At 36.5% G+C, this 118,680-nt stretch overlaps 8 protein-coding genes, 1 long non-coding RNA gene and 2 other non-coding genes across 13 annotated transcripts; 5 read left to right on the forward strand and 6 right to left on the reverse strand.

Moving 5' to 3' along the window:
- Window positions 1–1,275: 1,275 nt before the first annotated feature.
- Window positions 1,276–5,750, reverse strand: LOC103965755 (ras-related protein RABE1a). The gene is made up of 8 exons (XM_009378830.3): window positions 5,487–5,750; window positions 3,892–3,964; window positions 3,696–3,796; window positions 2,707–2,772; window positions 2,300–2,397; window positions 2,152–2,214; window positions 1,979–2,071; window positions 1,276–1,561 (listed from the first exon to the last, which is right to left on the reverse strand). Exons 1-8 carry the CDS (start codon window positions 5,557–5,559, stop codon window positions 1,481–1,483), a joined length of 648 nt encoding a protein of 215 aa, XP_009377105.1. The 5' UTR covers window positions 5,560–5,750; the 3' UTR covers window positions 1,276–1,480.
- Window positions 5,751–29,663: 23,913 nt separating this feature from the next.
- LOC103965754 (soluble inorganic pyrophosphatase 4) lies at window positions 29,664–33,473 on the forward strand. The gene is made up of 8 exons (XM_009378829.3): window positions 29,664–29,841; window positions 30,917–31,090; window positions 31,194–31,222; window positions 31,859–31,924; window positions 32,005–32,112; window positions 32,474–32,539; window positions 32,609–32,811; window positions 33,193–33,473. Exons 2-8 carry the CDS (start codon window positions 30,919–30,921, stop codon window positions 33,233–33,235), a joined length of 687 nt encoding a protein of 228 aa, XP_009377104.2. The 5' UTR covers window positions 29,664–29,841; window positions 30,917–30,918; the 3' UTR covers window positions 33,236–33,473.
- Window positions 33,474–35,224: 1,751 nt separating this feature from the next.
- LOC103965753 lies at window positions 35,225–37,451 on the forward strand. Its single transcript, XM_009378827.3, has 2 exons — window positions 35,225–35,948; window positions 37,073–37,451. Exons 1-2 carry the CDS (start codon window positions 35,329–35,331, stop codon window positions 37,080–37,082), a joined length of 630 nt encoding a protein of 209 aa, XP_009377102.2. The 5' UTR covers window positions 35,225–35,328; the 3' UTR covers window positions 37,083–37,451.
- A 2,602-nt stretch (window positions 37,452–40,053) lies between these two features.
- LOC103965749 (histone H2B.9-like) lies at window positions 40,054–41,210 on the forward strand. Its single transcript, XM_009378824.3, has one exon. The coding sequence runs from the start codon at window positions 40,692–40,694 to the stop codon at window positions 41,103–41,105; it is 414 nt and encodes a 137-aa protein (XP_009377099.2). The 5' UTR covers window positions 40,054–40,691; the 3' UTR covers window positions 41,106–41,210.
- A 1,581-nt stretch (window positions 41,211–42,791) lies between these two features.
- TRNAN-GUU lies at window positions 42,792–42,865 on the reverse strand. Its single transcript has one exon. It is a non-coding gene; the product is annotated as a tRNA-Asn (tRNA).
- Window positions 42,866–46,946: 4,081 nt separating this feature from the next.
- Window positions 46,947–50,075, forward strand: LOC103965746. 2 transcript variants are annotated; one of them, XM_048573471.1, is made up of 4 exons: window positions 46,947–47,564; window positions 47,797–48,094; window positions 48,239–48,660; window positions 49,354–50,075. In XM_048573471.1, the coding sequence occupies exons 2-4, from the start codon at window positions 47,812–47,814 to the stop codon at window positions 49,768–49,770; spliced, it is 1,122 nt and encodes a 373-aa protein (XP_048429428.1). In that variant the 5' UTR covers window positions 46,947–47,564; window positions 47,797–47,811; the 3' UTR covers window positions 49,771–50,075. The 2 variants fall into 2 exon arrangements, with proteins under 2 accessions (XP_048429428.1, XP_018507525.2); XM_018652009.2 differs by having other exon boundaries at window positions 47,797–48,660.
- Window positions 50,076–57,853: 7,778 nt separating this feature from the next.
- TRNAF-GAA lies at window positions 57,854–57,926 on the reverse strand. The gene has a single exon. It is a non-coding gene; the product is annotated as a tRNA-Phe (tRNA).
- Window positions 57,927–58,417: 491 nt separating this feature from the next.
- Window positions 58,418–63,945, reverse strand: LOC103965745 (arginine biosynthesis bifunctional protein ArgJ, chloroplastic). Of its 2 annotated transcripts, XM_048573486.1 has the most exons (18): window positions 63,815–63,945; window positions 63,615–63,715; window positions 62,196–62,628; window positions 61,961–62,084; window positions 61,803–61,876; window positions 61,619–61,663; window positions 61,463–61,513; window positions 61,305–61,373; window positions 61,115–61,173; window positions 60,832–60,901; window positions 60,403–60,483; window positions 60,242–60,328; window positions 59,985–60,104; window positions 59,737–59,799; window positions 59,200–59,277; window positions 58,976–59,121; window positions 58,785–58,855; window positions 58,418–58,619 (listed from the first exon to the last, which is right to left on the reverse strand). In XM_048573486.1, the coding sequence occupies exons 3-18, from the start codon at window positions 62,361–62,363 to the stop codon at window positions 58,537–58,539; spliced, it is 1,389 nt and encodes a 462-aa protein (XP_048429443.1). In that variant the 5' UTR covers window positions 62,364–62,628; window positions 63,615–63,715; window positions 63,815–63,945; the 3' UTR covers window positions 58,418–58,536. The 2 variants fall into 2 exon arrangements, with proteins under 2 accessions (XP_048429443.1, XP_009377088.2); XM_009378813.3 differs by having other exon boundaries at window positions 63,615–63,914.
- Window positions 63,946–66,593: 2,648 nt separating this feature from the next.
- LOC103965743 (organelle RRM domain-containing protein 2, mitochondrial-like) lies at window positions 66,594–68,122 on the reverse strand. Its single transcript, XM_009378812.3, has 3 exons — window positions 67,898–68,122; window positions 67,076–67,144; window positions 66,594–66,986 (listed from the first exon to the last, which is right to left on the reverse strand). Exons 1-3 carry the CDS (start codon window positions 68,013–68,015, stop codon window positions 66,745–66,747), a joined length of 429 nt encoding a protein of 142 aa, XP_009377087.2. The 5' UTR covers window positions 68,016–68,122; the 3' UTR covers window positions 66,594–66,744.
- A 633-nt stretch (window positions 68,123–68,755) lies between these two features.
- Window positions 68,756–75,765, reverse strand: LOC103965742. The gene is given in 20 exon segments (XM_009378809.3): window positions 68,756–69,176; window positions 69,523–69,664; window positions 69,780–69,873; window positions 69,966–70,022; window positions 70,170–70,231; window positions 70,634–70,879; window positions 70,959–71,015; window positions 71,122–71,179; window positions 71,474–71,657; window positions 72,049–72,112; window positions 72,114–72,228; window positions 72,383–72,435; window positions 72,534–72,593; window positions 72,691–72,772; window positions 72,902–72,970; window positions 73,161–73,245; window positions 73,984–74,182; window positions 74,271–74,339; window positions 74,441–75,356; window positions 75,446–75,765. Coding segments are annotated over 18 exon segments (2,436 nt in total). The 5' UTR covers window positions 75,185–75,356; window positions 75,446–75,765; the 3' UTR covers window positions 68,756–69,176; window positions 69,523–69,526.
- Window positions 75,766–79,140: 3,375 nt separating this feature from the next.
- LOC125472272 lies at window positions 79,141–92,518 on the forward strand. Its single transcript, XR_007254196.1, has 3 exons — window positions 79,141–79,485; window positions 91,671–91,709; window positions 91,839–92,518. It is a non-coding gene; the product is annotated as an uncharacterized LOC125472272 (long non-coding RNA).
- The last annotated feature ends 26,162 nt before the right edge of the window (window positions 92,519–118,680 follow it).

The raw sequence follows: 118,680 nt of genomic DNA on the forward strand, positions 1-118,680 counted from the left end.
GCAATTGCATCTTTTGGTCAATTGCCTGAAAGAATAAATAATGCAGCTTTATGTTGTAGTGGAAATCTATTAGCTTTAGCTCTATCGTCTATGGGCAACACATCAGGGAACGTCGTAAAATCTTCCAAATCAAGTAAAGCAAATTTGATGCCATGCCAGCTTTTGCCATACAGATTAAAGAGAAAACATGTGTGCGTGTTTCATGCCAAATGCACCAAGAACAGTCTAACGCCACAGCACGGCACGGTGAAGCGACAGAAATACGGCAATTTACGGAGCATTTCAGACAAGAAAACATAGAGCTGTTGACACTGGGATAAGATGAGGAGATTGATCGTCGTCTTGAAGGGACATTTGAAACAAGACAATGTAGAATAGTATTACGACACAGGCTCATAGCGTGATCCACGATTGCTAATCAAAACCCTACCTTGACTTCCCACTTCGCACCTACGCTACTTACGGCCAGAACAAAATACTAACTAGCACTAAGTATAATTGAGAAATGCTAGTGTTAGTCGTTAGTTGTCCATGCTCGTACATGACCTTAAACCATTGATTGGCATCAGATTCACTTCCACAAATATCAATGGTTTAGTACCACCACTACCAGCATGAAAACATATGTTAGTTGTCCACACTCGTACAACGTATAAAAAAGAGTTGAGATCCGAAAACACATACTTTTGACACACTTTGACACTCATTTTAGTATACCATTCAAAGATCGTCCTCATAAAAAATTAGATAAATCCAAAACCATTAAGATATTCATTTAGAATAGATGGATACAATCATACAAAAACACACTAAATTTAGTCCGACGGTAAGCACAACCTTTGAGGTATGATATAAAAGATAAATGATTAAATCGTTGAAATACATTATAACGTGGATCTCACAAAAATCATATCGAAATGTGCATAAAAAAACCCATGCCCCAAATCCTAACCCTATAAATAGGATAATGCTATTCACATCCATATTTTTACCTCCCTTGTTAATTTTTTGTTATTGATCTTCTTCAAATCATTTAATTTGCCAACGAAAATTAAGATAAGTACATGAAAAGGAAAAGTAGGTGTGCCGACTACCCCCCATAAATAATGCTTAAATTCAGTCAACTTGTATCTCGCTTTGCAAGAACGAAAGACAGGGAGGCCAAGGATATCTTCACACCAAAACTTTAAAACAAAGGGTAGTCGACTCAATTTCGGTCATGGATTCTCCAAGGAAAATAAAGGAATGAGCGTGAAAGGTGAAAGAGAAAGCTCATGAATAATCAACTAATATATAATTGACTTCCCAACATATGAGGATCTACCATTCACACCCAAATCAGTAATAATTATCAAATAATGATAAAAAGAAAGCGATATAGGCACAAGTAACAGAGTCGTGACAAATCAGTTTTTCTCCCCAGCGCAGTGGTTGCGTTTGCCTTAAACATTTACCCATCATATCATGTTCGCCACAGTTTTCAACCGCAACACGCTGATTTTTGGGCAGCTTGAGCAGCCCCAGCTCCCTGGTCTGGTTGATTAATCTTGATTGTCTGAGGCTGCCAAAATCCAACAAAAGTAACCTCAGTATATCATCACAGCACGAGATGACAGATTGGGTTTAATCAAACGGTTGCCAGTGCCACTCAACTCTAGTTGGTAGCAAAGGCTCAATAGTGAAGAAACAAATTCGGCACTTTTGGGGGTGACTGACAACCAACTGATCTATGCGCCCACTACCAACTTTGATTTAATTATTGAACAGAAAGAGCTTCTTTAAGCCAGAAAAGGCATTCTTTTCCGTTTAAGTAATAAACAGAAAGTGTTTCTAGAGAAAAAAAAAAAAAAAATTCGTATACGTGAAGTATTATATTAAAAAATGAGACCAATACCAATAATTTAGTTATAGAAAGGAAACCAAGCTACGTATGTATCAGGAGGGAAATGCAGTAATATAAGTGACATGGACATTATACCTCAGCCCTCGAGTCAGTATCGGCGAGTCTTTGCTTGATATCCCTAGCTATTGAAAAGAAGACCTCCTCCACATTCAAATTCGTCTTTGCACTCTGTAATACACATCATCATTTCAGCAAAATGGGAAAAAACCAACTACTTTGTAAGTTAGAAGACACCAAGAGAAACTCACAGTCTCAAAGAATTTGATTCCATATTCGTCAGCAAGTGCTTGACCCTTTGAAGTTGGGACAGCCTGAGAGAAGTCACTTTTGTCAAGACAAGATTGAAGAACCCTGAATCACTCTCAAGAAACATACAAAGAGGGGATGGGAACAAACCCTTTTGCTTTCATCCATGTCAGCCTTGTTACCCACAAGGATCTTGTTGACATTGTCAGAAGCATGCTGTTCTATGTTACGAATCCAATTCCTAATGTCTGAACATAGGTAGAAATATAGCTTGATTACCATGCATTTATAATAACCAACAAACGTAAAAAAATTAAAAAAAAAAGATCCTAACAAAATCACATATAATTCCAACAGTCCAAGTGTACAACCCTAATAGCAGGAGACATACTGTTTTTTTTTCTTTCTTTTTTCTTTTTTTTTTTTTTTTTTCTGGAATATGAGAAATACACTGTCATCATTTTAACAAAAACCTAGATCAACAGAGATCTAGAAAGCTAGGAAATGGACAAATGATGAATATAAGCATAGGGTGATGTAAGTGATGAAGAAGTTACTGTTAAACGATGACTCATCAGTGACATCATACACAAGCAAAATACCCATGGCTCCACGGTAGTAAGCTGCAGACACAGAATAATTAACAAGGTTATCAAAATTCTTAGGAAATGAAGGCAAGATTCCAAAAACTACCAATCTAAAAGGTAATATGAGATCTCAGCACCATTAACAGCTTTAGATGTGTTTTGGAGCTGCACTCAAATGGGCGACCAAAAATTAGGACTCATTAAGACAAAGCAAGAGCTGCTGCATAAACTAAATGAGCTGAGGCCCAGTTCCACCTCTGACCATTTAATGTGCCCACCAGTGTGACCCACAAAAATTGAAAACTGAAAGAAAAATAAGGCCTGCAACCAACATACTGAAATGGCCCTAACCATCATGTTTACATAGTTCTTCCGTGCATGTCTGTAGCAAGAAGGCAACAGAGAAGCCCTGGAATCATACAAGGCCCTTCACATTCAGATTGCCACAAGCCAGCAAGATAACAAATATAGAAATATCTTAAATGTAGACCAAACGCCCGCTTAGTCAAAGTATTTAAGTTTTTTTCTAGCAGTCTTGCTGACAGATTCGTGCACACCTAACAAAACACTGATCCCAGTGGAGTCAATCCAAACATAGTATCACTGTAAACGTACAAGACTATAGAGACACGATGCCCCTTTTTTTGACAGGGGACACTAGTAGTAACAGCTTCCAACCTACTCTTTAACAATTAACTTGATAAAATTTACAGCTCCAGTTGAATTTCGGAACCAGATACAAGCCCATCTGAGCTTGAAGATATTTTGTTCTTCTAACTTAGAAACATTAAGATGCAATTTTCGTCAAAACATGCTCCTTCATGAACATGCATAACTGATTAACAAGCTTGCAAACACAGCTGTAAGCAGCATATAATCAAACTTCCATGTAGGGAGAAAGTTGGACATGGTTAAAATTCAAATTCAATGAAAAAACACTTTGAAGCCACAGAACTAACCAGTTGTAATTGTTCGAAACCGTTCTTGACCAGCAGTATCCCAAATTTGCAATTTAATTCGTTTCCCATCAAGCTCTATGGTCCTTATCTTGAAATCAATACTGTCAAAGAATTACAACTTAGCAAGATTCAGAAACCGTTGCAGAAAGAAGAAATAACAAAACCTCAAGCACATTCAAGCACAAATAATTCTTACCCAATGGTTGTAATGAAACTAGTTGTAAAGGACCCATCAGAGAAACGCAGAAGAAGGCAACTCTTACCCACACCTGCAAAGTCACATAACAAAGAAAACAAAAAGGAATTAAACTCAAACTAATGGATGTGGTATACAAGGAAACATAAAAAAGAATTGTGGACATGCTCGACAACCTTAATCAATAAAGATATGTCATCGGATCCTAGTAACCCTTGAAAGGCATTTGAAAACAATAAAATCATTGGTTGCCTGATGATATTAAATAGAACTAACCAACCCAATGCAACAAACATTCTCTTAAATTTGAAAAAATAAAAAAGTCCAAGGTGTCAGATGGAAGGACACCTTGGGAAATATCAATGAACTAACAAATACATGTTTACAAAACTACTTCACACAGCTAGTGCATTTCAACCATTAGTTTATGTTTTTAGATTGAATCGGTTTCTCAAATATGCATATGTTGCCTATTGGAGACTCCTCAAGGTGTGGTCCCCTAAAAGGAGTCACCCGGTTGTAAAGTTCAACCTTGCAAACTTGCTAAAAATAATGCACTGATGAAAATTTACATACAACCACAAACACATTATCAAAGGAATTACGCTAAGTGGAGTCCTAAGAAAGCAGCATTCATTATATAGATTGACCCGAACATTAGCTTGCATATGGAATATACCTCAAAATACAGATACCACATGAAATTTTGACTAAAAGAAAAGCTAACTTAGAGCTTCAATTAACCAAATCAATCGTAAATCTAACAACTCAGACCGCCTATTCGGAAAATAAATCATCTGATCCTAGTAACCCTTGAAAGGCACTTGAAACAATCAAATCATTGGTTGCCAGATGATAGTAAATAGAACTACCCAACTGAATGCAACAAACAGTCCTTAAATTTGGTAATGTCCAAGGAGTTCAACGGAACGACACCTTGGGAAAATCAATGAACCAGCATATACATGTTTAAGGCACCACATGATTAAACAGCTAACAGGTTTAGGCTCAACTATTGCAGACTCCCCAATGGTGAAGTTCAAGGTAGCATTGCTAAGAACAATGCACCAGTACCAATCTCATTATCAAATAAATTATGCTAAGTGGAGTCCTTAGATAGCAACATTCGTTTAATACAAAAACCCCAACATATGCTCCAAACTCTTATAGTCCCCCGAATACAATGAAACTATTTATTCTGGAAATGCATACGGAATACACCTGAAATACAAAGAACACATGAAATGCAGCTTAAAGGAAGCTACACTACAACTTCAGCTAACTAAATCAATCACAAATCAACCATTTCAGCCGCCTAATCGAACGAAGAGGCTAACCAAATCGCAACCTAAATCTTTCACCTACAATTATTACGCACATCAATCGTGTACCTGGAATTAACAGCAACAAAATACGATCTACCAAACAGAAATCGAAATCACAAAATATCCTAAATATGCGCGTCATTAGCCCTAAATCAACCCTAAGATTAGAAGGTAAAATTCCCAAACAATAAACGATCAAACGACTCCGCAATAACAGATTCCAGTCCAGGAGATGAGAAATTTGGAGAGGGTATAAACGGGAAATCATACCGCTGTCGCCGATCAGGAGGAGCTTAATGAGGTAATCGTAATCGGCTCGAGCTCTGGCAGGTGGAGCAGCCATGGCAAGGATCCCAAAGCCACAAAAATAATAAAAAGGAGAGAATTGATTCGAGGAGGAAGAGAAATACCAGATCAGGAGAGAGAGAGAGAGAGAGAGATCGAGAGATCTAAGGAGATGTGAGAGAAAAGAGGAGGGAAGCGAAGCGGAGTCCTTGTTACGTCAGCAGACTTAGCAGCACCAGTCGGCCGTTGATTTTTTGTTTTTTTATTTGTTTTTATTGTGGTGGGGTAACAGAGTTCCTGGCCGTTGGATTAACGGGAACGAGATCTGAGAGGATGTGAAGCACGCGATTGTACTCGTGAAGAGCGTCGGAGATGTTGTGAAATTGTTAGAATTTTTCAGTAGTTTTAAGTGAGTCCGAGGCAAGTTGAATTTGATAATAGATATATAGATATATATATATATATATATAGCATTACTGATCTCCTAGTGTGAATTCAATACATTGATTTCACACTTATGAGTTTAATATATCACATTTATAAGTTTAATATATTGAATTTTTTAGTATATTAATATCACACTTAAATTTCTCGATTTACTATAAAAGTATGATTTTTATGTGTCCAATTTATTGGTTTCACATTCACTTTTTCAGGTTTACTATGGAAGAACTTATTTAGATCATCAGATTTTCTTCCTTTTATATGCGAGTTGCACATGATTTGTATAGTGACGCTAGTCAAGCATACCATGATAGTGTGGTTGAGTATCAACGTTATGGTAACAGCGCTAATATAAATAGATATTACACTAATATTTGATTAACATTTGTGATATGATGTTAATAATTGGTATTAATACGCCAATGTAACGTTGTTAAAATGACGTTGATATTTGGTTGCCATATCGTTAGTTGCGTCATCCATGTCTCTTGGTTAGGCCATGCACAGTCCATGGGTGCAAGTGTGAAAATTTGAAACTTGAATCCTAAAATTTTACCCGTTAGGTATGGTTCAGTAGTTTTAAGTGAGTCCAATAACTATATATAGGACAAGTTGAATTTGATATATATATATATAGCATTATTGTTATACTAATATGAATTCAATTTATTGATTTCACACTTATGAGTTTAATATATCACTCATAAGCTTAATATATTGAACTCATGAGTATATTGGTATCACACTTAAATTTTCCAATCCACTATAAAAATGTGATTTTTATGTGTCTAATTTATTGGTTTCACATTCACTTTTTTCAGGTTTACTGTGGAAGAACCTATTTAGATCATCATATTTTCTTCCTTTTATATGTGGGTTGCACATGATTTGTATAACGACGGTAGTCAAGCATACGATGACAGTGTGGCTAAATATCAATGTTATGGTAACGGCACTGATATAAATAGATATTACACTGATATTTGATTAACATTGGTGATCTGATGTTAATAATTGGTATTTATACGTCTATATAACGTTGTTAAAATGACGTTGATATTTGGTTGTCATATCATCAGTTGCATCATCCACGTCACTTGGTTAGGAGAGATTTTTCAATGTGACCGGAATACGGGATGATACACCACATGTCACTATGCAAATGGTAGGATATATGTGTTAAAAGTTAATAGCTTAAAAAATAAAATTTTTCATCACTTACATAAAAGCACGTGATATGCCACTCGTACTCCGGTCACAATGAAAATTTTCTCTTTGGTTAGGTCATGCACGGTCCACGGGTGCAAGTGTGAAAAATTGAAACTTTGAAACCAAAAATTTGTAACGGTTAGGTATGGTTCAGTATTAGGCTTTTTCAAGCATGAAACGAGATCATATTGATACCTGAAAAATTGAAACTTTGAAACCAAAAATTTGTAACGGTTAGGTATGGTTCAGTATTAGGCTTTTTCAAGCATGAAACCATATCATATTGATACCAATTAGTTTTGGTTTAGTTCTATACCACATAATTTCGGCCTACAACATTGGCCCACTTCAATCCATTATTTTCCGCGGGGAAATGAAGTGGCTAAACCTCTAATTTCAAAATATGTTGAGAAAAAATTAAAAAAAAAGTAAATTACATTTTACCATCTCAGATTTGAGGTATATTATAACTTCATACAACATCTTTAAAAGATTTCACTTTCATACCTCAAGTATTATTTTATTTCAATATAATACATCCATTACATTTTTCATCCATTGATTCGTTAAGAGCTGATGTGACTGCCACATTTGTATCACGTGACTGCCAAAGTTGTGCTACTCGGCAAAAAATAATAACTTTTTTATCTATAAAAAAAAAAAAAAAAAAAAAAAACTGAACCCCACCCCCACTTCCCCGTAACCCCCTCCCTCGCACCCCTCTTCTCCCTCCTGAGCCTCCCAACTTCATGTCCTTCTTCCTCCATCACCACTACCCATCTCATACAACCACCATGTCAATTCTCCCCTCCCATCGGAGCAACCACCCCATCTCCTTCATCCTCGTAGCCAAACATCCATCACCGCCGACTTCGATAACAGGGCCTAGTGTGATTGGCGGATGGACTAGAGCTTGGCGAGAAGACCATCACCGGATTCGGAGGTTTCTGGGTTGTTCAGCGCATCCGGGTCGTTGACTGGTTGTCGAGGTCCAGATCTAGGGATCGCCCAGGGTTAGGGGGGTTGCGGGGGAGGTGGGTGTGGGGTGAGATAGGGGGGTTTGGGTTGCGAGGAAGGGGAAGGGGAATGGGTTGGGAAAAATGATAAGTAACAGAGAGGTGGGGTAGGGGGTTGCAGGGGAGGTGGGGGTGGGGTGGGATGGGGTAGGTTTTTGGATGGGAGGGGAGGTGAAGAAAGTGGATGAGAGGGAGGTGGTCGAGGGAAATGGGTTTCAGGGTTTTCATTTTTATTTTTTATTTTTTTTAATAGGATAAATTATTATAATATTTTTAATGCATAAAAAATATTTTTTTTTGCCACGTGGTACAAATTTGGCAGCCACATCAGTTCTTAACGGATCAATGGATGGAAAATGTAACGGATGTATTATATTGAAATAAAATAGTACTTGAGGTATGAAAGTGAAATGTTTTGAAGATGTTGTATGATGTCACATTCTAGTCTCGGCTCTACCGTAGCACGATATTGTCCGCTTTGGGCCCCGACCACGCCCTCACGGTTTTGTTTCTGGGAACTTACACAAGAACTTCCCAATGGGTCACCCATCTTGGGATTGCTCTCGCTCGAACTTGCTTAACTTCAAAGTTCCAATGAAATCAAAAACCAGTGAGTTTCCAAAAAACATCATACTAAATGGAGGTGGGCATGTACATATAAGGTACTTCACCCCCTTTCCGTTGGTCGATGTGGCATGTTACAATCCACCCCCCTTAGAGGCCTGACGTCCTCATCGGCACACTCGCACCACACGGTAGAGTGGCTCTGATACCATTCTGTCACATCCCAGTCTCGGCTTCGCCGTAGCACGATATTGTTCGCTTTGGGCCCCGGCCACGCCCTCATGGTTTTGTTTCTAGGAACTCACACGAGAACTTTCCAGTGGGTCATCCATCCTGGGATTGCTCTCACCCGAAATCGCTTAACTTCAGAGTTCCAATGGAATCCGAAGCCAGTGAGTTCCCAAAAGGCCTCGTGCTAAATGGAGGTGGGCATGTACATATAAGGGATTTCACCCTCTCTCCGTTGGTCGATGTAGGATGTTACATATGAGGTTACAATAGACCTCAAACCTGGTACGGTGTAATTTACCAATTAAAAAATTGTGACCAACCAGAAGATTTATTACTCATACACTTTGAAATTAGTTTTCAAATGTAAGAAAACTTTTTGATTAAAAACTCATAAAGAAACTTGCAAAATTTGTTTTCAAATGTAATTCCTGATAATGTAATGTTTGACGGCTTTTATGAATTAATTTAAATAATTATAAATAAATAAATAATTAATTATTAATTCGGCTCGCTACGGTAATGATCAACTTTTTCAAAAGTACGAGAATTGGATTTGTTGATTTACAAAATTGGGTTGATTTTGAAATAATGTTAAGTGTCAATGTGTGACCTTTCTTAGGGTTGCTTAGTCATAAGTAAAGATCGTGTGTAGAGAGATAGAGAGGAAAACAAACACAAGATGTACTTGGTTTATCTTAAGTTGGGCTATGTCTACAAGGGTATAAGCATGATACATCATTAGTGAGTTCAATAATAGATTAAGAGGTATTCAATCAGAAGAATCATTATTATGGAGAATGATATCCTTTTATAGTTGAGGAAAGTCCCCCATTTTCGTCTGCAGTCGAAGTGGGACTCTAAAGACTTTATTTTGGTGTTGACATGTGCCGACTTGTCGTTGGTCTCCTGATTGGAGAGAAACTCATGTGCTTTGGCAGACACCTCAACATGTACTCTTCAATAGGTCTTTGAATGTATACAGTTGGCCAATACTCGGTGGTATCGGGTTTAGTGAAATATGGTACAAACAATATCCATACCATTTATATAAAATTAGTCTGATGAAACTGAAGATTTTGAACACAAAACCAAACAAAACTGGTTTGGTATAAGATCGTTTTTGTACGATTTCAATATTTTGATTTTAAGTATCCACTCCTAATCAAACGCTTAACTATTTTACTTTATATTTGATCATTTTTAAGTACAACAATTTATATAAAAGAAAACTAATGACGATGACTTCAAAACTTTGAATTTTAATAAAAAAAATCATATATTAATTTTATTTAATGATAAGGAGAAGAAAAAAAAAAGAAGAAAAAAAACCAAAAAACAATCCAACCCAACCGCATGTAAGCACATGCCAACCAATTCAAATATCAAATCAAAGCCTCTACTGTGAGTAGATAGAACCGATAAGAAGACTAAGGGCTGGTTTGGTATTGTTGTGCTTTGAAAAAGTTTGCTTATGCTATGTTGTGAGAATAAGCAGCTGTGAAATAAAGCAGTAGAGTGTTTGGTAAATTTTTTTGTAAAAGTGCTTTTGGAAAAAAAAAAAGCAGTATGATAGTGTTTGGTAAACTTTTATGTAAAATAGCTATGACTATGTGAAATGACCAAAAATGGTATAATACTAGATGTGCTATTAATTTAATTTTCTTAATAAATAAAGATGAATTACTAAATATACTTTAATTTTAAAAGAAAAATATTTGTAAATTTTATCTTAAATATTAATTAGTATGACAAACTACTTCAATTGAAATATTTTAGACTGAATAGCTAGGATTCATTAGTACAATATTGTTAATGTACTTGAAAGTAGTCTAATTAGATGCATTCATCAAACTTTCCGCTATTCTATTTCTTAATGCCTCTATCTCATGTTATCCTTCAACTTGATAATTTTTGTATTTTTTATCATCATCATCACTACTATAGCTCTCTTCACAAAAGTCCCTGTGGGTCATCAAAATGATGATCATGTTCAAAATACCTCTGTATGTAGTTAGGAAGAGCCATTGTAGCAATGACAATCTTCACTTGCTTATTGATCGGGTACTTAGGCATGTCCCTTAAAAATGTCCATCTTTTCTTCCATACCCCAAAAGTTCGTTCAATGATGCTTCTAAGAGAAGAATGCATGTGGTTGAATACCTCTTTATGACCCGTTAGTTTGACACCCCTACAAAAGTTCGGGAGATGATATATTTCACCTTTATATGGTCCCAAATATCCTCTCATTTGTGGGTACCTCGTATCTACCAAGTAATATTTTCCTGACAATTGAAAATTTTGTTTTGTATTGTAATAATTATACAAAGCAAGTATGTAAAATGTTATAATAAGTATAAAGATTACCATTTGGAGGCTTAGAAAAGTTTAAATTTGGATTCCGTAGCACGGATAGAAAAACCATTCTATCATGTGCAGTGCAGTCCCATCTGCCACAAGCAAATGTGAATTGCATGTCAAAATTACATGTAGCCATAACATTTTGAGTCGGTATTCCTTTCCTACCAATGTATGGAACTTGATCCGGAGGTGGTATTGAAGCCTCAACATGTACTCCATCTATGGCACCAATACAATCCTAAATAATAACATAGAAGAAAACTGCCAACCTACACTTATAGTTTGCAAATAAGTTAGAAGACGAGTCAAACGTTACCTTAAAATGAGGCATGTATCTTGTATCTCTCCTTATTTCTTGGGGAATGCCACAAAACTCCAAATCCATTGGTTTGATAATATCTATTGTCATCTTACATACGATATCCAACATAGCACCAAAATATCTACTAATAGTCTCATCAGAATGTTGAAATCTCTCTTGCACTAATCTATTTTTCACAGGATGTCCCAACATATGCAAAAACATTCCTAATATTTCAGTTCCACTCATTCTCCTTGAACCTTTCAATCCATAATTAGTTTGCAAGTCATTGGATAATCTATAAAAGACATCTTTGTTCATCCTAAACATTCTATAGCATCACACATCATTTCCTTCTAGTACTTCCATCAACCAAATGTTACCTGTTTGGGAAGAATTCATACATGGAGTTTTGTGGACTTATTTTAAATAATATGTTTCATGCCCTGTCTTTGCCTTGAAGTTAGCTCTAATATTTGCATATCCATCTTTGTCAAAGTGAGTGCCCGGACGATGTCCAGCCTTCACCTCCTTGATGCATACATCACAAAATATAGATATATTGTGGGCATTCCATGTAGCTGTAGGATTTGACAAAGATGCCCCCTTCTTTGCCATTGATACCAACTAGTGATTTGTATATATACATATACATATATATATATATGTATATATATATATATTAAAACAAGAACAAATAATATTGTAATATAACTAAGAAATAACTAATCATAGCATTATGTACATGAAAGCAGGAATGAGCATACACAGTACATGAAAGCATACACAGTACACATGGAGCCACCTCATGCTTGGCCATAACGCCACTAATCAAATAAACCTGTGATTGAAATCACATGGAGCATAATGTCCCAAATTCCAAATTATTGCAAGAAGTAACCAACTCAGTAACCAACAAGAAATTTTAGATTCACCCAAATCATAAGTTTGCAATCTAAGCAAATTAAGGCTGTTATATTGAAGAATCTGACATGGATGAATAAAGGGTATTTGAACAATACCCTTGAGAAGCCAAGTATCTTTTTTCAATTGTTCCCTCCCCTACATCTCTTATCATTTGCCCTGCTTTTGTCTACTTAGAATATAAAGGCCAAATCCAGTCTACTGGTCTTTCTTTGCCATCACATTGTCAAAATTTGAACCACACTTCGAAAGCTTAAACTTGATCATTTTTCATGTTCTTAACTTGGTTTCACCCACATTTTCCCGGCAAACAAACATCACGAATTGAACCATGTGAAAAAACAAACCCACATTGCAGGAAACAGGTAGTGTGTTTAAGAAACAAACAAACAGAGTACGTAAACAAAATAAATAAATAAATAAAGGCAGAAAAAGAGGAGGAGATTTGGGTTCTTACAATTCACCTGAGCAGAGTAGAGAGACAGCAACAGATTGAGATTGAGACTGAGAGATAGCAGTTCGGATGTTTGTGTTGTATATGAGCTAAATGGTGGGTGGAGAAGGAAGTGTCTTGGAAGTTGGAATGACGAAAGCAGCAGCTTTATTGGGTTCCTAAATATATAATTCAAACAATTAAACTACTTAGATTTGGAGCAACATAATCCTAAATATATAATCCAGACATATATTTAGAGCAACACCATCGTTGTCAATCAAATGCTAAGAACTGAAATTGCTTCATGGATCTCATGATAATAATTAGAACCTTAATTCAAACCCCAAAACTGAAATTTAGAGAATTAATTCAAACCCCAAAACTGAAAGTTAGAACATTAATTCAAACACCAAAACTGAAATTGCTTCAACGATGGAAGAGAGAGAGAAAGAAAGAAAGAGAGAGAGTTATGTTTACCTAATCGATGACATCGAGCCTATGTTCGCCTTCACTCATTCGTTGCTTGTCAAATAAACCCTGTTTTAGAAAACCCCAAAAAATCGGTTCATCATCCATGTTAGCTGCTAGAACCAAACCCTGAATTAAAATTAAACTACAAAAATAGAAGCAAACTGAGAGAGCAGCCAAACCCTAACCTAACTAAATTAAATTAATTAATTACAACAAATATATTCAAGCAAATCAAGTACCTGGTTGCTCGGTCTGTGGCGCCGAGACAGATGGAGAGAGAGGAAAATAAGGAGGAGGAAGAGGTGCAGCGACAGGCAACAGAGGGAAGAGGGCGTGTGGAGAGAGTGTTTTGCGAGAGAGCTTGCGAGAGAGATGAGTCTGAAAGTGTGAGGAATCAGTAGAAATGAGAAAGGAGAAAGGAGGGCAATATTGGTAAATTGAAAAATTCATTAAAAAAGTTACTATAGCTTCATGTTTTTTTCACAATAAGCCACTTTTTTAAGTTGCTTTTTGCAACTTCCACTTTTTAGCTTTTTTTCATCTGAATTTTTGAAATAAAGCTGGTTTAGGGTGTTTACCAAACACCAAAAATTCTCCCAACTTTTTTTTCGTATCAACTTTTTTTTAAATCACCTCAACTCCAAATCATACCTAACTTGCAGTGCAAAAAGAAGTAGTGGGAGTAGTACAATAAATGATAAGATGGAATGGATGGATGAAATAAATTATTTTTTAAACATTTCATTGGGAAGGAAAACATGAGAGAGAATGAAGCTTCAATGGCTTTTTTTCTTTTACAGAGGGGGGGAGAGAGAGAGAGAGAGAGAGAGAAAGAGAGAGAGAGAGAGAGAGAGAGAGAGAGATTTCTGTTTACGTACAGAAAGAAGGAAAAGAAAAGTAGTAATTTTTTAGGGATGTCCAATTAATCTGTCAAGTATCAACCTTTAATTTTATAATTTTTTTAATAGACAAATAGGTAATATCTGTCATGTAAATTTTGATTGATTGGTAGTGTACACCAAGACTGCCGACACCATCTATGGAGTTTTAGCTTAAAAACCAAGCCTCTACAATGGTGGATTCATGAGTTTAAAAATCTATTGGCCACGATTCATCCATCAATCAGTATACTAACTAATGAGAAAACACAACTAATCATTTGTGTCTAGTTAATATTGATGACATGCTTTTTCCAAGTTTATTTTTCATACCATTGGCCACTAATTTCTTGGCCCCCAAAACCTTAAATTCTAGTTTGCATTTTCCAGTTGAGCTTCGTCTATTGTCCATTGTTTTCTCTGCCATGGTTAATGAAATAATGATAGTACTAGTGTTTAATTTAAAAAATAGTTGGTATTTAGTTTATGAAATAGTAGTAGTACTAGTGTTTGATTTAAGAAATAGTCAGTTTTCAGTTTACGAAATAGTGATAGTATTAATGTTCAGTTTAAGAAATAGTGGTAATACTAGTGTTCAGTTTAAGAAATAGTTAGTGTTTAATTTATGAAATAGTGATAGTACTAGTTTACGAATTAGTGATAGTGCTAGTGTTCAATTTAAAAAATAGTCAATGTTTAGTTTATGAAATAGTGATAATACTAGTGTTCAGTTTAAGAAATAGTTATGTTCAATTTAAGAAATAGTGATAGTACTGGTGTTCGGTTTAAGCAATAGTCATTGTTTAGTTTAAGAAATAATATTCAGTTTAAAAAATAGTGATACTACTAGTGTTTGGTTTAAGATATAACCATTGTTTAGTTTAAGAAATAGTGTTCAGTTTAAGAAATAATGTTCAGTTTAAGAAATAGTGATAGTACTAGCGTTAAGTTTAAGAAATAGTCAGTGTTTAGTTTAAGAAATAATGTTCAATTTAAAAAGTAGTCAGTGTTCAGTTTAAGAAATAGTAACACTATTTGTAATTAGTTAAAAAAAATAATCAGTGTTCAGTTATAGAAATATTCAGTGTTTAGTTTAAGAAATAGTAATAGTTCCATGGTGAAGTTTTAGAAATAGTTAGTGTTAAGTTATAAATATAATCAGTGTGCAATTCTAGAAATAATATTGAATAAAATCGACTGAAATGAGAATCATTCTCTATACCATAAAAATCGCACGTCGTAAACAGATACAGTAAAAATTCTTACTGGGAGGATTATGACTCCTAATATTTAATATATCTCCTAATACTTTATATTGGAATTGAATAAACAAAACACTATAAAGAGAATATTCATTGGAGGGAGGTATAAATGGGCCAAACAACAATTTTAGGAAAAAGATCTTTTAGATCTCTTTCCTTTTTTTTTTTTTTTTTTCAATTCCCTAATATCGTATCGTAATCTTTTACTCTAGATCGTGTACACCATCAGTGTTCAATTATAAAAATAACTAGTGTTCATATTGTGGAGCCAAAAATAATCACAAGACGACACATGGATTTTTGGATAAAGGAGGACAAAAATACCCTTGAGGCATACTAGGATTCCTACACGCGAGCAGCAGGCAATCATCCCTCAACTAAGTCAAAAGTGCCCAAAGAAGGTAACAAATTCAAAATTATTTCATCCTTCCTCATTCCATATTCTGTACAAAGGAATCATTCCATAACCTTCAAAACATTCCATAAAAATTAGGTTAATTGGTTAATTAATGGATTTATTTCCTAATTAATCCATTAATCACCAATTAAATCACCGATTATACCAATTAATCACTCATTACACAAATTATCACCCATTACACACCAAAAATACCCCAAAGGGCCGGCCACCTTTCTCCAAAGGGGACCGGCCATGCTCTATATATTGAACCCCATTTTTCTCTAAAAACCTAGGTCTTCACTCTTCAAAACTCTCAAACACTTTTCTCTCTAAATTCTAACTTTGACATTGGAGGTTCTTCGGCCAAATCCCCCCCCCCCCAAAATTCTTCGTGGGCGTATGAAGCTCTTAGCCTTGACCTAAAGTGTTATTTGTTTTATAGGTGCAATTTTGTCCAAGATCAAGGAGGAAGAAATTTGCATCCACAAATTGGTGCTTTCATTGAGAATTAAAATTCACACTCGTAAAAGACTATCGCATAAAAAGGTTTTTTTCTCTATTTTCTAGTCCACTTGTATTTTTCGTACGTTCTTATTATTAGAATTTTTTATTTGCAAAGATTCTTTGATAAAACGAAAAAGAGAAATACAATGGCTAGAAATCTAGAAAACTCCATGAGTGAAAATTCCAATATTCAAGAAATTGGACCACGGAGATCCACGAGACTAAATGTGATCCTAGGGGAAGCGGCACTACCACCACAAGGTTCCACCATGGGAACCAGCACGGTGGCCATCGATGGCGAGGTTCATGGCATCACTACCACGGCCCGAGCCGTGCCACCAAAACAAGCCTAAGCCGTGCCATTCAAGGCTCATGGCACCAAGGCCATGACCCAAGCTATGTCACTCCAAGCCCAATGCGAGCCTAACGTGTTGCCAAGCCGAGCCCTAGCCTCGCACCCACGTGTGCCATACGCCAAGCAGCCCACTCCCGTGGCCCAACCTGCTCCCGCAACCCAGTCTGCTCCCGTGGCCTTCCAAGCAGCCCAAATCGGTCCAAGACTAGTTCAATCGTCTCGGCTCCAAATTTCCAGACCAATGATCAAACCGAGAGCATTTTCACCATATTTTTCTGCGGATTTGACATTTCCCAGCTCAAATCTCGCTCCCAGAGTTTACCACACTTCCACTGCTCAAGGAGAAACATTCCTTCCAAGCTCTTCCAATCCAAATGGCGAACAACACTTGTCTCGACAAGTCATAGAGTTGACGAGCGTTCTAGCACAATAGATGACCTTGGTGAACCAGCTCTTGCAGCACATGAAGATGCAACATGTTCCAAACGAGGTGTCCCAAAGAAGGACAAGGGTAGACAAAGAGCCTCTCCAGCAGCGTCCCGACAAACAGACACTCGACCTGCGACGAACCGAGCGTTTGGGCAGAGTACATTCCTGATTGGGCCCCCGAGATAGCGTATACTCCCGTATTAGCATGTGAAGGAGCGTGCACTCTCGACTAGGCCTATGAATTAGCATACATTCACGATTGGGGCCACACTCCGATAATCAACATGAGCAGTTTTCCAAGCAAAGTGTTCATTCGTGGCTAGGCCCGCAATGAGCATCCTTTATATCACATCGGGGTAGGCAGCATGACAGGCGGAGAGAAACAATTATTTAATCAGCAGCCTGCAAAATCCCTCACCTGTTAAGAATCCACCATATGCACCGCTGCCGCGGCATAGACGAGCCGAGCACGTAGAAGAGCAGCCTAGACCAGCAGGTCAAGATTAGGGCAGCCGAGAGCTCTGCCATTCCCAACAAAGGCAAATTCAGGAAGTAGAAAGGCTCCTGATCGAGCGATTACGCAATTTCCCGCGCAACGAAGCTATTGACAAGGCGCTCTGATAAGACATGACTAACATGAGCGAGTTATCCTTCAATGACAAGATCGAGCGGACGGGACTACCTCATATAGATTGCTGGATATAAAGACTACTTCTGTTTCGACAAATGTAGCAGCTCAGCCTAATGGCACGCCAAGGGCAGACAAGTAGCAAAATGACACACTAAGCCCAACTACCAAGAATCGGGGGTAGGCTAAGGATTATTTCGGTTGTCCCAGTAGTCCAACTTTCCTCAGCTGCTCTCACGACAATGATTTCTATGCTTTCCAGTGCGAGAGGGTAAACCAATTCCCCGACACCCAAAAGGGTATGCTATCCAGTGTGAGAGGATAAACTAATTGCTCTCCAGTGCGAGAGGGTAAACCAATTCCCCAACACCTAAAAGGGTCTGCTCTCCAGTGCGATAGGATAAACTAATTGTTCTCCAGGGCGATAAGGTAAACCAATTCCCCGACACCCATATGGGTCTGCTCTCTAGTGCAAAAGGATAAACTAATTACTCTCTAGTGCGAAAGGGTAAACCAATTCCAGCTCTCCAGTGCGAGAGGGTAAACCAATTCCCCGACACCCACATAGGTCTGTTCTCCAGTGCTAGAGGATAAACTAATTGCTCTCCAGTGCGAGAGGGTAAACTAATTCCCCAACACCCATATGGGTTTGCTCTCCAGTGCGAGAGGATAAACTAATTGCTCTTTAGTGCGAAAGGGTAAACCAATTTCAGCTCTCCAGTGCGAGAGGGTAAACCAATTCCCCAACACCCATATAGGTCTGTTCTCCAGTGCGAGAGGATAAACTAATTGCTCTATAGTGTGAGAAGGTAAACTAATTCCCCGACACCCATATGGGTCTGCTTTTAAGTGCGAGAGGAAAAACTAATTGGTTTTTAGTGCGAGAGGGTAAACTAATTGATCTCTAGTGCGAGAGGGTAAACTAATTGCTCTCTAGTGCGAGAAGGTAAACTAATTCCCCGACATCCATCTGGGTAAGCTCTCCAGTGCGAGAAAGCCACATGGCTCAAAGGATCAAATGCTTGAAGATCGAGTAGGAAGCAAAATGGTCAGGGGCAGCAGCCATTTTTGCACTTAACAATTCGCTTATCTAACACTTCATCTTCAGCAGCTCCGATTTTGGCAATTCCATCCTTGACTGCTCCATCTATAGCAGCTGAGAAATCAAACTCAAGTAGTTTCCTTATTTCCTACAAGCAGCCCAAACCGTAACTCATGCCACGCCATTTCCTCAACCCATGTCGAGCCAATCCTTGACTTCAATCAAGCTGAGCAGTACAAGCAATGGCCTCTGCCACGCCACATCCTTGGCCCATGCCGAGCCAACTCCTGGCCCCTGCCAACCGACGTGCCGCACCACCCTAACAGCTGCCCCACAACAGCACTATCCAAGAAGAAGATAAGAAAAATTAAATTTTTCTTACATCGGTGCGGCACAGAGAAGACGAAGAAAGTAACGAAAAACGGTCATTTGCACAGGTAAGATGTAGAAGATTGCTAAATGAGAGGGAACAAATATCCTCTAAGCTCTCTTTCTTGTAGGGTAGAATAAATTGCTTTTCAAAGTTGATTTAATAACCCATTTAAGGTGGACTTAAATAGGCTTTGAGAGAAATTTATTTCCCTTTCCTAGAAGGATCTAATTTCCTATTAAAGAGGGAATCTACATCAAAATAGGAAGCAGTCTTAAGTTTCCTAAAGCAAGAAGATCTATACACCTGCTGCCCTTTCCTGCGAGCAGCCCAACAGGTGTGGGGGCATTTGTGGAGCCAAAAATAATCACAAGGCGACATATGGATTTTTGGATAAAGGAGGACAAAAATACCCTTGAGGCATACTGGGATTCCTACGCGCGAGCAGCGGGCAATCATCTCTCAACAAAGTCAAAAGTGCCCAAAGAAGGTAACAACTTCAAAATTATTTCATCATTCCTCATTCCATATTCTCTACAAAGCAATCATTCCATAACCTTCAAAACATTCCATAAAAATTAGGTTAATTGGTTAATTAATGGATTTATTTCCTAATTAATCCATTAATCACCCATTATACCAATTAATCACCCATTACACAAATTATCACCCATTACACACCAAAAATACCCCAAAGGGTTGGCCACCTTTTCTCCAAAGGAGACCGGCCATGCTCTATATATTGAACCCTATTTTTCTCTAAAAAGCTAGGTCTTCACTCTTGCTAAAATTCTCCAAAACTCTCAAACACTTTTCTCTCTAAATTCTAAGTTTGGCATCGGAGGTTCTTCGGCCAAAGCCCCCCTCCCCAATCTTCGTGGGCACGTGAAGCTCTTGGCTGTGACCTAACGTGTTATTTGTTTTGTACGTGCAATTTTGTCCAAGATCAAGGAAGAAGAAATTTGCATCCACACGTATCACATAACACAAACTTAAAAATTTGTCCAAACTAAAGATAAAATCACTATTTTGAAATTAAAATAAGCATTGTTTATAAAATTGAAAAATGAAAATTTTCTTCAGTTTTGGTCTTGTAATATTATTAGTTTGTTTGTTTAAAAAAAATTATGAAACAATGGTCAAATAAACAAACAATAAAAAAATAAAAAATGTATTGTTCATGGCGTGAGTCGGGGTGGGCACTTAAACCCGAAAATCGAAATCTAAACACGAACCAAATCAAACCGCACCGAACGGTTTGATTTTGCGGTTTCAAAACGGTTTCGGTTTGAAACCGAACCAAATGAAGGAAAAACGGTTTGGTTTCGGTTTCGACCATCTAAAATCGAACCGAAATCGAAACCGCATAAATTTATTAAATGTGAAATTCTAATTGATTATTTCATTGAGTCCATACATTTAGCTTCATCCAAGGGGAGAAGTTTCGTGATAAATCAAAACCGTAGCTGTGGAAGAAACACTAGTCAAAGAAGCCTAACTAGTACACTAAATTTGGATAATCTAACCGCTGAAGAGCGAAGAAAAGAGTACTTAATCCAAGGGTTGTCAAAGTTAGAAGGATTGAGCATTGAACTATCCAATGTGAAGAAAGCAGCAACCATAGAGTATGACAGCTTCATCCACATATGCTCTACTCTAAACAATCGTGTCAGCAAAATCAAGAAGCTTTTGGTAGAGAGTGGCAATGCCGAGAGAGGAGGGTTTGCAAGAGAAATGAAGGGGTTTTTGGAGGAATGTGAGGCGGAGCTCACGGTGGTGACAGAAAAGCAAACTAGGGTTATAGAACTTGTGAGGAAAACAACCAAGCATTACCAAGCAAGAGCTTCGAGAGACAATGAAGCTACACCATTTTAGCTGTTTGTTATTGTGAAAGATTTTCTAGACATGGTTACTCTTGTTTGTGCAGAAATTTCAAGTAAACTACAGAAGAAAAGTTCTATCGTAGAAGATAATTGAAGTGTATATCAAGGGAAAATGAAATGAGATACAACTAGGTAACCATAATACCTTTTTCAAATAATGAAACCGTACCAAAACCGTTTAAAACCAAACCGAACAAAATGGTTTGGTTTCAAATTCGGTTTTAGCCTTAAAACCGCACCGAACCAACCCGCAAAAAATGTGCTGTTTTGGTTTTACTTAAAACCACACCAAACCGAACGCGCCCACCCCTAGGAGTGAGGTTGTGAGAGTAGAGTGATATGAGAGAAGGGAGAGAGGTAAAATGAGAGAGGAGATAGAAGAAAAAAAAAAAGTTGATGTGGATAGGTGAGATGAGAGGAGAGAGAAATTTAATGGAAATATGTGAAAATAGGGGAGGGAGGGAGTGAGGGAAGTGTGTATGTGTGATGTGACATGCGGGTTTCGCGTGTCAATTTTTTATTTTTTTTATTTTTTTTTTAATTGTGTTAAACTTTTGTTTTTTTATTATAAAATTTAAGTTTTTTTATTAAAATTTAAGTCTTCTTTATTAAATAAAGTTAGTAAATGATTTTGTTGTTAATAAAAAGTTTAAAAAATTATTTTTATTAAAATTCCATTTATATAAAAATAACTAACAAATTGGCCTTTAAAAAAGCTATTTTTATTAAAACTCCTATCGAATACCCACCAAATTTTGTTCAAACGTGCTTCCTAATCCAAATTTGAGGGCCTTTAGTTTAGGGTTTAAAGGCTCATAGTTTGGGCCTTTCAAGTAATTGGGTTCATCATCTTCTATTTCACTGAAGTGCATCGGCCTTTAACAAAAATGATTTTATTAGGTGGGCGGGCCCTTTGATTTTGGACCAGATACTCTTCACAAAACAACCTCAATTTTAAGTTTTTTTTTGTTTTTTTAATAAATAACAGTATCTACACTGAAATGGTGGGAAAGTGGGTTTAGCCTTACAATATAATTGACTTGCCATAATAATCATCAACTTGTTATAAATATTATTGATTATGCATTTGTCCAATTGAGGTTAATGTGTAATATCTTAATAATTTTTAGCATATTTTTGTGTATGCCATAAGTCAATAAATAGGCATTTTGACGAGAAGGAAAGATATGCTGATTTCTCCTTCACTTTCTCTCTGTTCTCTCTTTTTTCAAAGTTTATTTTTAACATGTTATTAACATAATTTTTTATTAGGGTCTGTTTGATAATCATTTTTTTTTTTTTTTAACTGTAAACTTGTTTTAGCAACTACTTTTGGTTTTTAGTTATCAAAAAAAAAAGAAAAAAGCTGATTTTTTTTTCTTTGTCAAATGATAGATTTTGTTAGATTATATTATATTAGCCACAGACAACGTTCGAACTCACGCCGTCATGCAAGAGTTCAACACATAAAGGGCCACTTGCAAATAAAAATAAAATAAAAAATAAAAAAACTGAAAACTTGTTAGGTAACTACTTTCAGCAGTCTTTTTTTTTTTTTTTTTTTTTGAAAACTAAAAACTTGTTTAGTAACTAATTTTAGTTTTTAATTTAAAAAAAAAAAGTAAAAAGTAAAAACTTGTTATGTAACTTTCACTTTTCATTCTTTTAAAGTAATTATTTAAAAGCCTACTCAACACCCACTAAAGTGAATTTCGTTTCTCAGAAACATCAAATTCTCATGGTACAATTTTTAATGAAATAACGAAAGGGATCTCAAGAAATATGTGAATCCTCTATATGCTCATGCTCATCAATCAGTGAGTTGGTGCCCAAATTCTATTTGCAATCTCATCTCTTACACCATCCATCTCCCTAAGTTGACTTTCAGATGGTACTGTTTAACTAAGGATAAACGAAAAACGAATAAGCAAATACAAAGACAGCCTATCTGATAAAATATGGGGGAATTCTATTCAACCACATTAACGGAAAGCAGCAATCCATTCCACCAAAAATATCGGAGATAGAGAGGAAGCAAAGGGATCAAGAGAGCTAAAGTGAGATCAGTGAGATTCGGAGGAGGCAGGAGGTGGAGCTTGCGACATGTGAGAGAGGAGTCGAGCTCAAGTTCTCTCTCACATGTCGTGACTCGTGAGAGCGAGTTGTGTAACTCGTTATCTGGCTGGCACATATATGTCGTTATGTTTTGATTCAAAGCTCTATTTACGTTACTAACATATATTCATTCATTGTTGGTAAGTATTGTATTTGCATTGCCTCATAATAAGGCCCTACTATGTATTCTAGATAATGTTTATATTAAAGATTTCAAATGAAGAGCCTAAAGTTGAAAATATGTACTCGATACCAATACATTGTGTTCTAGATAATTTTGATACAAATTGCCTCATTGAGTAATTTTGTTAATTCTAACCAAAATTATATTGTTGCAACATACTCTTGAAATATCTATTAGTATAAAAAGCTAATAGCCCCATTTGGGGTCACGAGCTTCACCAAAAATGCCCTCAAACAAAAAAATTCAAAAGTAGCCCAAATAATGCATCAAATAATGCAGGGTATTTTCGTCATATAAATAGTGTTTTTTATAATTAATTTTTTTTTTGCAGTTTATTTATTTATTTTTTAATTAGATCTCACAATTGGTTAGCAATAATGTGATTCAATAAGTTGTTTATTAATCATTATTTTTTCTATTTTTAAACACGTTCAAAACATCTTAAGAGTCATAGTACCAGTTATAAAAAAAAGTATTTCTACGTGCATAATAATGTGATTTAATTAGATGTCAAATGATTTTTTTAAACAAACAATATTATCTAAACTAAGGAGGAGGGGGGATGAGTTTAGCCTCACAATAAGCTAGCAATAATGTGATTCGTAGCATGCTGTGATTCAAAAAATGTCTTTTGCATGTGCTTAGGGACCTAGTCTTACAATGAGCTAGCAAAAATATGATTTGTAGCACGCCATGATTTGGCGTAGTACCAGTTATAAAAAAAGTATTTCACACACAGATAATAATGTGATTTAATTAGTTGTCAAATGATTTTTTTTTTTTAAACAAACAATATTATCTAAACTAAGGAGGGGGGTGAGCTTAGTCTCACAATGAGCTAGCAATAATATGATTTGTAGCACACCGTGATTCAAAAATTATCTTTTGCATGCGCTTGAGGCTAGTACTATCAACTAGCCCTAGTTTATTTTGAATACTAGATATTATTTTGTACTATTTGCACTTTGCAGAAAAATTCTCTGATTTCTCCTCCATTTTCTCTCGTCTTTTTCTATTCTCTCTTATTTCCTAGTTTATTTAACAAAACTTCAATTTTAAGTTGTATTTCTTTTTTTTTTCTTTTTTTGTCCAAAGAACTAGTTCCCATGTATGCCTCCTACCAACTAAGAGAGTAGCAGAAACACGCATTACACATTCGTAGAAGATTTCAAATCTAAATCAAATATTAAACATATAATACATGCCAACTAACTAATAATTTAAGAACAGCCCAAAATTCAAGCTCAGATAGGCTTGCGCTGTATTGCAAGACTTCTGCAGACCTTCCATCTCTTATTTAAATAACAATATTAATAAATTGGCCAGCTGTTATTCAGTACTACAGTGTGGTGATATTCTTCTTTATTTGTAAGTTAGAGGTCTTAGGTCGAATCTTGTGGATGGCAAATTCGATACCAAATTAGGTTGCCCATGTGTGGCTTAGCGAAACTCTCCCTCCTTCTTAGTGTAAAATATATCGTTGTACTAAAAAAAAAATGACCAGCTATATATATCTATTCTTCAAATGTACGAATATTGGAAAGTGATGATTTTGAACGGAAAGCGATTTGGACGTAGTACCATGGGCCAAGCATACATTAATATCAAACTAGTCATTTATGTGAATGAATTCGACCAATTTTCTATTAAAATGTAATCTAATCGTGCCTAGCTGAGCAAGGAATTCTCTCATGTCTTCGATCGAGCATACAAGCATAAGCGATTGCAGTTCTTAACTACATAGCTAATCAGCGTTAGTTTTGTTAGGCTAGACTAAACACATACGCGCCTTATTTTTACTTGGACGTTGAGCAAAGAAGACAACCCCGAATCTCATTTTAAGAGACTGTAAAAGAGGTTAGGACGTCCGATGCACCTACAAATAAAGAAAGAGTAGCCGTAGATCATAATATTAATGATTTTTTTATTTAACAAACAATATTATCTTCAAAATGGGTTATCAATAATAAGGTTAAAAAATTTTCCTTTGACAATAATCGAATCTAAAGGCTTTCACTTATAAGTGAAGAGGAATATCACTAGACCGTAGTACTAGTAACAATCATAAAAACTTGATACTTACATTTTCAAAATGATGGGATGCCACGTGTTAATACCTTAATGTTAAATATCTAAAAGCAATCTATCTTGCTGCTCAGTACTACGGTCTAATGATATTCCTATTCACTTGTAAGTGAGAAATCTTAAGTTCGAATCTTGTAGATGGTGAATTCAATACCAAATTAGGTGCACATTGTGTGGCTTAGCCGAACTCCCCCTCCCCCTTAGTGTTGAATATATCATTGTACTAAAAAAACCAATTTATCTTATGGCAATTCCACTTGGAAGTTTATTTTTAGGCCGTACGGGATTAATCATCCCCGTGGTTCGAGGATACACTAATGATGACCCCCTACGATAAAAAGATTAAGAATTAAACTCCTGTGATGACGATCATTAGCAAATTTAGCCTAAAAGCTAGTGAAAAAATATTACATGCGAGTAGCCATAGTAGCACTTTTTATGACCGTTGATCCAAGTGAGCATCAAAATATACATCACGGTTTAGATGCACCTACGTTGTCAATACATTAAAACCTCGTTTGTTAGAGAAAATTAACTTGAATATGAACATTCATTATATTGAGGGCATTTGATGGAAGAAACGAATGTCAACTTTCTTATTTTGTCAAAGTTGAAGGATAGTTAGGTAAAATATCCCTTCTAATCATTAAAAAAGTGGTAGGATTAGAAGAGACAATTTTTCTTCATGCGTAATTTTAACTTTGACAAAATAAGAAAGTTACAATCTATTTTTTCTTTCAAAATAACTTCAATATATTAAATTAATCCAAGTCAATCATCCCTGTCAAACGATGCAACATTCTAGATTCACTCGTACTCATGCACTATTGGACCACTGAAATTAGAATTAGAATTAGAATTTGAATTCTTCTCTTAGACGTCTCAAATTACGTGACAATTACGTTTTATGCCACTTCCTTTTTGAATGAATGCAATTGATGTAACATCTGCAAAACAAGATTCTTAGTGTTACGATTGATGTAACATTTGTAAAACAAGATTCTTAGTGCAATATAGTCGCCAAATGAGAAACATCCTAGCAAATTTCAAGTTTGCTCATTTACCAAACGAAGGGAGAAAAAAGATATCAAATTGCTCAGCATATTTAAAAGCATTTAAAGTGCATTGCGTAGGAATTTCGAACTATGGATTCTTTACTAGATAAGGAAAAATCAAAGTGGAAGTTTGCAAGTTAAGATTCCTTACCCAAATTGCCATCCCTTTGTTTGTGTATTGCTGCATAGGACGATAATACGCAAAAGCAGGGCCTGTTCAAGTTAAGTTTTGCAAGGAATATTTTAAACAAATTTGTGAGGTTGGTGATATCCAAACACACCTTTACCTTTCACATATTTCTTGTTAATTTCTGTCATTTGATTCTCTTAAATTTATTTGGTCAAATGATCGAAAATGAGATGTGTGTGTGTATAGCACCACCCGTTTGTAATTGCATAAATATTCCTCAATACTAAAAACAATTTACATGAAACGAATCCACAATATTCGTTTCGTTCAGATCCAATAATGTATTGTCATGTAGAGAAACAACTATGACGGTAAAATTGTTCCATATAAATCATTGTCACCAACATGGCAAAAGTTTAGTAACTTCATTTTCAAGTAAGTCTAATGCTATATATGTATCATGGAATTTCATCAATGAAAGTGTCATCTTGACACGAAGCATGTGATCTTGTCATATGGTCTAATTAGAAATAAATAAGAGAGTATTAAGGTTCTATCACGTATTGTATATAAATATAAACTCATCAATAATTAGGGAAGGGGGTGTGCTTAGCCTCGCAATGGGCTAATAATAATGTAATTCAAATTCGTCTTTGGCGAGAATCGAACCTAAGACCTTTCACTTATGATGAAGAGGAATACCACTAGACCGTAGTATTAAGTGACCATCTAAAACTCTATTAGATGGTTTATATTGTTTTCTTACAAAATATTGTGCGTTCTGTTTACCTAACAAGCAAACTCCTTAGCTAGATACGAGGCATTAAGGTAATTCTAACTCTTTTAAAGTTCAAAGTAGTCAGTTTGAACTGACCTAGTTTAAATAAGTGAAAAAAATAAATTATGAGGTTATAAAAATGCGCAAAGGTCGATTTTTGAGATCGGACATTTGTTGAAGTTAAACAGTATTTTGGAGGAAATAAGTTCGATTCAGAACATGAAAGCTTACTTCAAATAAAAGTTAACATAGTGTTTCTATGTTATAAATACTAAGTTGTGCATGGATAATACAAAACCAAATAAAAACAGTTAGAATGGAGACACGACGATAATAGTGTATGAAATTTATAGACAAGTTATTCTCGAACGAAAGCGAATAATAGGACGTGGCGCGGACGACCCAAAAAAATTGAACAAGTCGGAACGTACGTAATGGCTGGCCATGAAGAACAGAAGAAGTCCTCAAGATTGACACGGTCTGCGTGTTTAATCTTCCTCAGATCAACTTCTTGAACCATTCGCCAGCAAGTCAAGTCCGAATCTCCTGCGCCTAAACTCCACCATTTGTGTGCTGCCTGGACCCAATATTTAATGCAATTTTGACTGTTCCACGAAACAGTGGTAATAAAAAAAGTATTTTTTATCACTACCATTTAGTGTGGCGTATACTCACCAACTTATCTATCACCGTTAGATGAGTTTTGAATTTTAAGATTTGTTCATATTCACTACATGAATCTTGAATTTAAATTCATCTAATGATGATAAATAGAATGATGATCATACATCATACTAAATGACGATGAACAAAAATACTTCGTAATAAAAATATCTGAAAAGTTACCGAAAGAAGACTGGTAGGTATTTGTAAATTCAAAAGTCTTCGGATGGATAGGCATTCCCACTCATCTCTTACGCACCCCACCCACATGCCTAAGATTTAGGAAACGATGCTCCCTCGACGGCTCTCCTTGCTTCGACGTCGCTTCTTTCACAAATCACTTTCGGTGTTTTACTGCATACTAATATGAAATATTGTTGTTAGTATTACGATCTATTGATATTTCTCTTTACTTATAATTGAAATTTTTTGATTTAATTCTCGCCAAATGAGAATTTGAACTACATTTTCACTCATGGTTACAACTTTACAATCACTTGTCATGCTATTTAGTATATAAAAATATGCATCAATCATTTTAGTAAAAATTTGGTTAAATAAGGGCCAAAAGAATCAAAATACCCTCAATTTAATAAATAATGGGCCAAAATGATTTGACAAAAACTAGAGATATTTTATCATTTTATTCTTATTTAATGGAGATCTTTTGGCTAAGTGACCAAAATAATTAATGGTGGACAACCTCAGACACCATTTTTATCAATTTCAAATCTCAAGGGCTAAAATGATGAGTTATGCCAATTTTAAAGAACATTTTGGCTAAAAAGTCTTTTCGTATCTAAACGATATTGTATGAGTGATGTTAACAATTTTCTTACTTAGACCTTCTCTTTCTATCATCTTGTTTCTTTTTTCAAAATTTTAATATTATTTGATGATCAAAACTGTTTATTTTTAGGCCACTTTTCAACATCATGTTTGGAAAAAATAATCAGAATCATTTATGCTACTTATACTTTGAATGTTTATAATTCTTCTATCCATTGAACTTGAAGACGTGAATATCATACCTAGAATATCCCCCCTCCCACCATTCCATTGCTACTAGAATGGTCCATCCGATGACATGGCAACACACAATTTGTTGCCACAAAAAGCCACACGAGAAATAGCCTTGCTCCGTCAGTTACACCATCCCAACCCACATGAAAAGCAACACACGTTTTGTTTCAATGGGAGACTACTCACCGTCCGATTCACGATATCGCAGCGAACCAAAAAGAATGCACCTCACGACCGTTAGGAACACCGTCTCTGTCCGACGGTGGGTCCCGATATTCTTCCAATCACCGCCCGCCACGTAGCAGATCTATGCCAGCCGGAAACACGTTAGTTTCCGTCGGCCGGAATATCCGGATTCCGCGAGCACCAAAGCTTGGGAATTAAATTTTCACTTAAATTTTTCATTTTTTCCCTTTAAAAGGGAAGGCACAAAGAGAGCGGGAACACGTAGACTTACAGCTGCTTATTCCTTTCCTCCTCTACTTGAGCGCCCCATTCACTCGTCCTCCTTTCTCTCTTTCAATTTTTGAGATCTGCGCTCTCTTCCCCTTGAAGCTTCCGCTTCAATCCGCCGACCGATTCGCAGCTCCGATCCTCCGCCGGTACGTTCTCGCCTCGCTTTCCCGACTCCGTAACCGTCGTTGCGTTCAATTTACGCTGCATTTCTCGCTGTTTTGGCGTCGTTTTGGTCAACTTTACTGTGCGTTTTAGCTGATTTTATCGTCGTTTTTGTTGTGTTTGTGGATCTGGTTTTGTTGTTTTCGGTTTTCCGAGGCCGAATCCGTCGTTTTGGTCAACTTTACTGTGCATTCAAGCTGATTTTTGTCTCGTTTTTGTTCTGTTTGTGGATCTGATTTTTCCTTTTCGCTACTTGCTGCTCGTACGTGTTTGCTTTTGCTTTAATTACTGTTAATGCCATTAAAAGTTAATTATTGTGCTGAATTTATCTTAATTTCTGAGATTAAGCTTTCAAGTTGTTCATAATCTTTCTAGTTGTTCATAGCTAGCAGTGCTCTTTGTTATCGCTCTGAAATTGTTCAGGTTCTCTGGTTTCTGGATTACTTGCTATTTTTCCTAATTTTTTGAGTAAAGTTAGAGTTACTGTTTGGCAGATCTAGATTTAGGTAAAAAAGATTTCCTTTCCGTTTCTTTTGCTCGGATTTTACTTTGAAATAAACGCTTTGCTGACGCGTTTCTTAAAACGTTTTCACAGTATATTTTGCGAGGCTATTTTTGGATTTAATTAATTGGATTTTTTAGCCTCTGGAACTGAAGAGAAAAGAGGCTATTTTTGGATTTGAACTTTTAGATTTTAGCCAACTGAAGAGAGAACAGCTTTTACAAAATTTTGGAGCTATTGGTATCTTTCGAATTGGTGTGAGAAGGTATTTGGCTTTTTTCGATTTGGTGTGAGAAAGTAATTCTTTTACTTAGTGCCTGTTGTAATTTGGATGATTGGATCTGATAGCTTCAAACCTTTAAAATGTAAAATGTGGCATTAGTTTCATGTGATCTCGACATTGAAGTTCGAAGGAAAAGAGTTTGATTTGTCTTAATTATTTTAGATTTTCAAGTGTTGTCATTTTCGAGGGTCCTCCTCAGCATCATAAGTTTGATACGTTAAGTGTCAATGTAATTTGGATTTTGCTGACTTCATGTGGTGTATATGTCCTGTAGATATGGCTCCACCGATTGAGACTGTTCAAAAAGTTAAGCCTCCACAAAATGCTATTGAACCCCATGTCACCTATCATCATGATCATTCCTCACATCCACCTCTAAATGAGAGGATACTTTCATCCATGACCAGGAGGTCTATCGCTGCCCACCCATGGCATGACCTTGAAATCGGTATGCAATATCTCCAGCAGCCATTGTTCATCGTGCTAGCTTTCTATAATTGTTATTATAGCCTATGTCTAACCACTTTACTTTTATTTTGATTTCAATGCAGGACCTGGAGCTCCTAAGATTTTCAACTGTGTATGTATATTGAATTATTGATACTTTAATTTTTTTGATGATTTATCTTCTGCAGTGTTCGCTCAAATTTTGCATTCTCTCAGTACTTAGGTTGAACTTATAGCGACAAATATTGCACCGAATGACTTCACAGTTGAAAAAAGTTACACATAAAGAAGTTATCTTAGAATTGACCAACTATCCAGAATCTAGACAGTCTTCGTGTGTGATTCCCATATTTAAATAATCTGCTCCAGAAAATTGTTGTTAACTTTCTTCTGTGCTTGCTCAAAGTTTTCATTTTCCGTGCGTAATTTGAAATTTGAATAAATATTCATTATATATTGCACTAAGCAACTATACAATTGGAATAAGTAACTTATGAAGTCTTCTTAAATGTGAATCGAGTCGACCTACTTCAGAATCTCGTGGCATTCATTTATATAAATGTCATATTTAACAGTGTGCTCCTGAATATAGTTTGCACTGTAACATTACTGTTAACAGAATTTTCTCTGAATACTAAGTTTTTATTTATAATTGTAATGTTCACGACAATTATAGCTCTTATTCAGAAAGAGTGTTTAATTACGTATTGCGATATGTATGTCAACCTACCTGACCATAGTTCTTGTGGAAACATGACTAATAATCCAGGTTATTGAAATTCCAAAAGGAAGCAAAGTGAAATATGAGCTTGACAAAAAAACTGGACTCATCAAGGTAAATATCTAAGGCAAGCTAATCTTCCTGGTACCTTTATTCATTTAAGTATGATTGCTGAAGGGTGTTTGTACGTTCAGGTTGACCGCATACTGTACTCATCTGTTGTCTACCCCCATAACTATGGTTTCATCCCCCGTACTCTTTGTGAGGACAATGACCCCTTGGATGTCTTGATTATTATGCAGGTATTTTATGCTTCGTTTTTGTTGCAAGCCATTTTGGAACTTTATTTTGTGAATATCAAGCAATGAAACATGGTTTATAGCAAGCTAACCTGAATATGACATCAGCCTGTTGGGCATGTACCACCCATGTCCTATCATTCGCTATGACACAATCAATCATATGCATGTCTCATTAAATAATAATCATATAAAAAATTTGGGCTTAATTTGCCATATTTGTAAGGAATCGTATTTTTGAAAATGTTGCGTTACATTTGTAAGTAGCTTTACACAGCTTCCAAATCCATTTGGTTTATTTTAAAGCTGATGTTTGTAAGTGGAACCTCAATCTGATCTATTTTGACACTGAAAATTCTCACAGGAGCCAGTTGTTCCTGGATGCTTTCTTCGTGCCAAAGCTATTGGCCTGATGCCTATGATTGACCAGGTATATATGAAGACATAAAGGGTTGTCATCTTAAATTTGTTACAAAATTCTAACTTTTTATTAATCTAGGGTGAGAAAGATGACAAGATCATTGCTGTTTGTGCTGATGATCCTGAGTACCGACACTACAATGACATCAAGGAGCTCCCACCTCACCGTTTGGCTGAAATCCGGCGCTTCTTTGAGGACTACAAGAAAAATGAGAACAAAGAAGTTGCAGTTGACGACTTTCTCCCTGCATCTACTGCCTTTGACGCAATCCAGCATTCCATGTAAGTGTCAATGCTCTTTGACTGTCACACTCATGCACGCCCAGACTATATGATTACCTCTCTGTCTGTAAATTAACTATTGAAAGTCATACAAAGACGTAGATGTTAGGAATTAGCATAGGGATACAAGTTATGCCTTGGAATGAAAAATAAGTCGGGGAAGTTTTGAATCATTAGAGTTTTGGTCATTTCTGGTTTTCTAAAGAACATTGATTTGAACCTTATTCCTGTGTCTAAATCTCTTTTGACATCAACCAGTGTTCATTTAAACATCAAATAACTGAAGCGACTGCTTATGCATAACATAACTCATCCTCGGTCTAATGTTGATTTGCCTTGTTTAGTTATACATCTCTCAATCTCTTCGTTTCAACGTGATAGGAACCTTTATGCGGACTACATTGTGGAGAGCCTCAGGCGGTAGTTGTTCGTGCAAGTGATGAAACTTGGTGCTATCATTACTCTTATATAGGGGACGTTATATATTCGTTTCTCTGTAATGAAAAAATAACTAATATTTTGGTGTTAATGCACACATTGTTTAACAATGTATGCCGTATACTCCGACTCTAGATGGGATTGTGTCTTAAACCTTTTATATAGTAATGATATCGACGAAAATGATAGGAAAAAGGAGAAGGAAAATAGTCTGGCTTGATATATTGGTTTGTGCCTTTATTGTTTTTCATTTGGTGTGTGATACTTGAGGCTGCCCTCTTTGTTTTGTTGGAGAAACATGTTTTATTTACTTTGTGTCGATGTAACGGAGCAATTCTTGTGAACAATTCACCTTGTAAATTGCTTAATTTCAATGTTTCATTTGTTACCAATAAATTTGATTATTTCGAGGAAATAATCGGTTCAAAGTAAAGCTTAACTTGCTGAGACTGAGTCCCAACATTGACCCTTTCTTGTGATACCATTTAGTATCCAACTTGCTAACTATGGTAGTCGAACTAGAAACATTGACCCTTTCATGTGATACCATTTAGTATCCAACTTGCTAACTATGGTTGTCGTAACTACGGTAGTCGAACTTGAAACTTTGCATTTGCAAGTGAGGCGGATTGGTGAGGAATACCACTAGATGTAATGTTAGTGGTGGCAATGTTCCTAACTTAACCACTCGATGTCAACTTAGAGCGTCTCATGCCGAATGAATTCACTCTAGTGTGAGATTTTATCTCAAAAGACTTTGATTATATTAGCAATGAAATACCCACTTGTAATATGACGTGGAATCAAGTTTGTCCACATCCATGACTTGTATCAAGCCACCGGGAAAGGGATCCTCTCCGGATCCCTTCCACCTGAGCCAACTTAGCACAAAATTCAGGCTCTTGAAATTTGATCGAACAACTAAAATCAAGGGATCCCATCAAAAGTTATAATAACTTTAACCGTTGGATCAAATTTCAAGGGTTCGAATTTTGTGCTCAGTTGGCTCAAGTGGAACAGATCCGGAGAGCATCCCTTTCCTAGCTACACAACCGCAACTAATACATCCAAGCTGCCTACAAACATGTCATCCCAGATAAACCGTCAAAACTTTAGAATTAGTACACACCACACCAGTAATATATGACCATGTCTTCCTTTTCGCCACAACAACTTTCTAGCGTTGATGGATGCCAACGTGCTTTTGGGGAACCAGTCTCCGATGCAACGTGCAATCCATCACAAAGCTAAACATAACAAGATTGACTAACCCGCTATATATAATCTACGGCAGATGATTAAACAAGGATATCGGAATTGAATAAATCAGACGAAAACAATGATCATGATTAAATATGGGTGTATGCGAAACTAAAAAATGGCACGTGTTTATCATTTTCCCATAAAGTACAAAACCCTTTACTCTCACCATACTAACAATGTTGTGCAAATGCAAGAATTCAATGAAATAACTCTGTGTGATTGTCACACTGATTGTTGTAGCATCAATTCATATGTTGCAACACATACTTAGTTGAAAAGCATTTATGTCCACCCACTTGTCTTGTTATTATTTTTGTCATTCATTTTTGTGGGAAAATAACGCAAACTGAGTGGAAATAACAACACTACTTTATTCTATATTAATATTATATATATTAAGTTGTGAATCTATCGTCTACTTAAATCATAACACGTGAAATGATAAAATGATAATCGAATATAAAAGTTTGGGCTTGGAACCTAAATCGTGAACCAGTGATACTCAAAACCTTTTGGACTTGAAGGCTTGGGCCTAATTAATACACCCATTCTCATCACTGTCACAGCCCACAGGTTGACTTTGTCATAAACGTCCAGGTCACAGCCACGGTGTACTTATCACCGAGTACCACGTGGGCCATCAAAACTACACGTGGCATAAACCCATCATCTTCAATCGTCATTTTCTTGGTCGAATAATGAAAACAAATAAATTATTCCAATTTCCAAGCTTAAAGCCATAAACCCAAAACCCCTTTCCTTCCGAAGGGGTCCTAAAACCCTAATTTTACCAGTCCGAACCCAAATCCAAACGCCATGAACTCCTTCACCAACACCACCAATTTCGACAACCTCATGCTCCAAACCCTAATGGGCAGGCTCCAAATCCGACCCCCCACCAACAACTCCTTCCTCTCCCAAACCCTCGAGGATCTCCTCCTCGACGCTGCCAATCTCACCGCCGACGACGACGATGACGACGAGAACAAGACCCAGCTCGCCAAAGAAGAATCCCGCCTCGAGAAGGATATCATCCGGGTTATTCTCAGCGGCAAGACCGATTCCCTCAAGCCCAATTCTGGTCAGGCCGTCACCATTGGAGAGCATCACATTTGCGTGGGGTTTCATGAGGAATCGGGTTCGGACTATCGGGTTTGGGAGTGGCATGGGCACATCATGCTCTTTGATGAAGAGAACGGGTACACCCCTGAGTATATATATGGGAATTACTTTGAGAGGTTGATTGGTAAGGCTCGTGGAAGTGGTGGCAGCGGAGGTGGCAGTGTTCTTGTTGAGAAGGCCAAGGAGGAAGAGGAAGAGGAAGAGGAGGAGGATAAAGAGAAAGTTACTACTTTGGGGCTCAGGGAGTTGATTGATGGCGGGGATTCGGGTCAGGGTCGAATTCTTCATCGGAATATCAATGCGGGTTCTACAAGGTTTATATGAATTACACCCTTATTTTTCTTGTGTGTTTTCATTTGATGTGCTTGTCTTGCATTGCCTTCCTTCACATTTGTTAGTGCTTTGGGTATTCAAAGTAGTTGTGATTTGAGAAATGAATGGTATATTGCAATGTGATAACGCGACCTTTTGTGTTGGAACTTATATTTGGTGAGAGTTCGGTGCTGCATAAATTGCACTTTTTGCTCTTTACCCTAATAGTCTAGTTAACTTCTCACATTGATGTTCGGAGTGAACATAATCCTTCTTTCGAATATTACGGTAAACATTTTATGCCTACTGTATTTAGAAAGTCGGTACATAGGGAAGGACACATTTACTAGTGGCTATGACATAGGCGGGCATCTCACAAGGAAGTAGAGAATGATTCTGCTACCGTTCATACCATCAATTCTTTACCTTATTGGAAGTCAATATAAAATCCCAACATCAAACAAGGACATAGAGGCGCTGCTGCTACTTGCTCTTTCCATCAATTTGTTCACATGTTTGTAGTCTTGACAATATCCTACCAGCCTGACTGGTGGACCCTTATGCTTGTTGAACCAATATGGCATAGGTTGATTTAACAACGAGGATTAAATTTCTCTTGGAATAGATTTGTGCTCTGGATCTAGAGACTAGGATCTTGTTTCAAGTTGGATGCTCGTCCCCTAAATACTGTTTTCTTCTTCCTCTTATCCGTAATGGATTTATGACTTGAGGGTTTTATGGAATCATGTGAAAAGAGAAAAGAAAGAAAAGAAAAGGAGTAATAGAAGTTGAGTTTATATTTTTTGGTAAATTTTGAATGATTTTTCTGAATTCTTTCTCTGATTCCTTCACCAAGCATTATTTAAGTATTCTCCTATTATCTGCATCTTCATGTTTCACTGATGTTTATGGTAAGTTGTGGTTCAGAGCTTTGAAATGACGGGATTTTGCATAGTACTCTAGAATCATGTCTAGCTGTGCTGTAACTTTTAACTTCAGTATCTAATACCTATATGTATAAACCTAAATAAAGTTATGGTAGTATGTGCTTTTGTGTATAGGATCCTGCCGGTTATGTCATTCGCAATGAGCTATGTGTTTAACCTGATTATCCTTCGTCTTGCAGGATTACCTAAAAGAAAGGCTTTTGGCTGCATAAGAAGTTTCTAGTGTCAAAGAAGGAGCCTCCTCGAACTTTTCCTTGATTTGGTACTTGGGATGGCAATTCAAGACTGCTTGTCATTTCACATGGTTGTAAGCTGTTTTATTTTTTTGTTTTTGTTTGATTTTCCAGTACGTACGACGGTACAAAAGGAGGAATGTCTTGTGAGACATCATTCTGTTAAAGTAGTTTTTGATTAGCGCTGCTTATCAATGCACTAAAATGGTGCATCGACTCTTTTATATTACTTGGTTGTAAATTTTAGTTATGCCTGTAAGCTGGCTAGTACAAGATGGTTTATGCAAATTTGAAAAGACAGAACAATTGAGTTTCATACAAGTCATTCTGGCTCTGAAAGGGTTATATTCTTGATACACAATAAAGGGAGAAGACTTGCATGGAACAAGTTCACCGTCATACTATGCCCAGGTAGCTGTGCAGGGCAATGCATTATAGGACGTGGCAGTGAATACGTTTAATGTAAGTTGCATTGTGGTGATTAAAATATTGTCAAATTCTGGATTATGGTGGCAATTTTGATGACCTTCCTCAAAGTAATGACAAATTTTGTGGGGATTTTGGGCCGTTTTCTTCATAATTCTTGTATTCCGATTCTAGGTTTATCAAAACCAACGGACCTAGGCACATATAATGTTTAGGATGGCTTGACTTGGACAACTTATGACTGGTTTAGATATGCTTTTAAAATGATTGAAATCACTTTTGGTGAAAAAAGTTTTTGGAAGCAATCCTTAGTAAAAATGCAATTAAATCTTGGAAGGTTTTTATCACAAATGATTCATGAAATTGACCCTGACCATCAAGATGGTCCCTGAAATTGAAAATCAATCAATGTAGTTTTTGAAAATAGGTGTCGCAAATCAATACGGTCTATCCGTCATAATTCTGTTAAAAATTCTGTTAAGTGCTGATGTGACGTATAAATGGGCCATATAAGTCCTTTTTTTTTTTTTCCTCACAAATGATCATTGAAATTGACCAGTGACATAAAAATGGTCTTTGAAATTGACACGCGACATTAAAATGGTTCATGAAATTGAAATTGATCAATGTAGTCTCGCAAGTAATTGTCTTAAATTAATGTATCATTCCGTCATAATTTTGTCAAAAATTATGTTATGCGCTGATGTGACACATAAATGAGTCACACAAGTCTAATTAGATTTAAAAAGAAAATTTACAAATAGCTTAATAATTTAATAGTTAATGAAAAAATTGTCAACCCAAAAACCCAGTCCTCCTATCACGTTTGATCCCAGTCCACATTTCTCTACTTCCTTTGCTCTCTATTCTCTAAAAAAATCTCAACACGCCCATCTTTACACACTTCGACACCATTCACTGAATTGAACCTGGGTTGAGATCACCTGTGGTGACGGCTTGGCCGATTGGCAACGACTTCTGAGACATCACTGTTAACATTTAGGCGATCAATATTCTCACAACGTTAATCTTGGAGAGTTTGTTCGGCGATTCCCTGGTGGTTTGATGATGCAAAGAACGACGAGTTTTGCCTTGAGATAATGAGGTTATAACTGAGGTGGGTCTATTGTTGGTTGAAAACTATTTCCACACCCCCTCTTAGGCCTTGTGCCTTTGAGAATTTATGGAAGGAATCTCTCTTCAAAGTAGACCCTACTATCAAAAAAAAAAAAAAAAATCTCATTGTGCAAAAAGGTAGCTAGATAGCCTTTTTAATTAATTATTAAACTCACATCAGGACATAACAATTTTTTTTTTACAGAATTATGGTGGAATGATCATATTGATTTGTGACATCTACTTTCAACTACATTGATCGATTTTCAATTTTAGGGATCATCTTGATGGTGTGGGTCAATTTTAGGGACTATTTATGACAAAAACCCGTAAATTTTGTGGGGCCCATTTATATGCCACATCAGCACTTAATAGAATTTTTAACAGAATTGTGAAGGAAAGACTACATTGATTTGCGACACCTATTTTTGTGGACTACATTGATTGATTTTTAATTTTAGGGACCATCTTGATGGTGAGGGTCAATTGCAGGGATCATTTGTGAAAAAAAAACCCATCTTGGAAAAGCACTTGAAGTGCTTTCTTGCAAAAAGCACATAACTGGTGTTTCTTGCAAAAAGCACTTCAAGTGTTTTTGGAACCCAAAAACATTTTCTCTAAAAGTGATTTCAGTAATTTTAAAAGCACATCCAAACGAGTCCTTACTAAACAAAAGGAATGTTTAATGCAAATATGGATTTCGACTTGTATATTCTGTTCAAGTGAAGGTAGAAGATGGAGAAATTATGAATAAACTTTATCCATTGTAATTTCCTCAAAAATGATAGGATTGAACGGGACAAGTCTTCTTCATGACTTCTCCATTTTTACCCTTCACTTAGATAAGATATGCAAGTTAACACCCATACTTTTATTCAACATTTATTAAATTTTGTTGATTGCCAAGCCAATACTAGACATCAAATGTGCCTGTTGTCATTTGGTTTTGCAACTTTTAAAGCTTTCTTATTTCAAGAGTAAAAGTTAGAGGCCTTGTTCAAAGTTTAGGGGTGTATTTAATTAGGAGTTTACAATGTCTTTTTTAAGAGGTTTTGGTTTCAAATCTTGTAGATGATGAGTTTGCAATCAATTTATTCTTTTACCCATTAGTGTAAATTATATAAAAAAAAGTGTTTAAATTTAAGGTATTCAATAAATTTTTTAAACGAATCCATGAAAGTCTACAAATTTAAGAGCACTCAATCAAGATTAAAAGAGTTTATGAAAATTTACAAAATTAAATCTGGACGTATTTAATCAAGATTTTAAAGTAATTCATAAAACTTCGTGTGTACTTTGTAGGATTTGATTTTAAAGTATTTGAAAAGGCCAACACTAGGTAGACAAAAATTTTAAACTAAATTTACAAATAAAATGGTGTGTCACTAATAGAAATAAGCATGCTAATCAACACTTAAGTAATAATTTAATAATTAACAATCATATCATGTTGTTTACAAAATTTGGTCTAAAAATTTGATCTATCTAATATTACCCATTTAAAAAACTAAGAATTTTTATGAATTGAAAGTGATCTTATAGTGTATTTTAGACTTTAGCAAATCAAGTATCTCCCTAAAATTTTGAATGATTTCACATGAACTCCCTGAAAATGGAAAGTCACAAGTCATAAAATCGTTGCAAAAAAAAAAAAAAAAAATCATAAATCCTACGGTGGAGTAAACAGCCAAGTCAATATTCCTTCCAACAAATCGTGCGGTCCAAATTCGAGACGGTAGCCAAATCAACCTCGTATTTCGCTATCGGATCAGTCTGACCACGACTCCAATAAATCCAACTGCCACCACGCTTCCAAATCAATCCAACGGACACCCAATCATCTACGTCACCGATCCTCATGCAACCCATCCACCAATCAGAACCAACTACCGGTCACTATTTAAACCAACCGCGCTCTCCTCCCCTCCACCAGAATACCTGAATTCACTCCCTCTCCCCGCAAAAATCCGTTCCAACTTCCCTTCATCGCATCCTTTCCGATTCAACAAAAAACCACCCTGAAATGGCGCCAACGAAGGCCGAGAAGAAGCCGGTGGCGGAGAAGGCACCGGCTGGGGAGAAGATGCCGACGAAGGCGGAGAAGAAGATCCCGAAGGAAGGCGGCTTGGAGATGAAGAAGAAGAAGAAGGTGAAGAAATCGACGGAGACGTACAAGATATACATCTTCAAGGTGCTGAAGCAGGTCCACCCGGACATCGGGATCTCCAGCAAGGCCATGGGGATCATGAACAGCTTCATCAACGACATTTTCGAGAAGCTCGCTCAGGAGGCGTCACGTTTGGCCAGGTATAATAAAAAGCCAACGATCACGTCGAGGGAGATCCAGACCGCCGTCAGGTTGGTGTTGCCCGGCGAGCTTGCCAAACACGCCGTGTCTGAGGGCACCAAGGCCGTTACTAAATTTACTAGTTGTTGATTTTCTTTTTAATTTTTGTAATAGGCTCTGTTTGAGAACGTCTTTTTTTGTGTTAATATTATTTTTGACGTGAATAATATAATGCATGCAGTTGTTTTTATGTAATCGGTTTTTTATTAGGATTTTTCCACGAAAAATATGTTCAGATGTTATGAAATAGTGGGCAATTCGCGTCGTTTTTGGATTGAAATCTCTAATAAATTGCAATTTTTATGATGGTTTGTAGATTGAAAATTTTAACCGGAAATTTCTGAAATTTCTGATGATGGGACACAGGAACAAGGAATGGAGGATAAATCAAAGACGAATGCAAGAGTTATTAATGCTATGAAATAGTAGTTATGTACTCTTCGAAATCATAAGACAACATTGTAAAGAAAACAGAAAAATAATTACGATTCCATTCTTCCTCTTGGTACAAGAATGTAGTATCAAGATGTCACATCCCGATCCGGGGCGGATCACTTCCCGGGCCCGCTCCACCACCGTAGCACGATATTGTCCGCTTTGGGCTTACCATTCCCTCACGGTTTTGTTTTTGGAAACTCACGAGCAACTTTCCAGTGGGTCACCCATCATGGGATTGCTCTAGCCCCCTTCTCGCTTAATTTCGAAGTTCCTACGAAACCCGAAGCCAGTAAGCTCTCAAAAGGCCTCGTGCTAAGTAGAGATGGGAATATATATTTAAGGATCACTCCCTTGGGCGATGTGGGATGTTACAATCCACCCCCCTTAGGGGCCCGAGGTCCTCGTCGGCACACACGTGACCAGGGTTAGGCTCTGATACCAAATTGTCACATCCCGACCCGGGGAGGATCACTTCCCGGGCCCGCTCCACCACCGTAGCACGATATTGTCCGCTTTGGGCTTACCATTCCCTCACGGTTTTGTTTTTGGGAACTCACGAGCAACTTCCCAGTGGGTCACCCATTATGGGATTGCTCTAGCCCCCTTCTCGCTTAACTTCGGAGTTCCTACGTAACCCGAAGCCAGTAAGCTCCCAAAAGGCCTCGTGCTAAGTAGAAATGGAAATATATATTTAAGGATCACTCCCTTGGGCGATGTGGGATGTTACACAAGAGGTAATTAGGTTTTTTCTTTTTTATTTTCATGTATCTATAGGGAATTAACTTGACTATTCTTTGTACATGAGAGGGTAAAATTCAAATAGAAATGGAGGCCCTTCCTCCACCCGAACATGAAATTCACAATGCAAACAAGCATTCTTAGCTAAAAGATGAGCTACTCAATTACAATCACGGCAAATATATAACATAAGCAAAGTAAATAAAACAAGAGTAGCTTCTGCCGCATGCTCAATTTATCTTCATCTCTTAATTAACAAGTCTGAAATCACTTGTTTGGCATCCATGGAATAACATAAGACCCCATTCACAATTAGCAGTAAGTAGCTCCATGATCCATCCACATTAATTTTCACATGATGAGGAGGAGGCTTTCATAGCCCATGTGAATATCAAAGAAGGTAATTAAGTTGAATTGCTACAATTCATAGCCTATTTGAGACTCCTCTATTAAGTATTTATTTTTCTCGTAAACGTTTTTGCTAGAACCGCTTCTAATTAAAACAAGTTCAGATTTTTATTAAAAATTCAAGTGATTTGAGAGCATTTCGTGAAGCAGCACCTTCAAACTTATGTTGCCTATGTAAAATACAAAAAAGGACGCTAGAAGGAGGGTTCGAACCTCCGACCTTGTGGTTAACAGCCACACGCTCTAACCAACTGAGCTATTCCAGCTGTTTGATAAACTTATATAACAAACGCTTTCTAAATTGCTTAACGCAAACTCACCATCCTATCATGAGAGATTTCAAAAAAAAACAACCACCCTAGCAGTTTTTCTACTGTACAATAGTATATGGCACATGCATTCAATGACAAGTGTCATTCTATACTCTAGGAGGGAAAGATGAACCCGACTTGGCGGGTGGATAAAACAACTAATGTATAACATATATCGTTGCATACTAGAATTTTCCAACTTGAGAATCATGCAATAGATGTTCTCAAAGTTAAAAGATATAAGTGGAAGAAAACACCAAATCAAGCAATAGTTATACAAAGGAAACGATTTATGCACACTTTTTTTTATGTCTAGTGCACCTGTTTATTTTTTCCCTAACCATTTGGATTGAACAAACCAAAGGAAAATCAAGAGCCACGATGAAGAGGGGTGCGTAGAAAGTGAGAGTTTGTAGAAACCACTCCACTTGTATAAATTATCTCCAACTGCATTGCAAAAAGCAAAATTTAGAAGTTGGAAAATTTTCATTTCATATGAAACATGGACCTTCAAAATGGATATCAAAACAGAGTACAAAGGTCTTAACGACACATGAAGGCATCCTACTAACCAAGTACAAACATGGAAATTCCATACATAAGTGCATTGTGTTGAAAGCGAATCCTACATCAATGAGATGATGGATCTTGCATGTGCTTATAAATAGTTGGGATACTTCCTGCCAATTGATTTTAGGGTGGAACCTCAACTTTCTTCACATTGCACTGCTACCAAACACACTACTAATTCGATACGTTATGCCTTCTTAAGGGACTTGGTGGCAGCTTGACGGGCGACTTGGGTTCCTTACCCTTTCGGGCTTCTTTGGTAGAAACATAGGGTTGATGTTGGGAAGCACAGCAGCATGAGCAATGGTCAGAGCTTTCCAAGTTCTTCATCGTTCCTCATGGCCAATAGGCACACGCCTTGGGATAATGCCATTCTTATTGTTGTCTCTTGCAGCATTTCCAGCCAGTTCCAAAACCTAACCAAATAACTTCATCATAATTAACACCACTATCTACCTAAATCGTAAAGCATATACTTGAATACATTTGGCTGCTAATCAAAGGAGATTGGAAACAAATTTGGGGAATTGGCTGTTATAGGAATATTAGAAATTCTTTTGCTGAAATAATAAACTCATCCTCTAAAGGCAGGCTCTAGCCCACCATTTTGGCCCAAGAGGAGACCTACTGGAGACAAAGATCCAAAACATTTTGGATGAGATATAGGGACCGTAATACTAAGTTCTTCCACCGAAGGGCGTCCGTTTGCTGAGGAAAAAATCGAATTGCAGGTTTGAGACATAACAACAGAGCTTGGCACAACAACGATGCAGGCATTAAACGGGTAATCACCGACTACTTTTCGACTATCATCTTGTCAGACCACCCGTTCCCGAATGAAGAAATTCTGGATGCCATTAACAAGCGTGTGACAGATGAATTGAATTCTTCCCTGAGGTGACACTTTGATGTAGACGAAATCAAAATGGCAATGTTCCAGATGCAGCCCTCCACCTTCCCTAGGCCCGATGGGCTCCCTTCTCTATTTTTCCAAAAATTATAGGGTATTTTTGGTAAAGATGTAACGGTAGCTCTTCTCTCATTTCTTAACTCTGATAATCTCCTGAAGAAAGTGAATTATACCTACATCACTCTCATCCCAAAGGTTAAAACTTCAAAATACATGTCCCAGCTTCGTCCTATCAGCCTCTGCAACGTTTTGTTCAAAATAGCCTTCAAGTCTATTGCAAACCGATTGAAATCATTGCTCCAACATATAGTTTCCCAGCACCAAAATGCATTCGTCTCGGGACGTCAGATCTCGGACAACATTATGCTTGCCACAGAGCTATCCCATTTTTTGTTCAGGAGGTGCAGGGGAAAAAATGGATTCCTATCTTTGAAGCTCGATATGAGCATGGTCTACGATCACATCGAATGGGGCTACCTGGAAAATGTAATTCTTCGTCTCGGCTTTTGTCGCAGGTGGGTGGACTTGATTATGACTTGTGCCTCGACCGTCCCGTATGCCTTCTTGATCAACGGGGTGCCAAAAGGGTACCTTCACCCGTCGAGAGGCCTACGGCAAGGAGACCCTTTGTACCCCTACCTTTGTCCCCCTACCTTTCTTATTTTCGAAACTAGCCCTACTTGAGCATTGTATCTTATTTTCGATTCTCGTCAAATATGAATTTGAATAACATTATTGCTAACTCATTGTGATGCTTAACCCACTTCCCACTCCCCCATCTCCTATTATAAATAATATTGTTTGTTTAAAAAAAAAAAAAAACATTGTCCCTTAAATTACAAATAGCAAAAAACGTCCTTTTAAGTAGGTCTGGAAGAAAATACCGAAACTCTTGAAGCCAACCCAAGAAATCCAAACCTGGCCCAAAATCCCAAATTTTTTGGTAACATGATATTGAAGAATCTTGATAATTTAGTACAGAATTAGGGTCATCGCCGTATTTTCAGTAATACCAAACCGAATTGATTATAATTTTTTTCAAACTTTTATTATATAATACATATCATTATAAATAATCCTAGCCATTACATTGGTTAAGATTAAATTCCCACCATTGTTTTGAATAGAAAAGCGAAGAGAAGAGTCTCTTTCCTCTTCTCAATCTCTCAAACCCAGACCACCAGAACCTGCCCCCATCATCACTCTGTTGCTCGTCTCTCTCCGTCTCGTTCTAAACAGCGGCCAACCACCATCACTCTTCGATCGACCACCATCGTTGCATTTGGATTTCTTCAATACGTGAATTTCTGATAAACTTTGTTTGATTTACCACCTGGATTTGCTTCAATGTATTAAATTTGGAAGTTTTATGTAGTGGATAAGCTCTTGTTGTCTCGACTTCACTCACCTTCTCTTTAACGGTGACTCACTTCACATCTCTCAATTAGATTAGAAGTTCCAACTAGACCTGGCATTTCACGCACGACCCGCTAATCCAATATGAAATGATACAAAAATAACGAAGTTCGAGTCAAGGCTTAATCGATCCGGTGTGTTATCGGGTTAATTGGTTACATAACGTTTTGATTCAGATCTACAAGCAGGTAATCCGTTAAACTAAAAACCCTAACTATATGATAGGCATAGTTTCACGTGTAATATGTGTATTATACATGTACTCATGTATATTTCACGTACTCTACTCGTTCATATTTAACATAGTATACTTGTTTTGTATTTATCGCGTAACGTTATGTGTTTTGAAGTAATATTTACATGGCACGGAGGTCTAAGCTTGTAGTGCTTAACGAAATTGTAGTCCTATTGTTGAATTTTTTTTTTATTTGACCTTTTATTAAAGTATATATCGTTTTTAACAGGTCAGGTTGAAGTTTGAATTCTTAAACTCATTAAGATAATTTAGTAGCCACGACATGGCCCACTATAATAACTAACTTGACACAAAACCACACAAACACGACAAACACAACTTCTTTGTTAGGTCTAGTTCCAAATGCTGAGAAATCTCCACAAGGTTCATCATTTCGATTTACTAAACTGAATAAAAAATGGAACTAATTATAAAAATTAATGATTTTCAGTCAGATATTGGTTTTTTTTTTTTTTGTTCCTTTCTTATTTTTGAAACTAGCCCTACGTGAGCATTGTATCTTATTTTTGATTCTCGTTAAAATGAATTTGAATAGCATTATTACTAACTCATTGTGATACTTAACCCACTTCCCCATCTTCTATTATAAATAATATCATTTGTTAAAAAAATAATAATAATAATAATAAACAAACAAACATTGTCCCTTAAATTACAAATAGTAAAATAAATATACCGAAAGGGCCCTTTTCTTGAAGGAAAAAAAAGATAAAAGAAAAAGGAAAATGTTAGTTGACCCGGCCCAACCTAACTAAAAATCTCCCGCGACCCAGCGGCAATCCCCGATAAACACGTGTACGTCTCCGATATAATCTGCGAACCCGGCAGACGGGCGTGGACCCATTGACCCATTACATACCCGTCTTCTTCTCCTCCTTATATACAAATAAGGAAAACCCCCAAATCCCATCCGCTCTGATCTCCATTTCTGCGATATCTGAAGCTCTCTTTGGCTTTGACCAACCACCAAATCCATCCATTCCTCCTTCCTCCGCCATGCTCCGCTGCTAAATCCCCTGAAAGCCGCTATATCCCCCGATTTCACGAGATTTCACGACTACCTAGAAGCCGGGTTTCTCAGATTTCGTAGCTCTGGTTCACGATCTGGAGCGGGTTTTGCTGCAACGTTCAGGTTTAGGGGTTTCGAAGAGCATACGATAATGCCTTCGGTGCCCGCTCGCCTCCTCCTACGACCCTCGGTCCCTAACTTGACTTCCTTCCACGGCGGCTCTTGCTCTCATCGTCTGAAACATCTCGAAAAAGGTGATCGGCGCGGTAATCTTAGTTAACATTAGGTCTAAATCTCACTTGGGTTCGTTTATCTTGTGGTTCTTGCTCAGCTTCCCAGTCTGTAGCGAAGTTTAGAGAGTTCTCGTCGAGATTTCTTCGAGAAATCTGAGGTTTTAAGGATCGAAGAAATCCTCGTTAAGGCTTTAAAAAGTTTGGAATCGTTTTGTTAGATCTTGGTGCGAAGGTTGTTCTTTCTGCTAACTTTATTCGAGGTAATTAATTTTATGAATTTAGCTTGGTGTTCATTGTTTTTGTTTATATTTAGGTTCAGATAATGAGGCAGCTGGATATTTCGATTATATGATGGATATGTAGTTATTTTTATAGCTCAATGATTTGGTTAACTCTGTTGATTTGATTTATCCGGTTAACTGTGTTGATTTGATTTCTTCAATGATGTTTGATGTTTGATGTTGTTAACATGTGGATTTTGGCATTGTGTAGAATTTGTTATTGTAGATGGACATAAGCTCTCCTAGTGGGAAATCGGTGTTGCTAAATGTAGACCGTTTGCAAGGTTTGCAGCCTTCTGCGAACCAAGAGCAAATTCGTACTTTGCTTGAAGATTATTTAGTAAGCGACCTTGTAAGTGCTGTTGGTGAGTCCTTGAATATCAGAGGTATTGGAGAAGAGTCGATTGATGTTAAAGATGTTAGTGAAGAGTCTTTTGATTCCAAAGATGTTGGAAAAGAGTCGATTGATGCCAAAGGTGTTGGAGAAGAGTCGATTGATGCGGCCAAAGGTGTTGGAGAAGAGTCGATTGATGCGGCCAAAGGTGTTGGAGAAGAGTCCAAAGATGTTGGAGAATTGTCCATTGATTCCAAAGATGTTGGAGAAGTGTCCATTGATGCCAAAGATGTTGGAAAAGTGTTGATTGATGCCAAAGGTGTTGGAGAAGAGTCGATTGATGCCAAAGGTGTTGGAGAAGAGTCCAAAGATATTGGAGAATTGTCCATTGATTCCAAAGATGTTGGAGAAGTGCCCATTGATGCCAAAGATGTTGGAAAAGTGTCGATTGATGCCAAAGATGTTGGAAAAGAGTCGATTGATGTCAAAGGTGTCGGAGTAGTGGAACATGCTCCTGATGGGGATAATACTAGTGGTGTGGAAAAAAGAAACACATATGAAGTTCCTAATGCACAACAGGGAAACGTCACTCAAAAATGCTTGAACAAGTGTGCAACCTTTCCTATTCCTACTGGTGTGCTCTCTCCTAATGCCTCAAGCATAGTAAAGGAGGAACCAGAAGAAGTGCTATGCGGGGATGAAAATCATCACCATGCCTACTCGCGCTCGGTGTCTTTGCCTGTAAGTTATTTATATGCTTACTGGAACAGAGTTGTGCACCATTTCCCTCTCATACTATGTTCTCTCTCTTGGACATCCCATTAATCATTACCACTTTTGTTTTCAGTTGATATACTTAAGGAACCTGTTGTTATTGTAATGAGTGAATAACCCTATATTGGACTATGCCTAGCTTGATATACTGCACATCACACAAAGTGGTGCATGCTTGCAGATGGTTTAGAGTTTCGGGTTGTCCTCTCTTTTCTTTTCTTTTTTCTTTTCTTTTTTGTCAAATCGCTTAACTTCGGAGTCCTGATGTGATCCGGTGCATGTGAGTTGGTATGATTGCATCCCGTCCTCCCCCTCTTCGCTTCACTTAAAGTGGTGGAGGCAGAATGTGTTTGTTTCTTGGTGTTATAGAAAATGTTCATTTGTTTTTTGGCCTTTTCATCCTGTTCATTATGCCTTGTCCTTCTTGCCGGATAGTTGGTCTCTAGCATATCATGCAATGTGTAGAAGCTACATACTATTTTCTGTGCATCTCCGCTATTAAGTTCTCCAGAAAATACGGAATTATAATTTAGTATAATTATGTTTATGTCTTTAGTTTTGGATGGATTGAACTAGCCACTTGAAAAGAAATGTTGTGATGGTCTAGTTTTGTGTAGTTCTCATAACATAGGTTCTTATTGTTCTTAATGCCTTGTGCAGTCTCCTTCGAAGCTACTTTCTGCCCTAAAAGGTAGCCGGGCAAAAGAGGGATTATCACCTGGGAAACTTTCTGTCAAATGGGCCCCTGATGTGTATGATCCGCCTGCTACATCAATGTCGCATACAGTGACTGGCAAGAAACAGCAGAAGTCAAAGAACAAGAAAAATTGGAAGAAAGATGGAAAGAAGGGGCAAAAGAGCAGTTCTTCACGAGGAAAAGATAAGAAGCAATATCGCAAATCTGGGTCTTCTGGGAGGTGTTACAGATCAATGGATCCCCGTGAAACATTGGTTGACACAAACAATGGTTTTGGTGAGCTTGTGTTAGGCAGCCCAGACCGGCCTTCTTATTGTGGGAGCTCCATCTTGAAAAATTCGCTCGCTAACATGCATTACCCGGTTGCTGAAGCCTCGTAAGTAAAAACATATATATGTTGCGAATATCACAACCTCCGTTGTGCACATAAATAAGTCACTCGAGACAGTTTTGTTGATGAGTGTTTGAGAAAACTTGGAACAATCTGCTACTCTGGTCATGTCCGTGTTGTTGACCCAGCGTGGTGATTTCTTTGCGTGTTGTGTCGTTGCTATGCTTCTTTCGGAGTGGCAATTTGTAATTACTGTGTTTGTGGCATGCCTTTCTACTGTGAATCGACTTTTCGCTCACAGAACGCTCTTATTGGGTTGCCCCTATTATGATATGCTAGTTATCTGCTTATCAATTTATGTTATCGCATTGTCTGCGTACTCTCTCCAGCAAAGGTTCATGAATTCATACATCAATAGCATACCCTAATGTATGTGGAAGTTACGTTGAACCTAATTTGTATTCACATCCATCGTTCAACACGCAAGGTAGTGTTCTCACTTTGGTCCTTTCCGATCTGTTTTTACCATGCTTGGCGAGCTTCTCATCTCGTATGACTACGGTTTGTTCCTCCCTCCTACATTTATAGACCTCAAAACCACCGGCATTTCCCCTTTTTCCAGTATAATTTTTACGCAAAATGTATAGACCTCAATACTACTTGCATTCTGGGCCGTCCAATCCCAAGATCAACGGTCCACAATTTTCGCCCAAAAAATGTGAAAAAAAAAAAACAAGACAAAACTATCAGAATTATGACCGTTGGCCATGTGTCCACATCTAGGTTGTTGGATATGAATCTTTTTCAAATTCAACGGTCCAGATTAATTAACTTAATAAAAATTAAAAAAAAATTATTAAAAATTGTTTAAAGATTGTCCCATATACAAACTTGTGCAAACTAGTCTAGAAGTTGTCATGCACGGCATCCTTGTATACAGTTCGTTAAAAGCACACTCAGTCGAACAGGAAGGCGAGACATTTAAAGAGTGGGAAGGGACGCCTGAAGAAGTGCTAGAGCCGACTCTTCGATCCCTAAGGCCTCAAGGTAAAAAGGCGGCAAAGAAAAAATGGAGTTTTTCCAAGAATAACTACACAAAATATATGGACGAACTTGCTCGCCAAGGTGAACTGAACATGGCACGAGAAGCGGCTAGAGATGAGGCAAAAGTTGCGACTATGCAAGCAATCTTAGACGCTACTGAGAGACGTGATGCGGCTAATGAGAAACAAAGAGAAATACTTAATCGAGAAAGCCTAATGCTTATAGAAGAAAGGATGGCTCAAGCAGATCGTGACACTATGAACAAGTCTCTAGTAGGAATGTCTCCGAATTCTAAATATTTTTGGACATCGGAAAAAAGAGACATGGTGCGAAAGAGGTGTGCAAGAGATTAGGAAACAAGTTGAGGGGGTTCTAGCTACACAAATCCTAGCACCACATATCCTAACTCCTTAGACTTCGTATAATTTCTTATTTATTTCTAGTACGTTATGTAATTTCTTATTTATTTTTAATGCTTTATGTAATTTCTTATTTATTTTTAGTACTTTATGTAATTTCTTATTTATTTGTAGTACTTTATGTAATTTTTTTTTATTTTATAAAAAAATTAATAATATTTTAAATGGATTGTGTGCTAGGCACATTTTTTAGGGATGAAGATGCATTTGTGCCAGCGCATATTTTAGGAATGGAGATGTATTTGGCCAATTACTGTTCATTGGGGTCAATCACTATTCATTTGAGTGGATTAAATGAGCTAGGTGCCAGTGCATTTTTTAGGGATGAAGATGCATTTGTGCCAGCGCATTTTTTAGGGGTGGAGATGTATTTGGCCAATTACTGTTCATTGGGGTCAATCACTATTCATTTGAGTAGATTAAATGGGTTAGGTGTCAGCGCATTTTTAGGGGTGGATTGCTCTAAGGATTCTCTCATATAGAAATGGAGAACAAAGTAACTAGAAAGGTTGTTATAATATAATCCCCCTCTTTTCTATAGGGATCGTCTAGAAAACGGGTTGTTCTGAATACATTCAGACAGAAAAGCTGACATAGATGCTATGGGTGGGATTTTTTTTTTCGTTCATGTCTTAATATAGGAATTTATATATCTTCCATAAAGGAGCCAAATGAAACCAAAGTTTCACGTTCAATTTTGAATTAGAGACGCTAAAAATGATGAATCAACATCGACTATAACCCCTAGCCTTCCAAGCTAGCGATGCGGGTTCGATTCCCACTACCCGCTTTTACTTTATTTTTTTTATTAAATAAATAAATAAAGAATTAAATATTTTGAGATTTTGAATATTTTATAAAAAAAATTATGAATATAATTAATGTAATGCATCATTGACTTGAAAATTGGTTCAACTATTTTTCTGAACAAGATATAGGAAAATTGGAATGAAAGCGTCCATTGTCTAATGTATAAGACAGAGGTCTTCTAACCTTTGGTATAGGTTCAAATTGTGACTGCCCGTCCCGGATTTTTTGTACCGTAGGGGTGAAATGACGGTTTTGCCCCTAATGGATAATTGTTGTTTGTGTGGTTGTTTTGGGTTTTTGGTTGGTTGTATCCCAGCCACACATCCATCACCATCCTCATCCCTCTCCCCTATTCTCCCTATCTGTCCCGAGCCCTCTCTCTCCCTTTCTTATTCTTTCGTACGGACGACACCACAAACCCTTAAAACACACAATATCTAAAAATTTACCTTACCCTTCTCTGGCTAAGGAATGGGAAACCTTTCTCTTGTTACATGAATCCAATTTTCATTTCATCCGAGAAAAACCATCTTTTTCTCAACAATGTCTTTGACATTTGATCCAATAGCGTTCCGTTAGATAGGAACAACTTTGATAAATACTGATAACTCTCGGATGGAATATTAGAACGAAAAAATCCATTAGATGATGAACTATTGGTTCTAAGCCATCTCTAGCGATGAATTAACAATTCGAAATACCTTTCTTGTGTATTCTTGATAAACCAACATTTATATATAGATGTAGGAAGATCCGTTTGGGAAGTAAAAAGTCCCTTTGACATCTCTTCATCTGGAAAGAATTCTTTATGTGAAAACACATGCTGATCTTTGAATAGAAAAAGAGTGGATCCGTAGGGTCCCAAATAAATTGGCTTATTCGAAAAAAGTCTTGTTCTTTAGAAGATCTATCTCATGTCTAGTACTGCATGGTTTTACTTTGCAAGAACTTCGAATCATTCTCTTGAAGCACATCCTCTTCATCATAAATGATCCGCTTGCCCTGAAATGACCTGACCCAATAGGAAAATCCTAATTCATTGGGCCTTTCGGTACAATCAAATAGAAAACCCCAAGGGCGTCATATTCTAAAAGCCCAAACTATATGATTGAATAAATCCTCCTCTATCCGTTGCAGGTTAAGGACTTCTTCCCCTTCTTCAAACTCCGATTCGTATTGTTCATAGAGAAATCTCTTATCAACGATAGAACAAGATCCATTTTGCATCATATCTAAGGGATTCCTTGGTTCGGGCCAAAGAAGCAATGTCACTCAATCATTATCAAACTGACTACAATCTTTTTCTGTCCGTGAGGATCCCACCAAAGTGCCTTCTGCTTCAATAGGCCATGAACTAGATTAGAATCATTCTTAACAAGTCCATAAGAAGTGATCCCATTTTTTCAAAATCTGAAGAAGTTCCCATGGATCATTTGTCAACTCCTCAATCAATGACTTCTTCGATCGGGATTCATATTGAAAATAATCAGAAATCTAGGAATTCTAATCGTAAAAGTCGCTTTCGATTATTTCAAATTAATTTAATTGAAATCAACACAAATTAAATACAAATAGATAAAGCAAAGAAATAGAATTGGGATACTATATAATATACATTATCACTATATATATTATATATACGTAATTAAATCGATTTCTATATATATAGAAAAGGAATATGATGATACTATTGTAGATTGATCTATATTAATCTATATTAAATTAACCCGCATTACAATACAACTTTATACACTACAATAACAATACTAGATAGTATGGTAGAAAGAAATATCTGAATCTTTCTACCATACTATCGTATCTCATAGAATACGACTGATTCTAGTCTGCCCATTTCAGTTAAGACGCGAAATTTTTATCCTTTTCTTCTCTGCAATTATTGATAAGAAATAAAAAATCAAGTTTAATTCAAATTAATCACCTTGGCTGACTGTTTTTACGTATATTATATGTGACATCCCGTCCCGGAATTATCGGAAACGTACGTGTGAAAAGACCGTTTTGCCCCTAGTTTGTTTTCGATACGTAATTTGGTTGTTTTTGTGTTGTGTTGGCATGTCTTTAGGCCACACACACACTCTCATACCTGCACCACCTTCTGTCACTCTCTCTCTCTCTCTCTCTCTCTCTCTCTCCCGTGTCTCTCTCTCCCTTCCTATCACCATAAACGTACGGACAAACACCAAACTCACCCAAACCAGCACAGATCGAGGGAACCAACTACACCATTGAACTCGTGAGGCTGAGAGGAGTCCAGTGGTACCATTTTCAGGTAGGAACTCCGACGTTTTCACGTCGATTTCACGAGCTCAGTTTTGGTTACTATTCATGCAAATTTAATCTAGCTTGTTTTTGGACTTTTTAGGCTCGTAGATGTCTTTGTGAGGTCCCAAGAAGCTTAGGAGTGCTTCGTTGGACAAATTTGGACGTCGGGATCGTCCTGTACGAAGTTGGCCGGTTTTTGATTTCGTGGACAGGTATGATCGCGTAGTTTTTAGCCCTTAAAACTAGTCTATCGTGATTCTCCTAGGTCTAAGCGTCATTTTGGTTCAAGAATCTTGAAATTTGGTTGAAAAACGAAGGAGAATAGTGAGTTTGAAGTTTCCTCGGTTTTTCGGTGACCGGAGTCCGGCGAGGGTAGGCCGGAGAAGAAACAGGAATATTCCGTTGAGTTTAACGAAATATTCCTAACGGTAGTGACGGAATCCGGTTAGGTTTAACGGAATATTCCGTTAGTTTAACGGAATATTCCTGACGGCGTCACTGGACACCGTCAGTGTGCATGGCACGTGGCCGCGCGTCCGTGCCTGTTTTGGCGCGTGAGGGCGCGTGGGAAGTCCAAAAATTATTTTAAAAATATGGGTGTGATCGTGAGGTTGTGTAGATCACGTTGGTATATTCATTTGTCCATTTTGAGCAATGTATGAGAAGTTATTTTGAACGGAAGGTTATGTGCTTTAAAGTTAACGTTTTTATAGTTAATTCGCATATAGGTGACACGTATCCCGAGGACGAGCGTGCACATTCGAGGCAGGGGGGCTACGACCCTTCCACATACCAGTGAGTGGGCTTTTGGTTTTCCGTTTATACCTATATACATTTATATTCCCAGAAATTAATTAAGAAGGGTTATTTGCTTTATGCCATGCACCATATCTTATTGTTTATGCATTTTCATATGCATTAGTAGTGGCATACATATACATATTTATATTTGGTGCTGCGGAGGCCTAGGTAAGTGCCAGGTAAGCGTTGATTAACATTTACATTAAATAGTGATTAGAGGTGCCTAGAGAGCTCATAACCTGCACCCAGGTGTTAGTGCTCCCGCCCAGAGTAGGGCACAGTCCTTCACGTGTCGTTCACCTCCCGCACCATACGCTCAACTTGGAATCCAAGTTAGGTGCACAGTCCTGTCGTACAGACCACTATAGGTGGTTCCGACTCGTAGGTGACCCGCGATTATTCGCACAGCCTTCACGTGATCGTAGCACTAGAGCGTTTATATGTATTACACCCAGGCCTGTCGTACAGACCACTTTAGGTGGTTCCGACTCGTGGGCAGGTTTAGTTGTTGAGATTGAGATTTGAGCTCTAGATTCAGCCGTACAGGTCACTTTAGGTGACTCCGGCTGCCAGATGTTATGCTATTGATGTGATTTATACCTGAGCACTTGCATATCTTTATGAGGCTTTAAGATGGCATACCCTTGAGCATGATTGGCATATTTATATATACATATATATGTTTATTTCTGGGAAGTATACAGGTTTTACGGTGAGGGGTTAGAATGTATTTTATGAAATGGTTTTCAAAGAGCTTTGTTTTTGCCCACTCACGCTTTTGTTTTGCGCCCCTCCAGGTTCTAGTAGCTTAGCGGTTTCGGTGGTTTTCCCAGAGGGCGTCCCGGCTTTTCTGACAGATACTCACCAGTGTAAGGTCACCTTCGGGTGGACTTTGTCGTATCATTTTCTTTGGACTGCTATAGTCTTTATGCTCTGAATTCAGCGTTTCACTTACGCTAGCACTCATATTGTCACTTATTGTATGCTAGTTTTTAAATTATTCGTACTTTTACATTACTGTTTTTAGCTTCCGCACTGTGCACATGGCTACGTCACTTCCACGTGACGGCCAGCATGCCCTGATCTCGGTCGGGGTGTGTCATTATAAGTAAAAAAGCAGTAGGAACTAGAATAAACAGTGCAATAGCAATAAATGCAAGAATATTTACTTCCATAATCTCATTGTTTAATTTTTCTTTAATTCGCAATAACTCGGGAGTTAATCCCATAGAGATAATAAATCTTTCGCCTATAAATTCAATGGGATGCATTACATCTCGATGATATCAAATCGGATCAATATCATGAATAACAATATTTGAGCTATAAATTATGACTGCAAATCCTTTTACCAGTGAATCCTTTTTTTTTTTTTTTTTACTTTACAAATTTTACAAATGGGCATGCTTGCTAGATCATGCATCTATATTATATATATATATACAGAATAGATAGACCTATAGATTCACACCCGATATCTTTCTGTAGATAGTAATGGTCTTAACTCATATGTTCGTGTTCTATGGGGTGGAATAAAAATAAAATATGGGACAAAAATAAAATAGAAATTATCTTTCAAAGAGATGGCCGAGTGGTTGATAGCTCCGGTCTTGAAAATCGGGATCAAATAATATAGTTCTTTTGTTGGTAGATTGGAGGATTAGAAACATGACTATTGCTTTCTAATTGGCTGTTTTGCATTAATTGCTACTTCATTAATCTTACTGATTAGTGTACCTGTTGTATTTGCTTCTCCTAAGGGTTGGTCAGGTAACAAAAATGTTCTATTTTCCGGCACATCATTGTGGATTGGATTAGTCTTTCTGGTGGGTATCCTTATTTCTCTCATCTCTTGAACCTATTTGTTCTATATCCAAAAATGAAATGACCCCCTCCCAATTCCTTCAGGTTGTGAGACACATTAAAATTCAATATAAGTCCCAAAAATTCAAATAAAGAAAAAAAATTAGAAAAATTAGAAATATATATAAATAAAAAATATTAAATTAAAATAAATAGATGTAAATATGTATTATTTATTAAACATGGATTGTATATAGAATTTATAAAATATTATAAATACTAAATAAATTATATATAATGCATATATGGTCGAATGGTAAAATTTATCTTTTCCATGGAGAAGGCGTGGCGATTCCCGCTATCCGCGGTAGATAATGGATAAATATATTAAATTTTATTTTTTATTTATTAGATAAAACATTAAGTGTAGCTGACCACAACATAAGTATAGGGGTTCTACTCTCCCCTCTCTTCTCCTCCCACCAAAAACAAAGGGGTAATTCATTATTATTTTTTTTTTTGTCAAAAAAAAAAAACATGTTGCGAAGGCAGAATTTAAACTCGTGACCTCAAGGTTATGAGCCTTGCAAGCTACTACGTTGCTCTATTTCTATATTTATTGTATATTACAATTTTATAATATTATTATTTATTATATATAATTCGAAATAATTTCATATTTGATTAATAAATAATTTTATTTAGAATTATCTTTTAATTCTAAATTAACGGAATGGTTAGTTTAGCCATTTTATTAGTTTTAGTTATGGCTATTAATTTAATTTAAAATTAATAATACTCAGATCTTCCTTTTCGTTTTTTTGTTATGATCTTAATTCTTTTGTATACTTTATATACATATGATATATAAGAGATGGATAAATATGTATCATGATTTATACTATTAATGAATATGTATGTCGACTCATATCAATTCATTTTTAGAATATATACTCATACAAATTACTCATGTGCCAGGAACCAGATTTGAACTGGTGACACGAGGATTTTCAGTCCTCTGCTCTACCAGCTGAGCTATCCCGACCATTCACGACGCATCATCCTCATTTTATTTTAATATAGGACTTGGGTCTATGTCAATTAGAAAAACGAAAAAGTATTACAAAGTATTATACAGGATCTAATAGAATTTCTTGGATCTTCAAAAATAAATTTTCAAAGTTTCAGTACAGTACAAGTAATGATATGTATTGTTAATTATTCAAATTTAATGGATTCCTTGCTCAAATCATTTGTACTGTACGCGTATCATATATATCACACACAAGTCTTTTGATAAGAAAAAAATTTTCGCTCAGATCCATTTGTGAAAGAAAAGAGTAGAATGAAAATAAATAATTAGGGAATCAACGGGATCATTTTGGGGATAGAGGGACTTGAACTTATTAACATGTATAATGAGTCTCTATCTTTATTCTCGTCCGGTTAATCAATTATTAAAAAGATCTATCAGACTACGGTGGAGTGAATGATTTGATCAATGAATACTCGATTCTTTTTTCAATTTTTAATCGATTCACAACAAGTCTTTCGTTTTTCATATAAATATAAAAAAAATACAGATTTGGGTCGTCATTAATCAGTTTGAGATAATATTTTTCCAGTTGGGGTTGCACCATTACAAAATGAGTACTTTATGTTGTGTACTCGGCATTAATTTTAACATAATCATAACTTAGATCACAACCCCATGCTTGACCTCGCCCCGGGCCGTCACCTGTTCAAAAGTAAAAGGGTATATCAAACACGATAGACACGAAAGATGTACGAAAACAGTTGAGTTTGCAGGTTTAGTAGTCAAGCAGATGCGAGTTATAAACTATAATCATGGTTCTAACTGAATAGTTGACTTGCATATCCTCTAAATGTTTCAAAAACTTACCCACGGATACACTAATTACAACTGTGCCGTGGATCTCACCAGCCTTCTTGAGGTAGTCACTAGCCGCACTCCTGAAAGGAAATCCAGTTAGTAAACTACTAAATTTAGGATCGACCTCCTCAGAGCGGAGAAACGAGAAGGTGACATACTGAGGGAAAATGTGTTCTAGTTAATGAGAGACGTTTTGTTACCTGTCGAATAATTGTGGTTCCCCACGATCCATGAGCAGAATATCCCCTAGCAATACTTGGAGCTTGCTTTGGTCAAAGGGTACTCCTGCATAGCCTGCAGCAGCAGCAATGCGCCCCCAGTTTGGGTCTCTGCCATATATTGCAGCCTGATTGACATTTGGAAAGTAAATTTAGGATTTGTATACTTAAGCATCAAAAAGGTAGGCAGAGTTCAGATGTCATACCTTTACTAGTGAAGAAGATGCCACCGATCGTGCTATTTTTGCTGCTTCAGCCTCAATGTCCGCACCAGTCACTGTGACCTGCACATCTAAGTTAGGATTAGCAAACGCACTCAATTTCATCATCCTCAAAAGTTCAAAACACATAGTGCAAACAACCAGCATAATCTGGTACTTACATACCGAGATCTGACTGAGTACTTCACAATATAACCTAATAATTGTGAAATTAAAGAACAATTTGACTTTAACTACAAAATTAAATCTTCAAAAAACGGCGGAAAATTAGCAATCTGGTCGACATTTTTAACATTACTCTAATAGTGAGCACAAGTTATGTATGAATGTGAAAAGAAACAAAGATAAGAGGACATAATATTCAAGCATCAAGCATCAAATTTCTACTTTTATATACTTTTCATGTCATTTCTGATCTTTAGATTGTATTATTTGCACCACCGTTATACTTAGAAGCGGAGGTCTGGTACACTACATACTTCAGCTTGTTTAGCACATATATCCTTGAATAAAAATGCAGACCTCAATTAGGCATGTTGCTCCTTCTCCGTCCCAAGCTATTGATTTGGCAAGACCTTGCATTACCTGCAAAATGACACTACAATTTCAATCCTAAAAATTGGATTAGACCACATAAAAGTAAAACTCAAGTCAAGAAAAAAAAACTTATTTTTTCCATTTAATTTTCATTGATTCCTGAATTTTGGATCTCACTCTAGAGTATTTTTAGACCACGGAGGTTAGGCAAAACTTAAATGAGCGGAACTAACCGCATCAAGGCATGCTTGAAGTTGGACTGCTTCGTTACTATTATAGGAAGATATCTTGGTTCCAGACAAACCACTCGCTAACGCAATGACAGTATCATTAGTGCTTGTATCTCCATCTACCTGCAATCAGAAAACACCATAGGTGGGTCAGCATACTACAAAAAGAAAGATGCAACAAGCTAGGTTGATTACACCTCGTTAGGTGGTCCCACTAAGTATGATGTTTAGAAATTTGAGAAAATAGAAACTTTACTTACTGTTATTTGATTGAAGCTCCGGTTGACAGCAATTTGAACCATTTTTCTCCAAACATCACTGCTAACCATCGCATCAGTTGTTACTACCTGTTCCCGTATAAAACTACTAGTAAATATTAGGTGCTGGCATAAAACATCAAGAGAAACTTTAGAAGACAAACCCCTAGCAATGTAGCCATATTTGGGTGGATCATCCCGGAACCTTTTGCCATTCCCCCGACTCTTATATTTGTCCCACCAATCTGAGCAAATCACCAGTTTTGTAAGGACCTGACTGATTTTTCAATGTTGTTTACTTGGTAGTAATATACAGTAGCTAGATCACAATTAAATAACAAGACAGTTAATTTACATCAAAGAGAGTAAATATACTTCGAAATTGTAATGCCAACATTTTGGCATTGCTGATTATGCATTAAAAAAAATAACTTAAACAAAAGCAAGCAACATAAGAGTTGCTTCTGATTGGGTCATTGGTCGAGAGACTATCAGAACCCGTACAAGTAATCACTAAGCACATTAACAAGGACAATTCCAAAAGTAGCAGATATCTCATGCATCAAAGATATAAACATAGGAAACAACTTGACCTGAGACTGAATTGCCACGCTCTTGCTAACGAGGTCGGTTGTTGTGATTGCTACTGCTGCAGCATCTGCCCTACAGACCGATCCAAAATGGCACATCAGGGAGATTAAATCAAATTTTTAAGCCCCATAGTTTCACAACAAAAAGAATAGCATAAGCCCAACAAACAAGAGAGTTAGTTTAGATAAAAGAGAATAACTTGGAAATTCAATGCTGAAAAGAAATACGATCACGTACATAAACACGAAAGTATGTCAGTTATATGAGCTAAGCATTAACATTTACCCCTCAGTTGACGATGATAGTAAATTAACCAGTTTTGGAAGAGATTTTAGAAGTGCTTCCTGCATAGGAGAATTAACAAGTGATTCGCTTATACAACACTTAAGCATATGTCATGTTATATATCTGTCAAATCAATATGATTAGAAATAAGAATATCAAGGAAACAAAAATATGGTGGCTATGTTATTACCTTTTTTATCCTTTGACCAATCACACCAGTCGATTCAATCAACACTTCCTCTTGTCTCAATTGAAGTAGCTGCACCACAAAGATTCATGTTTACAAGGGATAAAAAAGCCTATGCAAGAGTATCTATGAGATACACATGTTTGTCGCTCTCCACATACCTCAGCAAGGCTGCTTGAGCACTCTATCACGTCTTGATATCCCGCATCACCCTGGACAGAATTGGAACATGATCAAAGAGTGATTCAAAGAGCTACAAAGTTTTTGGAGAACAAAATAAACGATAAATTGAAAATATGCCTCGATAAATGTCCTACCGTTGCTGCATTGGCTTGACCAGCATTGATCAAAACTGCTCGTGCCTAACAAGTCGTAAAAATATGTCATTAGCAGATAAACAAAAACATGAAAATACGAAACACAACACTAAATTTACAATAATCCAAGCATAATTCGCTAATAAGGAAAAAAATCATGGAAACAAAAGACAATCCAACACACCGTTTCTGAAGTGTGTAATACCGATTTGCAATACAACACCGGCGCAGCTGCTACCACATTCATGGTAAACGATCCTGCGATTAACCCAACATAAAAATTGTTACGAAAACAAAAAGCTACACAAAACCAAATAGTTCAAAATGTGATTAACTACTAACCAGCAGATGTGGCATCCACATCACAAGTAACAAGAGCGAGATCAGGCTTGTCACCTATGGCACGAAGACCGCCATACAATCCGGCAGCTTTGAATCCTTCTGCAGCAGTAACTCCACCGGGAATCTATAGAATCACAAACAAAGTCACAGTCTTGATCAATTGAATAAACATGAAAACGAAATTGCACGGCAAAAATGCAAAAATTAAAACAAAAACGGCGACGTATAGGTCAACCTGCTTCCAAGGGCCTTCAGGGAGAAAAATGGGGGCTGCTGGAATGTGACGGGAGACTTCAATGGCAGACATGGAAATAGCGGCAATCTTGAAGTCCCGTCTAGACGAACCGAAACGAGGGATTGCTGGGAATTTGACAGAGACTGATTGAGGAACGCAAAGATACATCTCGACGATAGTATCCAATATACTGTGTTTTTTGGAGTTGGATTTGAAAACGGTGGTTTTAGAGTTTTGTGTGGAGACGAGTGGGGTTTTGCGGCCGCCGAAACGTTAGACGTATTCTTCCTCTTTTTTTTGCAGCCAAAACGTTTCGAACCGTATTTGGGGAAAGTGGATGTAAGAAGGACAAAGTTTTAGGTGTTAAAGGACCCCTACTTCATATGCCACTTTGTGGCACCACTGATCTTGAGAATTGGTATCCAAATTTCACCTGGAGAATGAGAACCTCCTCAAAATGAATTTTAAATATTTTTAATTTTCTCCAATATCTTAACACAACTATTTCACCAAACAATATTGCTTGGAACAAAGTCGAATAGTTAGAGATCATATATTACACTTTCTTCCTATTCTTCCTTGTTTTGTAATGAACAATATATCAGAAAGTCACACAATCTTTTTAGCCAAAAAACAGTCACATAATTGTTGCTTGTACCATACAATTCGCATGTCTCACATAACTGTTGCTTACCTACATACAATTCACGTCTCAGTTCTCAGACTCATAATGTTATAGCATACATTCTATTCTTGTTCTTCTTTGTCATAAAATGCCAAAAGCACTCGCATTTATCAAATCAACACTTACATGAACAACAACATGCCAACAAAAATTGACTTGAAAGAACCCCGCTGTCATATGTTTTATTATATTGCTAATGTGATGTACTCAAAATAAATGGTTAGATTGGCCCAAGTGTGACATTTTTCCTGTATAAATTGATAATGTTCATGGCGGTGTCACTCTTCTTGTATATACCAGATAAGCAAACAAATCAACAAAAACCCAGAAAAGCAGCTCACAAATGTAAATATATGAATGCAAGAGGACTCGGCATCTTACTTGATAATATGAGACTCATGTCTATGATCATGATGAACTCTTTAGGATACAAAAAAAATCACTTTTTTTTCTTTATATACAACTCAGGCCAGGAAACACTACAACTCCTAAATCCAACTGAATCAGATGTAAAACAAAATTCCAATATAATTTTCTAAATTCAGACTAAAAAGAATCTATTTGTTTGGAGCAGGTGAAATTGCAGTCCCCACCCCAAGCGAAATTTCTAATCGTGAAATTGGATTAGACAAAATCATGAAGATCTTTCTAAAGCCCAATTATATTAAATCACAAATTTGAAGCAGATTCTGACATGCAATAGGTCAATAAGGTAGGAATCGTTTCAGACTAACCTTGATGGCCGGCGTCGGAGGAATCGTCCAATTACCGTCGAAAAGCTTGAAACGGAACAAAGCTCCAAAGGTCTAAGGAGAGGAATTTCAATTTGAATTATCTGCTTAGGGTTTAGGAGGAAAGAGATGAGTGCGGGACATTATTGTCCGTTTAAAAATATAACAATGCAAACTTAGCTGGGGTAAGACAGGAAGCTCACTGTGCTTATGAACAGTGTTACAGGATCGCGCGGTTTTCTGGTGGCCGCGACGATGTTGTCTGCAGCTTCTGAAAGCTTAGTTTTCTAGGGTTCTTCTGTGTAGTTTGTTTGTGTGTAGTGAGCTCCAAGTTTGGTATTGGGCCGTTTTCTTTTGTGTGATTGTGACCCATTTTCTTTTGTTGTACTTAACTTGTTTTAGGCCTTTATTGTATTTGTTTTGGTTGGTAATGAAATTTACTTTTATCAACAATAAAATATATATTTATTTATTTTATAGGACTTTTCTTGCGTAGGAATGGGTAACGATTATGGCAGAAGGTAACCGCGGTTATTTATCCATAACCGTTTATGTTCATACCCTGCATAACCGTTTACCCATTGGGTAATTGCATAAACAATTATATCCATACCCATATCCATAACCTATTTATAAACGGTTAACCATATCCATGACCGTGTACCCATTTAATCATAACCGTTTACCCATTTAATCATAAACATACCCGTTTACCCATTTTTGAACCCGTTTATCCTTCTTTTTTTTTAATTACCCATTTACCCCATTTTTCACTCGTCTATATGCTTTTTTTAAACAACTTGAAAATTACAAAAGAAAAATTTGTCATAATTTTTGTTTTCTGACAATTAAATAAGTTTGCTTATCTAGGTGCAACAAGGGAGTACATCTGTTCTAGTCAATACAGCTACGCTCATGCCAGCATGCAGTAACATATCTTAAACATTGACAAATACACAAATTATGAAAATTCTCACTTGAAATACTTAAACTTTACTGACTCAAATGTAATTAAATTAAGGAGGAAACAAGCGATTGATCAGAGCAAGTTGATGATATTCATGGGGTTTCCACGTTTCAGGCAGGGAATCAAAACGCACCACATCAACCAATAATCAAATAACTAAACACGACATAGACAAACCCGTGTTCACCTGAGCTTTGATCAGCTATGCTAGTCCACTCGAAATCCCGGCTGAAGTCCTCTGCTCCGCTTGCTTATTGAGATAGAGAGTGAGCTTTGGAGAGGGGAAAGGGCAACAAGGAGGGAAAGATGAGCAAGGGACGGGGCGTTTGAGACTCTGAGTCTAGTGCTGGTGGAGAAATTGAAAAGTTAGGGTTTTTAATTTTATTTTAAATTTTACATATATTAAATTAAATGGGTAAATGGATACTCGTTATAACCGCAAGTAATACCCATAACCGACCATTTAAATTTCATAGATAAACAGTTATACCCATAACCGTTTGTTCGTCTAAACGGTTATCCATAACCGTAACCGTGAACTTTAAATGGGCAGGTAACCACGGTTACCCAAACCCATAGGTATTTTGCCCATCCTTATCCTTGCGTGTGAGTGTGACCGTTAATGCCACATAGAACAAGTTAAAAGACAATATTATAGTTTACCAAGCCACATATAACAAGTTAAGAGACAAGCTAATGACAATGTTACTTCTTAATACTACTGTTTGTGGTAATGTTTCTAATTTGTACGAAAGTTTGAGTGAGTGTAATAACTATATATATAAATCAGGCATTTTAGGTTTGATACCGATAATAATACTATATTAGTGTGAGTTTAATATATTAATATCATATTCATGAGTTTAATATATTGAACTCAAGATTTCAATATACTGGTATCATATTCAAATTTTCCGTCCAACTATAGGCGTAGGATTTCGATATGAGTTCAATATACTGATATCACACTCATTTTTTCTAGGTTAGACCTTCCGTAGTGGACCCAAAAATTGAGTGTGATACTAACAAAGTAATAATATAAGAATCAAACTCCTACGGTGGAGCGAAAAAGCTGAGTGATATGAGAGTAATTTTTTTTGTAAACAAAGGTATTTTAGAATACCTCATATTGATTTAAAACAAACTTGTCCACATGGATTGAAAAGCTATATATATAGAGCTATTTTCTGTAGTATTCCACAGCACTATTTGCTATAGCGATATTTTCTTTTGACTATTCAGCAAAGGAAGTCTATAAGAAAGTCTATCACGAGGTACATCGGGCATTCACTTGTGACGTGAAGTCCCTTGCCACACGAGTAGTACTAGACCAGCTAAACCACCATGATCAACTTGACACGTTTAAAATCGAGCTCAACTCCACACTCATCATAAATAATAAATACTACGTCAATTATTTCTTCGAAGAAAAAGAAGAACCTTCAACAAGCGAAAAAACAAGCACAGTTTGTGATTTGGGCTCGGTAGACTCTGATGAAGGAAATGGTGCCAAGATGAGGCTTTATATTTCTGACATATACTTTAGGAGCATAAAATCTTTGAGAAGGAGGAGGGGTGACTGACGATCTTCGTGAAGACGGTGTTGAGGAGGAGGAGGAGGGTCGAGAAGGAAATAGATGCGTAGCGCGCAAAAGTAAGGTTTGTAGAATTTGCTTGGGACATTGTTGCAGGATAAAAGATGTGACAGGCTTGCCTTGTGGGATATACAAAAGCTAGAAAATTCGTACACAAATGAATTAAGGGATATGACGATCGATTTGTTTTTCCGAATGAACTACTCATGCACTATAAAGCTACATACAAGGACTTCAAAAACACCGCCTTTCAATAAGTTATTTGAAAGTCCTCTCAATTTCTAGTGCATCTATTATTTGTCGAATCCCTCTATCTAATTTTCGTAGTGCAAGCGTAACAAAATTAGTGTAAGTTCCATTGTATTTGACAGTCCATCGTCCAGATAGAGGTTAACGAATCATTCATGCACAATCAAGAGGGAAATTTAATGTATCGATAGGCCCGTCCAATAATTCATTCACCTATTAAGTGTTTCGTATTTCTCAATACAAATAACCAAAGAGTTTACAGTGTTTAAACTGCCCTCCTTTTCATCACAATGAGATTAAACCGAAGTAACTAACGCAGTCATCATCCACACCATCCGATGGTCTTGTTTGATCTGAAGCCGGTTTCAGAAGGGTCCTGCTGTGGTTGCGGAGGTGGCTGAAATATAGGCTCCCTAGGTTTGGCAGGGTCGACAAAAATAACCCACCCATCCAAGAACTTGGCATTCATCCCTTCTCTAGCTTTCTCGGCTTCTTCAACTGATGCGTATGTAATGAAACCAAAACCCTTTGATCTTTGAGACACCCTATCGATAACCACTTTCGCTGCATGATCAACAAACACAATGAGTTCAGGTTAAAGCGATGTAAGAAGTGTTAGGACAGCAAAAAAAACAAGCTGAATCAACATTTACCATCTACAATCTGCCCAAATGGGGAAAATGCCTCTCTAAGCTTTTCGTCTGTTGTTAATCTTGAGAGACCTGCTCATTGCAATTCAAAGAAGCAATGGTACTAATTCAAGAATCTGCATGTACTCTCATATAACACAAACGGTAATGTAGTTTCCACAGGAGTCAGGATTCAGGAGTCTCAACAGTTCTTCAGTAAACAGATGGCGTATTTACAAGACTTTAACACATTTGCAGCCGTATTAGTTTTGTTTTCTTTTCGATCAATCGGTTGAAAAATTGGAATGTCTTGGATTGAAGCTTTGTAATCAAATCCAAAATAACAAAAAAGGAACACAGATTGAAGCACAAGACTATGCAATTACAAAAGGCCTTATAAACCACAAACATACACTAAACTGTTAAGAAGCACCAAATTATATTAACTCCCATCATCTGGTGGGAATCACAACCAATTTTAACAAAGCACCATAAAACAAGAAAAATATGGGAAATTGGCAAAGATGAAATTTTTTAAATCCCCATTGCTCAAATGATCAGTTTTCAGTATGTCGTCAATACATAATCACTATATTATCAATCATTGACCGTTATGTCGTCAATATTTCATCGATATTTAATTTTAATTACTCCAGAAATTGGGATTTGATTTCTGATCAATTTAGCCAATTTTCAAAAAAGATGGAACCTTTAACAAATCAAGTGAAAACGAAAGAATTATCGAAAAAATGAAAATAAAAACATGGTTTTCTGCAGGTTCGACTGGATTTCGCAAACAGGGAAGAACAGAAAGCAATTAACGAAGTGGGTGAGATCGAAATGTACCGCTGATGAACAGCCTGGGGGACGTGAGAGTTGAATTGTGACGAATGGCTGCGAATTGGGAATGGAGAGCGGAGGAAGATCCTCCGAGGACGCGGCGGAAGGCGGAGATGAACGCCATTTGAGGTGATCCGACTTCAATGGACAGTGTGTGATGACACAGTCTGGGGATTTGGGGGTTTAGGGTTTAACGAGTAAAGAGAAATATCAGGTTCGGGTCGGGTGGGGGCAGAGTTGCAGAAGCTCCTATACTTTGTGCAAAACCCATAGGCCCGACCGGGCTTTAACCCAATCGGAGGTTTCCGCAAAAATGAATGTCACAAGTTTAATTAAGTTTAAATGTCATTTAGTACTACTGTGTAATAGTATTTCTTTTAATTTGTAAGTGAGAGGTTTTAGGTTCGATTCTCGCTAATACCAAATTTGAACCACATTATTGCTCGATGGTCAAGTGGTTCCGTCGCACTCAAAATTTCTGGATGTGGAAGTTTATGGGAGTGTAATATTGGAATCACCAATTGCAAATCTAATCAGATTCATGGTTTTGTGAAATGCAATTGTAGCCTAATCTAGCATAAACAAATCTTAATAGTTTTGAAAATATGCACAAATAGAACTGATCACTAATGCTTAACAAAAATTGATAATAAAAAAACACTAAACAAGAAATAATCGTAATTTTATTGATAGATCATAAAAGATTACAATCTTCAAAAAGGTAGTCTTGAATAATATTATGAGGCTTCTCAAACTAATATGAATCAAGATTTGAGATAAGTACGTAACTACCGGCTTTGTGACCACTTTTATGTTACATGAGTTACCATTCATTGTATTAAGTCCAAAAGTACTAGAAGCAAATTAACCGTTCAAATGGGAATTATGGCAAACAATGTTGTCATACAGTAACAAAAACAAATGTGGCATCGCATGCGTGCAGGATAAAAGGTCAGCGTGCAATTTCTTTTCTTTTCTCTCTTTACATACATTGTTCCTACTCCTCTTCCTCCTTTTACTCTCTAAAATCCTCAAACTGCTGCTTATTGGAGAGGCGAATCACTAGCATAACTAAAAATAGCAGCGATATTACAGGAGACGTCAAGCGCTAACTGAAAAGATATGAAAAAAAAAACAACACAAATAAAACACTTTCTACATCTAATTTTGCCGTGCGGAACTTTGGGAGATTGGCAAGTTTTCAATCCGTCAACTTCACTGCCTTCTCTAGCATTGACGTCCCTCGGAAAATTGTCAACTGCACATCTCTCATGTATTTCGATAACTGGAAAATAAGAAAAAAATTAAGCTGTTAATGTTAAAAGTTAAAACAAGAACAGCCTGCTTTGTAATACCAAGTTAGAAAAATCGGACCAGGATCCTCTCCTAATCTAAGGATGAGGATCCTCATGACCAAGGGATGTGGACCGTTGGATTTTTATCCAACGGCTACAAACAGAAGGATCCCTTTAAAGTTATAATAATTATAACCGTTGGATTTTTATCCAACGGTCCACATCTCATGGTCATGAGGATCCTCATCCTTAGATTAGGAGAGGATCCTGTTCCAGAAAAATCAATTTCTCTCCAACTCCGCACTATCTGCAATTCAAATAACTGTATACACTTACTTGCTCAGTCTCTCATCTTTCTAAATCCTAACTTCCTCGTCCAGATTGACTCGGCTTCCTCAGCCGCGGGGAGAACCAGTTTTTCCACTTTCAGGGAAATAAGTAACCTCTCTATACATGAAAATAGTGCTTGGAAGTAACCCTAAAAACACCAAAAAACAATGACGTCAAACTTCAAAAAAGGGTAATTTTCATAGAAAAGGAAAAACATTAAAGTATTATCGAATAAACAAGAGCAAATTCCAAATCATACTCACTTTTCCTTGATGTTCTCTACTAGTAGCAACGATCGGAAGCTCAGCAACCTCCCGACCAAAAACCCTAAGGAGACCAGCAGATACAACAACAGATCTGGACATAAACGAAAATTATTACTAGTGTGAAATGGTGTGACAAAACCATCAAATACTACAATCCGTACTAACACCAGAGGAGCAACATACCCCACTATCAAAACAACACAGTACATGCCTCCAAACTCTTGACCTGAAATATTTCTCCTGAAACATGCCGGGAAAAATAATTGATTTCATAATATTAGTCATAGAAATTTTACATTGGATGAACAAACGCTACACAAAAATACCTAATTCCAGGAAGCAACAAAAAACTAAAAATCAGCAGAACAATTAAAAACTACCACTTACCCATATACCATAACAGGGATCAAGTCGCGACCAGACTGTGCAACAATAGGGTCAAAGCACTCCTGCCAATTGAGCACAATCAATTTGAAGGTGACAACATTGATAACTATTCAGTATAAATTTGTCCACACAACCAAATTAAGTGACAACATATCGTATATACACAATTGACAACTAACAAGTGACAGAAAAATACTTAAAACTTAGATAGGAAGCCTAATCTAGAACGCCAAGTGATAAATGAGAGAAGCCACTCCCTTAATACATTCATCCTGTATAAATTTTGATGCTCTGAAACATAAGTTACCAGTTCTAAGTAAATTCTACTTCTTTGGGGATTTTAAACATAAAAATGGGAAAGAATAAAACACCAAGTCCAAGTTCAGTGCCATACGTTAATAGGAAGGCATTAAAGAGTGTGAAAGAATAAGGGTAGAAATTCCAACGCACATATATGTACTTACTCGAAAAATAGCAGCAGCCCTTGAAAGAAAGGGTAGGTGTTCCGGATAGCGACTCTTTCCACTGAAAACTCGCCATTGAACATCTGCCACTCCGTCAATAAACAAACCTCTATCTGCATGCTTCCGGATTATTGTATCTGATAATGGAGCTGGAACACGCTCTGCTCCATTGAATACTAAATTCTGTAAAGCTGCATGAATCCTATTACAGTCATCACAACAAAACCATTTATCTTTGGGGAGTTCCTGCAGTAAGACGCATAAAATATAAATTAGCATCCAAGAAAATATAAAAAATTTAACCACCACAACATTCAGAACATACTTTTAAGTCACATAATCCACTGTCCCGCAAGCAACCAACATGGAACTCCTTCTCACACTGAACAAGAATCAATGGTAAGAATAAAACAAAGATAACTAAAGAGAGAAAATTTTGACAAACTCTCGTTGAATGTGATCAAAAGAGCGAAAATGTTAAATCATACCTGGTCACAGATTATAACCGTTCGTTCATCAAATAAAGCTGCACTGAAATCTTGGCTCCTAAAAATACAAAATAATATGTTAGCACCTATGAGTGATAACCAAATGGCAAACATCAAGTAAAGAAATTATATCGCAATAGTCCTCGAGAGATATTATAAATAAAAAAATACTGCAAGAAATTGCCTAGAAACCAGGGTACCAAATTTCCAACAAAATAGTTTGTAGACATGGGTGTTGAGCATGATGTGACAGAATCAAAATTTAACCAACTTTGTGAAAACCTTCATTCATGTCAGGCTACTTAAAATGCACACAAGAAATGAATGGAATTTATACACAAGAGGAACGAACCTGCAAATAACACAGCCACCAATTTCATACTCAGGTGCATTGAAGACCCTTGTCAAACGTATTACAATAGGTCTTCCAATATTTGAAGATTCCCCGGCAGGAGCTTTTTTACCAGGTTCAAACTTATCTCTACAATCTGGACAATGCCAATCACCTTGAGGAACCAATGGTAAATCTAAACAAGCTGCAATATAAACAAAGTTAGACCCAAAAAAAATGAAACACCTAACAACTACTAACTTGATTGATTCATAGGGATATTAAAATTATTAACAACATCAATATATATATGATGACTTTGTTTCCAACAAAAGAATTCATATATATTTTTTTTTTTTCAAACATGAGTAATATTAGCATGGGGACAATACTTCCTATCATTAGATTGAGAAGACAGTGATGTGGATCAAAAAGCATTCATCAAACCACTAAATTTTCAGTTCAACCGGGGAAAGAACAAAACGGAATATATCAAAATGTGATCTTAAATGTTGATGAGCAAGACTTAAGGACAAAGAACAAATATATACATCCAAAACTAAAATCAAGTACCAAAAATTATAAACAATATCAACCTGAATGATAAGCACGAGGGCATCCATCACAGAAAATCAAATCCCCTGTATCATGTCCACATACAGGCACACATATCATCATTTCCATCACTGCCACCAATTGTCAGGTTTTGCCCATTGGCCAATGACATGGCTATATCATGAAGCGTCAATCCATTGGAAGTATAGATGTGACGGTAGCTGCAAAATGAAATAAATTATCTACACATGGCACACTAAACAACAATCCATTGGAAGTATAGATGTGATGGTAGCTGCAAAATGAAATAAATTATCTACACATGACACACTAAAAAATTAGAACAGCAGCCAAAGCTCTTTAGAAGCTACTCACGGTTGACGCCTTGCAGCCATTCCAGCATGAGCTTCAAACTGTGAAGGGCTTATCTGTTTACAGTAAGATTGACATGAGAGAAAGGGGAAGGAGGGGCTAGACCAATATGCAGGACTTAAATTTGATGTGGTCTGTGCAGCTCAGTATTTACCTCTTTGTCACAGCAATTACAGACTATCCCATTTCCTTGCTTATAGCCACCAAGTAATCTCTGGGAATGAAAGCATAAAATCATTTAAAGATCAAAAGTTACAGGCATCGACACCTGAAATCAGCATCATCATGATAACTATTATCTATATAATTACCTGCCCTTTGACATAGTATGCCAATTTAGCTCCATCTGGAAGTCCATTTGGCATAAATAGTAACCGGTGAAGATCATTATCCCTATCAACCAGCAGAAATTTCCGAATCAAACAAAACTCACCCTTTATCAAGACAGTATCTTGTTAAAAAAAAAAAAAAAAACTCACAAAGAATCACAACAGGAAAAGGGGGCAAAGGGATGAGATGAACCTTCTCCTATTGCCACCTTCAGCGATTTTCTTCTGGTTCATAGTTTCATAAGGATTATGGAAGCTTGGTCTGCACAGCATATACAGTTTCAGTTTTTTCATGCAAAAAACAAGTTATCTTAATCTGAATGACAAATACAATGGTAAAAGAATCTAAAATGTTCCATTAGCCTGTAATTAAATTAAGTTCAATCACCGTTACATTAATCTAACAAATTCAATGGACTTATATTCTGAGTACCATCTGTTAAGTTTATTACCTGGGAATTGGATGAGGCAATTTAGGGAGCTTCACACGATGTCTTTTCTCCACTTCAGCCATTCCATCAATACGATAAAGAGTTGCTGCAGAATGTTTTATATAAAAAAAAAAAAGGAACATTAGGGTCTCAATATCACATTAACATAACATATATATCAACCGGACACAATTTTGTTTCCCTTCAGTGGATCGCTTTTTCCTTAGCACTTCCAGTATTCCAACATAAGCATTTTGAAAACCCAAAATTTGTTAAAATGTTCTATCATTAGTGAACTTTTCATTTGATTATATTACACTACCCTCAAAATGTCATGAAGCACATGACAAATGAGCTTCATGAATGTCAGATTTTCTGGATCTGAGATATAAGATATTTATCTAAGGAAGTTGAGAAAAATGATGGTGAAATCAAACATAACTTGGAATCAAGCTCAATCCAAGCAAAGAAGTTTTCTTCTGACAAGCCCTCCTCCTCCTTCCCCAACCACTTTCCTTCCTATCCTCCTTCATTTTCAAATAATAGTTACTGTCCAAAACATATATACACATCATAATCATCATCCTATGGAAATTGCTCATTCAGTTCCCAACCAAAGGTAGTGTGATCAAGTGCAAAAGCTTTTGATGCAGAACATACACCATATTGTGTTGAGCCTAGTTGAGATCCTACCTAAGTGGATATGGATTTGGTCTGATGTTATTTGCACTTTTGCAGGTCCATAAGTCTTATGTGTGTGAGTCAAGTACTGATTCGATAATTGGGAGAAGAGCTAATTCGGAAAGAAAAAAAACTCAGCAAAGCGTTGCTGCTTAAAAATTACCTTTCCAAATCCGGAAGGACTCTTCATTGAGAGCAGAGCCAGCTATATCCTTTATCACTTCATCCAGACTGCTTAGTGGAGCAGTCTTCAGTTCTTGTATGATGCTATAAACTGGCCTCCCATTCTCCATGTAAATGTGATTATTAGGATGCCGAGTCTTGACACCAGCATGCTGCTCAAACTCATATGCACTGAGTACCTGCTCATTTCATTGAATCAATCAGCTATAAGCCTATAAGCAATATTGCACTTAAACTCAAAACAATGTAAACAGTGAGTAAACTTGCCCTGGTGAAATTGCATGATAAGCAGCCGCACAAATAACCACCGCGACTTATAATTCCATGTAGCTCTATCTGCTAAAATTTATATTAGAACCTCTAAAGAAAAAAAAATATTCATACTGCAAGCAGATATTACATCCAACAGAGAAAAAACAATATATTTGATATAATACCTTTGGTGGGGAGGAAACATACTTCACTCGAGCCCCATCAAGAATACCAGTAGACAATAGCTTTTTAACATTTGAAGGATAGCTGCTCGGAACTACATTAGTAGAACTTTCCAACTCCCAATTAGAAGTACAAGGATGAAAGTTGCCGGACTCAGCGCACTGCCTCCAACATGAACTTGCTGGAAACTCCCTACTCGTACTAGCCATTGCCTGAAAGTCCATTCCGGACTCCTGATAAGCATTTCCATGTGAAGAGTCATAATCCTCCTTTTTCTTGCTGAATTTGAACGTAATCTTGCGAATGCCAGATGAATTGGCAAGCTTAGGAATTTCAACCACAACCCGAGAGGTCAATACATCACCATTCGTCTTGTTCTCAATTTGGCAATTATCATTCACAGTACACTGTCCATCGCTCAAGGTCTCCTCAGAGCCCGAATTCCCCGAACTTGAGGACTCAACTTCACCGCACTCTGTTCGGTTATTATTTACCAATTCAGCAGGTTGGCTAGTAATGTCCTGAAAAGTGGAGCCATTCTCTTTCGGAGACACAACAGGGTTTGATACTTCCGAACGTATATCCTCATTGGAATGGTCCTTCACTTGCTTCTTGTTGGGAAACGAGTCTGCCCCGCTATCATCTCCGAGACACTCGTGCTCTCGCTTCAATTCAGCTCTCGGGGAGTTTTCGGTTTCCACTTCCCCATCTCTCAATTTCTCCACACATATTGCCTCTTCACCCATCCAACTACAACTCTACTCAAGAATCCGAATTCGATAAATTTCCAAAAACAAGCACTGTGCGACTGAGACAGCATTCAATCAGAAACCCAATTCCAAAAACGAATCCTATTTCCCCCAGCTCGAATCACGAACCACAGTTTTTTCCCCCAGAATTCAAAAACAGTTTTTAATCCTAAAAACAAGGAATCGAATCAAAAACACGAAAAACGAAAACAAAAACATCGGAATCACCAATTTTCAAGTAAAAATTAACAAACTAACCTTCTCTTACGAATCCAAACCCGAAAATTTCAAATCGAACAGGACTTGGAAATCCGATAGAAGAAAGAGGAGCTCGGAGATCCAAAGCGTTTTCGAATCGAATTCGGAAAGTTGAGGATCTGAAATTCAAGAAAACAAATCAAGGGTGTTTCTGTCAAGTGAGATCTGCGAGAGGAAATAGCGCGGGATGCGATAAGGGTTAGGGTTTTTCAATTCTGTTTCGAGAAACGGGTGAAAACGTGCAGAGCGGCAAAAATACCGAAATGAAAAAGCCTGGCTCGCGCTCCAGATTCAACTTTTGAGGGACGACAGACAGATAAAATGCCAAGTTTATTTAGATAAATAAATAAATAAAAAGATGACGAATGGGTTTCTTTGGAAGAAACGAGACGGCAGGTGGATAAAGCCTACGGGCCCACTTTTTTGGCCAACTGATTTGCGCCGCGTGGCGCCACGTGTGATGGCACCTGGAACCGCGAGTCCCGCTTTTTTCTTTTTTTTGCGGGAATTTTGTATTTCTGAGAGTTTGGTGCGCGTAAGCAACCGTGAGTGATGTGTTAGATGGAATTTAAGCCGTTTGATGAGACAGGTGGAGGCATCGGAGGAAGTGTAGAGGGTTTTGGAGGGGGTCATAACCGACTTTTAAAATGGACAGAACCTAACTGTCACAGCCAACTGTCCCAATGATGGATTTTTATTTTATTTTTATTTTTTCTTAAAAGGAAGATAAAGATGGAAGGGGTGTGGGCCAGGTATAAAATAAGTACCTTAATTAAGTGGGCTTTGGAGTCTGGGCTGATAAGGAGTTTGAATTACCTAAGTGGGCTTCTTAGGGTTTTTAAGGAATTCTCTCATTCTCTCTTCTTTGGTTAAATTGTCCTAAAAATTCCTGATCTATACCAAGAGTTTAGTTTTCGTCCCTAAATTCTACTACTAGTTTCTCCCGTATTCGAATTATGTCATTTGTTATACTAGTAGTCTTTTCATTAACTCCGTCAATTTTTTTATTAAGTTGAGAGATAAAATAGGAAGTTCATCCAAACAATAAAAAAAATTGAATTTTTTAGGAGATAGACTTGGCTGCTCAAAGATTGAGAAGGAACTCCTCTTTATTACCTTGTGACCTATTCATAAACTGTGTATTTATGATCAAAAGTCCTTAGGGATTGACGAAACGATCTTAGTTTTAATTGATTTTTTTTTTATAGATGATCTTTACATAGTGATTTGTAACATGTCAATTATAAGTACGAAATTTGTGACTAGGTTACTAAATATTTTGAGGAGTAACTCCTCCTTGACCTGAGGAAGCCAAGTTTCCTTTTAAATAAATTAGAAACTTTTTTCCATATGGGTCATTATACCCATAAATTGGATGGAAAAAAGACAAATTGATGGAATGATCACTCATGCAACGCAGAATTAAGTTAAAAGACAGGAGAAACTAATATGAGAATTCAAGGAAAAAAACTAAATATGAAGTAAAGTTCAGAGATCTTTGCTACCACGCACCTTTTCATTTTTTAGAAAACTTGCCGGTTTTTAAGCTTACGAGGTAAACAATTTCGAATATCGTCCCAATATTTTGTCATTTGGCCAATTTTTACTTTTTGATAGGTTGATTGTTTGGTTAACCATCAATTGTTGAGGTCGCAACTCAGGAGACACCCGTAGAATGATCTTCGTGGCATGGTTAGTGGAAATGATTCAAATCCTCAGTGATGTGAAATGCACTTACTTTTGTTTTTTTCTTTAATAAAAAACTAATTTATTACCTTTAAAAAAAAAGAAAAAAAGAAAGAAAGAAGAGTTACGAAGCCCATCAGTACATAAAAACATTATTTAACAATGACTGTTAAGAAGGAGGAGGAGGTACAAATCCAAATTATATCATAGGGGATAGAGTGAGCATAATTGGCTAAATGTTTTCCTAACATAATTAGCCTCCCGCCAAACATGACTAAAACTAATAAAATTAAAGGTAGAATCTAAATACAAAATATCATGAACAACAATTTTAATTTTCTAAGAAATAAGAAGGCAACACAAAATTCAATTAATGAGCTTCAAGTCACCTTGAACATTGATAAACCTCCTAATTATTCGCGCATAAGAAAACCCATTTTTAGGCCATAAGCTTCAGCAACCAAGACATTAGCAGGACCAATTGGTTTGGCACTAGTAACACGAATAATAGCATCCACAGAATTTGTGTTTGTACCTCCCCCTCCTTGTATAAATGTGCAATTTTTTTATACAAGCAATAGTTGAGATCAAGAGATCCATGAATCGGAAAGATAGAGCATGTTACGAGTTGCATGCATTGTTGAGTGGTAGCATTGAGGATCCTTGCCTGATCCATCAGTTTATCGTACATTGTGCGGTAAAAAATTATTGTAAATTTTTATATTTAAAAGTAAATATAAACAGTACCTGATGAAAATTGGTTGCATGATGTACAATAAACGAATGTGGTTGAAGGATTCAGTGAGGATCCTTTCTCGAGTGGCAGGTCTTTTCGGGGACCCTATGCAAAATTTATAAAAGGGGCCCTCCTTCTAATAGCTTTCCAAAAAATAAAAGTAGGACAATGTATTAATACTAGAAAGTAATAACTTAAATCAAAACAAATTTAGGACTCACTACTTGTAAATTTATAAATGTCATTAAATAATAAGTAAAAAGAACTACAAACATAACTTTCAATAAATAATTAGAAGCACTTCAATGTTGAACAACCAAACAAGAAAAAAGCTTCTTTAAAACTCCAACTTCAAAGTTTCACTTGAATATATTGAATATATAACATTGTTATATAATAGTAAAAAAAAATCGTTTTTAGGGTGTTATTATTGGCACTTCAAATATCTTGTTGTGTACTCCAAATTTTTATATTTAGAAAACAAAAATTACACTTATAAGGAGCGCATAATGAGATTTTAGAGTGCTAATAAAAACAATTTTTTTTCTTAATACCTAGCATTATTACATAAAAATTTTAGACATAATTTTCTTTGGGGGGCCCTTCACACTTGGGGCCCTATGCGATTACACTTTTCACTTTCCCTCAGCGCCCCTTCTATTGAGTGGTCACCACGCAATGCATGCATGGTTTCCTCTTGCTTTGTTCCGAAAAAAGTACTTACATATGCATGCATTGTAAATTTTGGTTATAAAGTTGAATAAATTAAACTGAAACAACAAACATGAAATTAAACAACGATGTATTATGTATAAGAGGATAAGAAATGTGCGTCTATCTCCCAGCAAAAATATGATAAAATACAATGAAAGATATTAGTGTAATACCCTGAAAATTTAAAATATATGAATAAGTGGAGTAAATCGAGAATAAATAGATTTATGGTTATGAAATCTAAATGGGGAAAATGTGAAATCCCGCTTCCGGATTTCATTATTATTTATGTTGTATAATTTTTCGTTAAGTGGAAAATGACGAAATTGCCCTATTGTATTAAACTGATTTCCTCGCGTACGTATTTGATCATTTCATGATTTTCCAGATTTATTTACATATTCGAATAGTACGTTTCGATACAGATGCTTGAGCGCAAGCAGAATGTGATTTGAAATTAGAACGAATAAGTTACGAATTTTTAAAGTTAGAGGGTAAAATGGTAATTTTGGGAGGAAGTATTTTAGAAGCCAAAGGCTTCTTTTGTTTTTGTTTTTTTTTTTTTTTTTTTTTTTTTTTTTTTTTTATCCTTTTCCCCCGGCAGGCAGGTGCAGCAAGGGAGCTGCTGTGTTGTTCTACCCCTTCATTCTTCTTCACTAAAAAAAAATGATAACTTTCTCATATGGCAACGAAATCACGCACGGTTGAAGGCTATGTATTCATAGCGAAGCCCTCTTCAATTTGATACCAAAACCATATGCTGGAACCAAGCGTGCTCGTATATTGAAGCCTAGAAGATTCAACTGTTTTCGTGGGCTTTTCGCCGATTCCGGCCAACCTCGCCCGAGATGGGTCTCGACCCAAGAGAGAAAAATACTCCTCTCATCATGCAATTCCAGGATATGTAAGTGGATCTTCCGAATTTCAAGTTTCATTTTCGAACAAGTTTGAGATTTATATGTTTAGCTTGAATTTCTGGTGTTCTTGTTGAGGAGTTGTGGTGGTGACATTGATTTAAGAGCTTAGTAGCTAAGTGGTAGGTTGATGAACAACTTTGGAGGAGTTTAGAGGGCAGGACAAGAACAAGAAATGGTACATACTTTAATTTTATTGAATGGTTTGTAGTCTTTGGCTAAAAGAGGAAGATTAAGCATGATATGGGTAAGCTAACACATTGAAATAGAAGTTAAATATGATTCCTGGATGGTTTGGGATTGCCCTGAAATTGTAAATTGGATTAAACGAGTATGGGTTCTACATTGCAGAAAACTTATTCATTTTGCAGAGAGAAACTATGTTTCAAGTAGCCTACTTTGGCTCTTGATTTCTATGTCCTTGTGAGTTCCTTTTGATCTAATATTGTGTGTTTTGAAATTAGACATGTCCGTGATCAAAACCCATCTGATTTCACTTAATTCTGGTGAATTTTGATTGATCAAAATTATGTCCAAAGTTGAGTCACAGGGCTGCCAGACAGCAGCAAGTTTTGTATTTCCAGTTTTGGGACTCCATTTTATAGTTGGCATTAACTTTCAATTTAGGGCTCCGTTCTCTACTACTATTATATGATTTTAAAGTACACAGAACAAGCCTCCAAAACAATTTAAGATGGTACCATTTGGTTCAGGTTTGAGCGTTCATTATGAGCTTAAACTTGCTTGATCAAAACAGTTATATGCAACTTTTGCATAGAAAAAGAGTGTTATTTCTACATTATGCAATTCTTATCCGAGTTTTTCTTTAAATTACTTTGCTTTATACTAGTGTTGTTATTTGAAGTATAAGTTGTATTAAAATCATGCCTATGCTACCCAAGTTAATGAATTGTAATTACTCACTTCCATGCTTGCTAATAGGCGTTTACTTGTGTTTGCTTTCATTTGTTCATGCTTTATGCTTGAACGTACTGTGTTAAACGTCGGAGTGTAGTGAATGATGAAATACGGATGGCTTGATCCCGTTTGAGGATACATAGGCAGTCTAACAAGAAAGTTAGATGCAACCATAAAATAATCGAATTTGATTTATGGTGGTTAATAGAATATTGATTAACCATGATTTTATTTTGGGGCTATCACCGTGATTAGCTTCCAAATAAGAATTTTAGGTCATCACAATAAGTCTGGTATGGTATGGGAAATCTTAATTAGTAGCGGATTAGGGATTTTTTTCAACTTAAGTATGTAATTAATTTCATTCCCTTCACAATTTTTTTTTTTTTTTGGGTATAGCTTCAGTTCCTAAACAATAATGGATTCATTTCGAAGCATTTTTAAAATAGCTGAAAGCGCTTTTAAAGAAAATGTTTTTGGGTTCCAAAAACACTTAAAAGTGCTTCCTACAATAAGTACTAGTTATGTGCTTTTTGCAAGAAACACTTTAAGTGCTTTTTGAGGATTCACTTGCATTTTTGCTAAGATTGGTTCCAAAAAAGCAAAATGATGCAAACAATGGAAGGACAACTCAAACAGAGAAAGATAGAGGGTATGCTTGGCTCCCTGTACGCCACTCGTAGTAGCCAATCAAGAAATAGATTGAGCTTCTGCTTGTGGCATACAAGGAGCCAGGCATAACTCAGTTTACCTTTGACTTCAATTTTCACACTCAAGCCACCACTTTCCTTGCAATCATTATACTAACGAAACAACATATATTCTAACTATGAAAAAACTTGTGCGTGTAGACCTTAACTTAGTCAAGTTGGTTAGAATGGTGTGTTCTTTCTCTCTGCACCTAAGTTCTAATTCTCCTCTTATAGTTTAGGTTAATTTAGTGTAGACTAACGCTTTGTAGAAGTGAGTGAACTAAGTCATGAAGGTTGAAGTGCAATGCATACTCTATATATAGAGTCACCGACCTTACGAGAAAGATTTCTTACCATGTACACAACATGTAATTTTAATGCACTTTCCTTTTGAGTGGATTCACATTTAAAAACCAAATCATAGAGGATATTTTGAAAATAAATTGAAATCCATATGTGTAATTGTCATAATCGCCACCGTAGTACTAAGTGGCGCCGCTCCATTGCACCCTCCAACGCTTTTTTTTTCCCCCTCTCTTTCTCACTTAAGAATAAAATAAAATCATCTACTTTGATTCAAAAAAGAAAATATTTGTAAAATAATTTATGCAAAAAATGAATCAACAAGACTAAGGGCCGGGATCAACGAGGACCTTTCTTTCTTCTTTTTTTCAAAGAAATTTTTCTCGAGCTTTTGTAACAAGAAACATAAAAGTTACAACGATGGCAAGACACCCCTCAAGTATTTGTCATGAACGTTGATAAATGCGTTACAGACTTACAGTAGAGATTATGAAAACAGTTAACTAAAATATTATCTTCATGCCATATATATAACATTGCTTAGTTTTAACTCAAGTAAGTCTAGGGAAATGATTCTCACACACTCTTTTTAGCCTTGTACGCATCCCTGTTTAATCATGGCACTTGATTTTGTTTGATTTATTTAATTCGATGGCTATAAAAAAAGAAGTGTATATGAGAAGCTAAAAGAGGTGTCTGAAAATCAATTCCCTAAGTCTAACACTACATAAAATGGGGGCTAGTTCGGCTTGGGCTAATATTAGGCAGTGGTTGAATGATGATTCTTAACTTTGACTTAATTTTTCTGTTAAAATAACATGAACTAACTTACCATTAAAATAAACTAGTTATTGATTTAGTGATACTTTTCTTCTCTATATAGGAAGAAGTCACAAGTTTAAAACACCTATCAAATTAATCAAGAAAAATATTAACACTTGGACCTAAGTAAAACCTTATATAAAATGGGACTGGGTTGTTCCAGCCAGAGATTGGGCGTGGGCCGAGTCTATTCGTGACTCCTATTATGGACTCAATTTTCTGTTAAAATAACACCGAAGTAGTACCTCTAGGAAGTAGGAAGGGAAAGAGTCACAATCATCATAGTAGTAGACAGATTAGTTATGTACTCATACATTCATACAAGTTTGCATATTATTAGGCACTTGTATAATATTAAGTGCCTATTTAATAACTATTTTGTTTGTAACTTTTGGTTTTTCATTTGTTACCGAAGAGAGAGAGAGAGAGAGGATGAAATAAAGAATCAACAAAAATGAAATCTTGAAAGTGAAAACATAAAATTGTTTTGGGTCTTTAGTTTCACTTTTTGCATCTTTCATTTTGCATTTCATCTACATCTCCCACCACCTTTCTTCATCCCTCCTTAAAAGTTAGAATTGCTTCCTAGCGTAAGGATTAATTTGAATGGTTAGGGTTGTTTGGTCAACAGACTCTGCATACAGAGATCCGAAGAGAATCTCACTCACCAAATCAAGCCCAAAAACAAGGAAATCAATTTTAAAAATTTTATCACATACCCTTGACTAAGCCCAACCTGCACAAGTTCAACAAAATTACGTACGTGTCATCAACCCAATTCCTCCTCAACCATTTATGCACGAGCAACTTCAACCATATGTCGAATCAGTTTTTTTTTTTTATACATTTTTAGAAAACTTGCCGGTTCTCTTATTAAAATTAAGCTACGAGGTTAAACAATTTCGAATCGTCCCAATATTTTGTGATTTGGCCAATTTATACTTTTTGGTCGGTTGACTGATTGGTTAACCATCAATTGTTGAGGTCACAACTCAAGAGACACGCAGAATGATCTTGGTGTATTCTTCGTGGCATGGTTAGTGGAAAGTGATTCAAATCCTCAGTGATGTGAAATGCACTTACTTTTTATTTTTCCTTTAATAAAAACTAATTTATTACCTTCAAAAAAAAAAAAAAAAAAAAACAGGGTCACGAAGGCCATCAATATATAAAAACACTATTAATAATGACTCTTTAGAAGGAAGGGGAGGTACAAATCCAAATTACATCATAGGGGATAGAGTGAGCATAATTGGCTAAATGTTTTCCCGACATAATTAGCCTCCTGCCAAACATGACTAAAACTAATAAAATTAAGGAAAAATTACACGTAGAGGATACTTTCAATACTTAATTATATATTGAGATTATACTTTTTAAACATTTCAAGAAATGACATTTTTTTAACCCGCGTAAGATGACATCATGTCCTGTTTTTCCATTAGAAACGGAGTTACGTATTCTGTTAAACGAGATCGGCGGCGATTCGAATCATTCAAATTATATTTTCGTTTCTCTGCTGTTTTTCTTTCTCTCTGAAGTTTATATGTTCTGATTTATCTCTCGTCATCTTTGTCAATTATCTCTTGTCATAATTTCTATTGGAATCATTCAAGTTTTCTTTGAAGGTAAGTGTTTCTCTCAAGTTTATCTCTCTGAATTTTATGTGTTCTAATTTAGATTTTTCGAAGTGTTGTGTGTTTTTTAATTTATTTCGGTTTAAATTTTGAAAGAGTCTCTGATTTTTTCAGTTTTTTATTGGTCGCATTGAGTTTTTTTTTTTGGATTGTTTTTGTTTTTTGCAGTCACGGTTTTTTAGTTTTGAAGATTTTGATTCAGATTTTATTTGATCGAGTGTTTGGCGAAGGTGATTTTTCGTTTTGCTGCTTTTATTTTTCATTGAAGTTCCTTTTGTTTTTTACAGTATAGTTATCATATATATTTGTTAGAATTGGAATGGATTATGAGTTAGATTAGTATTTGGTGAATATTATTAATATTTGTGCTTATACATTTTTTTATTGTCATTTATGTAGCATCAATTTTACATAATATTGTAAGAGTTTCATCATTTTTGAAAGCTTTTTGTACAACATTAGTTTTTATTGATTATTAGATTTACATTTTAAAATGTATATACATATATATATCTAATTATTTCTATGCAGCATCAGTATAACTTTATGTTTTTATATTTTGAGGTGTAGATCATGTCCATTGTTAAAGTGTTGAAGTGTGTATATGAAAATTGTGCAGTAGTTTTGCTGTTTTATCCGCATACTAGTTATGAGAATTTATGTGGGCAATTAACTTTTAGGTTTCCAAGTTTGTCATTAGGAGGCTTTCTGTTGAAATACTCATTATATGAAGGCGAACCAAACTGTTTATTAGAGTGCAATGAAGATATTTAAACCCTTCTATTGGTGAATAAATTGATTTCAAATCCAATTGTTGATGTTTATTGATGCGAGAATTATACGCACACAAATTAACCCTCTTTTTGACAATTGTAGTATAGAATGTAAGTAGGGATCGTTCAGGACCGGGGATTAGGAGGGATTGTTAATCACTTGGATTTCACTCAAAAACGTAAAAACACAATATAAAACACTCTACTAGACTCAAAGAATGCAAAACTAAACTTTAAAACACTAAAACAAACCAAAAGACTCAAAACAGCACCAAAACACTCAAAACTGCCTTAAAAACACTTTCTGGGCAGTTTTGAGCACTTTGAGTACTTTGGACGAATTTGGGTAATAACTTGAATCAAAACACTTAGAAACACAAACTAAGACACTTTCTAACTATATTGGACACTAAAGTAAAGGGGGATTGAGTTTTTGACGAAATTAACTAAAATGCACAGATTGTAATTAAAAACAGATTGTAAAGATGAATGTGATGGAATTGAATGGATGCTAATCAAGGGGTTCATCTCTACACATGTTACACTTGCATAATAAAAAGATTTCCAATTGCATTTCAATAAACCATGAATTCTCAACACCCCAGGTTAACCGTGATGCACTATTTAACCTTCAAATCTTCCTAACGTTATTGAATTGGATGATTGCATACGACAACCCAAAACATTCCCCACAAGTCCCCTACATGATTGCATAATAGAGATACAAGCAAGAATCATTACGCTCTATGAAAATTATAAGTGTTGACGAGGCATTCGTTACTATGATTGCATGAAACTTATGCCAAGAATTCGTTTAACGCGATTGTTTATAAGCAACCTCCACTACTTGTGAATATAAGTTCGTAACTATTAGGTGAAACTCACTTATATTCTAGCGTCATATTCATGCATGAAAATTAAGTGTGCACTCTCAATAAACATACATAAATAAGTTATCAATCAAATAGTTAAACAAATTGAATCCACAACTTATGAAACGCAATTAGAAGTAATCAAATCAAAATGCAAGCATAAACATATATTTCGAATCCCCCCCTAGCCAAGGGGGGTTTAGTTCCTCATACGTACAAAACAAAGAGAATTGAAATTAAACATTGAAATCAAAGGAAAAGAAACACCTAAACATTCCAACAACTCAAACTTGAATTGTATGAACGTTTAGGCCCTCTTCTCTTCCTCTTTGTTGCTGCACAAGGTCTAAGGATAGTTTGATGGTGTGAATGTGTATGAATGGATGAATTTCTGAATATGGAAGAGTGTATGAGAATGAATGGGAATGAATCCATTGTGGCTGCAATGGATGCTTATTTATAGGTGAAAAGGAGGGAATATGACAGCTAGGAACTTGGTGGAAATCTGGAATGGTGATGGGAGATGCATGTGGCTGATTTGTGAAGGGAATGCATGTGGATTAAAGTGGAATGACAGCTAGGTTATGATGATGAATGCATGTGCAAAGTTGGTTGAATGATTATGGGTGCATGTGGCTGATTTATATGAAGGGAATGCATGTGAGTGACAGCTAGATATGTTGATGAATGCATGTGGAATGAATGTGTGAATGATGGCAGATTGTGTATGTGAATGATTAGGGTGAATGTGCATGTGCTTTGACAGCTAGGTTGAATAAATTAAAGGGAGTGCATGTGGCTTGGCTGGAATGATTGGAATGCAATCTGAAATGGGATGTGTTGGTGTGAATTTCTGGTACAAAGGGCCTCCTTTGGTCTTCAATTTCGTCCATCTACTTGGCTTCAAGTATATGCAATCCATTTAACGCCCCAAACTACTCCAAAATGCACCAAAATGCACCCTTTTGCATACTTTGCCCTTAGAACCTGAAATTGCACGAAAATAACTTTAAACACTATAATTAACATAGTTTAGCTAATTAAATGCAAGAAAACAAGCTAACTAAGTCGTATAAATATGCTCCTATCATTTATGTAGTCTATCGTTTCTACTAGTAGTGTGTTGTCTTGCCTAAGTGAAGCTACTAGTATTGGAGAACCAATTTTTGGTTCAAGATAGCTTTTGTTTGTCCTTTACTTCAGCTGCTTATTTTTGCTCCTTAAACTTCATGCTCCAGCTCAATCTTTAATGTATTATTTGAGATGCAATATCACGACGCACATAGTTGACTTCCTGCTTGGTTAAATACTTTTTCATTTTTCTGCCTTTTGCTATTGTTCAGATGTAGTACAGTACGAATACATCACAATCATCTCTGTAAAATAAGTTTGCATAATTAACATTTAGCATCAGTTAAATTAGATTGATGCAACATCAGTTAAAGCAGGCTGATGCAGCATCAATTAAAGCAGACTGATGCATCATCAGTTATGAAAGAATAGAATTAGCATGCAGTATCCGTTAAAGCAGACATCATCAGTTATAGTAGACTCATTCAGTATGCAAAATTAGTATTTTTATATGGAATCTAATGATTGGTTTACAATCATTTTATCACTGAACATTTATTCATAATCAACAAATTTTAAGGATTCCAACAACATTAATATTTAGTCAAAATCATTTTACTATCTTATTCATCGCAAAAATTAGTTTAACCTTAAATATGTAACCAAGAACAGTAATTCAATTAAAACAATCAAAATACACAATTATACTTACGATTCAAGCTGGATTGGACATTGTTTATCTTCATCCATCTCAAAAGTTGCATTTGAAGGGCTCATTCGGATGTAGTTGTTTGTTGAACTTTCCCTTTCATTCATTGGAAAATGGAATAATCTGTCTCTGTTATTGTACCATTCTTCAACCATTTTGACCTGTATACATTTTAAGCGTATTTTTGAAAAATGTACTAGGAAATCACTAAAAATGTAAGTGAAAATGAATTTTGATTTACCACTTTATATGCTTTGTCATTGTGCATGTTTGTTTCACATTCTTGGAGGTTTTTTCTTTTAGAGTTGTAAAAATTGAAATGCTTCTCTGCTGTGTCAAACACAAGCAATGTGTAGTGTTCGTGATTTAGAAGAAGTATAAAGATTTTTCACACAACTCCCATTTGTTCGTTTGATTCTTCCCCTAAACTGTGCTTTAATTCTTTCATCTTGGCTTCGTCATTTTCATAGTTGATGAAATTCATTTGTTTATCCAGAACATAATTAGTATGAATCATCAGTGTGGACATGTGTATGAAACATCAATATGCAGTATCAATATGTAGTTTCAATGAAATTGAATAGATTTTATCTAAATTTAATATTTATAACTTACAAAGAGATTGACCGAGAAGTAGAATTTTTTATGATCCAAATTGCTTTCTTGATCCTGAAAATGTAGTTGTGTACATCAATCACAGTATTTGTAACTCTGTCATCTCTAAGGAATCCATCCATATCTTATTTCATCACAATATTGTCATAGTAGCTGAACTCATTTGCAGTTGATGACCAATATATGTCCTTGAAATACAATATACATAGAAATATGTTAATGCAGAATCAGTATTTTAAAGTAAAACAGAAATTATAGATTAGTTGTAAATTTTTTTTACACTGGTGCTTTTTCCCAGAAAATGTTGATGAATTTTTTGTCCATTGTGGGTAGGAGAAAGTATGCTAGATAGCCTTTTCACTCATTTGATTCTCTTGTTTTCTCCATGACACTGTAATAGAAATGCATATCCCTTTTTTTTTTTTTTTTTTTTTTTTTTTTTTTCGCTTTTTGCTTGATGCGTTTGACCATTGTTCAAGTTTGAGGTTGAACAGGTATTTGAGATTCTATTGGTACTTTTTCTGGAGTTTGCATAACCTGTTTTGACTAGATATCTACCTCGTGATTAGAGGCGATTACGATATTGTCCCCAGTTTTAACAGCTTCGCTTTCAGTTGCAGAATCAGTAGCAGAATTAGTAGCAGAATCTTGATGAACAGGTTTATCAGTTTTCTCTTCTTTTTCTGTTTCAACCTCATTGATGAAACCCAAGATCTTGTTTAGCTGATAAATTTCTTCTTGTTGCTTCTTCACCAATTTTTCTAGAGAAATCTTCTCAACTTTTAGAATTTGAAATTTCTCTCTTATTTTTTCCATTTTCTTTTTTTTTTGTTTATTGCATTTAGTTCACAATGCTTCTTGTAGGACTTTTCTTGCTACCATTCAAGGTCATTCTTCTCCTTCAACAATCCCTTGTTCTTTTCTTGCAACTCATTCTTTTCTTCTTTCCATTTTTTTCTTTTGCTACCCCAATGCAGTGTTCTTCTTCTTGAGTTCACTTTTTTGTTTTTCTAATTTTTTTTATTCTCTTTTTCCAACTTCTTGTTTTTTTTTTTGCAAGTTCTTATTATTGTTTTGCAAAGCATCATTCTTTTCAACAATTTTCTCAATAACAAAATTCTTGAAGTGGCATGTGTTGATAGCATTATTCAACATCTAAAGTCGAAGTTTTGCCCTCATTTTCCAGTACTCTGTAAGATCTATTTAGCTTTGAGGAAGTTCTTCGTATGATAATTCCTCTTCTAAATTTTCACATTCTCATTTTTCTTCACTCGTAATGAAGCAAGAAGCCATTCATAAAATGTTTGTTGCTTCCTTGTCTTGATTGTTGACTCTTCGGCGTGAACTAGCAGCTGAGGAACAGATACTGCATTTCCTTCTTGTTCCTTAGCTTGAACTGGTAGTGGAGGACTGATTCTGCATTTGCCTCTTGTCCATATAGGTGAACTGGGATTTGAGGAATTGAGGTGCTTGGAGCCACTATTTTCATTATCTCTTCTTGCACTACAAGAACTTATGATTGGATTGAAGTACTTGGAGGCTCCTTTTGCACTGTCACTTCTTGCACTAGAGGAATTGATTCTTCAATTGATGTACTTTGAGCCTCTTTTTGTACTACCTATTTTGTTTGGAAATTAACCACGTTACTGATCAACCTATCAATTTTAGTCGCGTTCATGTCTGTGATGTCCTCATTTCTTTCTTCATTTTCAACAGTTGGATAGGCAGAATCATGTGCAACATTTTGGTCATCTTGGACTTTGGGTTCCAAAGATACTCTGACTATCAAACTGACACACCCCGACCCGATATGTCCACTAGGACTCTGAATCGAGCTGTGCTGGCCGACACCTGGAAGGTGACGAAACCATAAAGTGTAGTGATGTGGAAAATGTGAATAAATTTAAACCTAAAAGTGCCTAAATATAAGAGTGCGCTGGTGAGCGGGAATGAACCAATTTCACACGTGACGTCAGAGCATAAGTAAAGTACAATAGAGTGGATAAAGATTATACCCTCGGAAGTAGCCACCAATATTGAGATTCACTAAGAATCCTCGTCGATAAACCCATCACCGTAAAACATGTATAGTTTCCAAAATATCATACTAAGTATAAGTATGAAAATCAAATGCATGCTAACTGTAAGTCCAGAAATATACCACAGCAGAATAGCTCAACAGTAATATAGATATGATCATGTGCTTAGTAATCTATACTGGCATATCAGATGGAGTTACCTAATGTGACCTGTACAATTGCACTTATTGCTCATCAGACTATGCTAACACACAAGTTGGACTCACCTAATGTGACCTATACGACATGCTAGGTGTAATAATAAACGCTCTAATGTTACGATCACGTGAAGCTGGCGCTATGAGCGAGCCACCAACGAGTTGGAACTGCCGAATGTAGTCTGTACGACAGGCTAGCACCTACTTGGATCCAAGGCGAACGTGCGGTGCAGGAGGTGAACATACACGTGAAGGTTGTGCCCTGGCCATGGGCGGGAGCACTAACACTGGGGTGTAGCAATGATGAGCACTATATGAACATATGCATGCCAAATTGATTCAACCATTTCAATCCACCACATAACCTTACCTGGACTTACCCGCTCGTCCCTCGTTCACCTTAGCATTTCAAAGCATTCACAACAATTATTTACAGGTAATATGCATATGGATATGCCATGATGCAATCTAAAACTCAACCATATCATAGTATTTAAAAAATAGATATATATATATATACACACACACACTATAAGAAGGAAAAAACCCACTCACTTGAGGTCTGCGCTTCAACTCCCTAACATGAATATCAAGGCATCATAAATGATCAACACCTAGAACACAACCAGTGTGTCAAAGTGATATTCATTTTCATTTTGTTCTCCACCCTTTCCCCCCTGATAGTATTCAAAATCAAGAATTAAATGACAAAGATTTAATATGCATTATCAGTTATTGATTATAATGATAAAGCTTCAGTTATGGATTATTACTTATACAAAGATTTAGTATGCAGCATCAGTTATGAATTATAATGACAAAGCTTCAGTTTTATAGCAGAATAATTATGCAGCATCAGTTATGGATTATAATCACAAAGCTTCAAGTTATAGCAGAATAATCATGCGTCATCATTTATAGGAGAATCAAGAATAGGAATCAAATTTTATTATTCATTATTTTAGTTATACAATAATTAGTATGGAGCATTGTTTTTACATTTTTTTCAATGTGCATCATTACTTATATAAGTTTTTAGCATGCATTATTACTTATACTAGAATTAGTATCCAGCATCAGTGATGAAACATTAGTATGCAGCATCAATTATACCAGACTTAGCATGCAACATCAGTTATACCAGATTTAGCATGCAACATCAGTTATACCAAACTTAGTATACATCATCAGTTATACCAGAAGCATTCAGTTGATGACATTTTTAATGTTTTTTTATGGCAAACTCATGATTTTATAAAAAATATAAACAAATTTTAAACAGAATTAGCTTGTTTTTGTTTTTTGGATTTACCATTTTGTCTGTTGGGTCATCGTCTTGACTTTTTAGCTTGTCTTGGCTTTGTGTTTTTATCTTCCACGCAGCCGGTGTCATTTGAATATCTTCATCATCTATTTGATCATTGCATTTTTCTGGCACATCTGGAATAGTTCTTTCATCATCATTGTTATCATCTTGTTGTTGAACGCCAATCATCTCATCATCAACATCACCTTTTTGACCATTAGGTGCCACTACGGTTTCATCCTTCTTGGCAACTTGCTCAGGTCCTACTACCGTTTCATCTTCTTCAGGATCTTCATGTTCAAGCACAAATTTTTTTTACGCTTTAGCTCCTTGGCTTTTTGTCCTTTCTTAGCTACTTGCTTTTCCATTTTTCTCTTTTTTTGATGCAGGTGGATGATCAAAAAAGTCATCGTCGTCGTCATCTTCTAAGCGTTGTTCAACTAACTTCTCAATTGGTTTTGCATTGTCCATCTGTGAAAGGTTAAAGAGTTATATTTTTTTTATACTTTGTTTGAAAACAACACACAACAGGCACATGCAGAATCACAAATGTTGTATATCTTTTCACACAAAGTACATGTAGAATCATGTTTTACATAAAAGTACATGCAGTATCAGCTTTACGTCCAAATTTTCATTTTTTTTTTTATAGATTTTTTCATGTAGAACTGCCAAATCCCACTTTACTGTTGTTTGCAAGCGTTTCTCCTTGCCTTATATTGGTTTGATGATTGTGCTATGATCACAAATCCAATACTGTAGACAAAATAAAAGTTAGAGATTTGTATATTTTTGTAAAATAAGACAAAAACTGATTTTTTTTAATTAGTTTTTGTTTACTTACCAGTAAAAGTACAATAACGTCACTAATGGTTGGTTGTTTGTCTCTTTTTCTCTTATGTGTTCTATCGATTGATTCCATCAAGTATCTTGCTGATTCCTTGGCCCAGTTGTGCTGATTTATGTTATTGATGGAGTTGTAATTCTTGGCCAAAGTCCAAGGGAGTTTCCCTGCTGAGCTCCCAAGCAGATTTGTATTGAGTAAATATAAAATTATAAGGTAGGCTGCATCTTGATCCCCTTCAGTTGTCCCAGCATCAAATGCAACTTGAATTGCTTGTGCAATTTTTCTTCTACCGATTCTTGTCATTTCTGAGAAGTATTTATCAACAAATCTGCTTTCTTTCGGCTTTGGGATTCTTGAGTCTCTTCTTGACTGAGGGGCTTCTCTGCCTCGGTTTGGGATCTCGAATATGCGTTGGACATCATCAGCATTTACTTGACAATATCCATTTTTGAATTTGAACATCCTTTTTCAATGTCATACCAGTTCGCTATATGTATGACATCCTATTCGGATTTCTTCATTTGCAATTCACCTTTTACGTAAGCTTTCACAAGTCTGCCAAAAGGTGACTTATATATGAATGCCAAGATTTCTGGTTGTTCATCAAGTTTTGGCTTGAGCTTTTATAATAGTTCTTCAAAGGCCATAAGATTCAGTCTTATTTGAACATACTTATCATCTGTTGCCTGACACTTCACGGCAGAAGGATTTTTAGGTGATTTCTATTTGGTTGTATAATGTTTTACTCTTGGCGACATCTTCATAAAAAAAATGAAACAATAATGAGAATAATTTTTAATCAAATAATATGAAGTTATATAAATGACAAACTAGATGCAAAGGGGTAGATGCTAGACACATAAGCTAGATGTAGCATCACTAAGCATACAAGTTAGATGCAGCATCACTTAGCGCACAAGTTAGATGCAACATCACTTAGTGCACAAGTAGATGCAGCATCACTTAGCACACAAGTAGATGCAGCATCACTTAGCAAACAAGGTAGATGCATAATTGGTTGTTAACGCAAAATGTAGATGCATAATTGTTTTAACACAAGCTTGATGCAGATTCCTTTTTTCTTTTTCTACAACATATTTATGTGCATAACCAATTTACAAACAGAAAGTAGAACCATAATTAATATACAAAGTGCAGCATCAGTACAAAGTGCATCATTAGTTCAAAGTGCAGCATCGAAGCTAGACAGTTAATATTTTTACTCACAAAATTTAGACGCATATTCATTTTCTTTATGAGATGTGTTGAAGAATCAATTTACATATAAACTAAAAAAGCGAAACTGAAACATCTAAAACACTGAAATTGTTTTTTCTCGAACGGGAACACTGAATTTTTTATAAAATCAAGTGCAAAAAACACTTGATACTGCATGTGTTTTTTACAGTTTTGAAAAGTGTCTTTTGTAAAAACACTTGATAATGCATCCAAAACTTTGATAATGCATTCGTTTTTGACAAAGTTCGAAATATAATCATGCAAAAGGACGATTTTGAGTTGTAGGAAAAACTTTGAAACACTGATCTTTTTGAAATTCGGCTGAACTTTGTGAATCACTTACTGAAAATTCGGCTTGAAAGTGTTGGAAACTATGGAGATTTTAGGGGATTTTTTTTTTTTTCCTGGGGAAGTATCTTTTGCGTGGTAGGAATTTTAAATCATAGGTTTGGGGAAGATGAAACCGCGGGTATTGAATAAGGGAAAAGGGAAACCGGTTAGTTTTTATGATTTTTTGTCGTGTAGTGGTTAACATGGCTGTTTATTAACGATTATAGTCGAGGAGTATGGGCCGTAATTTAGTTGGTCTGTTTCTTTTTGGGTTGGGCTTGGTTTTCTGTTATTGGGTTTTTTGTCTCTCCATGTAATGTTTTAAAAGGTGTGGAGTTGTGTAAAATATGATATATATTTGTATACCTATAAGTAAGGCTCCCTAAAATTAAAGGTAGAATCTAAATACAAAATATCATGAACAAGAATTTTAATTTTCTAAGAAATAAGAAAGTAACACAAAATACAATTAATGAGTTTCAAATCACCTTCAACATTGATAAACCTCCTAATTATTTGCGCATAAGAAAACCCACTTTTAGGTCATAAGGTTTAGCAACCAAGACATCAGTAGGACCAATTGGTTTGGCACCAGCAACACGAATAACAGCATCTGCATAATTTGTGTTTGTACATCCCCCTCCTTGTATAAATGTGCAAATTTTTTATACGAGCAATAGTTGAGATCGAGAGATGAATGAATCGGAGAGATGAAGCGTGTTAAGAGTTGCATGCATTGTTGAGTGGAAACATTGAGGATCTTCGCCAGATTCTCTTTGTGAGGATCTCGGGGTCCTCAAATCACATCTGTTCATCGTACATTGTGACATCCCACATCGCCCACGGGAGTGATGCTTATATGTATATTCTCATCCTTACCTAGCACGAGGCCTTTTGGGAGCTCACTGGTTTCGAATTCCGTAGGAACTCCGAAGTTAAGTGAGAAAGGGGCTAGAGCAATCCCATGATGGGTGACCTATTGGGAAGTTGCTCGTGAGTTCTTAAAAACAAAATTGTGAGGGAATGGTAAGCCCAAAGCGGACAATATAGTGTTACGGTGGTGGAGCGGGCCTGGGAAGTGATCTGTCTCGGGCCGGGATGTGACAATTTGGTATCAGAGCCTAACCCTGGTCGCGTGTGTGCGGACGAGGACGTCGGGCCCTTAAAGGGGGTGGATTGTGACATCCCACATCGCCCAGGGGAGTGATCCTTATATGTATATTCTCATCCTTACCTAGCACGAGGCCTTTCGGGAGCTTACTGGCTTCGGGTTCCGTATGAACTCCGAAGTTAAGCGAGAAAGGGGCTAGAGCAATCCTATGATGGGTAACCTACTGGGAAATTGCTCGTGAGTTCCCAAAAACAAAACCGTGAGGGAATGGTAAGCCCAAAACGGACAATATCGTGCTACGGTGGTGGAGCGGGCCCAGGAAGTGGTCATCCCCGAGCCGGGATGTGACAAATTGGTATCAGAGCCTAACCTTGGTCGCGTGCGTGCCGACGAGGATGTCGGGCCCCTAAGGGGGGTGGATTGTGACATCCCACATCACCCAGGGGAGTGATCCTTATATGTATATTCCCATCCCTACCTAGCACGAGGCCTTTTGGGAGCTCACTGGCTTCGGGTTCCGTAGGAACTCCGAAGTTAAGCGAGAAAGGGGCTAGAGTGGCAGGGATTGGAGGATTCGACAAGGATCCGGCAAGGATCCTCTCTCAAGTGGCAGGGCTTTTCAAGGGCCCTGTGCAAAATTTCTAAATGGACCCCTCCTTCTAATAGCTTTCCAAAAAAAGAAGTAGGACAAGGTATTGATGCTAGAAAGCAATAACTTAAATCAAAACAAATTTATGACTCACTGATTGTAAATGTATAAATGTCATTAAATAATAAGTAAAAAGAGCTACAAACATAACTTTCACTAAATAATCAAAAGCACTTCAATCTTGAACAACCAAACAAGAAAAAAGCTTCTTTAAAACTCTAACTTCAAAGTTTCACTTGAATATATAACATTATTATATAATAGAATAGAAAAAACTGTTTTTAGGGTGTTATTATTGGCACTTCAAATATCTTATTGTGTACTCCAAATTTTTATATTTAGAAAGAAAACAAATTTACACTTATAAGGAGTGCACAATGAGAGTATTGAGTGCTAATGAAAATATATAGCAATATTACATAAAAATTTTAGATGGAAAAGTTTTTAGGGGCCGTTTTGATGCAGGACATGAAATAAGATCATCGGAAGATACAATACATTTGGCTTTTGAAATTCAGACGATATACATGGAATACAAGGGTTCTGAAGTAATGAATTTTATGTAATAATTCAATCTTTATTTAATGTAATAAATATATGTAGTGGGGTAGATTAAGTGGGGTTAATATTAATGAGTTCATTAACTCTAGTAATGATGCATGAACTATGATGCATGTATCAGTAATTATTAAAAGGGGGTTTAAGTATCTATATATTCATGTATTTGTAAAGAAAAGGGGAGAAGTTGTTTGAATTATCATATTGATATTTGAGTTGTAAACTCGTTTTTATGTGCCTTTCTCTTGTTTAAGAGTATGTTGCTTTGTTCTTTCTAGTGTCTACATTGTAGGCTGGTACTAGAACCAAAGTTTATAGGGTTTTCAGGCCTCTCCTTACACTAGGAGATAGTGGACCCTACCTATCAATCCTATCTATGATTTTATTTATTTGTATCCGTTGCATCATGCATCAGCTGGTATCAGAGTGTTGGCTCGATCCAAGGGTGACGCTGTAACAACTCCAACATATCGCAACTACCAATAGATGGAGATCTCAATCTAGATCTTCCTTCAATATTTGATCGTTGTTGTGAGGGTTGTGAAATTTGTGATGCAATTCCAAGTGGATGGGACCTTGGAAATGTTGAAGGCTACAACTTCAAGTTTTTCTTTGAAGATATGGAAGTCGAGTCCCATGGCTCGTTTCACTTGTTCGGTAGTTCTGAATTTATTGATTTGATTGGAGTTGGTAATTTCAATTCAAGTACTACAAGGAACTTTGCAAATACAACTAATCAAATGAAGATTTATTGAGAAGACGTCCAGATCAAGACCTTGGCTGTGGAGCATATTTTATGCAATTCAAAGTTTCCCATTTATTCAAAGTATCTATTTGTTTGGAGTGGAAGATATCAATATTTTGTCTCCAAAGCAGATGGTGATTTGAATTCGAGGACGAATTCTCTCCGACTAGGTGAGAATGATGCAGGACATGAAATAAGATCATCAGAAGATTCAATACATTTGGCTTTTGAAATTCAGCCGATATACATGGAATACAAGGGTTCTGAAGTAATGAATTTTATGTAATATTCAATCTTTATTTAATGTAATAAATATATGTTAGTGGGGTAGATTAAGTGGGGTTAATATTAATGAGTTCATTAACTCTAGTAATGATGCATGAACTATGATGCATGTATCAGTAATTATTAAGAGGGGGTTTAAGCATCTATAAATAAGGGAAAAGTTGTTTGAATTATCATATTGATATTTGAGTTGTAAACTCGTTTTTATGTGCCTTTCTCTTGTTTAAGAGTCTGTTGCTTTGTTCTTTCTAGTGTCTACATTGTTGGCTGATACTAGAACCAAAGTTTATAGAATTTTCAGGTCTCTCCTCGCACTAGGAGATAGTGGACCCTACCTATCAATTCTATCTATCATTTTAATTCGTTTCTATCTGCTACGCCCTGCATCACTTTCATATTTGGGGTCCTGTGCGATTGCGCCTTTCACTCTTCCTTAACGCCCCCTCTGTTGAGTGGTCACTACGCAGTGCATGCATGGTTCCTTCTTGCTTTGTTCTGAAAAAAGTACTTACATATGCATGCATTGTAAATTTTGGTTATAAAGTTGAATAAATTAAACTGAAACAACAAACATCAAATTAAACAACGATGTATTATGTATAAAAGGATAAGAAACGTGCGTCTATCATTTCTCCTAGCAAAAAAATGATAAAATACAATGAAAGATATAAGTCTGGTATGGTATGGGAAATCTTAATTAGCAGCGGATTAGGGAACTTTTTCAACTTAAGTATGTAATTCAATTTCATTCCGTTCACAATTTTTCTTTTTGGGTAAAGCTTTAGTTCCTAAACAATTATGGATTCGTTTGGAAACGCTTTTAAAATAGATGAAAGGGCTTTTAAAGAAAATATTTTTGGGTTCCAAAAACACTTAAAGCGCTTCCTACAAAAAGTATCAGTTATGTGCTTCTTGCAAAAAACACTTTTAAGTGTTTTGTTTTTAAGATTCACTTACATTTTTGCTAAGATTGGTTCCAAAAAAGCAAAATGATGCTAACAATGGAAGGACAACTCAAACAGAGAAAGATAGAGGGTATGCTTGGCTCTATGTACACCACCCGTAGTAGCCAATCAAGAAATAAATTGAGCTTCTGCTTGTGGCATACAAGGAGCCAGGTATAACTCAGTTTACCTTTAACTTCAACTTTCACACTCAAGCCACACCTTTCCCTGCAATCATTATACTAACAAAACAATGTATATTTTAACTATGAAAAAACTCATGCGTGTAGACCTTAATTTAGTCAAGTTCGCTAGAACCGTGTGTTCTTTCTCTCTGCACCCAATTCTATTGGACGACAATATCGTCCCCTTGATATTAGGAGTAGAATTGATCCGTATGAATCAATGTAAATCATCTTTGTTTCCTTCCTAGAATAGACTTCTTTGTATTATATAAGTCTTGTATTATATAAGTCTTGTACTCAATTGTAAATCAATAAGAAAATATTCAAAGTTGATTCCCAGACTTCATATTTCTAAACCCTAGCCGAGTTACCTTTCAACATGGTATCAGAGCACCGTTTCTGGTGACTCTGAATACCCACACAGCTTCCGCAAATCCTAGCAAACACAACATCACCTAAACCACCATGGGCGATCCAATACCTAAGGCGTCCATTGACACCCAAAAACCTATGGAGACATTCACAAATGTCTCGAACCCTTTTATTATACACCCCTCAGATCAACCTGGGAATATCTTGGTCTCCAAAACACTTCAAGGAGACAACTACAATACCTGGAGTCGTGCTATGCGAATCAGCTTGAGTGCGAAAAATAAACTTGGCATGGTTGATGGCACCATTGACCCTCCATCAAAGACTGACAAACAATTTGCATCATGGCAAAGATGCAATGATATGGTCCTTGCCTGGATTCTAAACTCAATCCACGACGACATTGCGAGCAGTGTTTCTTATTACACAATAGCAGCCGATGTTTGGGCTGACCTGCGAGATCGTTTCTCACAAGGAAACGACTCACGCATTTATCAAATCAGGAGAGAGATCGTTGAACACAGACAGGAACAACAATCGATCCAGGTTTACTACACGAAACTGAAAGCGTTGTGGGATGAACTGGCATCCTACAATGAAACTCCGACTTGCACCTGTGGGGGATTGAAGAAGATGAATGATCGAGATGAGAAAGAAAAGGTGATGCAGTTCCTAATGGGTTTAAATGACACTTATGCAGCAGTACGTGGACAGATACTATTGATGCAGCCACTACCAGACACTCGGAGGGCATATTCCCTTGTTCTCCAACAAGAGAAGCAAGTAGAGGTATCTCTAAATCGTAACAATATAAATATGCATGCTATGAATATAACCCATAACAGGGAAACTGCTGCATCAAAAGGAAACACCATTCAATGCTCATATTGTGATCAAAAATACCACACCGTGGATCGATGCTTTTACCTGTATGGTTTCCCGCCTGGCCATAAGTATCATGGCAAATCAGTCAAGCCACCAAATAAAAGAAAACCTGCGGCAAACCAAGTCACGGTGGAGACCGAGACCACCAAGGGTGTAGACTCACGACACAAGGCGACGTCCAGTGACGGTCCAAAGTTCACCACAGAAGAATATAATCAACTTATGGCAATGCTCAAGAAGAGCAACATTGATGGTAATCCGCAGCATTTTGCAAATGCAACAGGTACAATCACACCTTCTTCTGACTTGTCAGAGAAAACTTTATATTGGATCATTGATAGTGGGGCAACAGACCATGTATCTCCTTCTCCTCATTTGCTAGACAAGAAGTCATTATCCATGCTGGATTCTGTTCAAATGCCGAATGGAGGACATGCCTTAATAGACTCGATTGGTTCTATACAAGTTACCCCACACATTAAACTTGATGGAGTGCTCCATGTGCCCAACTTCCGAGTTCACTTATTATCTGTTAGTAAACTTACTGAAGCATTACGATGCATAATGATTTTCTTCCCTGATTTCTGTGTGATACAGGACATGGATACGAGGAGGACGATTGGCCTGGGCAAGCGATATAATGGGCTTTACTACTTGGCGCCAGAACACAACCTTCGCCTTGCTCATCACATTAGCCGCAACTCCACCCTCTGGCACCAACGATTAGGGCACCCTTCTACCGGTCCTCTGCAAACTTTAACCAAACAAGTTCCATCAATAGTATTTGATTCCAGTCATACATGTGACGTTTGTCATCTTGCTGAGTTTGCTCCCATCGATTACAGAGGTTTCAACCACTGAACTTGCTTATGCTCCCCTTTGATCGACTATAAAAAAGATTTAGTAGGAAAAACTGGAATTGGCTTAAATCGAGATTGCCTCGGCTTCTTCTAAAGCACCTTTTGATTTGATACATTGTGATATTTGGGGACCTCACTGAGTCAATTCCCATTCGGGGGCTCGGTATTTTTTAACGATTGTTGATGATTATTCTCGCTATACTTGGATACATCTCATGCGTTTTAAATCCGAAACACAAGGATTGTTACGTTCCTTTATTGCTTGGGTCCAAACACAATTTCATTGCATGCTTAAAACACTCAGGGCTGATAATGGTGGTGAATTTACTTCTTTACGTCCTTTCTTTGATAACAAGGGTATCATATTCCAAACTTCTTGTCCGTCCACGCCCCAACAAAATGGGGTTGTTGAACGGAAACACCGTCATCTCCTCAATGTTGGTCGAGCTCTACGGTTTCAAGCCAATTTACCACAACATTTTTGGGGGGAAAGCATACAAACAGCGTGTTAGTTAATTAATCGTTTACCTACACCTCTTCTTGGTCATAAAACTCCTTATGAGCTTTTGCATTGTCACACTCCCAATTTTTCGCATCTTCGGATTTTCGGTTGTTTGTGTTATGCTACCAACCTCCATCCTCACCATAAGTTTGACCAACGTGCTCAAAGATGTATTTTTGTTGGGTATCCATTAGGTCAGAAGGGCTATCGTGTTTATGACCTTACCACACACAAAATTTTTTCCACTCGTGACGTGATCTTCCATGAAACCACGTTCCCTTTTTCCTCTCAACCACTTGACCATCACCCTGCTACACCTATCCTACCTATCCCTACCGACTCTCCATCTCATCCTAATCCCCCACCGCCACCGACTGCACCTCATGTACCCACACCGACCGACATCCTTTTATCTACACCGACAGAAACTGCTCCTCTCACTCCCATAGAACCCTCTCTTCCCACACTAACCGAACCTCCCTTAGTCTCTCCAACACTTCCTACCCCACCTGCCCCACCTGCCCCTCGCCAATCTGGCCGTGCCCTCAAGCCCTCCGTCAGGCTTCAGGGATACCATTTATATCATGTGCAATCTCTTGCTCCCAGCGCCACGTCCTCCTCCATGTCAGGTACCCGCTATCCTTTATCTCACTATGTATCTTATGTTCATCTTTCACCATCGCATCGCTCTTTTGCTTGTGCTATTTCGACTCTTGTCGAACCCACTACATTTGCACAGGCTAACGGTGATCCTCAATGGCGTGCTGCCATGGACTCTGAGCTTCTGGCCCTTGAACAAAACAACACATGGACTCTCACTACCTTACCTCCTGGTCATCGCGCCATCGGTTGCAAATGGGTATACAAAATCAAGTACAACTCCGATGGTACCGTCGAGCGTTATAAAGCTCGTCTTGTGGCCAAAGGTTTTACTCAACGCGAAGGTATCGATTACAAGGAAACTTTTGCTCCTGTTGCCAAACTCATCACCGTCCGTTGTTTGTTAGCCGTTGCTTCGGTTCGTCATTGGTCCTTACATCAAATGGATGTCCATAATGCCTTCCTTCATGGTGACCTTTGTGAGGAAGTTTATATGCAGCTGCCTCCTGGACTTCATCGGCAGGGGGAGCATAATGTATGCCGACTCAACAAGTCCCTATATGGCCTTAAGCAAGCCTCTCGCAGCTGGTTCCATAAATTTTCCACTGCCATAAGTCAAGCCGGCTACCAGCAGTCAATGGCTGACTACTCCCTATTCACTAAGGTGCGTGGAGATTCGTTTACAGCCGTCTTGCTTTATGTTGACGACATGATTATCACAGGCAACGATGAGGCTGCCATCCGTGACCTCAAGCAATTTCTTCAATCCTATTTTCGCATTAAGGACCTTGGACACTTAAAGTATTTCCTCGGTGTGGAGGTGGCTCGGTCTTCTCAAGGAATCGCCATCTCACAACGTAAATACACACTTGACATTATTGATGAGGCCGGCTTACTTGGTGCAAAGCCTGCAAAGTTCCCAATGGAAGAAAACTTGAGATTATCTCCAACGGAAGGGCAACTTCTCCATAATGCCTCGCAATATAGGAGGCTTGTTGGGAAACTTATTTATCTCACAATCACGAGGCCGGAGATTTCATACTCGGTCCATATACTCAGCCAATTTATGCAACAACCAAGAAAGCCTCATCTAGACGCAGTGCATCGTCTTCTACGATACTTAAAGGGATCACCTGGACAAGGGCTTCTTTTTCCTTCAAATGGGAGTTTGACATTGAAAGGATATTGCGACGCCGATTGGGCTCGCTGTCCACTTACAAGAAGATCTGTCACAGGCTATTGTATATTTCTTGGAGGTGCACTAGTTTCTTGGAAAACCAAGAAACAATCTACCGTTTCGAGATCCTCAGCTGAAGCAGAGTATCGTGCCATGGCTTCAGCTACATGTGAGCTTACATGGATGAAGTACTTATTGGCTGATCTGCAAATTGATCACAAGGGTCCGGCAAGGTTACACTGTGACAACCAAGCTGCACTCCACATAGCTGCCAATCCCGTTTTTCACGAACGCACCAAACACATAGAGATCGACTGCCATGTTGTTCGAGAACGACTGCGTTCTGGGGTTATTTCGACAGCCTATGTACCTACTGGACAACAGCTTGCCGATATATTCACCAAGCCACTTGGACAGTCATCATTCCGTTCTCTACTTGGCAAGATGGGTGTTCTTGACATTCACACTCCACCTTGAGGGGGAGTATTGGACGACAATATCGTCCCCTTGATATTAGGAGTAGAATTGATCCGTATGAATCAATGTAAATCATCTTTGTTTCCTTCCTAGAATAGACTTCTTTGTATTATATAAGTCTTGTACTCAATTGTAAATCAATAAGAAAATATTCAAAGTTGATTCCCAGACTTCATAATTCTCCTCTTATAGTTCAAGTTAATTTAGTGTAGACTAACACTTTGTATAAGTGAGTGAACTAAGTCATGAAGATTGAAGTGAAATGCATACTCTATATATAGAGTCACCGACCTTACAAGGAAGATTTCTTACCAGGTACACAACATGTAATTTTAAGAGTGGATTCTCATTTAAAAACCAAATCATAGAGTAGAGTTTGAAAATAAATTGAAATCCATATGTCTAATTGTTATAGTCACCGCCATAATACTGAGTGGCGCCGCACCATTGCACCCTCCAACGCTTTTTTTTTCCTTTCTTTCTCACTTAAAAAGAAAATAAAATCATCTACTTTGATTCAAAAAAGAAAATGTTTCTAAAATAACTTATGCAAAAAATGAATCAACAAGACTAAGGCTCGGGATCAACGAGGTTTTTTTTTCACCGAAAATTTCCCTAGCTTTTGTAACAAGAAACATAAAAGTTACAGCGATGGCAAAACGCCCCTCAAGTATTTGTCATGAACGTTGATAAATGCATTACAGACTTACAGTAGAGTTTCGACTATGAAAAAAGTTACTAAAATGTTATCTTCATGCCATATATATACCATTGCATAGTTTTAACTCAAGTAAGTCTAGGGAAATGATTCTCACACACTCTTTTTAGCCTTGTACACACCCCTGTTTAATCATGGCACTTGATTTCGTTTGATTTATTTAATTTGATGGTTATAAAGAAAAAAGGATATATGAGAAGTTAAAAGAGGTGTGTGAAAATCAATTCCCTATGTCTAACTCTACATAAAATGGGGGCTAGTTCAGCTCGGCCTGATATTAGGCAGTGGTCGAATGATGATTCTTAACTTTGGCTTCATTTTTCTTTTAAAATAGCATGAACTAACTTACTATTAAAATCAACTAGTTATTGGTTTAGTGATGCTTTTCTTCTCTATATAAGAAGAAGTCTCAAGTTTGAAACGCCCACCGAATTAATCAAGAAAATATTAACACTTGGACCTAAGTAAAACCTTATATAAAATGGGACTGGGCTGTTTCAGCCATAGATTGGGCTGTGGGCCGAGTCTAATTGTGACTCCTATTCTGGGCTCAATTTTCTGTTAAAATGACACCGAATTAGTCCCCTAGGAAGTAGGAAGGGAAAGACTCACAAATCATCATATTAGTAGACAAATTATTTATGTACTCTTACATTCATACAAGTTCGCATATTATTTGGCACTTGTATAATATTAAGTGCCTAACTATTTTGTTTGTATCTTTTGGTTTTTCATTTGTGACGGGAGAGAGATAGAGAGGATGAAATAAAGGATTTGGATTGTCTGCCCTTCCCATTCCATACCCTTCCCATCTCCTCCCATTTATTTGGTCACGGTTAAGACACATTAACATTTTATATTGATTTTTTTTATAGAAATAATAAAACAAAAAGCAATGAGAATATAAAATCTTGACGTGGATTAACCGTGACCACAGAATATAGGAGGGGATGGGAAGGGTATGAGATAGGGAGGCAGACAATCCAAGTCCAATAAAGAATCAACAAAAACGAAATCTTGAAAGTTGGGTCTTTAGTTTCACTTTTTGCGTCTTTCCTTTTGCATTTCTTCTACATCTCCCACCACCTTTCTTCATCCCTCCTTAAAAGTTAAAATTGCTTCCTAGCGTTAGGATTAATTTGAATGGTTAGGGTTGTTTTGTCAACAGACTCCGCATACAGAGATCCGAAGAGAATCTCACTCACCAAACCCAGCCCAAAACAAGGAAATCAATTTTAAATTTTTTTATCACATACCCTTGACTTAGCACAGCCTGCACAAATTCAACAAAATTACATACGTGTCATCAACCAAATTCCTCCTCAACCATTTCTACACGAGCAATTTCAACCATATGTAGAATCAGTTTTGTATACTGTAATAGTAGAATCAGTTTGTATACTTTCAAAAAACATTTCTAAATAAAAAAAACAACTTAACTATCTGTAAGATCAATTTTGTATACTTATTAGTACAATTAGTTTGTTTACTTTGAAAAAAAAAACATGTGAAAAAGTCAAATTAACCATCTGAATCATCAATTTTGTATACTTATTGGTAGGTTCAATTTGTATACTTTCAAAACGTACTAAAATCACAAACCACAAACACAAAATCCCAATTTGGATAAACCAAAAAAAATCATAAATCTACACACACAAACTTAAAAAATGAAAGAAAGAAGACGACGCACTGCTAAAACGAGCATTTTAGAGCTCCATATCAAGTGAGTTTTCTCGTAGCAAGCACGTAGAAGGCTTATTTAGATTCCTAAACAAATAAAAAAGGGTACATACGAAGAAGGGGAAATAAGAAGAAGGAAAGAGAGAGTGAAAATAAAGAGGGAATTTTAACAAAAAGTTTCCAGTACTATTTACTTTAACGAAAAATCATATTTTTATATTAAAAAGTCAATCATGATACTATTTATTTTACCATTTATTTATCATTTTCGTTAAAACTCAAAATTTTCTAATAATTTTCATTAGTTTTTCAAAAAAAAAAAAAAAAAAGTATGAAAAGAAGAGAAAGACCCGACAAATCCATTCACCTTTCAAACATAGTGAGCAAAATTTTAAATGCAAAAGCGAACTGAAAAAGCAACCATGACATTACTAACCAAAGTTGAATAGTTTTGTCTCCAGGTGAAAAGACAAAAAAAAAGTCTCCACATGAAGAGCCCTAAAATAAGTGTATTACTAATATTTATCAAATATCGGTAACATATCAACAATCATTGAATATACCAACATTCATATGGACATTTTCGCCCACGTTGTTTACACTTCCAGCTCATCTGCAGTCCTTTTCTCCTTCTCCTGCTCCCAAAATTGTAAATTGGTCATGAAGCCCACATATAAAATCCGTAATTTCAATCCAATTGGAGTTTAGCACATATTGTAATTTACGACGTTCATTGAATAGAATGGCCAAAATAAAAAAACCCCAAAGCAGCAGCTGCTGCTTTTCTTTCAGCAACAAAAGTAGTGTTCAAATAAAAACCCTGCATTCCAGCCTCCTGAGATGCGAGTGACTTTGAAAATCTTTGAGCTAAGAAGACTAGCAAAGTGGTTCAAGATTCGGGCACCATTGCTCCATGGGAATGAGCTTGTTGTTGAAGAACATAAGCATATCACGTTTGAAACCAAACCGAATCAAAATACGACTCATACTAAATTATCATATTACTAATTACATCGATAACTTTTAATAAACAACCGTTATACGTGTAAGTATTAGATAATAATTGAGTTACGGACAGTATCCAAGTTGTACTATTTGTTGTATCAAGGACTTTTTGTGCGTGATTGATGTTTTAAGCATATGTTAGCTGGATGGCAGAATGACAGATACCAAAGCTTCGGCTCCCTGTAATTATCGTACAACAACAAAGTCATACTTACGAACACAACTTTTAATTGACCTTGCTTAGGCATGAAATGGGGGACCCATCTTCCTAATCCTGTAAAGTTTGTAGACCACACTTCGGAGCGTTGGATTGATGGTAGCGTACTAGCGTTGGCCAATTTCTCGCGGTTATGGATAATTTTTTTACATAAATGTCACGTTAACATAGTGTTATAAATTATTCGTAATTATTACACGTATTGAACTTGTTAATGTTACACCGTAAAATAAAAATTTATTGTTCACTACTCATATTTTAAACGATAGAACATAAACTAATAACACACAGTTTTTTTATGTAACAAGTAAAAAATAAGTCGCCTCAATTCATATTATTATGCCAGTTAGACATGGCAAGTTAAAACACTATTAAACGATATGAACACATCCAAAAAGTTAAGGGTCGTTTAGTATTATGGACTCAAATTTATAACTCAATAAGTGTTTTTGAGTTCGAAGCCTAAAAAAATCTATTCATACATCTGTTTTTGCAAAACTTGAACCAAAAAAGTACTTAAAAACTACACAAATTCCTAAGAACACCAAAAGTATGTTTTTAGTGTTTTTTTTTTCCTTCAATCGCGATCTAATTTCTTTGCGTACGATATTGCGAAGTCTAGTAGTTGGTGAAGAGTCATCGATATGAGAATTGCACCACCAACATCAAGTATATCTTCAGGCATTGTCAAATCCACTCACCACCACTGTCATCCCGCTCATCACCACTACCAGTCATCACCACCTAAGTGTTTGACTTAAGTCTTACCGTGATTTTGGATGGGGCTTTGAGTTTATACATTTAGATAAGAAATGAATATCACACAACACGAGAACAATAAAACATGACAATTAACAAGCATAATGTAGATATAGTACATAGTATCACTCAAAATGAGATGTGATTCAAATTATTTTTCTTTTTGAATTCATCATGCACGAGATTTAAACACTTTCTTTATTTTTGAATTTGTTATGCACGAGAGTCGAATATAAAATTTCTCACTTTCAAATGCATGAGAATATTATTAAAGTGTAGTACTAAATAACAAACAAGGATCAAACTAACAATTAATACAATTAAATGCTTTCCATAATTCACCAGATTCACTTTACCGAAGTAGGTAATTAGGTGCAGCGAACTTGGTTGCCTTAAGATGGAAAAAAGAAAGAAAAAAACTCGATCTGAAACAGATAAGGACGAAGGTTCCAACCTCAAAAAACATATTTTTCATCAAATCACATGGACTCCCAGCAATTCATTTATCTAGGATCTAATCCAAATGTTGTTAATTATTTTTTCTAATTATTTGTTAAATTTTTTTTTTTTTTTTGTGTGTCAAACAATAGATAGATTAGATGTTAGATTAAATAATCGACAGGGTGAGAGGGCAACACTCATCTTCACCACTAGGGTAAAGGGCCATTTGCTGTCAAATGCAAGTATGTAAGACATTTTTTAAGTCTCGGGATATAAAAAGTCTAATATTATAGTTTAGAATTCGATCAAACAAATTATAATTTAGAATATTTTGTTACAAAAGTTTCATAAATCGACTATAACATAGTGTGTAATTACAATTTTCTAATGTGGGAACTTGTATTTCCAATAGAATTGAGCATTTAAATATGTTTTCTCTAATGCGGGATGTGAGTGTTGGTCAACCTTAACACTCGTATTCTGCAACCATTTTGTAAGATTTATTTCGCACTAGAGAATTTCTCATTCCTCCTTAACTGCAAATCACAATTAACTAGCATACTAATTGTTTATACGCACATCTCAATTTCTGTCATCTCTAAGCTTAAAGATTCATATCCTCTGTAATAAAAATCAAGATCAACTATTTGCATTGATGTTTCAAATCCCCTCACAGATGCTAACAAATCGTTACTCATGAAAAGAACTTCAATCGAGTCTCCCCTAGCATTTTGTTAATACTCAATACAGTAGCAGTCGTGCTATTACAGAGTATAGTTTAGTGATATTTATTTTCGCTTATAAGTATGTGGTATTAGGTTTGATTCCCACAAATAACAAGTTTGATACCAAATTATTATGGCAGCCCATTGTGTGTGTGTCTTAACCTTAAATCCTACTCACGGAGCGTAGTTATGCACTAAATTGAAGCTCATGTGCGTCATAGATGTAAACCTTAAATCTTGCTCACGGAGTGAGCGTAGTTATGCACTAAATTGAAGCTCATGAGCTTCATAGATGTAAATATGTTGTTGTGCTGAAAAAATTCAGGCAAATTTTTTTTCATGATCCCTGCGGTGAGATGCTAGTCTTAACTTGGCCTCCGTGGTGAAAAAATTGTTAATCATGGCCATGTGGTCAAGTTCGTTAACAATACCAATCCAATTTGTAATTTCCTTCTTTCTTTCGTTAAAATTGAAGGGCAAAATATGCATTCAATCCTATTAGTTGTCTCAACTAATCATAAATTACCACATGAGGATGTGTGTTTCTTTTAATACACCCAAATTTCCCTCATCTTCGTTACCGTCATCTAGGTTTTTTATTTTTTTTTTATTTTTTTTATTTTTAATATGAAACAATCGATATTATCTACACTAAAGGAGAGGAGGTGTGCTTAGTCTTACAATGAGCTAGCCATGACGTGGTTCAAATTTGCACCCTTTGTGAGAATCAAATCTAAGATCTCTCACTTACAAGTAAAGAGGATTACTACCAGATCGTAGTACTAAGTGATACCTTCATTTAGTTCTCAAGGAAGAAATAAAAGTGGCATCCATGGAAGGTGTAATCAACCTCTTCAGGCCTAACAACAACCGCAATCCATACCGATTTAGTGACTGAAAGACGTCGTGCAACAACAATTGAACCTCGAGTCCGTCAAAACTCGAGCCATTAACCTCTTCAAAGACTTCTCTCGCGTTGTGTTCTTTAGAATATCACATGCAGGCTTTTCAACATTGTCGATGAAATCAAGGTCTCAAAGGCCTTCATTATTCATTCCAATAATGCAAACGCTAAAAAACTACAGTTGTTGCCAGTGATGCGGCTGATGCTTCGAAACAATTGCTTGAGATGGAGGCGGTAGAAAAGGAGGAGGATTATCTCCCCCCTAATCTTTCTTCCCTTCCCTCTCCTTTTACTTGAATGGTTACAGTTAAGTCATATCAACATCTCATATTAATATCTTTATAGAGACAATAAGACAAAAAGTAATGTGTGAGAGGAGAGAAGAGAATATCTTTATGAAGGGGATGATAATAGGATGGTAGAAAATCCTACTCCCTTGCTGAGAGAGAGAAATTGTTTCATGTATGGTTCGAGATGCAAACATTTGAGGAAAAAGATGGAGAAAGAGAAATGGTTGGGAAAATGGAGAGGCTCAAAGAGAGGGAGGCGGTGGTTGTCGTGGCTAAGGTGGGTGCTGGGGCCGATGGAAATAGGGACTAAGGTGGTCCCAAGACCACCTGAGTTCGGAAAATATACACGTGAATGTTTTCGAGGATTTTATGAATGTTTGGTATGGTTCCTTTCGTGCCTACTAAATACTTGATGTAATACATGTTAGGCATATCTCGACAGGTTACGAGACAACACTCGACAAATTCTCTTTACATCACTCATAAGATTGCTTCAGCATATGCTGTTGATATGTTCATAGCAAGCCCACAAAGTAAATAAATTGATTTTTTAATTTTTTTTGCATGCTTCGCGATTTGTTTCTATCTAAAACACTTGTATTTAACATTAGGACTTCCAAAGTTTAAATCCTAGATCCGACATTGGATGGGTGGGTGGGTTTTTTAATTTCTTTTTCGTTTTTTAGCAATGAACGGAGTTGACCATTTTACCCATGCATATGGATGGAGTTTTGATAGAATCTTTTATTCAAACTAAGATTACTAACAAACTTGACCACATGGTCAAAACTAAGAGTTTTTTCACCACATATGTTAAATTAAAACTAGCGTCTCATCACATGGATCACGAAAAATAATTTGATCAAAATTTAAATAAAGTCTCACTTTTACTTTGGAGGTTCCTTAAAAAAATGACAATCATCTCATTCTTAAAGCTATAACTAGTAAATAAAGGTGCAGTCGAATTCAAATTTATGAACTAACCGGATCATCTCATTTCGTGTGCAGTACACACCAAACATAAATGTGTACTCAAACTCAAACTTATTTACCAACTACCCTTTCAAGCCTTCATAAGAATTTAATAAAGTTTACCGTTTGCCAAAAAAAATATCTCATCCCTTTAGGAGCATGCATTTTTGTATATTCAGGCCTCGTTTGACAGCTTGGACTGTACTAACTATTTCAGTCGGATATAATAAATAATTATCGGATAGTATTGACTAAATTAGTCGGGGGTTTGATGCTTTACCGGATAAATTTGTGCATCAGATAATACATCGGACTACAATAAATTTCTAAAAAAAATCACCGAATAATTGATGTTAAAATGGAAAAAGGAAGAAAACCAAAGAAAAAAAAGAAATAATCCTCATTGCACTGACAAATTAAAAAACAAAACATAAAAATGGAAGGAAAGAAACCCAGGTTTCTCTCACAGTTGTGTTATCCTTTCTTCATCATCATCCCCGCGCATCAAATCTCACTCTCTCTGCCGAACCCACTTCCTCATTTCTTCAATTAATCTCCCAAAACCCATATGGATTCACCAACCAAAATAATATAATTGAAGATATAAATTGATGAAGAAATGAAATCAATTTGTAAGAAATAGACAGATCAACCAATTTCATAAGAGAGGGAACAGAGAGCGAACAGAGAGTGGGAGCGGAGAAAAAGGACGAAGAAGAACGAAGTATAGCAGATGAATTCGAGAGGAGGAAGAAGTACAAAGAACAGCAGATGGAGTTCTTTCTGGATAGGGGAGAGAACGGAGAAGGCACAGATCCGTTTGAGAGCGAAGAGACAACGCGATTAAATTTTCCTGGGCTTTTGAGTTTTGAACCCGCTAAATTATCCTTAGCTTTTGGAGTGTATTATTTAGCAGGTGGGAGCCGGACTAAAAAGTGCGCCCGGGATATTTAATCGGCCGGCTATTTAATTCAAAACTGCGCCAAACACCTGTTTTGCACTATTAATCCTATCCGAAGTCTAATATGATGTACCAAACGAGATTTTAAATTCAAATTTATAATCATATCCTTCCGCGCGCACGTAATTTGAATTTAATTGTGTAATCAAATTAAAATTTATGTATCAACAACCCTCTCACCAACATAAGATCGTATTTATTTATTTGTTTTGTGAATTTTCTTACAATCATCTCATCTCATCAGCAGAATGCAATCAATAAGTAAAGAGTAATGTTAGGGAGGTTATCTATTTAAATTGTATTTTGTAAATCATGTGATATAGTCGTTGATGATTGAATTATTATTTAAATGTTGATTAATGTACAGATTTTTTTATTAGTGACACATAACATGATTTACAAATATAATTTAAAAAATTGATCTACTTAGCATTCCTTATAAGAAAAATGCATAGTCAAATTCAATTACGAGCTAACTACCCCTTCACGCCTTTTCAAGAAACTTTTATGATAATTTCTTTACAATCATATCCTACATGAACAATATGCAATCTAAACATTAAATGTGTTGTCAAACAAAATTTATATACTAACCACCTTTTTACTTTTACTGAAGAATTTTCTTATCCTGAATTTTTTTTTACAATCATCTCATTCCGTGGGTAGCACGCAATTAGTAAATATAACTAAAAAGACGTATACGTACTGTCTTATCAGAGAACTTATATCCTCTTACCCACTCATTGTAAGGGATAAATATGGCTTTACATGGTTAAATACTTCCTTTTTTTTATACCATTTTATCTCCAAGATGGTGCCCATAGATCCCGGAGCATTAGATGTAACCAAAAAAAAAAAAAAACCCAACCTAACAGCTTTAAACCATTGCAAAGCACTATAAAAACAGAGTCAACACTCTGTTTTCTACATGCACTTACCAAACTGCCTATACATCAACTCTCCATAGTCTCACTCCCATACTCCTCAATTCCTCCTCCTCCTTCTTCTTATCCCTTTTTTGCTCTCGCAATCCCAATTCCGAAAGGAAACCGAGAATGTCTCAGAGAGCGAATCGCCACCAGAGAAGGCCATCCCAGTGTTTGTTTTTGTCCCCTGACTATCTCTTGGCTACCCTGGCTGATGATGCTGCATCTGCAGGCAATGTGGGTGCTGCTGCTGTGGTGTCAGGTCAAGCTCCGCCGCGTCAGATGACCACTCCTCCTCTGCCACCGACCCCGAAAGCAGCAGAGACCAAGGAGGTTTCGACTGAGGACAAAAAGAAAACCACAGATGCGGATAACTAAACCCAATTGGCATTGCATTGTTTGTGTTGTGTTGTGTTGCGTTGTGATTTGCCGATCGGTGTTGTTATGTTTTCTCAAGAATTGTGCGTTTTCTTGATGTTTAGAATCACAGATGAACCACATTAATGAAAAAAAAAAAATATTTACTTTGAGTTTAATTAGTTTTTAATTCTTTTAATTTTGTATGTATGTTTATTTCTGTGTTTGGATGATTGGATCCAATGGGGAAGCTGATTTGAGCAGTTCTATCCATCACAAGTTAAAATTAATGGAATGATTAAACAATGGAATTCAATGGATGGAGGGCTGCATTGGGGCAGTGGAATTGAAGGCTTTTGCTGCAAAATCCAAGAGTTGGTGAGGTCGTAATGTGTTTGGGAGCATGGTATTGATTCCTATCTCGGTGGAGGCTCTGTTGCCTCTACTTTCCAATGGCCTTACATTCCTCAACAAGGCCCCTTCACGTAGAACCACTTTTTCGTGTATCACGCATAAAGCCAATTTCATATCGGTTTAATCAAGCCATACTATGTATTTGACATATAAATCCGAGTTAGGTGCCATCTGACCAACTTAATACTATGTATTTGACATATAAATCACCGAGTTAGGTACCATCTGACCACCCTATTCGTTTCAACGGGTAAGAAAGAATTTGTTTGAGTACTGTATGGATGAGCAATACAGGAGATACAGACTGTTAAATTCAAAATTGCTCATATATTTCTCTCATTTGAGCAAAATTGAAGAAAAACTCGTGACTTGACGTTTTGTAGCTCCTATGCAACAACATTTTCTTATTTATTTTAAGGTTTTTATCACAAATGATCTCTGAAATTGACCATCATCATCAAGATGGTCATTGGAATTGAAAATCAATCAATGTAGTCCCTGAAAATAGGTGTCGCAAATCAATGTAGTCCTTTTGTCACAATTATGTTAAAAATTCCGTTAAGTGATGATGCGGCACATAAATGAGTCACATAAGTCCCTTTTTTGTCACAAATGGTCATTGAAATTGACCTGCAACATCAAAATGGTCATTGAAATTGACCTGCGACATCAAAATGGTCATTGAAATTGAAAATCAATCAATGTAGTCCATCAAATAAGTGTCCCAAATCAATGTAATCATTCTGTCACAATTTTATCAAAAATTCTATTATGTGCTGATGTGACACATAAATGGATCACACAAGTCTAATTAAATTCAAAAAATTACAACATAGGTTTAATAATTTAATAGTTAATAAAAAAGTTGTGAACCCAAAAACCCAGTCCTACAATCATCTCCAATCCCAGTTCACATTCTTCTACCTCTTTTGCTGTCTATTCTCTAAAAAAATCTCAATACACCCATCTTTTCACACTTTGACACTCTTTATCGAATTGAACTTGGATCGAGATCACCTTTGGTGATGGCTTGATTGATTGGCAACACTTATGGGACATCACCGTTAACATTTAAGCGATCAACATCCTCACAACCTTAATCTTAGAGAGCTTGTTTGACGCTTCCCTGGTGGGCTGGTGACTCAAAGAACGGCGAAGTATGCCTTGAGATAATGAGGTTATAACCGAGATGTGTCTATTGTTGGTTGAAAACTATTTCCAAACCCCTTCTTAGGCCTTGGTTAAGCCTTGTGTAGTTGAGAATTTATGGAAGGGCTCTCTCTTCGGAGTAGGTCCTACTATAAGAAAAAAAAATTATTGTGCAAAAATGTATTTAGACAACTTTTTAAACTAATTATTAAACCCACATAAGTACATAACAAAAAATCTTACAAAATTGTGATGGAAGGATCATATTGATTTGCGACACTTATTTTTAAGGACTATATCCATCGATTTTCAATTTAGGGACCATCTTAATGGTGTGGGTCAATTTCAAGAACCATCTAGATGGTGTGAGTCAATTTCAAGGACCATTTGTGATAAAAACCTGTAAATCTTGTGGGACCCATTTATGTGCCACATCAGCACTTAATACATTTTTTAACATAATTGTGACGGAAGTACTACATTGATTTGCGACATCTATTTTAAGGACTTCATTGATTGATTTTCAATTTTAGAAACCATTTGTGATAAAAACCCTTTATTGTATTATATACGACTATGTCACAATGTCCAAAGTCCGCCTAATATAATCGCGCTTAATATGGCTTGAGCCTACCAAGCTTTTAACCACCGAATGAGTTATAGGAGACTCCTTGACACTAGCACCTTGAGTATTTAGACTATGTCAATTTTTGTATAGTTATAAAGTAGTAAGACAAAGCCATGACTAAGCTATGCCTTTGTGGGAATTTGAGGTATTTCTTTTACCGAAAAAGATGGTGCAAGAAAAAACAAACAAAGTCACGAGAGAATCGAAAAGCTTCGACATTCCTGCAAGAAGAAATGAGAGTATGCTGTGAGGGTGGTAAGGTTGCACATTCATTGGCCATCCGTAGCGAGGATTAGAAAAGATCATTCCTTACTTTGGAGCTTTATGTCTTGAATATGTAGTTTGCAACATTGGCCTGTGTTAGGTGTCTAAGTCATTGCATAGGACATTGCTGCTTCGACCAAGCTGAGTTGGCTTGTGGTCGATTAATGGAATTAAACTTGAACATGTCAGAGGCTGATTTGGTAGGAGTGTAGCTCATGCGCGTGGCCAGTATGATTCTATGCTCCAGTCTTGTTTAAGAATCTTAGAAGTATGTATCATCCTGCAGTCAATTGTGGATACAATCAAATAATTAAAAGTACTTACCTCTTGGAGTGCTACCATGATTTGTACAAGGGTTGTTCACCGGACGGATGGGCCTTCAAATAGTTTTTCATGTCACTTCTACACGCCTTAGCGTGAAAGTGAACTTCCATGCTTGCGAGGGAGTATTTTCGTACCCCAGACCCTTGTACTTTGAGTGCATTGCTTGTTGAAGTTCGAACCTGAAAAGGTGAACTTTGACTAATCTGCAGAAAGTCGCTGCTTGCGTTGTCCGTAGTAAAACAACGAAATTTTCTTCATTAGAGATTGGAATTATAAGCTGTAAAATGTTGTGAAAATATGACATATGTAGCTTTCCAATGATGTAAGCGTCACTGTCCAATTATATGAGGATTTCAAGTTTAGTCCATCAAGTGGACGGATATGCATGAGCATAATGTTAGTTGCCTTTTACTTCGCACCGGGGTTGGTTCGCGTTCTAATTTAGGCAGGTTTGGAGTTGCAGACACACTTTTCATGTCTTCCAGATGTGCATGGTTTGCCACAAGGATCACTGATGCTTGCATTGTAGCTTGTAGACAATGACGTGTTGCCTAAGCTTAGTTGCCCAAATCATTTATTCCTGATGAAGTATTCGCGGTTCGCAAGGTCACCATGAGTATATGATAGTGAATTCATCAAAAATCCTAAGAGGATATCTAACATAAGATATTGTGTCCTTGAGCATTAAGATTACTTGCAGTACACGTCAATCCTTAGATTGTAGGAATCTCCATAAATATAGGAAACCTATATCTCAACAAGGTTTATGGTACTTGCGGACCATTCTAGAGCCCAACAAGGTGTGGTGGCACCGTGGGTTTGTATGTTCAGCTAATCGTGATTTGAGCTGTTTAAGTCATGACCAGAATACGAAGGCATACTTACTCCGATCCACCACACTTTGTCAAGAGAAAATTCGTATGAAAACCCCATTCAGGATCGATAGTTATCCAAGGAACATGTTTTTTAGATTAAGTTGGAGTAATATGTTGTTTGGATTTTTTTTATTTGTGAGAATTCAGGTCCACAACCGCCATTTGGTGTATGAGTTGTACTGAATTAATGTGTGGGAATGTTGAGAATCGTCCCAACGTACATATTTCTCTAAAAATTTACTTCTTACTCCATATAGTATACCCCCCGTATTTTTTCATTACGAGCTAGTATTGGAGGAGGACAAATGTGGAATTATCACACAGTACTTTGCGAGTGATGTTTTTAGCTTGTCAGAGCGGACATGGCATTGGATGGAACCCTTATTAACGAAGATATTATTGTGTGTATCCTAAACTCACAGGTTGTTGTAGCATGTTGAGCGTAATTTTATATGAGTTCAGAGGAAGAACTCGAGGTATCCTACAACGAATTCTAGCCTGCACTACAAGTGGTAAAACGACGATAATGTTCTCCACATAACTTTCCATAAAATTCTATAAAAATCTAATATCTGTATTGTTGCTATGGCATATGGCACAACTTCCAGTTCGTTTTGAGCAGGTATAGTTTAATTTGTCAATTTAATAGTGCTGCTGTGATGTGCTGGTTTGCTGTTCAGCTGCTTTAAGTGCCAAATCTAAGATCGCTGGTGTTTTGAAAAAATAATAACATTGTAGATCTACTTCTTACCTTTCCAGACGTATATAGCACGTCACTTGGAAGACTTCGAAATCATCGTTTTCCTATAGCTGTGCAATTTTCATAGGAATGCAACTTCAACGGTATTCGTTCAAAATATTGGAAGGATTGGTTGTGTGAAAAAGTCTGAAAGGTAAAAAATTATGTGTGAATAACACCACAGTTTAATTATTAGGATTTCAATTATTGAGATCACTTGTAAACGTATACCTCATGAGAAGGAGGGGGGGCCTTTTAAAACTAGTAGATTATGATCATTCATGTGCTGCTTTTTTTCTTTTTCTTTTATCTTTTCTTGATAAAAGTAGTGGTGATTTATAATTCAAATTTAGTTTATCAAAGGCAGTGTAGCGTTTTTAACAAAAAAAGAAAAAAAATGGGCAGTGCAGCGTTGTATCGACACAGAAAAAAGAATCTGGGTGGGACCTGCCCTTGTGTGATTTTAGGATTTGGATCCTCTCCGAGTTCAAGGAGAGGTTCCTCCTGACCAACACACGTGAATCGTTGAATTAAATCTAACGGTTATAATTATTATAACTTTAAAAAATCTTATTGTTTGTAGCCGTTGGATAAAAATCCAACGGCATACATATGTTTGGTCAGGAGGATCCTCTTTGGGCTCTAGAGGAGATCCAAATCCGTGATTTTACCATTTTTTCTGGCTAATTATTAATTTAGCCCTTTTTTTTAACGTGTTAATTACAAGCCGAGCTAACCCAGCCGACCTGAGCTTTCAATTTTTTTTTTTTTTTTTTTTGGAGAACCGAGCCTGAGCTTTCATTGGAGAGAGGAACTTGTATGATTTGGATAATGTCGTTACAGTGTCGGCCGTGTTATACAAATTTTTCTTATTTTCAAATAGGTTGACACTTTTATATCTTGACAATAATTGGTTTGAAACAGTACAAACTTGTATTAGATTCGATTTTTCAACATTGATGTATTTGACTCGTAAAACTTGTGAGTAACTCACTTTTTTACGAAACAACTCAAGGTAAATTACGTTCAAGAATTTTCATTGAAAGAAATTGTCATGTTTAATATTTTTCTTTTGTAAATTATGTTTACTTAAATTTTTTTTTTTTTGTCTATT

Source organism: the organism of the source record quoted next, unplaced genomic scaffold (assembly GCF_019419815.1).
Source record: "Pyrus x bretschneideri cultivar Hongxiangsu unplaced genomic scaffold, Pyrus_bretschneideri_v1 Contig11, whole genome shotgun sequence".
Taxonomy (NCBI): domain Eukaryota; kingdom Viridiplantae; phylum Streptophyta; class Magnoliopsida; order Rosales; family Rosaceae; genus Pyrus; species Pyrus x bretschneideri.

What these genes read in the sequence shown, in the direction of transcription:
- LOC103965755 (XM_009378830.3), bottom strand. Translation starts at nt 5,559, where the DNA reads ATGGCTGCTCCACCTGCCAGAGCTCGAGCCGATTACGATTACCTCATT. An exon ending in CCTCCTGATCGGCGACAGCG is followed by an intron (nt 3,965 to 5,486) that starts GTATGATTTCCC and finishes GTGACTTTGCAG; the next exon opens with GTGTGGGTAAGAGTTGCCTT. An exon ending in GTTTCGAACAATTACAACTG is followed by an intron (nt 2,773 to 3,695) that starts GTTAGTTCTGTG and finishes CTGTGTCTGCAG; the next exon opens with CTTACTACCGTGGAGCCATG.
- LOC103965754 (XM_009378829.3), top strand. Translation starts at nt 30,919, where the DNA reads ATGGCTCCACCGATTGAGACTGTTCAAAAAGTTAAGCCTCCACAAAAT. An exon ending in CTCCTAAGATTTTCAACTGT is followed by an intron (nt 31,223 to 31,858) that starts GTATGTATATTG and finishes CTAATAATCCAG; the next exon opens with GTTATTGAAATTCCAAAAGG. An exon ending in GACGCAATCCAGCATTCCAT is followed by an intron (nt 32,812 to 33,192) that starts GTAAGTGTCAAT and finishes TCAACGTGATAG; the next exon opens with GAACCTTTATGCGGACTACA.
- LOC103965753 (XM_009378827.3), top strand. Translation starts at nt 35,329, where the DNA reads ATGAACTCCTTCACCAACACCACCAATTTCGACAACCTCATGCTCCAA.
- LOC103965749 (XM_009378824.3), top strand. Translation starts at nt 40,692, where the DNA reads ATGGCGCCAACGAAGGCCGAGAAGAAGCCGGTGGCGGAGAAGGCACCG.
- LOC103965746 (XM_018652009.2), top strand. Translation starts at nt 47,812, where the DNA reads ATGGACATAAGCTCTCCTAGTGGGAAATCGGTGTTGCTAAATGTAGAC. An exon ending in CGCGCTCGGTGTCTTTGCCT is followed by an intron (nt 48,661 to 49,353) that starts GTAAGTTATTTA and finishes TGCCTTGTGCAG; the next exon opens with TCTCCTTCGAAGCTACTTTC.
- LOC103965745 (XM_048573486.1), bottom strand. Translation starts at nt 62,363, where the DNA reads ATGTATCTTTGCGTTCCTCAATCAGTCTCTGTCAAATTCCCAGCAATC. An exon ending in CTGAAGGCCCTTGGAAGCAG is followed by an intron (nt 62,085 to 62,195) that starts GTTGACCTATAC and finishes GTGATTCTATAG; the next exon opens with ATTCCCGGTGGAGTTACTGC. An exon ending in GCGTGGCAATTCAGTCTCAG is followed by an intron (nt 60,484 to 60,831) that starts GTCAAGTTGTTT and finishes TGATTTGCTCAG; the next exon opens with ATTGGTGGGACAAATATAAG.
- LOC103965743 (XM_009378812.3), bottom strand. Translation starts at nt 68,015, where the DNA reads ATGGCGTTCATCTCCGCCTTCCGCCGCGTCCTCGGAGGATCTTCCTCC. An exon ending in CCCCAGGCTGTTCATCAGCG is followed by an intron (nt 67,145 to 67,897) that starts GTACATTTCGAT and finishes TGCAATGAGCAG; the next exon opens with GTCTCTCAAGATTAACAACA. An exon ending in ATTTGGGCAGATTGTAGATG is followed by an intron (nt 66,987 to 67,075) that starts GTAAATGTTGAT and finishes TTGATCATGCAG; the next exon opens with CGAAAGTGGTTATCGATAGG.